This window comes from Megalops cyprinoides, chromosome 1, assembly GCF_013368585.1.
Source record: "Megalops cyprinoides isolate fMegCyp1 chromosome 1, fMegCyp1.pri, whole genome shotgun sequence".
NCBI classification, from domain to species: Eukaryota; Metazoa; Chordata; class Actinopteri; order Elopiformes; family Megalopidae; genus Megalops; species Megalops cyprinoides.
The window spans coordinates 20,231,836-20,376,014 of record NC_050583.1 but is presented as its reverse complement, the minus strand read 5'-3'; the positions used below and the strand labels follow the sequence as shown (position 1 = coordinate 20,376,014).

Sequence of the window (144,179 nt, the reverse complement as noted above, 5' to 3'; positions counted from 1 at the left end):
TAAAAGAGCACATCTGTGGAAGTATATGTGTGGTATTTGTTTTTTTTTTGTTTTTTTGGCATCAGGCACTTTGCATTGAGATAACAGCAGTCAATTCAGAAGAGACACAATGCACAAGAGCATGAGACAGACATATCTAGTCCATATCTAGGGTGGGGCACAGAGAACTGCACTGTCCTCTAGTGGTATATATTATATATATATTTATATATATATCTACAAATCACTTAAAATTGATTTGAATTGTAAACAATCAGCTTCTATTATACTGCATCTACTGCCCGATTGAATGTGGAACTGCGTAATATTGTCCCCCAAGAAGTCACTAAGACTAACCATTAGAAGCTCAGTGTTCTTCTGATTTACACCATTTGATCCCTGAAATGCTTATGTACATTATACATGCATGTGTGCATACCTATGTGTCTGTATATGAATAATTGTAAAAATGGATTAAGTGTACAGTATGGGTGGAAGGGAAGCATCGTATATTACCTAAAGACGGGATGGTTGGATTGATTGTGATGTTTGGGCACTAAGGAGGAGGAAAATGGTGTGGATACATGGAGGATCTTCTTGTATGAACTCATATTGTGATTCATATGCATAAGTGAAACTGAAGTGATATCCTGAAGGGACTGGATGGTGGCAGGAGAAGAATAAATATTTAAATTGAAATAATTTCAAATGCATCAACTTCAAAAGTATCGCTGTACCCATAAAACAATCTTTATTTGTCCATTTGCAAATTACAACTAGTTAGTGAATGTAACATTGTAATGCAATATTTTACAGTCTAACAGCCCTTTTTACAGTCGAAAATAACATGCAGTCCTTTAGTCAATTTGCACCTGGATGTCTTGTAAAAATATGACAAAAACAGATCTTCAAGAGCAAAAGCTACAAATTACAAATAGAAAATTAAAATTAGAAAATTACATCCGATTTTGCGCTTTCTAAAGATGTTTTTGGCATTCTGAGTCTGGGCTGATTTTTCTATTCCTGCACGTCAGATTGGATTTATATAGGACACCTGTGAAAGAGATGCCGCACACCTGGCATGTCACTCACTGATTCCTCGCCCTATGTTCTTTTTCCAGCAGGAATTCAGTCATTCCACACATCTATCATTCTGTTGTTCAGTCTGGAAAATAATCTCAAAAACCCACAAAAAAAGTATTCTCCTGGGCTAAAAAAAAACCTTTTTGCCTGAAATCAAGGAAACAGTAACATAAAGAGGTTGCACTCAGTGGCTGCAATCTTATAACAGGTCTGAGAATATATTTGCCCTTACTACACTGCAGCAAATCCATATATAAAGTAAGACGGCACACAGATACTGAGAATGCACCTAGGCTGTATCTGAGCAGGGAGAAGTACACTTTCAGAAACATACGATGAGCAACAATAATAATGTGTAGGTTTACTGACTACTCTCTGTGTCTCTCTCTTTCCCTGAATTTGTGGTGCTGTCTGGCTGGTATGTAAGTAAACGGGCTGTTCTGCAGAAGGCTGCCGAAGGAACATTGTGAAACTGATTTAGGATCACAAAGTTCTAAGCCAGGCCTAATCATACCAATCATTTTCCAGACAAGCTGAACTCACCGTGGTCAGCGTTTGGAGTTATGTTCCACATACTCCCTAATAAACCTCTTTGCCATGCACGTACTAATCAGAGGCATTGCATCTGTTTGCAGACAGTTCATTTTAAGTACTTCTAATAACTGAGTGAAATATATATATACAGGTAAAGGTATATGACAAGTCTCCAGGTGACAGGTGACAAGATCACAAGATTTGATCTTGCTAGCAAGCAACTGAAACTGTTTTTAAGGGGCAGGACCTTTTAATGATTCCAGAACCTGTGGCACAGGAGGTTTTGATTCAATCTTCAGCAGGTCTTCTCTATCCAATGATACAGCTAATAACCCACTGAGTTGTAGTAACCGCAGAAGTAACCCAAAAAGCCAAAACATAAGGAAACCAACACCACAAACCAATGCAAAAAAGTAGAAAATGTTTAACAACAGCTAACCCAAAAACAACACACAGGACATGAGGGACAACACACAAGACATATTGTTCACATTTATTTAAACTAAGTAGAATATTCTGGTAGGATGCTTTGACCTGCCAGGTAACCAAGGATCCTCTACACTACAGAAATCTTTACTGCCCTTCCATACAAAGAAATGCCAACATATTTTCATATATAAACAAAAAACAATGAAAAAACAAAAAGTTAACAAAGACCTAACTAAAGGATTAAACAAAAATGTCAATCTTGAGGTGTAGCTGGAATGCCAAGAGAGATACACAAAAACAGGAATGCCTTAACGGTATCTGGCCCACGGTACACAGGTGACCAGGCAATTCCGCTGAGACACCAACAACTCTGCTTATGACCACATACATACAGACACAGAGGTACAGGGCAGGGGCATGTAACACCAATAAAACTATTGGAGCTGAGGCACTTTCTCAAACTGCCTGTGTCACTGCCAGAGTCAGGCCTTGTAAGTCATTCTGATCAGGGGACAGGGGGGTTGGTTTCCAAATATTATGACTAAGTGCTTTTTTTTTTAAACTTTTCTCATATTTTTTGTTATTTCAGTATTGTTTAGAGCCATGGTCGCCAACCCGTCGATCGCGATCGACTGGTAGTGCTTTGAGACTTTCCCTGTAGCTCCTGAAAATAATAGAAAAATAAATACACAAATACATTATGCGGCTGATTAATGTTCAGTTCTGCGAGCACCTCTCTGTCTTGATCCAGCTGTTGTATTTCTTCAGTGTAGCAGGTGCTGCATTAACGTGACCAATGAGATAAGAGAAGAGTACTGGTACATTAACTGTCGCAAACGTCAATATACGGCACTTGGTGGTGATAGCCTGCGAGGTAGCTAGCGGTTAGCTAGCATGGCGGAGGCTCCTTGAAAGAAGGCGAAAACGTACAATTTCCATCCAGGATGGGAAGAGGAATTTCTTTTTACCTTGATGAAAGACAAGTGTGTATGTATGTTGTGCTACCAAACACAAGCACTGTCTAAAAGAGGAAATCTGGAGCGGCACCACAACACCAACCACCAGAAATTCAAAGACAGCTACCCACCAAAGAGCGCAATCCATGCTAGGAAAGTCGACGAGCTGAAATCGGAGTTGAAGGCCCAGCAATCGCTTCTCACAAAACGTGATGCTCAAAATAACTGAAGCATCATTTCGTGTAAGTCACCTTTTGGCTAAGCACAAGTATTCAGCTACAGCCATCACACTGACTTGAGGGAGTAACATGACTGTAACAGTTTTGCCTTCTGATGGCATTGTGAAAAGTTATGCACAATGATAGGACTCAGAACTGCACTTAGCTTAATTGCCCTGACTGAGAATTTTGTTAGTACACATTACAGTTCTACTTTCTAAAATGCTAATGGTAAATGTAGTAACTTGCATGAAGCTTCAGTGGATAAGCATAACAGTTAACAATGGCACTTCATATGATCTGCTCACTGCAAGTGTGTTGTTTTTTTTCTCTTTGTAGTCTACTATGAACAAAATAATTTCCTCATACAAATAGAAAATAGGCCACAAGCCTTTACTTTTTGTGTTGGAATGAAATTAAATGAAACTTAGAATTGATGGTATGATGTAAAATTCATAAAGCAAGACAGCTATGGCCTGTTTGATATGTTAGTTGCTGTAGTATGCTACAGTGTTTTCTTGGTTGCATCAATTTGAAAGTTGGACCAAAGAATTTCATGTAATTCAAATACAATTAGCCTAAATAAAAGGCCTCAAGTTGGAAGTACAATCTGGGCTGTCTTTTTCTCTCAATGCTTCAATAGGTAGATGTTGCCTTTCACCAAGGCTGAGGTCAGGGATCTTGGGCTTAAAAAGGTTGGTGACCTCCTGTCATGCGGCCTCAAAGTGCCCTGTCTTTTTCTTAGCCAGCTTTAGTGCATATGGCAGCAAAAGACTCCACCGCCATTCTAGAGGAGGACTGTCACTTTGAACATACACTGCTGGGATAGATTAGAAATCATTTCAGCAGTCCAGACTGCACTGCATAATTCATGCTTAACTAATAGCTGTTGCTTTATTTGCACATTTTGAGTGTGAGGGAAAATGAAGGCCCCATGATGAGAATTTGTTGTTACATTTGTTTTGTCTTTTTGTTGTTGGTGTTTAAGTGTTTAAATGCATTTATAACTGTAAAATATATAATTTCTTATTTTCAGTAGACATAAATGAATGCATGTTCTTATTATGATTCCATCATTGTCCTTTTATTGCTAATGTTGATTTTATACTGGACACAATAAATAGCTGCATCTTTAAGGGCTTTTAAGGACTAATGAATAAGGCAGGCAGTATCCTTGCTCTAAAACTGTCCAGTGTAACAGTACCTAAATCAGCTGTGGAGTTATTCGTAAAGATAGATAATGGTGTTTTGCTGAGGTGTTATAGGCCTGTAATATCAGACACCATAATTATCAGATTTTACAACAGAGCTGACTTGAATTTGTGTGTGTAGTGTGATGTGTGTAGTACTTGTTAAAACCAATATGTAGCAACAGGGAATATGTGAGAGAAGCAGAGTATGTGTCAAATTATGAAACAGCTTTGGGTTGGTCCTTATCTGCATGTAGTTAAACTGTAATATAGAATTCTACTTTGTTATACATATAATTCCTGTTGATTCTTTCAAAAACATTGGAACATGCTGTAGCTCATAAGTGAAACAACATATTTTTCAGGACTCAAACTACTTTTATTTGACTGAGGTTTATAAAGATATTTATCCTCAAATTAATAGATGGTGGTTGAAGGATGTTTGCAGCTATTATGAATGTGCTTTCTTCAAAGTGACAAAAAAACTGTTTGTTTGGGACTATACAGCATGTGTCATGTTGTACCATTTGTTTGGAGTGTAATATAAGGGTAGCATTTATTTGGCTGTGAACCTTTTTTTTTTAATTATTCTGCAAACCCCACCTCACCCACCACAGGTGTGTGTGTGTGTGTGTGTGTGTGTGTGTGTGTGTGTGTGTGTATAAAACACCACATAATACCACACAATACCACATAATACCATGCTGTACCACATAACACCACATAACACCACAGGATACCACATTATACCACACGATACCACATAATACCACACTGTACCACATAATACCACACGGTACCACACTATGCCACACTATACCACAAGATACCGCATAACACCACATAATGCCATATGATACCACATAACACCACATAATACCGCATGAGACCACACTGTACCACATAATACCACACGATACCACACCCAACATCTCCTTATATTTCTGTCTGGTCTTCGGGATGTCTTGTTTAAGGCGAGAGCAGCAGGATCATGCGCAGGCAGAGCATCCTGTCTATGCCATAGTTTGGGACAACGTCAGTCTTCACCGCGGTGTCCTGATACGAGAGTGGTTCAGCATCAACCAGCAGTTCATAAATGTTTGCCTCCCACCATATCAATCAAGAACTCCCCTTTCCTCAACCCAATAGTGCCTGTGGGCCTGTGGTGACATAGGTGTGGAGTCTTGCCAAGGCTGGATCTGGCACACCAGAGGGTTTTTCCCTCATTGCCTGGCTAAGGAGAACGTTGCCTGTGACGTAGATGAAGTCCTCTGGCCTGACCCAGCACAAAGATGTGATGCTGAGGCCAAATGAATCACTTTTTGACTTTGATTTTGCAGTTACATTTACAGTGTACTGTAATGTGCTTTTCATTTACATTTTGTCTTTTTCCTTTGGCCTTTTGAAGTAGGCCTACTGTATTTTTACTGTATGCAATTGCTGAATCCACAAACATTCAATACTGTATTGCTTGCAGTACTTACAGTATGCAATATCTAAACTGTGTTACTGAGTTGTCAATTTTTTTTGGAAAACACAAAATACATTTACTGTATTATGAACAATTAATATTTTTTTCTGGAGCTACATGACCCGAACACTGTTTTTTCCAGTTTTTGATGTAATGTGTAATGAATGCTCAGTAGTGTTTTTATTTTGACTGACTTTGTGTATGATCTGAAAACATTGTTTAATTTTGAGCACAGATAAAACTGTTTTGAGGTGATTGTTTGATTTTGCGAGAGGTTTTGTGAATGTAGTTTGAAAATTGTATTTTGTGTTTACATTTTTGAGAAAAGGGTGGAAGGTTTCAAGAAATGTGTCTTAGCAATTGTGAAAAATTGTAGTTTTATTTTCCATCCCTTGCTCATATCAACAGAACTCTTACATACAGTATTCTTTATTTGTCAGCCTTGTTCCCCGATGTCTCAGTTTCCTCAGCAAGTTAATTAAAAGTCTTAATTAAAATGTCTTAAACATGTGAAATGTTTCAAAACAGTTTGTTGATCTCTGTCCAATTCCAGTGTTTCAAACCCTGAATAAATGTAAATCATAGCCTAAATTCAATTTAACCTCATTTGGCTAATTGGGCATAATGTAGCAATTTAATTGTGCAATCAACATGTGCATGTAAATTAAAGAACTAACTTAAACTAACTTCTAAGTTAAATAAAAGGTATATTGTATATCCTAACTAATTTTATGAACCTGAAATAGCTGCCACAAGCTTGCTGCTGTGGTAGCTTCATAAATTGAGTGAGCTAAAAGAAACCTAATCTCTTGTACTTACTGGACTGGATTTTATTGGAAGTTCAATCATTCATACATACTTTCTCACCTAGTAGTTAAAGTAATCATTGTCAATGAGCTTTAAAGTTGATTATCAGTCAGCATGTACCTATTACACTTAAAGTTGATTATCAGTCAGCATGTACCTATTACACTCTACTCAACATTATGGAAGATTGTAAACATTTTTGTTTTCCTATTTGACTAAACCTTAATGCAACGCCAATATAAGAAACCCCTGTAATATAGTTCTACTCTTTGTTCTAGCCCAGGTCTTGGCAGTTCCACATGACAGTCAGCTGCTGGTTGAAAAAACAAATCTAAAACCTACAAGACCACAATATTTCCAGACTCGAGAGGTGACAGCTCAGTATCATAACTTCATGAGGCTAGATATAGCAAACTAGTGACTTGTTCTCCAATCTCTGAGCATGAGGGTGTGTTAGTAGTTATACCGTTGTAAATATCCACTCAAAAAGGGCACTGAGAGGAATTGTGAACATTGTGATCAGACAGCAGCATGCTGGTCGAAGTTGTGATTTAGATGCAATGAGAACCACTTCTACCCTACCTCAAGTAAAGTTGCCTGAGACATGTCCATCACTTATGTGCTATGCCTCCATTTTGGTGCTGATATTAAGAGATGGTGTTAGGCCATTTTTCTTTTAAAAATCAACTTTCATTTTTTAGCATATCTTTCTGCTTCAAATAAAGAATGAAATATTTTCATGAAAAATATTTTTATGCAAGTGAAGCCTCATATCAGTGGCACCAAAACGACTTCTCGGCTCTGCCTCCATTTTGGTAATAAATGGGTAGCAAATGAATGGGAATGCTGTTCAGGCCATTTTTCTTTGAAAAATCATAACTTTCTGCTTGAAATAAAAAATATGAACTATAAGTTCTATGTTTTGTTTGGTTATTTGTTTATTTTTTGGCACCACACTTCGGAGTATTTGCTGCATCTCTCTGGTCTTCCTGTTTCTGATTGCAAACACTAGACATAAAGCATGGGCAGGCATCCCAGCACCCCCCACCGCATTCTCATTCTTGCAGTCTTTGTTCAGCCATAGCATTTGCAGCTGTTATGATACCTTGCCCTTCCTTTCTGTCCAAGCTATACTGAATCCTTTAATCATGGTCCGCAAGAGAAAAGCAAGTGATAGTGAAGTTTGTGGATCGAAGCCTAAAAAGGAAAAGAAAATAATGGCAAAAGTTGTATTATTGGATAAACTTTTGAGTGGCCTTAATGCAACTGCAGAGCATAGACTGTATAGCGATGACTCAACTGTGCAATGTATTCAGGAAAAGGAAATTGTATTTGAGGTTTTCCCATTCAAGGTAATTTCCTACAACCTATCTCACACAAATAATAAAGGATTACTGAATTGTCATGTTCTAAAATGGTTTGCATTATAAGTGGTTCTTTTTACATGCACAGCATAAGAAGGAAATAATAAAGATTTTGCATTCGATAAAGTCTATGACTTTAGAGCTAAGAGGATTAAGAGTTAGGACTCAGCACACATGCATGAATGTGATGGCATTATTTAGTGCAAAGTACTGTTAAAGGCGTAGTGCATGGGCCCAAAATTTTATTTTTTGTATTTTATTACACATGATCTCCATCCTGATAGTGTCACAAGCCCATACCATCACACATTCACTTCCAAACCAGTCCACTTTTACAATTCAACATTAACACTACTACTCTCTACATTTGCAGTTCACTCTCTACCTACTGCTGTGCCAGAACAGATTGATTCTTCAGTTAGCATAACATTGTTGTAATATACGTTTGGCCATTTTCTGTGGTCTGTATGGCTTGCTTTAGTATATGTTTCCATGTGTTGGTTATTCAACATAAAGCTAATGTTTGGCATGTCTGATGGTGATTGACTGATCAGGTTTTCCCACACTTATTGAACATGAGCTGTGAATGTTCTGCACATTTACAAGCAATATTTGAGCCAAACTGCATTTTATGCCTTTCAGTATATATATATTGAACAGTACAATTTAAAAACTTACACCTGTCCTGAATTGCCCTGATTTTGTATTTAGTGTAATAATGCTGTAATGCTGTTATGTTTATGTTATGACTTTTATACACAGCCATCAACAGAAAACAATATCTTACTGACAATTGTTACATAAGAGAACAGCAGGCCTTATGCTAGGTAGCAAGAGACTGACTTCCAGGACCACCTCATCTGTTTAAATGAAGGAAAGGATTCACTTTCTCTTTATTTGTTTCTGTCTCCATTCATATATCATATTTCCAAAATGCTCTGAAACATCAAAGAGAAAATAAAGTGTCCTAGACTTGTCATTCCTCATTTCCTGTTCCCTAGGTTGAGGTGCCATAATATCTAACCAACTGGTGCCAGAAGGAAACTATCAGTTTCTATACTGCCACCAGCTCATAGTGTACTGTATTTATAGTATTAATTATTTGAACTCTTTATCTGTTTGTGCCCTTGTGGTCTGCCTATTCATGTCTCCAAGATAACACTAGCTGCCCAGAGTATAAGGAGCATAAGGGTCATATCTGCTCATGTACACTCAACACTTTATCTGGACATTTTATTCCAGAGCATCCATATTTTGGCAGGTCTACAGCTATGGGCTGCAGTCATTCATTAAATTCAGTTTCTTTGACTCTCCCTCTAATTCAATTTTCCATACTTTTAAACAAACAGTTATGTTGACCTTTGACTCTCCTTTCCTGGTGTTAAATCTGGCTCTGGTTTCATCATTGTAAAGGCGTACAGTATCAAGACAAATGGGCTCAATGTGCTGCTGGTGGCACCAGGTCCTCAGTGCAGGATTGGTGCAGGAACCGGCTCTCCCTTTGGATGCATGATTTATTCTCTCAATATAGGAACTTTTTAGGAGTTCTTCTCTGTAGGGTATTGCTTAGAAGTCAGTGTCCAGTTTAACTGGAATACCTCTGATAACTGCATGACATATAGCCCTCACCACTTTGCCTCTCCTGTCCCTCATCAGGAATAGTTTAGCATGAGTTTTGTTGTGAGAGCTTGCTCCTTACCCCCATTCACAGTAACTACAGCTCTTCAGAAAGGGTGTAATATTCTGATAAGAGTATCAGTACAATGTGTGACAAGAATTACTTGTCAGTTTAATGTATGCTTTGTTTCTTTTTTCTTTTTGTCAGAGGTGTCTTGTTGGTATCAGACAAAATCCCCTTTTGGTGTTGTGTTTATGACACATTGTGTTGATATGGTGTGGCTGACTCATGTATTTACTATCATGTGATTCTATCTGACAAGCTGGCCCAGCCTACCCCACCCGCTCTAATCCCCTGGCTCCATTCCCTCGGCTCACATGTAATAAATGCCTGTTTCTAAATAAATGCATGATGCATTTAATAGATGTATGACATGCATAAGACGAACTATTTACATAAATGTTTAAACATTTAGATGAATATTTTAAATGCAAATCAAACATTTATCATTAACGTAATTTTCCCAAAAAGGCCTGAAATGTATGGAAATGTATGGAAAAAATATTTGTATATGTGTTAGATATGGTACCACAACAGAAGTCTCTAATGTTTTGTTATTTTTTCATTTCATATTTGTGATTTTTTTGTTAGAACAACCAGGATTAAAGACCCCTGTAATTTACATACATCGGTTTTGTGAGATGAGTGTTTTTAGCTATTAACTAATCCAAAAGCATTTATCAATATGGTTGATGCAGTTTGTACTGTTTTTGAAGAAATATCAGGGCAAGCAAAGAAATGCTGCAATAGGTGGTTGGGTAACTGATTTAAGGGAGTTTATTATTATCATCTATATCAGGAAGACACTAAGTATCATGCACCTTTACCACATGTCTGGGTTGAAAATGGAACCAAACCCATCAAAGTCTGTGGATGTTTGTGGGTTGCGTAAAATAGCACACCCACTCAAGCACATCAGTAAAACACCATGTTCTAGTAGAGGTTTCTACTCCTCTTCATACCAGGAGAACTCCCTGCAAGATCCATTAGTCATCAAACCAATCCTTTCATGATCAACTGGTGCAACAACTCACAGGCTGTTTAAGATTCAGAGCCTGCATCCTGTTTGTCTGTTTGCGTGCCTGATGCAATGTTTGCTTTCTATACTGCCAGCCTGGGGACACAAAACAGACCTGCAAAACTCTCAATGATCTCACAAAGAAGAGTTTACCAAGTAAAGTAAATATAAAGGATAAAGGGATATATAAAACACTCACACATACACACACACATACAGACACATGCACACATACACTGACATTTACACAGAAACACACACATGCATGTTCAAAATTTTTCTAAAAACACAAGGTCAAAGCACTTTAGCTTTAGTCATGGAAATAACACTAATCTCACAAATATAAGATTAAGTCACAGACACGTGGGGTATTTATACTATTCCTCACTTTGAAAACAACGCAAACAGAGTCAGAGGTCCAGCAAAAGCTTGACGTCCCTCTTCTTTAGAGGCCAAAGGTCTCAAATAAAGGAAAAATCTGAGGAAGATGTGCTGCCAGAGACCTAGCCAGGCAGAACTGTTGTGCCATATGCATTATTACCCTCTGAGCCTGCACTGTCAACCCACTGCAGGTCTCAGGTCCATTCAGTGAAGCTTTTAACCTGTGTGTGTGTGTGTGTGTGTGTGTGTGTGTGTGTGTGTGTGTGTGTGTGTGTGAGAGAGAGTGAGTGAGTAGGTGAGTGTGTGTTTGTGTCTATATATCAATTGGATTCCATTAAAGACCAGATGTCTCTAAATTCCTTATTGGTGATTTTTAATCTTACTACCTATAATCTGAATGTTTCACGCACAATAATGAACTACAGGACAATTGTGTTGTGCTGTGAGTGATTGTGCCTAAACATCTGTAGTTATCCTGTGGTTGTGACACTGCATAAAGGAAAGGGAAAATCAGCCTAGAGCTTGGAAGGGAGGAGGAACACAAATTTTCAAATTTCTTAAATATTATCTTATCAAGTTTGAAACTAGAGATTATACAGTGGAGGTGAGTCAATTCCAAGCATATTTAAGGGAGAGGAGACTCATTGTTGAGTTAGCAAAGAAAACATTAGATGTTCGTAAAAGTCCAGGAACAGATGATATAAATGCCCAAAGGACTATATGGGTAAATGGTGACTGCATAGTCACAAAAGATGTTTCAGTCATAAGCATTGTCTTTATTAATCTTTATTAATACAGACTTAATTTTCTCATCAACACACTCTTAAGTGTGTTGTAGTGCTGTAGTTCATTAACTTACCATATCTTGCTAATAAGTCTTAACAGTATTCTTTGAGTTCACAGGTTTAGACCTTACCTATTTCCATATTCATGTCAAATTAAGAAATGGGATCTGCAAGGCATTCTGCAAAAATGCTATGGAATGAAAAAAAAACTTCTTCCGAATCTCTAATGCTGTAACATGTTTTTTTCCCCCTTTTGCATAATTAGTAATTTAATGTCTTCAAAATTAACAGATGTAATTATCTTGGCCCTGCAGAGCTCCATTTGCACCAGACTAAAATAGGGAGAATGTCTTTCTATTCTGGAATGAACCTGTGAAAATGTGAAAACAGACTCAAGGACTGTGAGAACTGCCCCTGAGGCAGAGTGCACATCTTATTTCCAATGGCTCTTCACTGTAATGTCTGCAAATTAACAGATCATCACTGTTTCTGTCTAATAATATTTGCTTTCCAAATGACTGTCCAAGAGGATGACCTTTTTGTCATTTACCCCTGTTTAAGTCAGTGACATTTTCTGGCACATTACCTTTCAAGAAATTAAGGTTGCATACAGTAATATGTAGATTGGAGAGTCTTATTGTTTAGATTTAAACAGGAGTGTATCCTTGGTATGCCGGCTTGCTTTGTCTCTACCAAGTACGAAGAAACGGAAAGAGTGTTTGCAGTGAAAGCTGTAGAGGACTGTGGAGGCGTCTGAAGAGAGGATCTTCAGTGCCCACTCCAACTTTGATTCATCTGCTGCTGTTGGAGAAGCCCAAAACACATTTATGTTCCCTTGGCTACAAATCAAAGTGGAGCCAGAACTGTGTCAGTAATGAACCAGATGCCCCTGCTCCTCAACAGCAGACTGTGATTCAGTGAAATTACCACGCAGCAAACACCGTTCAAGGAACAGTTTACAGCTTCCAGATAACCTACTGTACCAACAGCCTGTACCAAAGGTTCAGAGACTATACGAGAAAGTGTGAAAAGTCAGTGCTTCAGTTATTGAGAGTCCAATACAGAGGTGTCTACTCTAGGCTCACGGCCTTCTGGTCAAGTCTTAAATACTTGTTTGGATCAATTGATTCGATCATTAATTTTCTAGAATGTTCAGGATTAAATTCCAGGACTTTCAGACACTTTTATGTATATGTTTAGCAGCTCATGTAAATCAACAATCTACATATATAGACACATGTACACAGTGTAAGAATAAGAATAAGAATAAGAAATACTTTATTAATCCCGAGGGAAATTCCAGCACACATCAAAAACAACAATAGAATAAAATAGAGAGGTATAAAATACAACAAATAGAAAGGTGTTTGTGCAATTATGCATTGTGCAGTAATTATATAACATATAATAAATAAAATGAGAATAGTGAGATAGAGAAGTTATTGTCCATTGTGCTATGATTATATACATAGTATATAATGAAATATGCAACAAGAATAAACAAGAGTAAAGTTATTACTATTTTACAGTGTGAGATGTGCAATAGAAAAACAGTTATTGTTGTACATCGTGCATAACAATGGTAACTGTACAGTGCAATTCTTGACCAGATAGCTAGAAAACAGTCAATGTGCAAAGATTATGTGTGAGGGGGGAACAGCACAGGGCATCAGGTGTCAGTCAATCCCATGTTGCAGCAGAGAGGGGAAGAGTTGTAGAGTTTGATGGCTACAGGCAGAAACGACATTCTGTGTCTCTCTGTGGAGCATTTGGGGGAGATCAGTCTGCCACTGAGGGTGCTCTTCAGCTTCACAAGTCCGTCGTGGAGGGGATGGGAGGCGTTGTTCAGAATGCTCACCAGCTTATTAAGCATCCTCCTCTCCGCCATCGCCCCTAGTAAATCCAGCTCAATTCCACCTCCTATGGCAGAGCTGGCTTTCCTGATGAGCTTGTTCAGTCTGTTTGCGTCCCCAGCTTTCAGACCACACCCCCAGCACACCACCGTGTAGAAGATGGCACTGGAAACCACTGACTGATAGAACATCTGCAGCATCTTGTTGCAGACGTTGAAGGATCATAGTCTCTGCAGGAAGTAGAGCCAACTCTGGCCCTTCTTGTAAAGGGCCTCTGTGTTCTTAGTCCACTCCAACCTGTCATCTAGGTGCACTCCAAGGTATGTGTAGGAGTGGACTACTTCGACATCTTCTCCATGGATGGAGACAGGGGTCAGAGTAGGCTTATACTTGCGGAAGTCCACAACCAGCTCCTTCGACTTGCTGACGTTTAGCTGCAGATGGTTCAGGCTGCACCACTCCACGAAGCGTTCTATCAGTCCCCTGTATTCCTCCTCCTTTATAGTGACAGTTAAAAGAAGAAATTACTTTCCAGATGAATATGGAATCGCTGGCCATCTTGTGACGTATTGGGGGTTTTGGCTATTTATTACTGACATGTGTGAACCCAGGATAATGTGTAGTTTTCTAATGGCAAACAATTTAATTATATTTAAAAGCTTTGAGCTGTAAACATTCAATTAATACATTCTAAAGTACTCAAGCTGTACAAAATATTCATGCAGTTACTGTCAAGAGGAAACAGAATTGTGCTTCTCCCCTGTAGTGCTATTATTCAACCAAAAAGTAATGTTTGTACACATGGTTGGGAGTGTGTGTGAATTTAAGAATATTTCAACATGCCTTGCTTAATAAATCACATTTTACAGCAGAGTGAACACCACTAATCTAATTTAAAGCATATGTATTATGCAGAAATTTATTCTGAAGATTTTAGGAAATGTAACAGATAGCACAAATTCATTCTAAAATTTCTGAATGCTCCAGCTTTCCTTCGGGCATCCCCACATGTTTTGGTGCAAAGTGTTCACAGTTTTTTTTTAAACTAAAACAATTAATGAAAAATGATGACAAAATCACCTTTACTATAATCATCCTGCTTTAAACCCATCTTTAACTTTGTATTTGCCTTTGAAGTTGTGCATACTTTTGGTCATGCTGTATGGAAAGGAATCCTCCCCAATGTACCACAAGAGTTGTGAAAGAGATGCAGCAGCCCCATGAAATACATGCCTCAGGGCTTTTTGTAGAATTTTTCAAACTTCAAAGTCTTTGCGCATCCATGATGAAGGCCTGAGGGAATTTGGCATCAATTTTAGATCATAGAGAGAAAGGGGAGGGAAAGAGAAAAAAATGCACAGAGAACAACCAAGAACCGTGTTATTAACATTGTAGCATGTGGACAGAAAGCAATCCAATCAGAATGGACAGAGAAAAGTGCAAGAAAAGAGCCCTGTTGATTCACAGAGGACAAACAACACAGTGGCAGGTCTGAGAGGAGACCTCTGAATGATTCAGCTGTCCTCCTTTGTATTTTCCTTTTTTTTCTTTCCTTCAAGTCACAGCAAAGAAAATAAGCACACAGTGTTTCCCTGAGAAAATTTCTATTCAAACATGCCCTCACACCCTCCCCTCATGAGGTCCCCATAAAGATAACATCTGGGACCTCTGCTGGAGAAAGACGCAGTGATCACGGTCTTCCAGGTCACAGTACGTCACAAGAGGCCAGCATGTAGCCATTGTCTTTAATCTTGTCTCTTCTGACAACCTGCTCGATGGGCAACCTGCTTAAGTAAGCAGGGAGCGCTCTGCTCTTCCACCAGTCGCCACAGGTTCAGGATGAAGTTCAAAGCCCATTTAACGAAGTTTTAAACCTTTTAACCCCACCAAAGCCTTGGTCTTTGGATGACAAATGAGCCCTGGAATCCAGTGCATTTCCTTGCTGATGCTCCTTCCTCCCAGAGGCATCTGAGGCTTCCCCTGAGCTTCATTACCACAATATCCAGCATTTCCTTAGCAGCCTGCAAAAAAACATCAATACATGATTGCAACAGATACAGCACGAGTACTTTAAAGTAAAGCAAATATGCTTATTTAATGATTTATAAACCATTCCAACTTGTTTTTCGTCTCAATGCTGGTGCCCTCTTGCACATACTGTATATGCAAATTTGCCTTATTAATTATTCTAACCATTCTGGTAACTTCTTGAAAACCGAAAGACACTACTTGTAAGCCAGAAGATAATGTAATTCATTTTTCTTTTCAGACATTCTCATTCACAGTGACCTATAGTTGAAGTTGGAGATTTTAGGTACTTCAGCACTAAGAAAAAAAAACAATCTACTGTCATATTACACTGTTAAAATAAAAAAACACCATTTTACTGAATATAACTGCACTTATTCACACTACTATACTAATATCTTTCAAACAATTACTATCTATGATTGCTGTTTTAGATTGAAGGAAGCATCCAAATTAAAAAAGTTACTTGAAATCAAATAAACATATTTAAATTTCTAACAGTACTTGAAATCTTACTTGAACAGTAAGCTTTGTGCATTGATAAACAGTAGCTAATTCCAAAGTCTGTGATGTGTGAAACATCCAGATACAGTACTGAAGCTTTAGGCACTTTAACAGTTCAAAGCAACATCCATCAAAAAAGTGAGTTCATATGTCAGTTTTCACAATAAGAACTGACCGATTAAAAAAGGCAAAAAATTGATTCAATGCCTTAGGGTAACTTCACTAAGGCGCCTGCCAAAGTCATCTTAAGTTGGCTGAATACAGTGAAGGTTCCTCTCAGCCTTATAGAATAAAGCTAGACAAAGAAAACATCAAAGATCACAAGGTCAGTTTACTCTGTGTGAGTCAGGTGAGCTTTCTAGTGGAATTTAAGTCATATGTCCTTACTTTAATTAAAATCAAAATATAAATAGCAGAACATCCAGTTGCCTTAAGGAATTCTACATAACTTTGAATATTACTGGCTTGTGCCATGGAAATCATGTGACATTGTTCACAGAATGAAAACCATATAAAAAATCACACTCCAAACCCAACAGTAATATACAGATTCATTTAATATGTATTCCATAAACCAAAGTTTCCCAAACCTCTCCTGGAGGATCCCTTGTCCTGTTTGTTTTAGATCTCTCCCTGCTCCAGCACAGCTGATTTAAATGATCACTTTGTTATTAAGCAGCTTCAGGAGTTCATAACGAGTTGATCATTTGAATCTGCTGTGTTGGAGCAGGGAGAGATCTAAGGCTTCATCCAAATACTCATACTGCCTTACTATATAGTACGCAAAAAGCAGTATGTCACAATTCGTACGCTGTACAAATACTCAGTTGGCATTTAATAGTAGTCGAACGGTACCCAGGTGACCTACTATATCCGTTGAAATTTTGAAGTGTGCAAACGTACTACTCTACGCTATCCAATAAGTCAGCTGGAGCCTGAATAACTGAAGAAGAATTCCTCGGGAGAAAGAGAAAGAAGATGGCAGTGTAGTCAACTTGGTTATGCTAACAAATCAATTGGCTTGTTGCGTAACATTAGCTTTTCGTTTTATCTCAGGTTGATGGTCAGCTAAGTAAAGCAGGCTGATTTTTAAAACATGTAAACATGTAAACATCCAGGTCAAAGGACAGGTAAGATGGCGACGGAGTACATCCAAATTGTGTACTTACTACTCGCTCACATACCCATAGAACATACTACAGTAACGGTCGGGTAGTAGTTATTCGACATTATTCGGATGCAGCCTAAAACATGCAGGACAAGGGGTCCTCCAGGAGAGGTTTGGAAAATGCTGCCATAAACAAATTATTCAAATGGTCATGCTGTCATTCTGCACAGGACACCAGATTTTCACGTACAAAAGCACAATGAAGCACAATGGCTAGTCCAAATGAAATTAATGCATTTTGCAACTTGATTCCTAACCAATGAAATTAATAGAATGTTCTTCACCCCTGGCTGTCCCTTTGCAATTCTCATTTATTTCTTCATATATTTGATACATCTCACACATTACTGAATACGTTAGTTGGATAAATGGACACCTAGGTTAGGCATCTGTGTAAGAGTACATGTTTTTTTGATGTTATAACTCAAAGCCTTTTATTTCAACAGATACAATTGCAGGACTTGATTGATATCTTTTGGAATTTGTGTAAAATATTTTTTTTAAGTGTTTCTTAGAAAAATGGCTGTAGATCAGCTTTCAGAACAGACAATAAGTTATTGAAATGTTTTGTTTGGCTTTAGGGTAAACAGTATTCTACCAGAAATATGATCAAGTAGATTAATTTATATAAAACCATGGATTAATCTGAAATAAAAAAGAAAAAAAAATGTAATTGTGTGTAATGATTTTGCTCTGTAGTTCAAAATGAGGCTCACAACTTTTTCCTGTACCCATTCTTCATAGCACTGTCTGTTTGCTGTAGATAAGCAGATCTAATCTAATGAGTAACAGAGTGGGTTGCCTGCTGATAACAACTAAACATTTTCATAATCCATTGAAAATAGTCTTTGTTTTCATTTTCATTTGTCTCCATAGTAACAGATCAGAAAGTGTAATAATTATGCTGCCCTTTTTTGTTTTGCCTTGTGCTAATGAGGTAGATTACATTAGACTATGAAAAAATTACATATACAATTTGTTATCCACATTTCTCCAATGAGTGGTTTTTTTGGCCAATCAAGCAGCAAGATGACTTTGATCTAATGGATCTCAGAAAAATACATATAAATAAATATGTCCAGTTAGATCACCACTTATCATAACATAGTTGGAAATATAAAGAAACTGAGTTAAGATGGCATTACATCACCATGTCACTATGTTTATCAACCCTTCTACTAAGTGACAGGAGCTCACTTGCCTTATCATTGGAAACTTCTGTTGGCACTGTAAATGCAGCTCCCTCCTAAATGTATACTGCCCCAGTTGGAAGAAACTCCACCCCAGGGCTCAGCCCCTGACAGTGAGTAGTTGATAGCATTGGGACTGCGAGGCACTCCAGTGGTGACACTGGAAGGTGTCTTCCAGACCCCACTTGTAGACCCAATCTGCAAGACAGGCATACCTATATAAATGCCACAGCTTTCCATCTTGGTGACCAATGCCTGAGAGTCTACGCTTCCTGCAAGAATAGCTGGATAGAGACAAGATATCTCGACACTGCAAGGGTAAGACACTGTGCTTTCAGTGGCTTGGCCTTCACTGTAGTGGTCTTCTTCTCAGCAAGCCAATCAGTTTGTCAGAGCAGTGGAATATGCCACATCCTCTGGCCTGGGGATCATTTCACAAAAGTATCTGTGAGAACATTTCATTGGATTGTAATTTCTAGCCAAAACAACTTTCATGGAAGATGTGAGATCACAAATCTACTGTAAATTTGCAGCTTTATCATATTTATTAAAGACTCTTGTCTCTTTGATTTCAAATGTGGCAGTTGTGTTGTTGACAGGAACAGGTATGAGGTGGGAGTGAATATTGCAAGAGCATTCAAATCCACTGAATATATAAGGGAGTTAATTGCAACATTTTCAAATGCTGCAAGCTTGTGGATTCGACATTCATAGATATGCCACTTTCTATATGCATATGTAGATTTTGAGATGGCATGCACTTGCTGTTGAAATATGTGGGTCATTGATAGCATCTGAGACAAGTATGTATATTTTCTACAAAATGCTTAAACCAGATGGCTCAAGGATGACCCTGAAATTGAATCCTAATTCATTCCATAGGTGGAATATCCCTCCAGTATGTACCAATCCATAGACTTGCCTGTATTCTAACCCCTCCCTGAACCTGAGGAAGGTGCTCCGCACTGTCCTTGTACTTAACATGCATATGAACTGAACCAAATCATGCAGATCCACAGATTAGCTCTTTAATATAAGAATGAGCTCCTGAGTAAGCCCATTAAAAAAAAAAACCAACTGTTCCACTGCATAGTGTCATTGATCTACTCATCATATGCCTGAGCTAGTTCTCCTGGCTGTCCCTGAAGGATTGAAAATTCCACCATGAATGTGGCCGCCTCATGGGCTTTGTCCTCTGGTGACTCTTGGTCAAGGTACATATTGCAGCTATGCAGGCTACACTATCCATGTCTTCCAGGTTCTACTGCCTGAATATTACTGCTATTCCTTCCTTTGAGATTAGGGTACTGGGCATGTTTGGCCTGCTGCATTCTATGGACATAGTTTAGGGGTATTTAGGTTTGTCTGAACGAAGTGTAATGACACGTTTAACTGAACGGCAGACACTGAACAGGCAATTAGCCCAGTGGCTGTCTTTCAGAGAACAAAGTTGATAAGATAATCTTACATTGTTTACTAACGTTTCATATACCCTTGTATAGCTGTATAGACACCCTGTATCAAGCTGTTCTTGGTTGGGCAATGTATTTTTGTGCTGGGATCATGCAGTAGAGTTCTGTTGAGTAATGAGGCAGAGAGTTCTAGCTCTTTCTTGGAGAGGCCCTCAGTAGAGCCATTGATCAAGCAGCTCTAATTAGAAATTCATTACTTGGCTCATGTAATAACACTGAAGAATTGTGATCATCAATTTTCAACATATTCTGCAGGTATTTTTTTAGGGCTGCAGTGTACCATAACGAGAGGTAGCTTGGATAATATGACATTGGTGCAGTATATGTTACAGAATAAGATGTAAATCTTCTTGTAATTGCAGTGCAGCTAAAAGTACCATGCGATTTCCATTAATAACTTACTGGTTTTTCCACCAACTGCTCAAGCACATGCATTCTGCTGACAATAACTTGTAAATACCAGACAGATGCTTATGTATTCTTCAGTAAGCAATAAAATTCATAGCACACACACAGACGCGGGCACGCACACACAGACACACAGGCATGCGCGCGCGCACACACACACACACACACACAAATACAGCCATACGTAACCCCCAACCACATATCCAATGCAAGGCACAACTACATTTATGCATCAGACTGTATGTATGAATGCCATATTTTACACTTTTGACTAACAGTCTGTCAGATATTATAGCTTTTTACAATGCATGCTGTATTTGGAACTGATAAAAAAAGTACTCACAATTAAGGGAAAAAGAAAAGAACAAAAAGAAGCTATCCATCTGGAGCATTCCTTTGCGGCTCGCAAAGTTTTTGAAGAAGAAGTGGTAGGCGGAGAAGGGGGAGATCAAAACATAGTAATGAACAGAAGCTCATAGAATACACTTCAGCAGATTTAAAGACAACTCGCTGGCCACCTTGAGCATCTGGTGTGAGTCTGCTGTGACACAGGAGCAAATAATCCTGAAGAAACTGAGTGTCAAACTTGACAATCTACACAGCAAATACAATACGAGAGTCTCATGTTACTGGATCACATGCAGAAGAAATAATTACTCTGCTGAGCAGTGATTGGCACTTGGATTGGCATGCTGTCTTCCTGGCTCTTCACAACTTCAGCCACCATATGGAGCCTTCGTGTGATTTGAATGGAACACCTGCTGGGCTAAAGGGTGCCATTGTGTGGGTTAAAATCACCGCTATATGCTTCTGGGAGTTAGGTTATTTTAAGAGTCTCAAATTTCAGTTGACATTAACTTTAGATGTTGACCTGTCGTTGCAACGTTAAGATATTGCAAAAGAACAATTTCAGTCATTTCAAAGACCACTGATGATGAAACTGACGCATTTCACAGCATTATCTGTAAGTAAAATCAGAATCAGAATCAGAATAGACTTTATTGTCATTGCACGGTGGGGGTGCAACGAAATTGTGGGTGGTCTGCAACAGCAGCGCACTGAGGAACATTTATGTAAACACAGTACAAATAAGACACACGACATAGGAGAAAAAATATACAAAATATACAATAAAATACAATAAATACAGTAAAATACAAATTTGACTGTATTTTACTTACAAATTACTTACAAATTACAAATTTACAAATTTTACTGTAAAAATTTTAAAATCAACATTAGTTTCCGGAGATCTACTGTAATCAGCAGTTTTGTCAAAACAGAAACCTGACAGAACCACTATAAGATGAAGTAAATAATGAACCATCCTCAAACCACAAAGCCCACACACTGCTTCAAGACAGATGACACAAATAGCCTTTAGGGCACAACAGCCCTACCCTCAAGTCTGGCATAAGAGAAAACATGGCAGAGAAGGGTGAACACAAAGGAATGGACACACAGTCCCACCCGGTTGTGCCTTGCTGACCACCTACAAATTAACATTCTCTATTAATTCCTTCTCTCCCTCCTCTTCACTGCTTCATTTTATGTATACTTTTTTTTTCAGAATGGTATGAAGCTGAATGTCTTTCCTCGACATTCCTAGACACCTCGTGTGATTGCTGAGGGGCTTAAACAATCCTCCCAGCAATTTGCTGCTGGTCTGAAGTGATCTAATGAATAGGCCTGACTCAATTAGTCCAAGGCTGAATTTCTTTGTCTTTCTTATTTGGCAGAGTGCTGTAACTGCTCACCTTGGCAGCCCATATTAATACACAAAAACAACAGAGGAGAAAAATGCTGAATAAATAAATAGTGAAGGCTTTCCCTCCACAAACAGCCCATTACCCTGTCTCCTCTGAAAGGTTGTCCTCTCCTCCAGAGTCCAGGTAATTAATGGTAATCTAGTCTGCGCCAGTGGGGAGTGGAACATTGCCCAGGAGAACTGAGTTCACTCCATTGTTGACACTGAACCAGCCAGCGGGGTGCAACACAGGGAAGGTCAATTACACAAATGCCCAATTGGTAGAAAGCATGGTGAAACACAATGTGCGGCATAGCAGTTTGCTCTTTCAGAAAGCAGTCAGAATATATGTAGGAATTGATTTGAAATGGTTGACCCCAAATTCACCAAATGTATTAGAAAAATTACTTGCATTGCAAAACCTATTGATTTTGGTCATGGCTAAAGCCAAAAGACCTTATCTGAACTGAGCCTTCATTTCACACTGCCATTGAAACTGATGTTTTTCCTACCCTTTTAGTGTAGAGAAACCGTCTCTCAGTAAGATGACTTCAGTGACCTTTAAGCTGCTTCTGTAAAATAGACTTTAACATTGCTGAAGACAGGACAATACACCTTCACACCATAATTACTTCTGTAATACAATGCAGATATTGCCTTTGAATCAAACGAAGCAAGGCATTTTAGCAAATGACTTTTCTTCCCATCCATTTATCAACATTAAGCAGGCAACAGGAAAGGTAGCTCATCAGGTCACCAGTAGCAGCCAAAACCTAAGAGTTATATAATGGCAGAGTGGCCTCTTTAGAGTCATCAGAAAACTTCATATAAGAGCATAAAAGTGGTAGACTAATGTATCAATATTGATTAATTTCTTCCGTGTCTACTTACATACATTCATTTATGTAAATCCAAGGACAAAGGCAACAAAAGAACCCCCTGAAAAAAAAGAGATCAGCCAATTAATACTGACCCATTCAGAGTCACATTGGAAGATAATGCATAAAGGTTTTGTAAGTAACCTAAAAATTGATCACAAATCATCAGCTATCAAGTGTAGAACTTCAGGTTAAAGGCAAAAGTCTCTTTCTAAACCAGAAGAGAGAAACATGGAAAATAACACACTGTGATCAAACGACCATCCCAGAATTAATCGTGGTAGGATGTAAAGCTTAAAAAGAGTATGCATATCCAATATAAAATAGAGATAATGAAGGATGAAAAAAATCCCCCTTTTGGATTTGAGTTTGTCCTGACATGGAACTACTAGGATGTCGACCCTGCGCTGCATGAACAGTATCCCCTCAATCAAACATTTCTTTGATGGTATGATGATGGAATGTCTTGCGGGTACATAAACCTTGCGGCAAATGGTAGCAGAGGGGGGCAGAGGTGGAGAATGAAAGCATGTCGGCTCGGACTATATTTTTACTTAAAATGATGAACTGGAACAGCTTCAACGCATGTGCAAAAACTGAGCTGTGTGATTGCAGTGAGCTGAGAGCTATTCTCAAAGCAATTTATTGGAGCGGGAGTGCTTTAGTGGAGGATCAGTCCTCTGATGATTACCTTGGGTTCCAGCGGCAATCACACTGTAGCGGTATTTGTTTGGCAACAGGAACAGCCCGGTCCCTGGACATGACTCCGCAGCACGCTGAAATATTGCAATGGCTTCTCCCTTTAATTAACTGCCACTCAGAGTCCTTGTTTGTAGAAGATACGTCCTCCATGTCCATTCAGTAACTAATTAGAGGTACAGACACGCATGTGTTCTGCACTGAAAAGAGGCAGCAGCTTTTCAGTTTGGGGCATATTTTCAGCAGAAATAGGTGACTGTTTTTATGTGTTTTTTGTTTTTGTTTGTTTAGTTGTTTTTTTTTTTTTTTCTTTTCCTGGTGCACTTTGAGATACAAGTATATGACAAAGAATAAAAAATCCAGTTTAGAAACTGTGTGAAGGCAAGCAATGAGTCAAAATAAAACCTAAAGAATAGTAATGACGAAAACAAATAATGAGAATGGAAGGTGTTGTAGGGAGAGATATTGGAAATGTCAATGTGTGTGTGAAAAAATGATTTTCCTGTCTCCCTTAGGGTGTCTGTTACTGTTGTCTGCTGTGAAGAAGGAAGCAGTGATGATTACCATGGTGGAGACTAGGGCCTTGGCTCTGACAAGCTCTTCCACTCTATCACTCAACATATTGGCACAGTCCTCTCCTGGAAGATAAAGCTTGCAAATCTGGAACTTTGCACACATAATTTCTTTTGTAATATCGAGTCTCTCTCACTTTGCTAGAGGCAAGTTTAATATATAAATTTTTCAGGTTAAATTTAATTCCCACCAAAAAAGGGGATTCTTGGAAAAGGAGGTAGAATGATATACAGAGCTTATTATAAATGTCATTTGCTTTTATTTGATCAATATCCAGGCTGAAAGGGTGAAAGGGCACTCTCTCAAGAACAGTGGAATTCTTGAAATGACTTTGGAGCAGAAAGAAACAATTGAATTCCATTGATTCTGAAGTCCATTTCACAGAAAAAAAATATTTGATGGCAAAGTGACCTTTATTAATGTCATGTTTACAGTCATAGCATTTCATTTAATGCTTTAAAATGTTTCCTATATATAAACAAGTAGTGATATTCAACCCCCCTCCACTAATGTTAACTGCCAAGACACTGTAGGAAACACTAAAGAAGTCCTCTCAGAAAAAAAATATTAGTAGGTGTACACGCCTGTTGATTTTTCCCAATAATTAAATCACTGCAAATTAAATCACTACACCACAGATCGTTTGTGGAAATCTATGGATGGTAATCATCAAAGGCCAGATAGCGGTTGACATAGGATGATAGAAAAAAGAATGCTTTCCGGCAGAGATTGAGCTGGTTCCCTAAATTTCCTTTAATCTCCTCCTGACAACGGCAGCTGTCAGGGGGCAGGGGCTGCTATTGATTATTAAATGAACCATCATTGAAGAATATGCCAGCTCAACTCCAGCATGTGGACTGCAGCCAGGGATCTGAGTTATATTTAATTGTGCTTAACGTTTACATTCAATGCTTACTACTTCGGCAAGTCCTCTATATATCCCTTTAATAGCACAGTCTTTTTTCCAGTAGTACTTTTGGCAAGGATTTAAAATGACACTGCATCATGTATGTTATATCTTACTGTATGTAACTGTATCTTGTTCCTTAGAACAATTTTCAATTCCTTTGGATTACATCCACTCTTACTTTAATTTTTTATATTAAATTTGAGCTCAAGTAATGTGTATCCTCATGTTTGGGATTGTCACCTTGCTTCTTCAGAGTATGGGGAGTGAGGGAATAATTGTGGCATTCACTAATCCTGCAGACCAGACAAGGAAGAGCACATCCATCTACAAAATAAATGAGAAGGAGAGACCTCACCCTGCCAGAAGACATAACACAACTGAAGGGTGACATACAAAGGAATCCTTGAATGAATATATCAGTTGAACTGGTACACTGCCTTGCCTGAGTCAAGTCACTGAGAGGCTGATGGTGCTCTTGGTGTCAGCAGCTTATATCTGGTACAGAGCAGGCCAAGAGGAGAGTGAAACTGTATTTTAAAATCAGATTGATGAAAGTGTGTTATAAACTGTTTTATAAAAGCATGTAGGTCATGTTATATTCTAAAAGAAAATATTTTTTTTAAAATTCATCTGACATCTTTTCAAGGTCGTCCTGTTTTAATTGTAAACCAAATGAATTCCATAAGGGAGTCAAAGTAACATAGTAAACTATAGCAGTCTTAACTTTCTAACAAAGAAAATGTAAGGCATCGTTCATCACACCTCCCAGAGTTGGAGCCAGGACAAGTCTTCTTGAGACACAGATCTAGACCAAGACCACATTTTACGTGGTCTCCAGAGGTCTCAAGTCCATGACTTTGAGACGCCACCTCTGATTTACGTTGAAAACATTTCATTAAGTAAGTAGGTTTAGTAGATGTAGGCAGTATTTTTCTAGTTAGGTTGCACAACTTGCTTCATTACATGCCTCTAATCTCAAACATCTCATACATTTTGAAACTCTCTAAAGCAGATTGAAATTGTATGTTATGACAATACCTATGTGAAAGGTTTTAATATTGGGTGATGTAGTGGTAAGGAGGGGGCTTGTAACCAAAAGGTCGCTGGTTTGATTCCCCGCTGAACCACTGCTGTTGTACCCTTAGGCAAGGCATTTAACCCAAAATTGCCACAGTAAGTATTCAGCTGTACATAGCATGTAAAATTGTAACCTCTGTTAGTTGCTCTGACTAAGAACATCTGCTCAATGACAATAATGGAATGTAAAGCCACTGTTTTTTGAGAGAACAATATGGAGCAATGTACCTGAATGCATAGTAAAGTAGTACGGGCAAGCCGATTGCAGCTAGGCCAGCTAATATCTAGGCCTAACTAACTGGCTCACAGATCCAACAACTACAAAGTTCTGTTATAGCTAAAGTGCTTTGCAAAAGGAGACATTTTACCTCAAAATATGACGAGTGATGTCATGGAAATTGTTTTTTTTTTTTTTTTGGGGGGGGGGGGGGCAAGTTGCCCTCTTTTTATTGTTCACTGAATTAAAAACAGCAGAGACTAGTGATGGTAGGAGGTGATTATCATGTTGAATGTGAACATGCTGGAGAGAGAACGGGTGTCGAGACCAAAGCTACACCAAGATCATGTTTATGTAGTATTGAGAGGTCTTCAGACCTCCAGACTATGACCACAAGACATAACACATATTCTTAGTGTCTCCTCCTCCTGGTACCTACTGCATTAGTACTGCAGTCAGCATTATAAAAAGAGCTAGACTGTGCCTGTCCAAGCTACCTGAGGACTAACATTTTCCCAGCAATGCTTTGAAGTGAAAATAAAAAAGCTATTTGTAGTAGATCAACCCTGTTTTCTGTTTTCTGTACATAAACAAGTCTTTTTCGTCAAATGGCCTACCAATGACAGCATTGTTTCTCCGTTGTCTCACAGAACCTGATGAGGTGCGGAGGCACTCTTTTAATGTAAATTTATGGCACATTTACATAATAATTAGGGGAAAGGTATTCAGTTTCTCATTGAAAACTCACAACGGGAGACTGAGCACTTTATGAATATGATATTAAGCAGACTTAAGGTAGAATATTAAACAGCAGAGGCCTCATTTATCAACCGTGCACATGAACAAATTTATATCCATACTACATAAATTACCACAAAAAAGTTTCATGAGAATGTCCCTACCTTGCTGTACTTTTCAGACTGTGCGTGGGCACATTTCCTTGTGACTGTATGACAGTCCTGCAGGAGAGAAGCACTTTTATTCTTTTGGACATTAACAGGCATCAAAATGTCAGAGCACTGAATATGTAGCAACATTTAAAAAGAAGTAGAATTATTAGAATATAGAATTATTATGACAGTATGCCATAATGGAACATATCTTTCTGATACAAATCAATATAGCTAAATAAATACCAAAATATCATAGATGTAATGTGTCAATGTGTCAATCTGTTGCAGTTGAAGTGTGTCTATTATTAATAAACAAGTATTGTAAACAGTATGTAACAGTATTCAAAGATGTTTTTTTTTCTATAAATATGACTTGTTTTACCAAAGTACACAAGACATAAAGATGGCTTATATTGACTTTTGGAAGATTTTGCTAATCTGGTATTCAGGTGAAACAGAGTTTTCAAAGGCTGTATTGTTTTATCTACTAAAAGCATGGGATAGCTTAGAAGTCATTGCTAATTACCAGAAATTCTTAAATCTGTGCAATGGCTTAGCTCCTCCATTTGCTAAAACCAATTCACCAGTTCTAGTCATTCCTCTCCTGTACTCATACAGGTGCACTCCGTCCTTGGCTATCTGGCTACAGGTGAATTTCAATGAGAATTTGCAGACATAGCTGAAATATCACAGTCCTTTTTAAGCTGCACAAGAGTTCGCAATATTGCATTCAGAGTCTGTAGCACCACTGAAAGCAGCTGCTGTCCAAAGATAGTGTGACATTATAAGGAACCTGTGATTTAAGTACAATTTCACTGTGCCAAAAAATATTGATCATTCTGTTATTTGTCTATCCTGAAATGCGAGGCAGGGCAGTGTTTCCTAAGCCATTATGCATGGTTGAGGTGGTCTTGTTATTTTGAATTTAAGTTTCTTAAACTGGAATGGCCTGAGATGTTTGTAAAATAAATTTGTTGATGGAAGTGCTTTGGTAGAAATGATAAAGGGCTTCTGTCAGGAGCTGTGGGACACCCCACCGACCACCCGACCACCCAACCACCCACACAGGAATCCATCACCAGCCCCACCAGGCAGGATCATAGTATCACAGAGGTAAGGATCTATTAAAAATTGTTTTATTAATGTCAAATCCATAAACTGAACATGGCCAGGTTGTTAAACACTGCACTGGAGCTCACAGCTGTTATTTGCTTTTCAGCCAAACTACCTCTCCAACTGCTCTCCTCCTGGGATCCAGCATCTAAGAGAAGCACACTTCCATGTCAAATCTCCACATGTACATTAAGTTGTCAAGCTATAGCTATTTTCCACCAATGCAGCACAGCACACAGCAGTCCGTGTTTGTACACACCATACAGTCGGTTGCAGCACACTCACATTCCACTCAGTGATTTAGGTGTGCTAGCAGGTTCTCCCTTCCAACTCAACCCAAAAGGGAACCTTAAAGCTCCTCCTCCAACCTCTGCTGCCAACCCACAGGATTTGATGGGTTACTAGGAATCTCCCGCACTGATCACCTCACCTCCATCCATCTGGCAACACATCTTCTCAGCTTGTCACCACACCCACACAAAGACTCACACACAATGAACACATGCTACATGTACAATTTGGAATAGACATGGAAAATGCCCTGCAGTTGCAGAGAGCCGGCTGCAACTCACTACCTTGCTATTCCCATTTCCCTCTTACTCAGGCCTTCTTAAATAAAAGGATTCCCCCCAGGTCTCTTCCTGTTCCCTAACCAGCCACAGGTGCTCCAAATGAAGGTGAGTAACCCCACAGCCCCTCCCATCTGTACTTGCTCCCTTCTCTTCCATCCCACAGATGTTGACACTTCCTCTACATGTTTTCGTTCATAAGAGATGTAGACTGGCTACGATTATTTATTTATTATATAACTAGATTAATGAAGAGATGATAAATAAAGTACTTAGTAGATTCCAAATACCAGGACGGGAAAGCACTATGAGCATTATAAGCATAAGAATTCCAGGATGAATATATAAGATGTTTCCATGTACTTAAGATATAGTCATATCAATTTTAGATTCATAATGCATTCACAAAGCTGCAAAAGAAAGTAAAAAATGAGGGATATATGCTTTCAATGCACTTACTGTAAAGTCATGCCAAATGCACATTTTATATTGCTTATACATAGGCAAGAAAACAACAGAAACAAGAGCTTTGCAAAATCATTTAATGCTTGTTTAAAATGAACAAAGCAGACACTTTAAGCATATAATTTGATTGCTCTGTTCCCCTTTTTACCCAACCTTTTGTTACCATCTGCATTTGGCTCATCTCACCATTGCAATCACAGGAACACAGGGCAGGGCGAACACAGTCCAATATACATGCATCCCAGCACAACAGTTTTCCACACTACATGTTACACAAGCACACAGTCTTCAGAGGAGAGGCACCCCGGTGTTATTTAAGCAACTCATCTGCACCCAATAAGCAGCAGGGTGCCAACAAGGGAACTCATGGCCAACATACCCACTACTACCAAGGTGGAAGGAGGTCAATTTGTTATGCTGCTATTAGTTCCTGGTCCCTGTCAGCAAGTGACAGGGATGGGCTTGGACCTAGGCAGTAGGCTCATGAAGCAAGTGCCTTTACTGTCTGAGCCACTGTGGAGGCCCCCAAGGAAGGTACTAGTTTTAAGCCAGGAGCAGTTTTAGTTTCTTTTTGTCAGCCGTGTATTTATTTGAAAGAACCCGTATATGCTCAAAAACTAGTACCCTTTCCTAATCAAATGCATTTCTAGCGTTTTATAACAGATCCCTGGGCACAAAATAAGGACATTCTGATAGAACTTAATGTGTATAGCTGGTCCGACAGAGAAATGCCGCCTCTTTAATAATGCATGTGGACAGCCATCCATTTGTGTCTATTTCTAACAGATATGTTGTTTTTTATTCATTTCACCCACCACACTCATGCTTTCATCAATTTATTTGCCATCAAAGCCATATTTATTAATGTTCTCAATTAACTTTCTCATTTCTTTCTCTCCAGCCACTCATTTCATTCTGTTCAGGCACTCCATTAAAGGTCACAGATTTTAGGAGGTGTAGATCATCGTGTCCATCTATTGTGTCCCTGCATCATAGCAGGAAAAAGGAGTCAGCAGTCACATCCAAAGAACTGTAAAATGAGTCGCAAAAGGGACAACAATATACAACTCAGATATGACAAATATGACAAGATATGTATTTCTGCATCACTGCTGTGCCTCAGACAAGGACCCTGCTCATTAAAACATGACTTGGTGACTGAATTCATTCTTTGTTTCTGGTAAGGGGAACGGCAACATGTTTGAGTGAGTGGCATGAAACTATATGCTTTACCCGCAAGGGCTTTTTCAGCTGCAGTGCTGTAAACCTGCCAGCTGAACATGATTACACAATGCAGAGCCAATTTCCACCGTGTTTATGACAGCCCTACCATTACCGTGACACATGCACATGTTTTTTAATTCTGCTTAAATGTGCCACCAACTGCTCTGGAAAATTGTTTGCACTCAAGCCTGATGCCATAGACACTGTGTGTGTGTGTGTGTGTGTGTGCGTGTGTGTGTGTGTGTGTGTGTGTGTGTGTGTGGGTGTGTGTGCGTGTCTGTCTGTATGAGTGTACATGTGCACCTGCATGCATGCTTCTGTTTTGTTGATGGTAATAGATTTCACCATTAATTAATCTGCTGATGAATGTGCAATGCAGTGTAAACTACCAAAAATGAACTGAAATGATATTGTGAAAAGCCTGGAACATTGGACCAAGAAGCATTGAAAGCAGACCCCTGAATGGGATTTCATTTAGGCCATGTTCTCCCAGATATAAGGACATTTTTTCCTTCCTTTACTGAAAAAAAAAACTCTACAGCAACAGAGAACAGAGAACAGCAACATCACTTCGGTCTCCTATTGCATATTGTTGGCATAAGAGGCATTTCATAGCTGGCTAGCGTAGTGCGATCTGAAAATAAATTTTAAAAAATAATAATAATATACTAATAATCTTTTAGAATATTCAATTGCATTTGACCACATTGAAAGCCCATTCTAATCCTTTTCCTCTCTTGTCTTCCTCCCACTTACTGCAACGTGTTAATATTTGTTGGCCAAATCTAAATGTACAGCATGAACGAAGCCACGAAGGGCCAGCAGGGCCAACAAAATACTTGTCTTGTGTGCTCTCCTCCTAACCATTTGCTACCCATTTTTGTTTAGACATCATTGATGTTTTGATTCGATTTACTTAATATATGATGTGAATGTATAGCTGGCATATCATATTACATTTAAAAAATGACACATTTACTTTTACCCCCCCCCCCCCCGAATAAAATTCTCAAATGTGCACCCACTTCAATGACCAAAAAAAAAAACCCCTGCATTTTAACAACACTTGGGAGTATGTTGAGTGGTATGATGCTGACATTATGAAGCTCATGTTGATGGATCAAAGTACGGTTCCTGATGAGACCACAAGCGAATAATGTTAGAATATTTTTAGTTCAAGAAAGGAGCTCACTAGGGATACTACGCTTGACAAATTAAACCAGAAGGGGTGATTTCACCCCCTAATTGTGGAATTGTGTATAAATTGGGTCTTTGTGTTGTTTAGGTCAGTGGCAGCTGCTCAGAGAAAACAAGGGAAGGCAAGCCTCCTCTAAGATTTTCCCACCTTTTTCTTGTTACATAATTAAAAATGCATAAATATAAAGCAGCATTGCATGTGCTTATGGCTGTTGTTTTGACTTTGGAAAAATAGCACCAACTAGCGAACATCTTATAAATTCATCTTGTCTAGTTCAAGTCAACCCATGGAAGTTGGGCTTTTCACTGAAATCCATTTGAAAATGTTTTATTGTTAAACTTATAGGTGTTGTCTTTGATTTTTTTTACACTTGCATCTATATTCCAAGTTTTATCAAAGCAAATTTATTTGTTATAGAGCATTTTTACAATTTTATACAAAGTGCCCCACGTATTGCATACTGCATTTTTCTGAAGGAAGAAAAAAAAACTTACACACTTGGGGAAAAATGGAATTTTTTTCCTGACTCAGGGAAAAGGTGATTGAGACATTAGCTACCTAACTTAAGTACTGGCTTCACCCACTTCAAGCTGGCTACCTAGACAACTATTTTTGCCAGCAGACTAACTATAGTTAAAAAAATTGCCCAAACGGCAAATAAATGGAGGACTTTATGTAACTTGTTTGAATCCATGAATTACAAAGAAACAAAAAATCACATTAACATCATAACATTAACGCTCTGATTTATTTGGTTCAGAAGTTGGGATGTAGAAATAGGTCTTTTCGGTCCTTATGGTATAAGAAGCGGCTTACTGGTGGTATGGTCACTAAGCAAAGGCACATGCTGGCCTAGTCCATTGACACGGCCAAGAACAGAATTTGATGATCTCTGTAATTTTGACACAGCTCGCAAAAGGCATGAGAATTCAAGACAGCATGTCAGTGGAAGTGCTCGATTAAGTCTACTGGGAAGCATATTGGTTGAGCAAGCAGTAGACGAAGGTGAAGCAGCATGAAACGGTGAAGAAAAATATGGCAGTTCTGAGACATTTGATTGGTGCACTCTCCTTGAGGGCAAAGATTCTGTCAACGGAGGCAATAGTTTGCTTGGTATGATGAAGTTTTGGCTGGGCTGTTTTAATCTTCAACTGTTTTTTCCGGTATGTCAGAAACAACACAGAATGATTTAATAGCCACCATTTTGCTATGGTACTAGAGGGATAGAAGTTATTGCTGCTCTTTTGTTCTAGGGTAATGTCAGATGGATAAAATGACTGGCATTGCTTATCCAGCCCAGCTCTCTATTATCCTACATTATGTAGATGTTAAGGGAATCATTCAAGCAAGTGTCACTGTTTTGATGTTTCCAGTTGTCACAATGCTTAGTCAGTGTCTTACTTTTGTGGACGTGTTAGCATTATTTGTTTTCATGTTTTCATTCCATATATACAGTAAACTGCAGCAGGCAGTTTGCAGTGAGAGGAAAGCATTCAATTCAGGAGAGACACAATGCACAGGAGCATGAGACAGAGTCCATATTTAGAGTAGGACATAGGGATCCCCAGAAAGCTGCACTTTGAAACACTTATCAAAATCCTACACTGCAATGGTTAAGGAGTATAAGTTATTCTGTGTTGTCTTTGGTGGCCGGGTGTCCTTCGTTGTCATTGTCATCCTGGTCTTGTTGCAGTTAAGTGGGAAGTATTCATGTAAAGGTGTTCCCCCATGTTTACAACCAGTAGTATTAAAATGTTTGTTATGTGTGCTCATTTACTTGTATTTGAGCAAAAGAAAATCTGATTGTGGTCATGGTCATGCATTTCTTCTAATCATCTCCTTGTGTGTGTATATATATATATATATATATATATATATATATATATATATATATATAATTTCCACAGTATTATGTACAACTCTCCTCTTGTTTCTCTAACATGTGTTCTTATTATCTGCAGCTTACAGCAGTTCAGGCCCAAAGCAGGTGAGCCAAGTCTCGCAGCCAACAGAGGTGTATAACTAGAAGCCAGCAGGGGAGCAGATGGGTATTACCTGTTTACCTTTGTTGAGCTCTAAGATGTTCCTGTCACTTAGTTTGCCATATTCTGATCTTACAGTGTCATAAAGACAAGTAGGAATCACAGATGACAATGTCAGTTCCATGGGTTGACACAGGGGATGTGATTTGAACTAATATCTTGACTAGTTGGGAAAAAAAAAAAACATGGGCTGACACAGGGGATGTGATTTGAACTAATATCTTGACTAGTTGAGGAAAAAAAGGTCACATGTCTTGGCCATGGATAGTCCAGGTAACAGAGCTTCCATCATGAAGGGAATAATTTTTCCACTTTTTCAAAGAAGGTGTCTGTATACCTACAAGCTTTTTGTGAGGGACAAAAAATATTTAACCCTGTTCAGATTTATCATTAATTGATAATGCACAGTCCTGATTGGCTGCCTGACCATTATTCCATAATATCAGCTGCCTGAGTCTACTGAAGACAGAATAGATAGAAACAGCACATTACTCCTGTCTTTGGCCAGTATGATTAGACCCAGGTATTCAGCACAGGGTGCTTTCATTAAGCTAGAATAATGAATGACTCTGAATGCAGGCTCACACAGTGAATACCTATTGACAGTTAATTGGAAAGTAATCAGAACCCTCTCTTCTCAATATGGGCAGACACCCAAGGGGGGGTGGGGGGGGGGTCCTTTGACTTATTTAGAGCTACAGACAGTTTCTTTTCCAGGGAATGAAATGCATGCTGCAAATAGAAATGTACTTCAAGTGGAGGCATTTGAATCATACATTTTTCATATAAGTTACATTAATTATTAATAATAAATATTATTAATAATGATTATAACAACAGATACATCCATTGGCCTTTCAATATAGCAGGGTCCCACTCATATATGGCTGTTACACAAAATCTGAATTGCTTTGTCCAGAGATACCAAAGCCTGAAGAGTTCTAGATCTCTGTGGTTTTTTAGCTGTGGATCACCCTGACTCATCCAAAATTCACAGGGTTCTCCTCCTCCTTCCTTTTTTGTTCTTCCAGTCGTGTCTTTCTGCCCATAGGCACATATCACAAACTCCAACCACATCTCCAGCACCCACATCTGACCTTGCACCAATCACTTGTGGGACTGCTGGAAAAAAAAAAAAAAAAAACGCTCTTCTCACTTCCTCTTGAAAAATACAGGCAATAGAGGCCTGACCTGATTTACTGTTATAACATTTTAGTACCATTAAGTCCCTGCCTGGTCTCCTGCACAGCTGTCTTAGGGGAAAAGGGGCTCTCTGCTGCTCTGTATTAATGTTTCATTACTTATTCATGCTAGTCTCTAAACAGGCAATGGCTGGTACTTCTGGCAATTTCATTCTGAAACACACACCTTTTGAGACTGTTGAAAAAAACAGCAGAAATCATGGGATTTAACACATCACATTTTGAAGGGCTCACTGTTTAATGCCTTCTAATTTATTTATTTATGTATTTTCCCTTTTTCTTATAAACATGACCTATTTATGAAAAACAACATGTAAGGGATAAACAGTGAAGGATGTCCTTTACTGAACAGGCAGGAGGGATGTCATTCTTTTTAAGGATATGTTACAATACGTGTAAATAACAATATCCCTCCTCTCTTTTCCAGACTGGCATAGTCCCCTGGGGGTCCCCCAAATTCACACACAATATCTTACCCTCCCACACATTCAGGCACTTACTTCATACCTTACTCATACCCCAGTCAAACTTTATCAAAATCTTATCTGAACACACAACCCATCAAACCTTCTATGAGTTCACAGTCTAGGAATGTGTAACATTTGAGAGAGATAGAGATCGAAAGATTTAATTTGTTATAAGGTAAAATCCATTTAAAGGAGTAAATTTCTCTTGCAATAGCCATGTGTCTGATTCTACTCATCACGTCATAAGATATATGGAATATTACTTGGTACTAATGAAGTGCCTTTAGCCATCCATTGGAGTTATACTTTTTTTGTCTCTCTGGCAAAGAATGACACTTTGTCCTGACACTATTCTGTATTTGAGAATCATTTTTTAAAATACTGCTGGTGCAGACCTGGCGCATGCATCTCCACAGCACCGTCACATGAAAAAAAGATGATCTGGAAAGAAAATGGAGGTTGTAATTCTAAAATTACAAACCAACAGCGGTTTACTGAGCAAACAAATGATCTGTGTCTAGCGCTCAGATGTTGACGTGAGTGCTGCAAAGATGCAGCTAAAAATAGGCCAGATTCAATGCAATCTATAATTAGCTGATAAGGAATATGTCCTAATTAATCTGTATCCATTTTTTTTTTTGCCTTGAAAATGGCTTAGTCACACACTTCCATGTGCACAAAGACACTCCTCCATGTTCTGCTCCATGGGATTCCTGGCAATATGCATTTTGGGAAGATTTTCTGTAATAACCTCACATATCACATCTACACAACCCGTAATTGGCTTTCAGACATGCATTTGAAAAAGGAAAACAATTAATAAATATGTGATATTATATGGCTACATCGACATGTAAACATGAAGGATTTCTTCAGAATCCATTATTGTTGGCTGCAGGCCTGATTCCCCTTAGTATAGCAATACTGGAAAGCCACCCAAAGGCCTGGGTCACCAATGTGATAAAAAGGAGAATCATCAAGTAGTGGGTAATGGTGAGTAGTAGTAGAACCCTGGTGTTTCTAACTTATTTTGCTCCCTGATGGTTTGTAAAAAATAGCCTACATTAATGTACTGGGGTTTAAGGTTAATGCTTTACTTACATGATCCTCACTTAGTCCCGCTTACAATTGATGGCTCATTCGAGCTGTTATGTGTCTGAAAGTGTGTTCGGTAGCTAAATAACATTATTGTCAATGACTACATCAAGATTCGTCTATCAACTGCTCTGAAACTAGACGAGGGAAACACATCTGGTAGGGTGAAATAGAATCCCTGCACTGGTTTCCCAGGCAACGTATGATTTTTTTTTTCATTTGTATCAATACCTGGACTTGTAGATGTTGAAGATGGTGTGGAATTTTAATGATATTTTAAAAAGACTTTTAATGTTTAGATATTAGCCAGTAAAGGAGACAGGACACATACCTATTCATGTCTGTTAGTTATTAGTTATTAGTCTTCCTGTAACAAAGGATTTTTTTTTTCTTTGCTAATTGATTAGAGTAAAAAGTGAGCAGGACTAAGCAAGAATGTGGCATGACAGGCAGACCTTGTGAAGTAAAAGTAGGCTCTCAAGTGTTTCTTTTCCAACTTCTGTTCATTGGCTCTAGCGTCCCGCTTCGAAGTGACCCCAGACCTGATCCTGAATTATGGATATGTTGTGAAGCCACCACCTCATGCTGCAAGAAAAAAAGTGATATAAATCGAGCCCACCCTGAAGTAATATTGCCATCTGCTGGCCATATCACAGAAAAACAGAAAAGTCTACTCTGCACCCTACGTTCCAGAACTTCCCATAAACACTCAGTGATGTCTAGATCTCGTGAGGCCATGGAAGGTGTTTCACTTCGTCCTGGTTTCAACCACTGTTGAATTCACTTAGCCTTGTATAAGGGGGTATAATCATCTTTTATTTTTTTTATTTATCCCTTATTTAATCAAGAGATCTTCTTGAATTATAGTAACATTTTGAGGAAACAATGTTTGCACCATAGACTGCACCTGCTTGCCTAAAACAGCTTTGCCATAATTATGCCACACAGAACAATAGTCACATTCAGTGACTCCAACAAGATGGCTACCAGTACAACAACAGATCCACAACTGGCTTCCTTTGGCTTTCTTCAACCATAAACCTGTCCAGATATAGGAAAAGAGTAAAAGACAGCTCTTCATACTGTATTTCTGTCTTCCACAGCTCAGAAGTCCAGATTCTGTACATATTAAACCAGCTTATGCATTGTTGCTTCATTACAAGCAGTCTCTAAATGGTAGTCTGCGAAGCACACAATGCATAGTTTTTGTTGAGACTGGGTCACCAAGATGTATATTCGGTTTTATGTGTGCTTTTTGGCAAATACACTATCAAGTGTCCACTTATCTCTGTCAGTAAGCTTCAACCTGCAGCCACTGTTCCTCTTTCGTGACCAGTTTTTCCTTGTTTGGCATATACTGCCATGATTTTCAACACTGTTCCTCTTGACACATTAACTGTGATTTTGAAGTTATCTACTTTAAAGTGCTGACTTTAAAATGTCTTCTGAAGCAGGATCATATTGGTCATTAGTATTGATATTAATGAATATGATATGAAACATATCTGTAGACACCTTTTTAATGGCAATTTGGTTACTTCACACATACACACACACACACACACACACACACACACACATAAAATATAAAAGCAAAAAGATAAAGAAGCACTTTTCACATTGCGGATAGCCTCTTGCCCACTCTGTATGGCATGCATATTCATTACCCAACATGCATAATCCCAGCCAATTATATTGTCGACAAATGAGTTTAAATTGCTAGAGAGAACTGGTTTGGGAATAAAAACAGTAGGAAGGAAAGCCTAGCAAGCACGGATCCTGTAGGAATTATTGAAGACTGGCGTCAGTTTTTAAATAATGGATGAGATCCTCAATTGAGATAAGACCAGTATTCCAGAGTCACAGGGAGTGATGTGAATACTAAGGACCCCCCATACAGTTAGATATATCTTAGATGTGGAATATCACCGTGTCCTCTTTGCACTATTCACATATAATTGTCATGAGCTTTAGGGTGCTATTCTCCAATCTCAACCACCTCTTCACAAGTAATCCATTCCATTATTTTCTCACCACATTGCATTCACCTTTCCAGCCTTTCAGAACCTCTGCTCTCGTTGCCCAGCAGAGCAGAAGTGAAGATACAGTGAGGACAAAGCTTCTGGCTTGTTTCTTTGGAGAATAACACAAACCCCAAGGTTACGTGCATTGCCTTATTCATGTGGAGAGCTGTTTCTTTGACAGTGCTATACAACCTTTAGTTTTAGATGTGCCTGGGAAGAGGAAAGGGAGACAAAACTGTCTCATTGTGCTGAATTGCTCACAGCAGTATAGAGGGATGTGAGGAACACTAATGCGTGGTAGATAATCACTTGCAAACTCTCCTCTCAGGTATCATTTTTTTCAGTGGTTTGTAAAGCACAAAGCACACAGAGAAGAACTACATGCAATGTGCCGTGGCTGCTTTTCCACAAAACCATTTCCACCTACACCCAAGATGCAGCAGGTAGTTTACCCGGGGCCTGTGACGCTAGCAGGCTGCTAATAGACCACTCTCAGCCACCGAAAACACTTGTCAGAAGGTTTAATGAAGACAAAGCCGGAGGTTCTGAGAGGGAAGTTGTGGGTGAGGAGAGGTTAATGTTATATTAATGGGGACCTCCTCTGTCCTTGACAAATCATGCAGACCCCAGACTCTCTCAGTGCTCTTTATATGTGCTCATGCAAATGTCACAACATACCAGCTGCTGCAACTGCTGTTCTTTAAAGTGCAGCTCCTTTTTGACATAAAAAGTGAACTATTATTCAGTGTACACAATTGTTGATCACAGAATATGCTTTTTAGACCATAGAAGATGGCTTGTGAAATGTTGCCATGAACAGAAAGAAAAGAGAAAACAATAGTCCAAGGTCCAAGGTTAAAGCCCTGCCAGGCAGATTTGCATTAGTGATGAGGACTTATTGTAAAATGACTTCCTCTGCACTGACAGGCACTTTATTCTCACCTCACTTTCCCTCCTTTATGTCTCTGTGTGGCTTATTTTTTTCCTTTTGTCATATATCCTTTACACTGAATGCCATACTTTTTCCTATACTGCTCCTTATGTCTTTTTTTGTAACCTTGCAATAACATAGTTATATTCAAGATATTTAACATCACCCTTAGATCTATTATTTATTGATCTTAAAATGTGGGCCATCACAATCGGGAATTTCCAATCCATTTCCAAGTGTGGAAAGCAGTATAAAAATGTTCGGGACACCTCTAACTGTGTGCGCCCTTCCCGGTCTGGCTCAATCATGTTTTACTCTCCGGAGTTCAAGCTTGGTCATCAAATTGTACATTAACTCTAAATGATTTGTTCAAATTGAAAGGGCATGCACAGCTTTCAGGGCTTAAAGGACATCTTTAGTCTCCTTCAAACTTCACTCTGGTATCTACAGCTCCATTCAGCCATTCATGCCTGTAAGGTTCCTTCAGATGCAGGTCTATTCAAACATCTAATAATGGACTAATTCACTGTGAACTAATGACAAGTGTCAGGTTTATGTAATCTTTTTAACGAACATAGGCTGCATTAGCGCCATTGACAGGGACTGAGAGTATATGTAAAAAAAAAAAAAAAAGTTATCCTAGTTCCCTAGTTATAGGGAAAATGGAACACCTTTTCCTCATCTAAAAACTAAGCTTTTTATCGACAGAACATATATGTAAAAAAAACTCCATTTCTTGTAAAAAATACCTACAGACCCCTTTTCACATACATACCATTACATATTGTGAATGTCCAGTTATAATTAAATTTTGGAAGAAGGGTTGCAAACACCTTATCTGGCTTTGTTCCAGGTAAGATTCACCTATTACCAACTTTCTAAACTATGATACATAACCAGGGTTGGGAGGGTTACTTTAAAAATGTATTCCGATACAATTACTAATTACCTGTTAAAAAAATGTAATCAGTAACCTAATCCAAGTAGCCTATCACAATATTAAAGTGTATGTAACTTGATCACTTTCCGTTACTTTTGAATTGCATTGGATGTGCTGGTGAAATTGTTTAGCCTAATATAATGTTTTATGTTCCTTGTTAGGTTTATTAATTGCTTGTATTCTTTATTTTAAAGTTGTAATCCTGCTAATAATCCCCATTTTTACTAAATGTATCGGTAATCTGATTACGTCTTTTTTCTGTAACTGTAACGGAATACAGTTACCTTTTTTGTATCCTAATTACGTAACGCCGTTACATATTCCGTTACTCCCCAAGCCTGTACACAACTACATATTTCTCTCCCAAACCCCAGATTCTTACTGCTATGCTTACAGCTGCTCTCACCCCAGTAAAGAACTGCTGTAAACAATTATACAACCCTAAATGGAAATTACCACTGTGTGACCAGTAAGCTACATGAATCTAAATCAAAGACTGTTCAGTACTAGAATCTGTAAGAGACATAATATAATCAAAATGAGTGTGTGTATGTGTACACATATGCATGTATGTATGCACATATGTTTTTGCACATCTCTTAAGTATATTTGTAAATATTTTCATTGTTTTTCCCAATCTTTACTTTGAAGGTTTTATGGAAAAACAAATAAATGAAGGTTGCTCACAAAAGAAAATATTTTATACCTTATTTTCAAGAACAAGTTGAAACTGTTTTATTATGATTCCCTGAGTGTTTCCAGAATTATAAAAATGCTATGTTAAAGTAAATTTCTGAAGAAGGGATTCAAAGTGTCCATATATTATATGTATTGACAGAATAAAGCTTAGTTTCAGATGAGAATATTTGTCTGCTTTAATTTAAGGTATCTCAACTCGCTAAAAACTAAGATCAATCCATTTTCCTATCAAAGAAGTACATTCAACAAAATGCCCATTCAGAGGTTTAATCTTAAGAAGCTCATTACTGCCATTTCAAGTCATGATTATCCCTGATCCCTGATCTAGAAAAAAAGAATGTTTGGTCAACCACCCTGTTCAAATATTTGATTTGTCCATGGATCAAATCTAAACTTTCATGTATTCCAAAAGAAAGGTGCCATTGAATAAAAACTCTCCTAGGTAAATCTGGCACAATGTAGAATTGGCCCCTGGATTCAGTCAAAATCCTCATCTGAAGGGAAAAGCCGCTGTGTTGTTATACCCACCTGATTAAACTGAGAAGGCGTTTCTGTTATGGAATAATTGAACACCAATGTGCCTTCAGATGGGTTACTTTGTAGCTTGGTTGACATTTCCAATGGGATGAAAGGGATGTGTGTGTGTTATATACACACACACACACACACACACACAAATGTGTTACACTTGCATGTTTAGGTGGGTGCACATTTGTGGTCTCACTTAATCAATAATTAACTAATAGTTCACATTATTGTCAAGAAACAAAAGTTAGTAGAGTTTATGGCAAGCAATTTTCCATTTCAGATTATGTAATATTTGGGCTTCCTATGATGCAGGTTATGATCAATTTTAAGTACCAATAATTATCGGGAAAAGTCATTGAAAAAATGAAAATGTTTTCAGAACCTTCTGATGCTGAGGGGAGACAACTGGCTTCTGCTGTCACAGCATTCTTTGCTTTAGGCTGGCGGCAGCTGGGCACATCGTAACCCACTTTTCATCACCTTAATTAATAAAGTATGGCCTACCAAACACTAGCCACTGCCAGGCCCTGGCCCTGTATTAGATCAGCGTACTCCCCCCACATGTGTGGTCTCTTTGTAGAGACTCCTGCAAGAGTTTTTTAACTTTGCAGATATAGAACAAATTCAATTTTGGAAGGCATTGAACTGAATCAATCGGTGTTCCCTGCCAAAAAATGAATAATATATGCACCTCAAGGCATCTTGACCCACAGTTGGCTGATCCAACTAGGTCCAAAAAAAATCACAAGGAAAAGCTGTCTAAACATTTGACAGTATAAGACTCTAAACCTCAGTTACTACACTGCAGAGTGTAGGTTTGTCCTCTGTTCTCGTTAACTGGATTGAAAATATCCTGTTTGCTGACAAGTAGTTTGTTGAAACCTCCATTATTAAGATAAAAATATGAACAAACCTTCAACATTCAACAACTGCTGAATGGACTAGTATAAACTGACAAATACACACATACACACACACACACACATATATACATACAAATATACACTCACTCACACAGACGCAAACACACTCTCGTATAAACAGACTACAGAGACAAACACAAAAGAACGACTTTATGAAATGCCCATGACCACAACTGAAAACCCAGGCCTATTACCCTAATTGATAACAGCCAAGCCCCATTACCTGAAGTATTGCTTCACAAATTTAGGAAGCCATAACAGGCTTCACTCTTGAGGTCTGGGAAGACAGCATCAGTCGTGCTCACCTCTGTAATATATGTCTATTAAACAAGAACAACCATGTTATCTCAGCTTACAGGAGTTTCCAGGTGAATCCCTGCACCGAAGAGCTAGTCTTTTAATGCCCATTTTTCATTCATCTGTATATTTGGATTAATATTTAGATTCATTATCAATGCAGTGTTATTCATATCTGCAGTTTATGCAAACACCTTACAAATTATAGTTCTACAGAAATCCTATGAAAATTTACTTGGAAAAAAACTGTCTTTCCCGTAAAATCAAATTAGGCTGGTTAGGCCACAGCACCTCTTTCCTCAGTGCATTCTGCTTTAATATAACAAAATCTGCTATTTGATTTCATACATTTATAATGCACACCTCTAGATATTAAATATTTGAGTTTTCTTATCTATCTGCATGAACAGCCAAGCATTACACTATGATTTCCCATGGTGAATACTAATGAATGCAAAGATATGTGTATCTAGGCATGTTCTACATAATCCATCATTTCCTTACCCCTTGGCTCTTATTTCATTATATTACAAAACAGACCAAAATGCTTGAATCAAAAACTGAACTGATAATTTTCCCCATTTAGGCAACCTGTAATAGAATTCTATTTTTTTAAGGTTACAATTTTTTTTTACGCCCACAATCCATGGATTATAAATGACACTTCCGAGAATTATATTACACAATGAAAAAGTGTGGAATGCACAAGTAAGCATACAAGTACTCAAAATGAAAAATAATTTACTTTATTATTTATAGTTGCTAAAATTGTGACTTTTCTCACTTGAAAAGGTGAAGTCTTTTCTATTGAACCAGAAGTTGTGAATCACACTCAGCTGGGAAGAAAAACTGTTAAGAGTCACACATGCCTTTTATCCTTAGAAGATCAACTTCATTCCCAACAGATCCACAATTTCTCTCCAAATGAGTTCATGAGGTTAGGCGAATGCAAGACAGATTTCATGACGCCTCTAGGCTTCATTATTACATTACATTTCATTAATTTAGCAGACGCTCTTATCCAGAGCAACTTCCAACACAAAAGAAAAGAAGTATATCCGTTCAAGTTAAATGAGTGTCAGACCAGACTAACAACACTCCCAGACCAGTGAGTGTGAGCATAACACTACTCAAGTCCTACCACAAATTAACTTTTGCAACCTGATCAGACAAGGGAAGCCAAGTATACTACCATACATCAGTCAACACATCACAGAATCCAAAGCACATTGCAATACTACATGTAAAATAAACAGCAAGTTATACAAGTAGCAGGTGTTAAGGGTTGGGGATTGAGGTGGAACTAAGATGCAGTCTAAAGAGGTAAGTCTTCAGTATGAGAATTTAAACAATTGGTCTTCACTCAAAATGTGTTACACACAAAAGTTACACAAAATTTACAAAAGATATCTAAAGACTCATTGGGTACTATTTTCTCACAATAACAAACTCAGACTCTTCATCCTGCCAGTTCAACGTGAGCTGAACGGCTCAAATTTAGATATGTTGTTAACTATATAACTAGTCTTATGTTTTGCTTAGCTTGAGAAAATGTTTTTAGAAAATATTTATGTAGGAACTTTGAAATGTTTGAATTAGGCTCACAATACAGCAATGAAAATGGCCATGCTAGTTAGAAAGCCTGCAGATTAAATGTCGTATCTATGTACCTTGAACTTTTGTAGTATCAGGTCATTAGCTATCACTGTCCTTTCATAACAACTTAGACAAACTGTGAACCAATAACAGCAAGGCAGCAAACTAACCATTTTCAATGTAGAGTCACGAGAAAAGCTTGTTATCTTAAATCCACAGTTGCACAGCTACCGGTCTCTCCCCCTGTAGACACCTGAACTTAAGTTCTGTCCTTATTTGGAGAATACTCTGCTTCAATTTGCGTACATAAATGGAGAAATTACTTTATATGGAAATTCCATAGGGCACCATCATTGTTAAAGGTATATATCTACGCCTTACTTACTGAAAAAATACACCTCACATGACTACAATGCATAGCATGCATAATAATAATAATAATAATAATAATAATAATAATAATAATTTGTTGTTGTACATTTGTAATAAAAATATCAATGATGTCAATAATAATAGTCCTCAGCATTATCATAATACTGAATAGTATCAGTATAATTTAATGTTGATTTTTTTTCAGGATGCATAATCCACTAAAAACAGTAGATTAAATGAAAAATTCCATCTATTTTATTACCATTAGTCAGCATGTGCAATTAAAGTGGTTGGTCAGGATTAGAATGAGATTAAATACAATTGTCAACCAAGATGTATTTATCAAATTACAAACAGAAATGCCAAGTTTACGTTGTGCATATATCCAACAATCTTGTGAGTTGAGCTGTTCTATCAGTTTTGACTAAATTCTGGTCACAGATTATATCTCAAAAAATAAAAAAAAATTTACACATTTTTTGCACAATAAATTTGCTGTCTCTCATACAGCACTGTGCTTTCAATACTTGGTAAAATAAGATTTAATATCTACAGCAGCATTTCCCAAACCTCTCCTGGAGGACCGCTTGTCCTGCATGTTTTAGATCTCTCCCTGCTCCAACACAGCTGATTTAAATGATCAGTTTGTTATTAAGCAGCTTCAGGAGTTCATAACGAGTTGATCATTTGAATCAGCTGTGTTGGAGCAGGGAGAGATCTAAAGCATGCAGCACATGTGGTCCTCCAGGAGAGGTTGGGAAATGCTGATCTACAGTATTACTGTCCAGCCTGATGTAAACTATCTTGTCCATGCACCAGCCACTAAAGGTATGCACATCAGTATGCAATTATCAGTGTATCAGTGCCCTGTATTTAACTTCAGCAAACAGACAATTAATCTGAAAATGTTTTCTTTTTACATTAATCTAACAACAATGCTCTGGTTGACCCACCTGCTTAAGAAATCTGTGAACAACTGTAGATCTCAAAAATATTCTATTTTGGATTAAATATGTAAGGAAAAAGTGACTTTTGTAAAGTGGTATCTAATAATATAATGATATGCAGGACAGGAAAGAGGCTGAAAAGGAAATAATTTGTGTGCTGAAAAATATTTGCTTTGTGATAAACAGATGAAAAATTGAAGACGACACAAGCAGCAAATAAAGGATCCTTCAACCTTGTAAAGACTGAAGCTGAACTTGTAACCTATCCTCTAATACTGTGCTCTGTCTCTGACACACTGCCATCCTGTGGGCTAATGTAGTCTTGCAGCAATTGAATAAATATTAATAATTAAATGTATCTGTAAAACACTGTCAGGCATTAAATATGGCATTTACTTCAATTGAAGTATTAATATTTTTGCATAATAATAATAATAATAATAATCTGCAATGAATATGTTTTTTTGTTTTTTTGTTTACATAATCAAGAATATATGTTCATTTTCAGCCATGGAGCTATGATTATGATGCCACTTCATTCCTGAAAGACTGAAGCTCTCAGGTTCTACAGCATTACCCTAAAGCTATGCTGATTTGCAACACTTGCTACGTGCAATGTCGAAGCTAAGTATTATTCAATTACGGAAAAACCTGAGGTTCAGGTGTTTGAAGAGGGAGAGGCTGGTAGCTGTGCAGCTGAGGATTTGCATACCTGATGTTCCTGAGGCATTGTGATGTGCGCACAATTATCAATCTGATGCAAGGAGTTGCAATGTTTACCATTTATTACCACAAGTATGACTCCACAATGAAAACATTTATTGTTTCAAAAGTCGTTTGCTGACTTCCTGTCTTCCTATTAGCTGGCAGTTTCTCTACGATACGATCAAAGGACAAGGACAGCTAATTGATTGCTACAACAAAAGTGCAAGGTACACAGAGTCTACATTTAATCTAATACCTAGGCCTGCTAACTGGCAGTATTCTCACTGTTGTACAGGGAACCTAATTGAAACATTTCAAAGTGACCATATAAATGTTTTCTCTAAGTAAAACATAAGATTGTCATGAGCCAGCTTGCTATGCCTCTACAGCTGAGCTGTTCAGCTCATGTTTAACTTTCAGGATGAAGAGTCTGAGCTTGTTAGCATAAGACTGTAGTACCAACTGAAGCTCAAAGTGTCTTATGTCATCATGCATAACTCTTTGAAGACTAGTGGAGTCGTAAAAATTGTCCAGCTTTAAGTATGCTGGGCACAAATAGGAAAATAGGCTGAGTTTAAATCTAAGATAAAATGTGCTGTCCAGAAAGTGGTGTTTTTAAAGGGGCTTCATGTGCATTAATGCTGGATTCTTGTGGGTATGTAATATAATTTTATTGTTATTAATATTAATAATTTTTTAATATATTAATAATTTTATTAGTTTTATCGACTGTTGAATGCTTGCTATCTCTCCATCAGAGAAAGATTGTCATTTTATGCACCAACTTTTCTTTTTCCTTTGTTGAACCTTATTATGCTTTGCCTAAACAGTTCACTGTTTAGCCTTTTTTGACCTAAAACCCTGTTAACAATCTAGATGAGAACTTCAGAATATGTCTCAGAGTTACCTCACTGCAGAGATAAAAAAAAACAACATAGGAGGGCAAGAATCCCTTATGTGATTCACTTATAATAACAATTAAGTGGAGCTCTAAGATCCATATCATGTATATATTATATGTATCTTACAACATTTTTTTTCTTTTGCTCTGAAGAGGAGACATTGGTGTATTTGATTGCACTTCAGATTTAAATCAGGCATGGTGATAATGTAGTGCTGTAGTGTGTATATGCTGAAGTCAACCCCCCAAGCCTGTGAACCTTGTGAACCAAGTGACCCCATTTCCTTGTTTAAGATCACTACCCCTAGGACATTAGTGTTTTCAAATCCTGGTCTTGCAGCACTGAGAAGCCTGTCTCTTTTATACTGGTTTTCATGACAATTTAAATTACTTTCATAAGCATGATGTTTTTTTACTCTCATTTCTTTTTCTTTATTTGTATCAGGTAATTTGTTTATTTAATCTGCCCATTTTTATTTAGGCTATAATTGAAAATAGCTTTCCTACAAGCTAACTAAAGTGCTATAAATGTGATTCTTCCAAGCAAAGAAAAAAATATCTTTAAAGCATCAAATGTCCACCTGGATTCAGTTCAGTTGCTGTTTTCCAGTGTCATTCATGTTTCTTGATAGTCATTTTGAAGAAAAAGAGTACAAGTTCTCAGTGCTAATCCGTCTATGCACAGCAGAAATGTGACCTTCAAGGAAATAATTTACAACAGTGTACAACTGATATTAAATGAAAAAATGTATGGGTGTACTGACAAAGGCTAAAGTCATAATCAAAGCCACAGTCTCCATCAAGGGCCAGACACACATAATGTAGATAGACATAAAGTCTTGACCATTACTATAAAATGAATCACACAATGGAATTCTTGCCTTCCTGTGCTGTTTGTTAACCTTTGGTGAAAATTAATAAGACACATTGCACACATGCTAAACAGTGATTTTTTTAAGCTAAGCATATTAAAGTTCCACTAAGAAAAAAGCAGAGTTTGATTTAGTTAAGTGGGTATATGAAAATCACAATCTGAGAGATAACAAACATTCAACAGTCAACAGAATTACATTACAAACCCACAGGAATCCAGCATTACTGCACACGAACCCTGTTTAAAACCACCGCTTCCCCGACAGCATGTTTTATCTTAGATTTAAGCTTGGGTAAAAATAGAGCTTGCAACAGAATGCATCTAATGGATAGTGAGGAGATTAGGAAAGGATTATCCTGCCATTTGTCTCAGCTGCAGTGGCTGATGGCTGGCAGGCTCTGAACTCCAGTGCTCTGACATTCCCTCCCTCATTTTGTCAGAGGTGTTGTGAACTGGGTGAAACAGTTCTTTCATAGAGCAGTTGCAGCTGGAGGGGTTTGGTGGAGGTCAAGCTCTGAATTCGAGAGTGAAACATGAAAAATCACAATTCTGCTATTTTGTGGGAAATTTTCAGGGGCATTGACACCAAACAGAAACTATTTTTCTGCATCAGATGTCTTGTTACCCCTCCATCTCACAGACATGGTCAGCATGCACTAATTACACAACTCACTTCAATCTGCAGCTTACCTAATGACCCCTCTTAATCACATGAAGCTGAACACTATGCTCAAAAAAAATCCAAGCCAACAAAGCTACCTTGTGTGCGAGTTCGCATTGTAAGGCCAGGTAATATTCAGGGGAGTTACATATGGCACTGACAGAGCAGTGTTCTTCAAGTGCCATTAAGACTCGGAAACAAGTGGGGGGGGGGTCATCTGAACAAAAATAAGCAGGTCACACCTGAAGTGATACTTGGATTTTGTTCCATCCTACAACAATTAAAATCTCTGTGCCCAAAAACTTGTCCACCTATATTATATGGCACACTACCAATTTCTGCAAGTATTTATCCCTTCAATGAGAAATCACCTTTGAATGAATTGAAACATTAACTACCTTTATACTCACCTCAGCTGCAAACAGCTCCTTCATCAGGAAATCTTTCAAAATGAACAGTCACTTAAGTCATCCTCATTCTTTATCATTATGCCATAATATCTAAGCAAAGGATATTCTTTACATACAAATACAAAAACACTTTCTTGTCAGTTAAGATCAGAGGATGATCCATCACATGCACGGTCATGGTGCAGGTGGCTGGATGTATACTTAGTGCAGTCTGCCCTTGCAATTTCTGTTTATTTTTATGCTTGCTGGCCAGATTGTGCCTCTGAATTGCTCAACAGAACATCTGACTTTCCTGGAACAGCCACACTTGATTACGTTCCTGGAAAATATATCAAGCTAAATCTTAAGACCATCATTAACCAGTTTTAATTAAATATCAAAATGTGACCAGTCCAGACGTATCAAGATAATTCTTGTTGCTCCTTACTTTTATATTAAAAATAGAACCTTCACGGCTTTATGATTAAGGTGTTTGCTTTGAGCACTAGCTCAGCTATACGGTCTGGGTTTGGTCCAAGCTATGTCATCAGCCGACAATGATCAGGAGGCCACAACGGTGGAGTAAACTGGCTTCTTTCCACTGAGAATAGGGGTAAGAAGGTCAACTATGGCTTCCTTGTCTCACCACTCTCATTTTCCAGACACAGCAACACATTGTCCTGTGCTCTCTATAGGAAATGTATAACTTAGCTAGATGCTGCCTAAGCTTCCCAATGTGTCAGCGCATGTTCATTCACTGAACACTGTACCACGCTCTTTGAAATTTGCAAAAGCCAGAGAAGGTCACACAAAGATTGACAAAGGCAATAATTAGTAATGACAGTGATCTATTTTGTTTGGTAACACCAAAGTGTCTGTCTGAACCAGTTGTCCCTGGAGGAGAAAATAATTATAAAAAGAATAATTAATCAGGAGATGCAGAATAAGAAATCAATGACTTGCTTAATGATTACTATCGTGTGCTGTATATCTATGGACAACAACAGCCCACTATTAAAATACTATATTACAGCTCAAATGTGAAAATGAATAACTAGAAATTGAAGACAAGTATATGTTTTCAAGCCAAAAGTGTGGTAATGTTGGGCTATGGTAAGAATTCATCTCGCATAAAGTTTTAGCTTTAATTGTCTTCAGGTACATGCAAAGGTGTGTTGGTGGCACTGGCAAACTTTGGTTTTATTCCTAATGTGATCTCATTTTTCTTGTTGCAGCTGTTCACCATGTAGCATATAAATAAATAGTTTTCTGTACCCAAACATTTTTCTGGTGATTATTTCCGAATCGAAGAAATAGAATTTAGGAGAAACATTCACAAAACTTTACCCCCAGGGATTGAGGTGCAACAAACAGAAGCACAGGTAATTGGTAACTCCCTGTAGTTGTAATCCCATAAAGTTGGCATAAAGTTGTGTGTAAGTGTCTGTGATGCTAGGAAGGGTGACATGAGAGCAAAGGGCTGCCTCTGTGCCTACAATACTCAAGCTGCTGTCCGTTCAGCACCGCTGGAGCCTCAACAGACCAGGAGGGCTGCTGGAACACAGTTAACACTGGTTCTACTGGCAGGCATGGCAGCAGCGGCATCTCACCACCAGTCACTGTAGCTGCAGCTGGCTTCCTTCTCGGCTTGTATAAAGGCGTTTGGAGGGGGATGTTGAGGAGACGTTGAGGAGTCATTGAAGAGACAAAACATTTTCATGTTTTGTTTAGTGTACTTTTGATTTAGTAGGTCTTCATTTGACATTGTAGTTAATTATTCTCATGTTCTCATGAAACATGTTTTGTGTTGTCTTACGTCACAGCTACTGCATTGTCGTCAGTTCAGATCTGTCTGCTCTCATCCCTTCTCTATCCAGGCAGCAGAGCGGGCACATGTGATACTCTGACTACTATGACTGGATATGAGAAAGAGCTTAAACAAGTTTAATGCTGAATAATGTTGTCGCTGTCATGATCATTTTAGAAGGTTGTGCAGAGGCCTGTATTACAAGTTATACCAGAAATGTGAACGTTGAGATAGAGAGAAAAAATGTAGACAGGAAAGCTAGTGACAAGCTTGAATGTTATCCCAACATTACAATTACTATCACTACCCTACGTTCTTAGATGAAGTCTTTTCATCTTACTTCTCAGGGTGCACCAATCAGGTGTCCTGGAGAGGAGCTGTATCAACCCCTTGGATCCTCTCTACAGGAGTCCCTCAGGTTTTTGTCCTTGGTCCTGTTCTTTTCTCCATATACGCAAGATCATTTGGCTCTGTTATTTTCTCCATGGCTTCTCATATCACTGTTTTGCTGATGACACCCAACTGTTCTTTTCTTTCATCTGATACCCAGGTTTCATCACGCATTTCAGCTTGCCTAGCTGATGTTTCATTGTTGATGTCTAAACATCACCTGAGACTTTGGCTAAGAACGAACATCTGTAAATTACAGCCAAGTCTTCTCCATTGACATATTTGATCATCACCCTGGAAAAAAAAACACCAGTGTCAGCCTGCCAGACTGTAAAGACTCTTGGAGTGACATTTGATAGCGAGCTGACATAAACAGATCACACAGCAACAGTCAGCAGCACCTGCTGATCCGTCCTTCACAACATCAGAGGAATTCGGCCTCTCCTCACCACTTAACGCCTGGAACAAGCCCTGGTCTGCTGTCCTACCTGCTTGTGCGATCAAACCCCTGCAGCGTATACAGAATTCACCTTGCTAGGTCCACAAATTCCCAGAATTCTCACCCTTACTGATCTCCCTTCTGCTACCGGTGACAGCTCACATCAGCATCAAAACTGTGGTGTTACCCTGCAGAGCAGTAAGGGGAATGGCTCCCTCTCATCTTCAGTGGATCACCTGACCCTACACACTGGCCAGTCCACTGCTCAGCTTCTTCAGGATGCTTGGCTGTTGCCCCATCTTGTAACCTTGCATCCCAGTCATGTCCACTGTCTGTCTTGGAACCCTATGTGGTCAAACAAGCTTTCTGTTTTGGTCAAAACAGTTGAAACACTGGCCATCTTTTGTCACAGACTAAAGATCCACCTTATCTGGAATTGCATTCTGCAACAAGTCAGTGTGGTGGGTTTTCTTTTAATTAAGCTTTTTAGGAGTTTGCTTTGGATTTTCAATGACACTGAGAAAAAGTTCCATCAGTCAAACAATTTGGGACATTTTCTGAGTTTGATGAAAGATAACAAAGGGGGAAACCATGAGTAGGGGATTCTAGAAAACGCATCTCTTAATTTTATTGCAGTATTTGCCCCACATATTCAGGATTATGCATTTAGAACTTCCATTAGGACAGTACAGGAAACGTACTGCAATAGCTAAATGCTCTTGCCAGTGTGACAGCATCTGTATCAGGCATACTACATAATCTGTTGAGAGCTCACCAAAAGCACCTTATCTCAGGGCCTTAATATTATGCTCTCTGACAGTTGTTCAAAGTGGTATTCACTCTATACTATTTTAATATTTTATAAATATTTATGTAATAACATTAGTATCATGTTACAAGGATGTGTAGCATCAATGATGACACTGGAATGTCAGCAGATGAGTCCTGTCTGAGATAACAAAATTGCCCTATCACGTTATGCCTACTGTGATAAGTATATTCACATATTTCTACCTTTAGTTGTCATTAATATTATTATATTAATAAGTCATAATAATATTATTATATATATTATTATTTATCCATAATCAGACAGATGATAGGTTGTTGTTCCCTGGGATTAGCAACTTGCAATTGCGTCTCACACTTCTGGAGTGTTACACAAAAAAGAAAGGAAAAAAACAACATTAAAGTGCTTGATTCAATGTGTAGATATTGCTCGGATATCCTTTGATAACCATGTGTCTTGAACAATCTCCACCAGTGATAAAGTTGACAAAATCACAAGATAAAAACCATTACCTTGTTTGTCATCATGTTTGACGTGTTGTGGGCACATATAAATTGCTAGTTAGCACACTGAATGTCCATATATTTGATAAAGATAGGTAAAATGACTTGTTTAGGAGGCCTTTGCGATATAAAACCATTAGCTATCAATCAAATAATCACGACCTACACTACTAATTACCACTTATTTTAGAGAGTATGCCGACTAGCTAATACATGCAATCTTACACGGATCTCTTACATTTGTTCTGGCCGCAGAACTGGCTGTTAATTTCTTCATTGTGTATAGCGAGTAACCGTGTAACAACCTCCGTACTGGAGAGAAAGCAAACTACCCGCTTAGGCGACTCTGTCCTGACCTAGTAGACAGTGCACACCAAGTGACAGCCGCCCAACCAGCTGTACACAGTCCCCGCCTACTTCGGGATTATAGTATTTTTAAAGACGAATTGGGTTTAGTGGCAACTGTCTGCACTGGAATAGACTGTGGTGTCTGCGGCTGGGTCATATTACGGTAGTGTTGCCTTGCAGGTAAAGTGAACATCTCCGCATTTGCTGGTTAGTATAGTTAGAGATAGCTAACGTTAGCCACATATTGCGTATCGGGAGTCCTAGTTAGCTGTGTCAGTAGCAAAATAGTCTGTGCTTGTTACTGTTTTATTTTTTAATTCACCTGGATTATTTTTATAGCTAGCTACATGATCTGAGATGCATCTCATCGGATGCTCCTTTTGCTAATTTTGTATAAGGAGCTAGTGTGATATCTAACAGTGCAATGGTTGGTATAGCTAATGGAGATAACCTTTTATAGCGTTATTTAATCTGCACAGCTAACGATAGCTAAATGGCTAGCCATCTTCCGGCTTTGTCGTTGAGCCATTTTGATCGGGCACGTAATTTAGCTACGTTAGCTAATTCCTCTTGGATGCCGTTTTGTGGTGCCCTTCCTCGTATCATTAATATAACCAGCAAATTAACGTTATGCCACATGATTGCGTGGGAAAACCTCATTTGATTAACATTTGCTATCTCAAGTTATACAGATAACCACTTACGCAGTGTTAAAATTACGTAGTTTAAATAGCTTTGCAGCAGAGATTTTGGTCGCAAGAGCGGTGTAATGTCCAGTGACGTTGGCTAGGCAATGTTAGGTGTTTAACTTAAAGTTCCATTTTAAACATCAAGTTAAATTGGCTGCTTTAGCTAGTGAGGTAGGTTAGCTACCTATGTGGCTGATGTCTTCATCACCTAGTTAAAGAGAGACAGCGTTGAGACTGGCTATCTTGGCAACACAGTTGTTAATCCCGTGCCACATGAAGCAAGGTCAGACATTCTGGACATCGTTTTTTATTTAGACGCGGATGCCAGTTTCCATCCTGGCGTATTGGCTTTCGTGTTCTCAGGAACCAGGGGAATTCACGCTTGTCAAGATGGAACTTTTTGCTATGCGTGTAGAGCAGGCATTCATGGGCAGTTGGTGTATGTAGAGTAGGGTTGTCTCAGGTACGGTGATTAGGTAAGTTACTTAAGATCTCCCAGGTCGTGGTTTATGCAACCCGTCGATGTTAGGTTAAGTATAGCAACAGGAGAAGGCTGACAAGTAGTTTTAGGAAAGCGCAAGTGATTGTTGCATGCAGTTTGCTGCATGCAACTTCTCCAATGTGACTGGCTATGGGGATGGGGGCGTCGGCATCGCGCCCCCATGGTACCCCTCAAGGCAAATGTGTCGAAAGCAGAAAACCGTAAGTCTTACGTTAAATATTTTTCTTCTGCGTACAAAAGTGTGCTCTTCAATTGCAACTCTTTCGTTTCAGCACAATGGCTGGAATTGAGGAACGCACCTTCATTGCCATCAAGCCCGACGGCGTGCAGCGAGGACTTATTGGAGAGATCATCAAGCGTTTTGAGCAGAAAGGTTTCAAACTCGTCGGAATGAAATTCCTCCTTGTACGTTCAAGTTGCCTTTGATGCCGTTTCATAGACAGTAGCTTGTCAGATTGTTCCTTCCGATAAGGCTGCATTCCCATCCCTTCACGGCAGTGTGTGTGTACAGGAAGGTGTGAACGAGCCACATTGTTGTTTTACATATGCTTACAGTCTTGTTTTTGCGCTTGTCCCTCAGGATTTAAGTGCACACCTGTGCACCCTTTGTGGCTGAGAGTTTTACATTTAGTGGTAGTTGTTTTTACAGTTTCTGATACGGAGCTAGATAAGAACGAGATATTTTGTATGGCTGATGAGTGTTACATTTTGAGTAATTGTTTGACTCCAGTAATGTACACTTAATACACTTCAAAGATTTCATTTTAGTATGCTACTATAGATGGCCCCTAAACAAACAAAATACATAGAATATCTTGAAAATGTGTTGGCCTAAACTTTCTACAAATACCCCTGTTTGACATGCAGTACTATGTTGTGATTGAAGAGATCCAAGGTTAGTTCTCAAGTACTATTCCTGGTCATTGTGCAGATTAACATGGTGTGCAGGGGTCACTTGATCTTCCTAGTACTGCCCTCAGACTAAAGGCACCTGATCTGGTCTATGTAAATATACTTGTGAACTCACTGATCACTGTGTTATTTATAGTATGTCTGTGTTGTGCCCAAAGAAACATCATGTTAAACCATTTTGTGAAAAGGAATTTTTGTATCATGGTCATACTGAGTAACACAGGAAAAACTTGTTACTCCTTTAACAATACTTTATCAACTTCTTTGGAACACTCCTTATTAGAGTTTGGCTTTGCAATGTAAAGGAGAAACACTTCTTGTTACACTACCTATATTCATAAGGAACAGTATTTGTATGAACTATGCAGTGTAATATTGAAAGTAGTACAAACAAAGCTCTAAATTACAAATCAACATTTTATGCCTTTAGGTTTTGATTTATTACATAATAATAATATTATAATGATAATCGTGTTATAATAGTCTTGTTTTTGCACTCCCTGGCCTTCAGTTGAATAGCAAGGTCTTCAAGTTGTTAGACCACAGGCAATTGCCTTGATTTATTCATGACATTACAGAATGGATAGTTTCTTTTTTCATTTGTAATTGACTGTTTGTGTTTTCCATATTCCAATAATGCAGGCATCTGAAGAACTATTGAAGGAGCACTACATTGACCTGAAGGACCGACCGTTCTATCCTGGCCTGGTCAGATACATGAATTCTGGTCCTGTTGTTGCCATGGTAAATGTTTTTTAAAATGTTGTTTAGCCTATAGTATGTCTGTATGAAATTGAGAGCAGTGTGTGCATTCGCATTTGTACTTTAACAAGTTGAACCTCCTTGAATTAAAAGGAAATGCATTGTTTGCATAAAAAACCACAATTTCTTCCTAGGTGTGGGAGGGCCTTAATGTTGTGAAGACTGGCAGAGTTATGCTGGGTGAAACAAACCCTGCAGACTCCAAACCTGGCACCATACGTGGTGACTTTTGCATCCAAGTTAGCAGGTGAGGTCCTCTAGGTATACAAAATTTAAATGGGTCAGACAAAATAATTGTACAAAGATGCATCAGCATCATAGCATTAAGGAAACACTTTCAAGCCAAGAGTAGAAGAGCATATTCCAGGTGCATTCAGTTTCTACTCAACTTGGATTAACACTCATTGCGCTCATTGTACCCCTCTCTGTTTTAGGAACATCATTCATGGGAGTGATTCTGTTGAAAGTGCGAACACGGAGATCAACCTGTGGTTCAGTCCTGAGGAGCTTGTGTCATATCAGCAGTGTGCAGAAAGTTGGATCTATGGGTAACGGCTTCATCCACGTTGTTTAATCCTTCCTTTCCAGTCACCGTTGATCCCTCTGTGGAATGTAGACGTCAGAGATGTGGACTCACCAATTGACTTCAAGTCACAAATTTGGGACTTGAGTCACAAATTAGATGATGCCAGACTTTACTTCAAAAAAAAAAAGAAAACTGGAAACTTGGCTTGGAGCTTTGTGACTCCAGACTTGACTTTAACTTGGAGCTCAATTACAGGAGTTAAAATGCTTCCCTCTCGTTACTCTGTTGAGTTGTTTTTACCTGTCTCTCCTCTGTCACGATCGCTGCTGCTAAAACAGGATGATCTGTTGAAGCATGCAGGGCGATGCTAGTGATGTCACCGTTCTTAAAGTTTGTTGTGTATTTTATTGCTTGCTTTGTTTTATGTTTATTTATTATATGGATGGTAAGGTAAGAAACTAGCTAATAAACCGAGCTAAACGGGGGCAGTATTGACTGTATTGTATAGATAAGGAAACTCAATTCAAAATTTAGGTCTTTTTTTGTTTGTGCTTATTTTAACTGTTTGTGGGCTTTTTAGTAGGCTGAATATTAATTTCTTTGAGGGAATCTCCAACAGACTAATTTTTCCTTGGTGCACCTGGAAAAAATGTATATATTGCAGCAAAGTTGATTTGTGATTAATTAGCTATAAATTATGAACACTGCCAGCATTGCTTCCTTAACTGGTCCTAGATCTGGCAAGATCAGCACCATAACCATAAAGACAGTAGGGCAGTCAAAAAACATGTGCACTGTACATGACTTAGTGGAGTGAAAATGTCATGGGGAGGCCTGCAGACCACACACTGTATTTTTGGACTTGTACATGAAACCTGTTCAAACCTGTTAGAAAAAACTATTCCATCAACAACATGTATGTGTGACAGAGATGGTATGCAGTCATTCTGTTAAACAAGTGGCCCTCGAAGCGTTGCTGTGGACACTTGCTATATTTGCTATGATGTAACACACAATTGAAGTTTGATTTGTTCACACTAGGAATATTTATTTCTCTCACATGGTCAGTTAAACAGTTCTTTTAATGAATATATTGCAAACACAATGTAGATTTGAAAATGTCCATTGCGTTACAGTTGGTGAAATTACCACTGAGATGAAGACTTCACCTGACCTTACTGTTCTGACTTCAGACTTTACTTGACATGTAATTGTTACGCAGTACTCATCTCCAGACTCTGAGCTTGGTACTCGCAAAGTGTGATTTGGTACCGTGTCATGTTGAATTTTTATTTTCAGTTTTGTGAATACAGGGCACTTTCCAATAAAATCATGAACCTCAGTTTTGCAGCCTTTTTTATCTTCACTACACTTTCAAAGGTAACCTGCACTTCATTATTAATTCAATTACTTAGAAGATGTAAAATTGTCAGAATTACACAGTATCTTACCCATGCTTATACAAGTAGGATTTTGCGTGAGGCTGCAGGAACAGGAAGTAACAAGTGACCTCTAAGCCTTTAAAATGTGGCTTTAGGGACAGTGCATTATAATCTTATGCACACTTTGCTTCTCTGCCAGATGGGTGGAAGCGTTAAAACAGGCCACAAACAAGGATGTAAAGCAGATTAGTGTTAATCTCCAAGACAAGAGATTATGTAAATTTGTCGGTTTTAAGTAGTGTAAGGTGAGAGACAACTGAATGTTGCCATTTTTAAAGAGAAGCACACCAACCACATTGAAAGGACTCATTAATATACAGGAAAATGTGCAGTGAAATAGTCAAAATGCTTTGCTTATATAGGCCAATACTGGACATATGTCTGGGAGGAAAAAAGACCTGCCAAGTATCTTATCCAGGTGATGGGCTAAAGGTAAAAATGGGCAATTTAGAATATTCACAGGTACAGAAATAGTATGAAGTGTTCAATAGGTTTGACTGGAGTGTTTATTCAGAAATGAGTCGGTTGCAAAAGGCAAATTTTGCATCCAAATGTTTTTCTCAAGATGTGGTAAGTTGACAGTGTGGCTCAAAAGCAGTGTGTACATTTGTGTTTGAGTGGTGTATGTGTGTGTGTGTGTGTGTGTGTGTGTGTGTGGGGGGGGGGGGGGGGGGGGGGGTACTTTTGTTGTAGAGCTTTTATTGTTTTTTTTTTTTTTTACAATAAAAAGGTGACAGTAGAGAAGATAACGGGAAGCACTGATTAGAGAGAATACTTTTTTATACCTTTATTCAGTGTTAAAAAGTAGTGAAGTATCTCCAATTATTAATGCTTTTTTTCACATCCATGCTGACGTTTGCAAGATTTATATAAAAAAAACAACATTGTTTTTATCACGCTATTTTAATTATGTACAAATTCAAGGGAAAGGCTATTAAACCTCTTGCTCACGGCACAAATTACCATGACAATGAAAGGAAAGAACATGTACAGACACAATCAAAACAGAGGAAAATATGTACAAACCCCATACTTTACTGTAGCCCCAGATGTACCATGAGGGTAAAAGGATTGTTTTAATATTTTTATTTTCTACAAATTATTTTTTTACATTTGTATCCAAAATACAAGAAAACAGAAGACAACTTAATCCCCATCAATTACAGTTTTTGAAAATCATTCCCCGTTAATAAAGGATTATCAGTTTATCAAATATATAGCACCATAATACAGACTGAGGAAAGAGGGGATTTCACATAAAAAAAACAGACCCGTGTTAGTATCCAAGGACCAGAAATTTCACATAACTAAAGACCATAGCACAAAGTAAAGAGGTCAGTTCAGGACCATGGGCCTTTACATGAAGTTCACAATGATGCATGCATGGATGTTTGGTTTACGAAACGTTACGATTTTTCAATCTCTCTTTTTCTTTCTTTTTTTTTTTTTGTTTTCACAAAAAAACAATGAGCATAACATAAGAGATAAGGCCTCCGTCTCATTAACAGAAAAGGTTTGCTCTCAAAGTTGACTTGTGCGCTTTTCAATTAAAATAGAATGTATATGATGTAGATTTATGGCAACTAAAAGTGAAATTACATCACAGAAGAGGGTAGCAGCTAAATTTGTCTTTAAACAGTCATGTCTTTTTATAATAAACCTAGAAATATAACTCCGCCATTTGGTCACCAACACTATCTCAGTTTATAATCATGTAAAGCTCATTTGTTTTCTTTACTTCTAAGTATGTTTTCACTTCAGTCCATTTGGCTCCATTAGATCAAAGAAACAATTGTGATGACACAATGGACCGAAGACAAGGAACCAAAGGCTGCCACAGGATGGTCTGTGTGCTCTTTAATCAGACATCCAGCCAAAGCAAACCTTTTTCTTTCATGAGGAACTCACCTGTTTTTTTTCCCCCCCAAACATCCCAAAACAGCAACCACAAAAGTCAACAGTGAAAACAAATTTTGCAGACTACCAACATAACGCATTATTGCTCTGCTGGACACCACTATGACCCCGGGTAAATTGAATTTTGATTTTTTTTTTCCAGCCAGCATAATGAATATTGTGCCCATATGTCCCCTCCCAAGGAATCAATAAAACAAACGTGTTAGAAGCTGAAAAAAGGGGACTATCCCAAAAGCTAGCCGGTCCACTCTCCACCCACAAAAACCTAACTGCTGTCACAAAAGAACTTACATATCGCTCATTGTTTGATGTTTAAAAGAATCCTTCAAAGCACTCATCCCACATCACAGACAGGCAAAATTAACGTTCTAACACAATGAAGGAATTGCGTGGAGAAGTGTTTTCAAGGATTTAGCAATAAAAGTGTCCCATGTTTTACATTTGGATATTTGTTCAAGACCACCTAAGGTTGTTCTCTGAAAGAAGAAGAAAAAAAGAATACATTTATGAAAAGTGTTTGGTTGGAAGAACCAAGCATTGATCACTCAGCCTTGAAATGGCCACTGACCTCAATCAGTGCTATTTTTTCCCATATCCAGAGTAATGTAAAGGTGCTTTTTCCAAAGAACAGCCCCAAATGCCCTCAAAGAGTTCACACTCTATTACAACGTCAACATGTCCATGTGAGCGACAAGTCTGGAGTAACAGCAACAGATATAAGGTTCAGTTAGTACTCTGCTTTGCTTAAAATGTCCTGTATATCTTCAATACTGACCACCTGGAAAGCAGTTAGCCACACACCCCCCAAACCCACAACAAGCCTATAAAACAAGATGCAAAGGTTTCCTGAGAATTTATTGTCAACCTTACTGGTATATGAAGTGAGACTATAGTACAGTTATTCACACCGACCATGACAATCATTGAACTTGGTAGCACATCTAGATGGTTATTTTCAATGTAGTATGTATATGTATGTGTGTGTATACATATATATATATACACATATCTATATACACACACACGCACTCACACACACGCACACGCACGCACGCACACACACACACACACACACACACACACACAATGGGAAAGAGATCACAGCTGATACAGAAATTGTCACCTTTATGCAAGTAATTTAATAGTAATTTGTTTTATGTATATATTATATTTATACTTTATATATTTTTAAATCTTCAAATATATGAGAGCCTGGTATAGCAATAATTCAATTTAAATTGTTATTGCATATTGAGATCCCATTTAAATGATTCCTTTGTGAATAAGCTATGTTTAAAAAATCTGTTTGGTGTGTGCCATTTAAACTTTAGATGAAGGTAGAATATACAGTTCATGCCTGGTGAGTAACATGTTCCATGTTTCTTTCCTTTGCATAAGGTACACTGCACACAGTTTCCCCACTGCCGTTCTACATATCAATCGACTGGAATCAACCAATGTGAATTCAGCATGGTTAATTTTCCCAGGTCCCACTACCTCCTGGATTGGAAACTGCTCGAGTGTTCCACTGCCAAGTTCTTAAAGAGGTAGTACAAATATTTCTGGGATGGAATGAGCTTTGTGATGAAAGGAGAATACGGTTAAACCTCTCATGGTGTGACTGAAAAAGGATTAGACATGCACTAGAATGCATGTGTGGAAATAAAATTGTCAGATCAACCAAAAATCAACCTGAGGAAACCTCCTTTAAAGTGAACTTGGCTCATTACTGTAGATAAAAGTGTAACTATACCATGAAATTTAAACATATTCTTCTTATTAGTGCTTGAAATAGTCTTCTAGGTACACCAAACCAGAAACTAATGCTGGATATATTTCAAACAGACCCAAACAGGTCTTCTGTGATGGGATTATATGCTCCTGCTGAATATAAGAGGATCTATTAAAATATTATGGTAAGGAAGTGCTTCTGTTAGAAACAACCTGAAGTACACTTTAATGGTGACAGAAATAATAATAATAATGAAAATAATACTTTATTCAGAGGCTCAGTTGAATACTTCACCTATCTGCAACAATATGGCTCTGAAATATGGAACTTTTCAGACAGGTGGTGATATATTACAGATCTCTCTTTAAAAAAAGCAACTTAAAAGCTTGCATATCTTAATGTCAACTGTGACATGTGGCATATTTCTTTACAATTCTCACAGAGCTTTTAAATTTTAAAAATTTGCTTGATGGTCAACTTGTTTTAATCATACAACAAAGCTGCAAAGTTGTGGCAAAGGTGACTGCAACAGGCTGATAGAAATGTACATTCCTGTAGTGCAATCTATGACAGTGTTTTCCATTGAATCTGAATGTCTGTTCATACCAGTAAGGTTTATGATTTATATAATATATTCAAAACCCACTCTTTTCATCACAAATTAATATATATATATTCATAGATTTCCCCCTTAAACTTAATTTCTCACAAAATATCCCCAAAAAGTTACTGAAACATAAGACACACAACAGTTCTCAACTTTGAAAAATCTTACAAAAACATCTTTGAAAACTTCAAGTACAATGAACATTGAAAGTCCATCTGGCAAATTGTTGAAAACAAAACAGAAAAAAAGGAATCCTGCAAAACACCTCTTGTCTAAATTTTGCTCATTTTTTTGTCTCTCTTACCCGATAAACCATTGCTTTAAGATCTGGAGTCAAACCTCTTCCTGCAGCTCCTCCACAGCACTGTGCATCACCCACAAGCTCATCTCCAAGTGCTGGCCCGGTCAGGCGGGGTGAAGGATTCTTCCTTAATCAAAAGTCCCCGCCAGTCGTCTCACGGCTCCTGTTTGATGTAATAGCTGCCAGAGCCGTTGCTCTCTTGGTCTGAGACGCCTTGTGAGAAGGTGAACTCGTCCGCCTCTGGACCTTCTTCCTTCAGCTGCAGCGAGGCCACTAAAGAGAGAGAGAGGAGAAGGAGTGTGAGAAACAAGGGGGAGCTACTCACTAGCACAACCTGTCCTACTGTTGAAGAAATAAAAAGAACCAGCATGGGAAAATGATTATCCTTACTGAATACAGATAAAAGTGTGAAATGCATCAATGTTACTGTCAACTTCAAAGTGATGGTAACTTGGATCCATCTGGAATATACATTTCACCACATGGTGGCATATTAATCATAACCAATCGTGGTGGAAATACTCTTAGTAGTAACACCAACTGGCTTTTAAGGAAACACTCAGTTCCCATCACAGAATACAGAAGTACACTGTGGACACACACACATAAAAACATTTCCATATCTAACAGGAAACAGCTCATTTCTCCAAGGCCCTTAAATTTAGCAGAGCTAAATTCATGAGACATTTGTAAAGTTGATGCAATTTTGAAAAGTGAGAAAACAGAAAATGTTCACATTAAGTCAAGAGAAACGGAAAATACTTTCCTACACATATTACTCCTATGCAAGTTACTTAGTAGCTATGTGGTAGCCAATCATATATTTGCTATCCACACTGATAGCTGATATTGGTAGTTTTGTTGAATAAACAGTGGTGAAGCTCTTCCTGTTCCTACAGACTTCAAGTTTTATGTTCAGATTTCTCATATTTGTAATACATAATATTCAAAAGGGCAGAGGTCCTGATATATGATCTATATACCATTTGTTTACTGTAGGACATAAGAGCACATTTACTGAAATCATTATGCTGATATACACAGTATGCCACTGTGCCATTGGTAGCAGATTTGACAATGTTTGCTCAAGAATGGAGAGTCTTACATGCATGGAATCCAATTTATTATTTATTGTCCTCTTGGCTAATCTGTAATCACTTGATCTTGAGCAGAATAAACTGTTTCACTTTCTAAGATAGGCAGAAATAGCAGGGAAATGTGAGGGTACTCTCCATGTACATAGGTACTGCTTCCAACATAAAATCCACCAAATAAACCCAGCCAGTCAAATTATCTATTAATGTTAATAAGTACAATAACATCTGATATAACAACAGCCACACATTCTACATGAATCTGAAATAACAGACAAATCCCTAAAGTAAAGCAAATCGATTTTCCCGCTATTCTACAAAAGTACTCAGCCCTCTCTTTTCTCAAATCACAATGTCATATGACTAGTGAAAATAACCTCTACTAAACCACTCAATAAAGCACCCAGGTGCTTATATCCGAGTGGAAAGGGAGCTGGGCAGTATATGTACAGTAAATTCTTTTTAGATGTCACATACATTTTCAATTAGAAAAATGAACTGAACAAAAACATCAATCAAAAAAGATGAGACATAAGAGTGATTCCACTTTGTTTTTAAGAATGCAGTCACAGTCACAGTGCAACAATATGAATCATGTTAAATAAAAAGGTTGAGGATAATACTAGTGATTTAAATAAGTCACAAGAAATGGGAAAATACAGTGTCAACCACTTCAAAGTCCATTCTTCATCATTAAAACTGGAAATTACCTTTTCAAAGACAATAAAGAAGCGCGACTGAAATGAATTTGAGCCAGAAATGCTCAGAGATTTTATCATATAAATGAATGAAGCATGAATGGTTCTTTCTGTCTAGGCTGCAGGCCCTCCACAGACCCCCGCGGTGCTGGTCCCGATGTCCGCAGCACGCCCTGTGTGAAAGAGACTGGGAGGGATGGTGGGTTGGTGGATTACCTGATTTGAGGCTGGGATTGAGCTCCCCACTAGTGGTGGGAGGTTGAGTGGGCCCCGGGGCCGCCGCGTGTGCGGGATGGGACGGGTAAAGGGGTGGAATCAGCTCTTCGTCACCCGAGAAGCTCCTCCGCATCATGCCTGTCAGAGGCACGCTCGACAAACTGACCGGCCTCTTCCCAACTGGAATCTTCCTCTCTAAACACCAAGTCAGACTGGAGTAAGCTACCGAGCCTCCTGTTGCCTTGTTTCTTTCCCCGTATCCCTGCACCAACAATTTCTCCACATGACGGCAGACTGCCCATTATTAAGAAAAGGTTTCTTTTTTTCCATGTCAGATTTAAAGAATGACACTTAGAATAACACAATGACATTAAAATGTGATGTGCTGCTTAAGCAAGACCCATCATAATGGCTTCTGAGAATGTCACTTCCTGGTTTACAGCATTCAGCTCAAGGACCAAGTCCAGCTTCTCGGGCTCAAACCACAGTGCGGAAAGAGGTTTGTCACTTTAGTGTCTGCAATCATGTCACTGTCCAGCTCCCTGCTGCTCTAACCTACTCTGTGGAACTGTGGAAACAGTTAGAGGGATGAGCAACAAATAGTCCGCTACCAGTGCCTGGTGTCTCTCGCCCTGCAGGAGGAAAACATGCTGCGTTTTTGTCGCTCATTTGTATACCCCAGTGCAACACCTGAACACCGTGTCAGTCGTGTCACCCTGTCACCGTGACACCTACGCCTGCCACCTACTCCAGTTCCAAACCCGAATCACACCAAACCGACAGGGAACAGAGTGTGAATAACTTGTTGCCCAGGTTTTTTTTTTTTAAACGAGTGTTGCCATTAAATATAAATAGAAAAAAGAACAAGGGAAACAAGTTAGAACATGGGACCCACTTTTCTTTTGCCCTTTGTACTGCTGGGACTTCTTCTTCTGCTTTGTCACTGGTGGAGGGATTTCTCGCGGGCCTACAAAGAGGGAAAAAAAATGCAGGTTAATATATTTTTTAAAAATTATTATGAAGCCTATTTGGATCCTTTCTTTTTCTCTTTAATGCATATCATCTTTTACAGGTGCCCTCCACTTAACTTTACAGAAGCAGCGGCAGTCACACAGCCTAATGGACTAAGATGGAATAAGACTAACTGTTGCTCCCCTGTGACTTGAAAGCCCTTCTCAACTGGACACGTTTAATTTGTCTGCCACAGCTGTCTTGTTCACTCACTCTTAAGTAATTTTTTTTTAAACCTGCAGTAAAATTCATCAGTGCATCTTTGGAATTCACAATTCACACACATATCTACACCAAAACTGTAGATGTTTGCAAGTGGCAATTAGGAAAAACTCAAAATATACAAAAGGTGGGTTTTCTGTAATTGAGCTGGGTTGGCGCAGGTACTCACTCTGTGCGGCAGGTGGTTGGAGCTGATATCCTGTCAGCTGACACCAGCCCACAGGGTAGAGGTCAGGTGACTCGCAGTCCACCCACTGGTCATACTCGTCCTCCCAGCCATCAAAGTGGATGCGCAAAAGTCTGTGTACGATGCGTGTCACAGTGGCGACGCACACCAGCCGAGGCTCCATTAGGTCCACGGCCTCCAGCTTCATGCCCGTGCGGAAACCGTGGTTTGGAACCTCCTGCAATTTGATGGGGCAAAGAGGAAAGGGGTGTTAGCAGGAAGACAGTGCAGAGACCTGCTATACTGAGGTATACCCAAGTATTCTCTTGGTATGAGGCATAACCTTTTACCACCCTTTGTGTTGGTCTGCCTGTAGTTTTATTGGTACTGCATCGATAGGCAGCTTTGGAATCGTATCCTTTCAAAGCAAACCGTCAAAAGAATGTTAGCGTCTCACTCTTATTCCGCCTTGTGTTATGTTAAAGTCATTCAGGATTAAAATACCTTTGAGAGGTTATTTGAGGTGAAAGCCTCAACATCAATTCACATTGTGATAGTCCTCCCACTTGCCTATAGAGGTTAAACAGGAACATGATGTACCAGCAAGCTGTATGCTTTAATAAACGCCACTCAATGCACTTTTTCATTGACACACGTTATCAATGCTCCTGGCTTTAAAAGATAAATTAAAAGATTAACTTTGCAACAAAACATCTCCCATTTGCCAAACCCACTGCACCTGTTACTGAAGCTGATGTATGAGTGGTTTCCCATTCATTTCAAAATCAGTTTGAACAATCATGCTAACTCTTCCTGCAATTATAAAAGCTGCAGTCTTTCACCTGAAACCAGTGTCAGAAAAGAGTTCTAATCTTTACTCAGTGGGAGCAGTAAGTCAGCAGTGAAACATATTAACAGCATAACAAAGAGCAGCTTGTTTTTCTGAAACTGCGTTATTCTGTCTGTTCAAATACATTATGGGAAATCACTCAGCTACATATCAGATGAAACCTAAGGAGAAATGGCAAAAAGAATAAGTGTTTCAGGAAAACTGTCCTAATTCAAGACATACCTTGTTAAAGAGCTTCACAGGAGCTGCTATTGAACCCGTTTCCCTGAGGTAGTCAAACCATTTGAATGGGAGTTTTGTGTACCCTGTGGAGTAGATTTAGCATACGGATTATAATGCACCATCAATTCCAAAACCTCAGCAGTCAGAGAGCCAGAAAGAGACAGGCTTCCAACCCTTAGTCTTGGGTTACCATGGTACGCCTCCCAATGAGTAAATGATTAAAGAAAAAATAATACAATGTACCTCGAGGAGGTGTGAGCTCAATATTGTTAATTTCACAGAAGCCAGCAGGGAAGATGGAGGGGGAAGTGCCGTGGTAGCAGAACCAATCTGAGCCATCCGCTGCCTCTGAGCCGTCAATCCCTATCATGAGGTACCCATCTGCCAATACCTGGACATTGAGAAGACAAGGAACACAAGGAAAGAACTTCACTTCAGTTCAATGACAGCATGGGGTCAACAGATCAACTGACAGAACAGAACTTCCACTGTTCCCCACGGTTTCCATGACTGCAGCTGGTTGAGACAAACACCTTTAAACAGGACACAGGAAGGTGGAACATCATGCCCCAGACCGGGTTATGCAACATGAGTTATCAGTGCCTTACCTTTCTTACAGTAGCTACACATATAGCTGAGAGATTTAGAGGATCAATCGCCTCTAGCTTCATTCCATCTTTAAACCAGTCCCCACTTTGGTCAACATCCTTCACCTAAGAATAAATTAGAGGGAGCAAAAACAAATTCACAAAACATGCAACAAGGAAAACAGAAAGTAACCTCATACACTGTTGATAACTCATTTTCATACCTTCAAAAACAGCTGTGGGGGGGCATCTACCTGACCTTCAATCTTCTTGGACACATCTAAGACAGACAACACTGCAAGGTTATTCCTTCCACCAGCAAATCCTCTCCAAGTGGTGGAATATATGCCACAATACAGAGTACTCCGTAAACCACAGGAGAAGGTTAGGTGTGGGTGAAAACAGATCGCTCAAGGTACAGGTGGCTACTTAGCACGAGATGTCCTCAGGGCATTGTTACACTGTGTTCGGAAAAAGTAAACAATTTCATGGAGCCGATCATAGCGGAAGCAGCCTGGAATAACACCAAGTGAAACACACAATTGCCCATAAAGAGAACTGATTTTTAAAGCAAACACTTAACATGTTAATAAATGTTACAGACCGAACGGATACAAGCTAATATTAAGCCACCAAGCGAGGCCCTGCGGCAGCTCTCAGGCCCCTAGCCCGGCAAACCCCCCCCACCCCGCCTCCTCTCTTTGTGCCCTCACTGACCGGATCTCTTGAAGCGGTGTCCAATGCTGCGAGACCAGCCGATGCTGTGGATGAGTGGGCTGTACATGTGGCACCAGAAGTCGTCTGTGCCATCCTCACTCTCCTCGTAGACCAAACGCAGCCGGCCCCCTATCACCTGCTCCACCAGGGCCACACGCGTCCGACACAGGTGCGTCTTGTCCACCACCTCCACGCGCATCAGCTTTTTGAAAGGGTACTGCATGCTCTCATGCACCTGAAGGCACAATAGAGGGGTCATTTCAGGCTCATTGTCAAACCTCCAAGGCACTTCAATGCACAAAAAATTTCATTGGGTCAAATACAAGTTTTGATTAAGAGCTTTCCATTAATCAGCTCCTGTGCCAAAGAACAGCAGATTTTTGAAGAGTCTAATTAGTTGGATGATGATGAAGACTCACCTTGCTGGAGAAGTCTGGAGGGAGTGTTTTAGCTCCTGTAAGGCGCTTCACAAGGAACGCTTTCCAGTTTGTGTATTTATGCTGAATGGCTATTAAGAAATCAAGCAGAGGAACATTTAATGAGACTCAGACAGGTCAATAGCTCTTGACAACTGTGCCCCTGATAAAAATGGAAAATAAACCTTGTGCATTCTAGTACTTAGGACAACCATATCAAACAATTCCAGAATCTTTGACAAAGCAACCCTCTCCTAATATCCTGCCCACAGGCCTGGGAACTCGGTTTCACCTACATTTTGGTGGTACAAGAGGCTTCCCGCTGGATGCACACCAGCCCACTGGGTGAATTTCAGGGACACAGAGGTTGCACCAAAAGTCCCGGCTGGTGTCATTGTCGAAACCTTCATATCGAAGAAGTGCCTTGAATCCTGGAGGCAAAACCAGACCACACACTTCCATAAGACAATCCTAACGCTCACACACACTGGATAATTCTAAGTTCTTGAAATTTGGACAGAGGTAGTATTCATTTTACTATCACTACATTTTACTTTAATTTCCAAACAAGACTGTACATTTCACAATGTAAGCAAAGCATTGAAGTGTTGCATTAAAGGAAATCTGTGATGAGCTCATACTACTGAAATACACCTAGTTCTCTCTTGCACTTCCTATATTTGTAATCGCACCCCATATCTGTTACCTTACCTTTTTAAAATAAGTAGGACACTCTGTGGCATTTATACAGTGATAACTATATTACAGTAAACAGTATATAATCAGTGTTCAGCATTACCTGCCAGTTTGACGATCCCTGCTATCCAGTAGACTTTAGTGGGCAGACTGCTGTCAGTGTTGGGGACTTCCACCCTCACCCCCTCTGTAATATCACCCCAGCACGTTCCCATGGGGACCTGCAACATTGAACAGTCAATTTTCACATGTACACAATGCCAAGAAGGTGGTCAGTGCCAACTTCATATATTCCATGAATGGTTTACAATTACCATTAGACCCTTCTGTTAAATAGTGTTAACGGTCATAAAAAGTGTTAATGAGGGCATTATCACTGCAACTATGACCAGTCACATGACAGAAAATGGTATCTTGGAGTGATCTATATATAAATGTTTTAGTAGAGTAACCCAGGTTTTCAAATTTATTTCTAATATCTTTTATATGCCATAGCGGTTATCAAGGTTGGGTAAATTTACCACGTTTGAAATACCCACAAATGCACTTTGACATGCTTGGCTTTCTCATACCTTTCCCAAACAAAACACAAAGACAATGAAATATTCTTGTGATTGCTTTTATTAATAAGGAGATACATATAAAATATATATTTTAATCCCAAACACAGTGCACTCTATGAAATACTGGTATGAGAATTAACTTCACAGTGAAAAATACTGGGACAAAATCATTCTTATACTATCACTTTTTGAATCTGCTTACACAAATCTTATTTGGGTTACTCAGATGCAGTGCGATATACTGCACATATAATGTCACATTCTTTCTACAGATTAACATTACTGCCCAAGTCCTATGATAATGATAATGTCTTACTAAAGTGATGCAGATGGGAAAACAGGCATTATATAGTCTACACTGTCTTTGTTACTAAAAGACCTTCATGGGCATCTTGAGGAATGAAGGAAAACGAATGTCACCCACAAAGGCACCTAGACCTACCTGGTCTACAAAGTGCCAGTTGCCATGGAGACACTCAAATTAACATGAGTAAAATTATTACAGATTTTCAAATTTTAGCTAAGGACAAAAATACTGACCACACAGCAACAGAAATCAGCAAGCTGACATTCAAATTAATGTGAATTATTTTTATTATTTTAAAAATGTTTTTAGCAAAATATTTTATAAAGCACTGTATATTCAAATATTTTACACATGCAACAAAATGTATCTGGCTCAGGACTTTTCTCAACTAAACATGAGAAAAATGTTGTCTAAAACAATCACTTACTGTATATGTGTACTGTACCAGGAAATAAAATCCAAGGGTAAGCACTGCAATAACAGAGTTTATCCCACCTTGCTCCGTAAAATTATCTTCTCTGTCTGAAGCTGGACAATATATTGAAAACAGTGGGTTTTAAATTTTACTTACATGCTTGAAACAGCTAACCGGTGCCCCAACCAAGTTATTGCTGTTGATATAATGACCCCAGTCAAAGCCTTCCACAGGTACCACTGCAGATAATAAGACACAAGTAAACAAAAACAATCATTATAATTTTAGTGGACTGAAATGAATAATCAGTTTCATAAGACAGTTCCAACTTGATTCACATTTGTTTTTAAAAGAAAAATGAATAAAGTTACCCGTTTTTGATTTAGCTTGGTTCTGTTGATTTGCTTGGTACTGAGCATAGGCTGCCAACTTTGCCATCAGAGGTTGTTTCTGTAAGACTTTTGCTTTTTTTGTTGGTGGTTTACCCTTTGATAAAAAGCGAAAAGAAATGTTAGAGCTGACTGATTTTTAAGTAATTCCTGCTTAGTTCAACAGACAACTGAAAGAGGTGGCCATGCCTAGGCAACTCTGGGGAAAAAAACCTGCAGCATCAAATCTTACACTGGTTTAAAAAAAATGCAACCAACCAATCAAACATGATGCATGCACTTACCTGGAGTCTGGCCAGGATACTGGCTTTTTTAGAATTAGAAGAGTAACTTCTGGAGCAGGAGACACTGCAGAATCGCTTGGTTTTAGAGTAGAAAGCATCTCTTACTCCCACCATCCCACACATTTCACATGTGGCTGTAAAACAAAAACAAAAACAAAAAAATCTTTGCAATCTCCAAAGAGAGACTTCGTTCATGTAGTCCTCCTAACAAGATAAACAGATACGGTGCAACACTGCAAGACACGTTTACATAACTGCTGATTCTGGAAAGTGCATTCACAACTGAAAGAGTTGTACATCAGCTCTTCATCTAGGTTCACAGCAGCAGTGCCTGTGCCCTCTCTCCACTTCCCTCCCTCTCAGCAGGAGGGGAATAAAGGCAAAAGGACAGCCCGCAATCAGCCCGGACAATACAGAGAGGCACTGACCCATTCCGGCCTTCCCGTCAGGGTAGGTGTACACCTGGCCATTGTTCTTGATGATGGGGAGGCTGGCGGGGATGGAAGGCACCTCTTCCTCGCTATCCTCCGAGCTGGAGCTGCTGCTGGAGTCCTCACTGCAGCTGTCATACCCATCAAACATCCCGAAGGAGTCCCGCCTCTTCCGTTCTGAACGTGGAGTGTGTTCAGCCTGTGGGGGGAAAAAAAAAAAAAAAAGTCACAAAATATCCATGCATCCATGTATCAGTTTGGAGATGACACTTATTAACACTGACTAAATACCACTGTAAATATTCCTGTTGACAACAACATTTTAATGTCATTACCGTCTATCTTAACTATGTTATTATAATGCGCAAGGTGGCAACAGTCGATAATCCTCCTACCTTTGTCCAGACTGTAGAAAGTAGTTACAGATACCACAGCACACTATCCATAAATAATACAACAAATACTTATATTGGGCAAAATTATCTAAAAAATGATAAATTAATTTTCTCTACATCAATATTCGTTAACTCAACCAGCTGACGTTGTAGCTCATACACAACATACTACTGTTAATAATAAAATGACACACAAAAGCCTTAGCTGATTAATCTAATTGGCTAGTCAATAACGTACTACAAGCCTAATAATGTGACTTCCCAACATGCACTCTTAGTAAGGAGTAATAATAATAACAATAACAATATATAATATAATAATACAAATAATATCAACACATTCAATTCCAACTTGCTAGCTACCATACTACCCTGAAACGGGCATTGCACACCATAGTGAATTACACATAGCACGATAAGCTACCAAAACACAGACAGCTAGATATCTACCAAGTCCATCTATTCAGGAGGCACATGAGTAGGTAACGTTTACAAAGAAATACAATTACAAACGACAACATGTAATAGCTAATAAACCGGGACAGAATAATATAAGGCACAGCGCTGCACACCGAACTTCTCAGCTAAGCAATGCAGACATGTCAACAACCACTTTCAATAAACATGCACATCCGTAGCTAGCAAACATTAGCCACATTGTAATATACTATCGGCTTTAAGCTAACCACATTGCAACATCGGAGAACATGCATGGCTAATTTCAGAATTTAACTGAGCTAGAAAACTGTTAAAATGCCAATGTTAGCCAGTTAGACTAGGTAGCTAGCAACAACATCGCGAATTCGGCACAATACAGCAGTGTATTTTCCTTTCTTTCATTTCCTCATTCTGGTTGAGCTCTATACATACCACTGCTAGCCACATAGCTAATATTGTCTTCCGCAAATTTGCTATCAAAAATGTTTAACTCGAACGATCCGCAATCGTTTCTAGATAAATGAAGTAATATGGCTACATTTGCGAGTTCTGATATGCCTTTTCGACACTGCAGCATTATCCGAATGAGCTTAACGCAAGCTAGTTATCCTCCACTGCCACTGAGCAGTCTCATGACGGGCCTTCGTGCGCTTCCATTTAGCCTACACACCACTATGAAATACAGCGATATTACTGATACTTGCTGGGTAATATTAGCTACACGTTTAGCGATAACTTCCTCTAAAACGAATAACTGACCTTTCCAATTCTTAAGAGTGCTCCTTGTACGCGGCTACGGGCCTTGTGAGTGCTGTTTCTGCAGCAGGCTGACAATCACAACAAAGAGGGAAAACAGGATTGTACTACAAGCACAGCTAGCCAGAGAGCTAGCTACCAATGTAGCTAGTTAGCCAGCAGGATTTTACACTCACCCTACTCAATAAACTCACCAAATCCCCTGCGTCTTCCATCAGCCCTTCATGCAAAGTCTTTCCTATTTTTTCTGTGTGCAACTGTGAAAACCCCAAAGAGGGGATACTGAATAAAATTCAAACTAAAAGCCAAAAATGAACTCCAGCTGAATATCAACAAAATTAACATATTCGAAATGCGCAGGCGCACACGACACCCACTACTTTGCCATTGGCCAGAAAGGGGAAATTGTCACGACAAAATACAAACGCAAAATACATTGGTCCCACTCCTCTTTATATTATCTTTCGATCAGCGATTGGTCCCCGAGGTCTACCGTATTTCAATGTTTTCGATGGGATGGCGGTAGAGGAAGTAACGCCTGCTGTTACTCGGCGTCATATTTGTACAGGTGCAGCTCGGAACACAATGTAACAGACCATCGCTGCCGCATTCGCGCTACCTGAGTGACAAGTAATTACTGTATATGAAGTCATGAAGGAAACAGTGCAGTTTTCTAACATAGTTCATTAATGCAGGCATGTGTCCAGTTTAATGGAAAGCAACAAAACGTTGCTGCGGCGAGTCTTGCTGAAAACTTTAGTACAAGTACCTTGCGCTGTTCAAAGCTAAGATTTATCTGCCCAACACTAATAGACTGAAAAAGGACAGTGTTTTCACGGCCTGGTCAAGTTCCCCCTCTTAACAAGTTCAGGTGTTTTTCCCTTCATGGTCTTATTTAGAAACGAGCAAGAATAATGTTTGACCGCGTTATAGCCCAGCTTCAGATTAAGTGGCAACGAATGGGTGAAATACATTATTGGAATTTTGCACACTCTTATCCAGAGCGACTTACATCGGTTAGTTTTTTAAACAATGATATTCATTTATACAGCTGGATATTTATCAAGGCAATTGTGGGTTAGGTAGCTTGCCCAAGGGTGCAATAGCAGTGCCCCAGTGGGAAATTGAGCCGCAAACTTTCGGTTACGAATCCTGCTCCTTAACCACTATGCTACACTGCCGCCCCACAACTTGAAGTAAAAATACACAAATACACAATACCGCAAAATAAAGTGTTTCGTTTGTCAGACTACAGTGTCAGTGGATTGTCTTTACAGCTAACAAAAATACTGGGGAACTGTAGAAGAGATACTATATGACGGGCCATTGCATCGTTATGAAAACGGCACAGACATTTATGAATAAAAAAAATTGAATGAATGAAACAACTCTATTAAATAACACAGAGAGTCCCTTGGTTCATTCAGTTAATATTGCGTGTAATATTACTGACTTATCTCCTGTAGTCAACTGGAGATTGCAGGCTCCTGTGGTCAAACTAATTCCATCTCACTCTGTGCAATGAGGTGATGTTTAAACTCTGGAACAACAGAACCAAATTAAGGGACTAACAATGTCACTTAACTAAATTCCATGGTCAGTTCAATTTCATTAAAGCTGCCATTTGTAAATAGACAACTAAATTCAAAATTTACAACAGTATACTGCCAGTAAATTTTGTCATATGAAAAAAGTGTTGTCTAAAGATTAAAACACCTTTTTGCTTTCTGCTCCTTCCTAATGACCACCAATACTACTGCTAATTCTGGAGCAAGGGGGTGTTGTGGTGGCACAAACAAGTGAACATGGTAATACGCAAAAGGCAAGTAGAGTTCCATTACATTATGAAATCTTTAAATGACCACAGTCCTCTAGCATTGGTCTATAAACACTTTGAATTTATTATAATATACATTTAAACCAATACAGTATGGAGAACATATGCAAACAAAAACAAAAATCTGAATAATTTACAGTTTCAATGTACAGTAGGACACACAAGTGTCCTGACAACAATCTGCAACCAAAATTAAAACCTGAGCAATGACCAGATTGTAAGGCTGTGCACGTACAAAAGTAGAAATGATGGAAAAGACGACACCTTGAACTATTATGCTTTAATAGCATCAACTGAACTTAATGGTTTACAAATGAACAGTGGCTTTGGAAATGCACATTTCCCCGCACACACACAGAAATGTGACAAAGATAACATATATAACATGGAAAAAGAGCTCAGGTCTACGCTCATGCTTGCTTGAAGGCCCCAAGAGAGGACATCCAGGTTGCATTCTGTCCAACTGCCTTCATCCTTTTTCTTCTCAATATCTTCTGATCTTGGATCAGTGATGATCAACTCCACATATTGCCTATCATGCTCAGCACTGATCAGTGATCCGAAGTGATCAAAGGAGTTGTGAACAAAGGGAAGTTTGGGATGCACCCCCTCTCTGCAGTAGTTTGCGGCATGGGTTGGGACAGGGGGCTCGATCAGGGGGTCACAGGTCAAAGGTCACAATGCAAGGCTGCTGCACTGTCCAGAAGGCAGTTTTGCGAAGCGGGCAACACTGCCAAAAGAAGGAGAATTGTTGCTAGAAATGCTGCTAGAATTAAACAGGAGCCCACACATTCCTTTTATTTAAACTAAAATTTTATCTACAGTTATGTTTATGGTGCAAAGAATCATTCATACTAAAACTGTGCCATAATGTCTTCATTGTTTCAGTAAAATAGCCACTTAGCCTAATATCTATGTTTTTGTAGGATACAATCCTCACCTCTAAAGCTATATATGGCGAATTTATTGTACATTAAAATACAATACCAGTCAAAAGTTTGGACTTAAGTCCATAGATAAAAGTGTCTTTGAATGCATGTTTCCCATTATCTTAATCAGGTGTCTCCAATCTGATACTGTATGTTATATCATGGGTGTTCTATTCAAAAGTTGTTTAATGCAGAGCACTGCTAACAAGATTCAGAAATAATGACTTTCTGAAGAATGGCTTTGAAACCAAGGTGGCACCTTAACTGTATGTACATAAAGCCTTATTCACAACAGACCATACCAGTTTGTCTTTGGTTTTAGATGGATTCATCCTCAATGACATCATCCACGCTTCCTGAGATTGAGGCAACTTCTGAAGTATGAACAGATAAAACAAAATATGAGTTGGACAAAAATGGATCTGAAAAAGACACTTATTAGCATTTATGAGAATTTAATCCACTGTGCATAAAAAAGGAAAAACAAAAAGAACTCAAAGAACTCAGACCCTCAGATCCATGACAGAGTGAATCATTGTGACTAAAATGTGGTGCAACTGCCCCAGAAGACGGAAAACATGTAAAAATCCAAAACCACGTGACTTCTCATTTTGCTGCATTTGTGATAGGTTGGTGGTTGGTGTATAGTTTCAAGTCTGCAGTCCTCACTGTTTTTTTTTTTTTACCTGTTCCTGGCCTGGACACACTTTCTCTTGGCACAGCAAGGTCACAGTTACACTCCACAGGGCCAGAAGCTCCAATTCCATGTGGAGCACCACTCCTCTCTCTACTGGACTCTCCAGTTTTGGCGCTCTCTTCCTGAGTTGCTGTATTCTCCAGGGTCTTATTGCGCCCTGTTCTAGCCCCTCTTTCTGTGCTTACCTCAAACCCAGTTTCTACCGGCTGCTGTGCAGAAAGAATAAAACAGCCTCTTTCCTCTAAAAAAAAGTGGTCTTCTTCAGTGACATACAGCCTTTTGTACCTTTTCCTTCTCTTTTTTCTCTTCTCCTGCCAGCTCTGCTCACAACCTGCTTCCCCTTCAGAGTTCAGGCGGTCTATAGAGCTATGATTAATATGCCGAATTGCACTGCTGCTGCTACAGTCACTCAACTTGTCCACAGGTGAAAGACATGACTCCATTAGGCAGTCACCTCCCTCTGCTACTGTAGACACCAACACCGGCATCTTGATCTCTTCCATATCTTGCACATTTCCAGAGAGGTCTAGGCTGGGACAACTGAGGGAGGAGGATATGAGAATTCGGCTCTTTGATTCACTTGCATAGGAACAGGAGGACGTGGGCAGGTGCAAGCTGGTGCTGGGGGAGGATGTGGAGGAATCCTCAGAGGAAGACAGATAGTACCAAACACCGCGTATTCCACCACTGCTTTCACCTTGACAGCTGTCTGTAAAGACAGAACTGCTGGAGCCAGTATCTTCTGCATCAGAGGAAATGGTTAGGATGTCACCCCCATCACCAGCATTGTTGCTGGTCTCAGACAGAAAAACCTCATCACTTGAAGCCATGGAAGTCAGTGTAGAGGTCATGACTCCCACACAGGAAGCTGAGTCAGAAGAGCAGAAGAGAATATAGGTGGACTACAGCTGTGGCATTGAGACAGTGTAGGTTCTGCATTGCAGATTAACACTTCTCTCGCTGGCAAACAGGACTGAGCCTCTGGAGTTGGGATTGGTCTGGGGGACAGAACGGTGTGACTCCATTGTTCACTTACACCCATGTGGGATGAAGTGGAGTCCAAATGACTCAAGGAAGAGTCTACAAACCGGACTGATAGGCTGCGGTCCACATCAGACCACTGGGGGCTGAATGGGTCAGGGGTCAGTTGCATGGTTACCTGCTGCCTCACCCTGTCCCCACAGCAATCCTCAGAACCTTAACACAGACCCCTAGGGGTTGATTAAACGTGTGCTCACTCTCACACTCACACACACACACTTAAGATAACCCCGTCCTCAGCTTAATGCATGTGACAATTAAAATGTGGCCTGTACATCCCCCCCCCCCCCCCCCCCTTCTGACACCCATTCCCTTGGAACACACCTGATAGGCTGATACAGGAGAGACTGAGTTCTGAGGTGGCTCCAGTCACATCATCCTGCAGACAGAGCAATGATTACTTGTGGTCATTTATCTCTTTATATTATAAACACATAATAAGAATAGATCTTCCTCTCACCAGCATCTTCTGTAGTGAACCCGGGTCATCTCGGTCACCCCTGAGCCCTCCATCACCCAAGTCCTGGTGGCGTACTGCATGGCCCCTTCCAATGAGCTCCTCACCCAGGTCCAGCGCCTGATACACATAATAGGACAGGGAGACTGGTGAGGCAGAAAAGAAAAGGAAGGATAGGAAAAGAAGCCGGTAAAACACAAAAGGAGAACACGGGTGAAAGAGAGAGATAGGGATCTCAACTTAGTTAAGGTCTCCTGAGCATTTCCATCAATGAACTGGCCACACAGGACTGAAGCAATCTGTAGCCACTGTGCTGACTCAAGACAAAAATTTTAATCATGCTTCATACAAACACCCTGTGCAACAGACCTCACAGAACATGGGGCTGCAGAAGATCTTGGTGCTGCTGGAACAGTACCATCAGACCCAGTAAGTAAGTAAAGTAAACATATAAGTAAACATGAATTTTAGTCAGGTCTTGGGCATAAATAGGATTTCAGATTAGGAACAACTAGGGGAAACACTGCAAACACTACACCCATTGAGAGGATGTTCACCTTGGGAATTTCATTTGAACTCATTTTAACTGATGACATGTGAGACTGAGGAGGAGAGGGAGATGTGAGATAAGAATGAATACCCATGACACAGATTTGCAGTTGCAATAGTTGCAGTCTATTGAAAGCTCTGACCTTCCCGTGGCTGTTATCATAGAGCTGGACACTGGGCCAGGAAGAGATCTCAGAATGGGAGTAACTGCACAGTTTTGCAAGCAGTGGTTTCCACTGAGCACAGTATGTCAGCTGGTCAAAGTCATTGAGAGCCTCCTCTGTCCAGGTCTCTCCTGAAACATGAAAATAAGAATGCTGGCATGCACACAATCACCATCAGCTCAGCACTTCTGTGAAACAGTGTTTAGCCTTTTGCACATTAAATCCCTCAGTTGCAAAGCTTTTACATCACATTTATATTATTTTTCATTTAGCCGGCAACTTATTCAGAGAACCCTAAAATCTGACGAGTCCAATGTTTTTTTGCTATTTTTCGCCCCCAAAACTTTTTGTTATCTCTACGACTCAACACCAAACAAAACTGGCAATCATAGTTTATGCTCACATTTCACACTGCATGTGCATTGCTTCTAAATGCTGAATGGATAATAGCTCCATCAATGATACAAAAAAATAGATATCAATGCATTTTTGACAGGGGGCCTGTTTCACAATTTATTCCAAGTAGGGTTTGTACATATGGTGTTTAAAAATGTCCTGTTACACACATCTTTTGCTTTACTCTCATACGTTTATAGCATCAGCCATATTGTTAGGATATGTATTTTATCTTGTCTTCAAGCTTCTGGAGTACATATGCTTTAATACATTTCACTCCATACATACCTGAAGGATGTACACCAGCCAGACTGCATTCGATTGCCTGGAAGGGAAGGCTCAAGAAGTCACTTCTGGAGGGTAGAAAGAGGAATGATCAGAATGTTTTATTAGGAATGATCCAACTGTAATATATTAATCCAATTAAACATTTCAAGAATGTAATACAGTCTACCTCCTGGCCACTTTTTACCCCTCACCTCATGCGCCGAAGGCTCTCTGGGGGCAGCTCGCCATTGTCTCCAAAATCCACATAGTATAGATCCACAAGACCAGACTCCAGAACTCCGAGTACTCTCGCCCGGTTCCAGGTGCCATGGTCCCGGTAGGGGGCAGCCACAATATCCCCGACAACAACTGCCTGGACTTTCTGCTCCTGGAGACACAGTTAACCATGCTTGTAACATGAACACACAAGTCAAACTCCCATTTCACTGGCAGGCACAGTCTGCATCCTCCACACACAACACTTTTGAGAGTATGTTTGTGCTTGTATCAGCTTATAGGTACAACCTGTGCAAGGAACATAGATTTTGTTTTCCTATGTATAACTATATAATGACTCACAGATGGAGTGCCAGTACTGTAGAAGCGATTCATCTCAGCAGTCAGCTTGTCCAGCTGCAGCGATCGAACACCCAGGATCTGGATCCAGAAGTGCTGTGGATTTTCCACTGCTGACACATACACCTCCAGGTGCTCATCGGGCTGGAAGCTCAGGTCAGGGCTGGGGACTGACGGCGACAAAGAAAGTTTGTAGTATGGTCACTTTCAGTCTTTTAGACTGAGTAAGACTGAATCTCCTTAACGAAATCCTATTCCGAAAGCCACACTTAATCAACAAAATTCATGTTGGACGATACTCAGGTACTTACTTTCAAACTTGGACACCCCTGCAGGAGACACTGGTGTGTGATCCCCTTTCTCTTCAGGGCTGGACGACTCTTCTGCTACAACCGCACCACTGTCTGGAATCCCTGTGGTACCATTGACCTGCACCAGTCCTTTGCTCTTTGCTTTGCTTTGAGAAGGCTGTGATTCCTCCTCATGAAGGTCCTTTTTTAGCAACACCTCAGCCTGCTTACTCCTCTGAACCTCAGCAGGGTCAGGAGGCCTCCTCTTTTGGCGGAGAGAAGAGGACTGAGAGATACGGCGGCGTACCTCCTCATTCTCGATGACCTTTTCCATGATCATCTCCTGAAACGCATTCTATTCATTACTCTCACTCCACATACAACGGCCCATGAAGGATAATTCCTCTATGAAGTGTGTTAATTTTGTTTGGATATACTGTGTACTTCTATATTCCTTCCACATGTTCCCTAACACCTGTTTTCTTTCCTGCTCAAAATAATTCAAAACACGAATTGTGCTTCACAACTCAACGAGCTTGACATGTCTTACCCTCGCATTTTGCACCTCACGCCGTGTTCCCACTATGGAGACTTTGCCCTTCTCTCCCAAATTGCGGCCCCTATCCCGTGGACAAGTTACTCTGGCTCCTGAGGTCCGGCAAATCAGCTTCAGGGACTCCCCTCCACGCCCTTTAGCACAAACACATATGATGCCTTAGGGGGAAGGCCTTTCTTGTGGAGAAAATGAAAATGGGGTTTCAAAATATACATTCATAAAATATTCATACCCAATGTTTTTAATGGAACCTTTAGGCTAAGATATTCAAACGTTGTGGCACACTGCCTTCATCAGTGAAATGGTGTTTTTTTCTGTGGGCAACCTTAATATATCTAACTTTAAAACACCACAGGTGTCCAAGTTAGAGAGGAATTGCCAAAGAAGTCCTTGACAAAACCAGTGTGCAGAAATCTTTTATCCTCATATCCACAACCTCAAGGGAAAAAAGGTTGAGGTGTATGTCACACACACATACACCTGTACATTTGAGTGATTTTAGCAGGCTTGCTTTACCTATGATTCGACCAAAGGCAGTCTGGGGCACCTCCATAACATCAGTGATGACCTCACAGTCAGAGGCTAGTTTGTCCAGCGCACACTTCGCCAGGAACACCTGCTCAGCAGAACCCTGCAGCAAGAAGCATGCAAAACTCTTCTCCCCAGGCTCTGACAACATCTTCAAATGTGCACCTGTCTGTTGGCCCACCTGTGAAGACAGAGACAGACAAAACTAAAATTTCATTTCAAATTGGGAAAGACAGTATCTTAGGCAGTGTTCACATTCATATTCAGGTCAATCATACAAGCATCAGCATTAACAGGCTAAAACAGGTTTAAGTATTCCCCTTTTTAATAGGAGGATTTGGCTCTGGACAACAAAAAGTAAATGGAAAAAAAATTCACAGAGTTAAAGCACCATCACCCTGCAGCACAATAATACCGTGATTTCTGCCTCTATCGAATTCTCAAAGGATAGCATCCCCTGCAAAGGGAAGTTAAATAAGTAAGGAAACTCACCAGGTCCAGGAAGGAGCCCTGGTGTCTGACAATGGATCTATACACTTCCAGAGGGATGGTCATTCTGGACTCTTCAGTACCTTCCTTCTGAGCTAAACCGCCAGATCAAAACCCATTCAGCACAATACAACATCATGACCACCTGCATCGTTTTTTTGCTTTACTACCTTCTCTACGAGTTTTACATATTTTGTTGCACAAATTGCCACATAAAAGTAAGCAAAAGGCTCTAACAAAACAAAAATTACAGTAAGTGTATAAAATAGCCTGCATTGTTGTAAAGTAGTCACTAAGGAATACCAGATGTAATAAATCTGCAGGCCTTCCAGTATTCACTGCAACCCCCCATCTGTGTTTTGTTCCAATCACTATTTTTACTAGAATTTCCTTTTTCTTTCAACTGTGTACCAACTGCCACAAGTGTGGTGAAAGCCAGAGTCAGATTTCCCTGAGGAGCTCAGCTGAGTCACTCACCGCCGCCACGTCTGAAACGATGAAAGAGGACGTAGGCAACCGTGGCCCCAATAGGGAATCCGACGGCAAGGGCCACCTTCTTCCCCATGCTCAGGGCACTCCAGGGCCCCTCCCTCATGCCTGCCATCACTTGCGACCTGCCAAGGGGGAGGTGCCACCTGCAGGACAGCAGGATTGGGGCAGAAAAGGCGTTAGTGACACTGCTATGCAGAAAGCAAGTTCTACAGTAGGAAAGTTTCTTTGGACTGTATTTAAGCATGAACAGAAACAAGTAATTTGGGTAATTTTATGGGGATGTACCAGCTAGCCTTCATGAGCTTGTTCAAGAGTTAATATCTGTCAAGCTCAGACATAATCCTTGCACCAATGTTTCTGCCTCTCTCTGCATCTATGGCTATATCCAAAAAGCATCTGCACAATGGTGTAAAACAATACATTTTTTTCTACTACTTCTATTAGGCATCTTATAATCTTGCAGTTACTAACACTAGTAACTCCTAGTGTCACATGCCTTTTTTCAGAAGCCTAAGATCAGCCAAAATGATCCCAGACAGTGACCCAAATACACATGGTCCCAGATAGAGTGAGGTCCAAAAGCACAGCATTAAGCCACTTACACTGCACGTCAGAAAACACACCTTCAGCCTACACATGGCAGAACTTTTGATGCACCATGAGAAGGACCTCAAGATGATTTATTTTTGTAGAAGCACATAGAGGTGCTTTCAATTGAGTTCAAAACACATTCGTCAATGTTTATCAGATGTAAAAATCAGTAATACGTATAGTGTGTCAAAATTGCACCACAACATTACCGACTGCATGGCTCTTCAAAAGACACATGAGATGCACATTAAAGTCTGGAAAGTCCTGTCCATTAATGGACAAGGATTTTGTAGTTTCATTCTGATGTCAAATCTGAAGGACTTCGACACAACCTTATTGTTTTAGAGAGCTTGAATTATTCCAAATCAACTTGGAACCTGCAGGGCCTGCACAAATTGCTGCACTGAAGAAAAGAAGCAAAAACCACATCCTACAAAGGTGCTTCTCACATGGTGGCAGGAAGTCTCCTGGGTTGTAGTTCAGAAAGACACACCTACATCGCGTTCAGACCTTTTCTTTCGGCTGTTCAGAACGCCACCCCCCGACTCAAATTTGCAGACACATTCTAGTTAATTAATCTCATGCGCAAGAAGAAATACCCATGTCACTGCGGTAAATGCAATCATGACTCACATTTATTAACCTGAGATTTTAATCATGTGCATAAACCTTCAACGCCAAAGGACAAGGTTGGACACCTGCGCCAGCCAGCTAGACCAATTACAGCTATCTTTTTTTAACAGGTGTCAAGGAACCGGATAGCCACCGTCCAACATGTACGTTGGAACAAACAGCTGGCCTTTTTTTTTAGAATCTATATCGAGGCATGAAGTCTAGCTAAATAAAAGTAGGGACGAACAATAGAGAGAAAAATCTAACCAAATGTTGCGTTTTGGTTACTGTCTAACAAGCTAACAGCCAGCTAGTTGCCCTGTAAGCATCACCTAATATGACCCCCCAAATCCCCCCTAACGACTTGCTAGACAGCGCTACATACCTTTTAATTTATTTTTTGTTAATTGACGTTATCTACAGCCCACAAACGTAAGTGTATCTGCTAGCTAGCCTGCAACCGAACCAATCAATCAGAGGTCACCCCCGCCACTCATTATACAGAGGTCAGAGCGAGCTAGCAGGTTTGCTAGGCAGTCGATTCAACTTGCAAAGACTACCTAGCCAGCTAAACCATCATGGCACTGGACAGTTAACTAACTTGATAAGTTCGCCCAATTTCAGCCACTAAAATGTAGAGTCCAGTTAGGTCCTTTCCCCGCTTGCTCAGATAATGAAAACTGCAGTACAGACGAAACGCTTGTTATGTTGCTGAAGCTGAAACGGACGTCTCCCCGGCTTTTCGCATTAAGATAAAACAGGGCGACGCCGATACGATGCAAAGCACTGGGTCGTTAGCTCGCTAAGCCCTTGCTAGTAGATGCAGCCCAAGCCAGCTAGTGCTAGATGTCACATAGCTAACGTGACACATCAAAACAGTAACACTGACACACACAACTACGTGCTGCGTAAAATGTACCTAAACATCGGAGAAAAGGAAATACAGCCAGAAAACATATTTTACCTGTTTTACTTCGCCGACAACGGCACCTTCACGTGAGTCTGTCTGGGATCTTTCCGTCGGCTGTACCTCTACGTTGAACGAATTCTTTATTAGAGGCAGCGGAATAATTTAGCTTTGATTGGCCCGGCTGCTTACCGTGATGCATCTAAGCGAATCAAATTTCAAGTCGTTGGTTTTTGCTGGAAAAGCCCAGCCTGTTTCGCTGCTGCGTGCCTCACATGCAGTTCGCCTTACGCGAGGGCCTGCCTTAGATCCAATCCGATGTCACGACAGCCAACGCTGTGATACTGACTCTGCAAATACCCAATGAACACACACCTTTCAGAGACGCACTCACAAGCAAGCCACTTCTAAGGTTTAGCGCCGCAAAAGATTAGAATGCTAACCAATATTCTTACTATTCTTTCACCTTAGTCTTGTGGTTTCAGAGCATATGAATTATGGCAGTGTAGCACAGTGGTTAAGGAGCAGGACTCATAACCGAAAGTTTGCCGGTTCAATCCCTGCTGGGACACTGCTGCTGTACCCTTGGGCAAGGTACTTAACCCACAATTGCCTCAGTAAATATACAGCTGTATATATGGATAATATTGTAAAGAACTGTAACCTAACCTTATTAAGCGTCTGCCAAATAAATAAATGTATGCGCACACATGTGGTTTGATGGTAAATACATTCCTGAACATGCTGCGTTTTAGAGTCAGTAATAAGCCTATAATAATAGAGCACACCAACAGAATACATTTAATATGTTGGCAAACAGGAAAAAAAATACTAAGACAAACACCAACTATACTTTTTTTAAAAAGACATTTATTAACATGACATAATCGTTTGACAAATCATTTTAAAAATCAGAAATAATTTTACATCATAATTTTGAAAAAATACAAAATATACACAATTTATAAATCTGCCATGAACAACCACAAAAATAGTCCATCACTAATCCCTTCAGTCACTGCAGGCTTTTCTTCTGTACGTGTGTTGGTAAATGTGCAGAGCTACAAAGACTTACTCCAGCCAATCTGCAAGGTGGCACGGGGTGAGGCAGAAAGGTGTCTATCAGTGATGGAAAAAGGGTCAGCCACACCCGCAGCCAGTTAGTTGCCGGTTGACTGAGTTAGCAGTAAATGCTCAAAAAAGGAACAAAAATCAACATGAGAAAAGAGTAAAAAAAAAAGAAATCTGGGATCAGGGCAGGGCATCTTCAATTGTCATATTTTAGCATGCACTTAGTAAAAAAAACACTGATAATTAAAAATGAACTGTACTGAACAATGCACTGCATAAATTAACTAAATGAGTTGCTCAATTTGCCTTTTTTGAAGTGTTTAGAGTAGGCTTGCTTTGCAGGTTAGTGCTTTCCATTTTGCACCCTCTTCAAACACTGCTCTCCATATAAGACTGGACTACTTCAGACTTTCACAGCTGTAAACCTCCACTATTTCCAGTGGTTGCAGATGTTTTCCATTGCAGCAAGCAAATCTACATTGTAAAGGGTTTGTTTAACTGCCCCCAATCAGTCACTTAGTGGTATCTGTGAAAGTACAGGTATACACACTTCAGGTGAATGACCCAGCTTTCAAGTCAAGAACAATGAGGAGTGGGCCTTGCTGGCTTTGTGCACATAAAGTAACATGGCTGGATCTCCAACATGTTTCATTAAATTGGCTGCTTGAACAGTTCTCCCCATATTTGTATCTACTTATATTTTCAAGGTATGTTGCAAAGTTTTATTTTACTCCAGGGTTATAATCATCAGCATACAGAATCAAGCAGAAAATAATAACAATAATTTAAAAAAAACATCTACACATGACTTGCAAAGACAGAGGGTACAAATGAAATGCTGGCATGTGGATCATGAACATTCATCACCATGCTTTAGTCAAATGGGGGAAAGCTGGAGGCCTTGAGACTTGCATCACTGCATACAGATATCATCCTGCAGCACAATGGCAAGGAGGTATTAGCCTGTGTCAGCATGCAGCCTATATTTAGCAAACAGGGCTGTTACTGTGGTGCAACAACAGCAGCAGCTTAAGAAGGTCATACTGGGAGCCAAACAACTTGCCCAAAACTCTTAACCTACCCCTCCCCCCTTTGATGTACCACTCACATTGAAACATAACCTTGGTTTGACCGATCAATTGCTACATCAAACGACAGTCTCCAGGGGCAGGAGCACATAAACAAAAGCATCCCTGTATTTGTCTCTCTACTTTGTCTACTATGACCAACTTTTTTATAGATGATGCTAATTGGAATGTTTGGGGGCGACCATGACGTTTTTGCACAAATAAGGAGAAATGAAGCCAGACCAAACTACTGTGGCCAGCTCCTGGGAAAAACAGGCACAGCCGCACATGAAACCATCGGTAAAAAAAAAAAACAACCTAGAATATCTGACTCCACGGGCAGCAACAGAAACAATGTGACTCAGCTGGAATTCCTCTCCCCAGCACCTTACAGAATGGATTCTCAAGGGACTTTAAGTAATGACACAGCCATGCCAAGGCACTCGAATCCCTCTGACTGATATTTTTGTATTCAGTGAACCTGAGGGTTAGGGTAAATAGATCATAACATACCCTACAATGCTTATAGGAACATGCAAATCATGCTTTTACACTGCAAAACACAGGTGTTTCAAAGTACAGTCTTGGTGGAAAAAGACTGGAATCTAGACAGAGGATGCCATTCTTACAGATATTACTGAAGTCACTGAAATACAGCTGTGGCTATATATGAATTTTTTGCCATCAATGCCCACAGAGGACAGAATTCCAACTGCGTAACAATGAACAATCAACTTGAAGAAAATTTGAAAATGACATCAACTGAAGAGCTCTTTTGGACAGAACAGATGGTTTTTTTTCCCCCAAAGGGTAAAAAAACACCCACCCTTTTCAGTTCAATGTAATTGCAATGGTTTTCATGATCTTGTTAATGGCAGCTATGTGCGTAAGAGAGCAGGCAAATAAAACACATTCAGTTAATCTGTAGAAGTCAAAACCTTGAAGGGTTTTGAATAATTGCTTTTGAGGCCCTTACTGTACAGTACTCCTGGAAACAGGCATGCAGCAGCAAATTGATTCCTTACAGTACAAATATGCACTCAACTCAAGTGGAACCACACGAACAGAACCAGAAAGAAAATATGATAAATTCTATTGTATGTACATGTCTGAAGTGGTAAATAAAACATTCTTCACCATTTATTTTTTTCCTTCAGAGATTTTTTTATAAATAAAAGAATTTTTTATAGCAGATATCTCTATCTTCTGTTTACTCTGTTTTTAATCATTGCTGTCTTCTGCTGGGCACCCCATCCCTTACTCTGCATAATGAAGAGTTGCCTCGAAACATTGAAGCCACTGATCATTTCTACAGTATGCGTTACAGTCCCTTTAAAGGACAGATTTGACTGTTCTCTTCAAAAATCATCATTAGTTTCCCTTCCTATAATAATTAACTCTGACCAGACTGGGTCTTGGAATTTAATTTACACTTTTAAAAAAGGCATAATATTTCGATTAAAGCCCTGGAAAATGTACCACAAGACATCCCAACAGACAGCCCTTAAAGGGCTGACCGGAAAATGCTTGGCATACCCAAACAAATACTTTCCCTGGGGTCCCTTTTTTTTACCAGTGATCAATCCTTGGTGACTTTGCAGTGGCTTATACCAAGCTTTAGAGAAGAACATTCAGCACAGGCAGATCCCCACTGCGGTGCCACACTCCCTTTGTCAGGAGCCAAGGGAGGTGTAGGGTCCAGAAGAGTACATTCACATTCATGTCTGTTACAGGTCATTTCCATTAGGCACACTGACCAGCAGACATGGGTCTGACTGAAAAATAAAATGCATTTCCTTACATAACCTTGAGGTTATGCAAAGAATGTCTCCGGAAGGACAGCAGATGTTACCTCCTTTTCCTCCCTGCCTTTCACATGATGGTAAACAACTAGCAAACAGTGCAAGTCTTAGATAGCTACAGAACTATCAGCTGGTCATTTACAAGCAATTTGCTAGCTAGGTGAAAAAATAGTCACATTTGACAGATATTTAAATACACCTGCATTGTTTTGTGTCAAAAAAAAATCAGTGGTTCTCTTTTCCTGCATTTTGATATTTGCATTCACATTTTGTGAGCTAGTTTATAGAAGTGGCTCACTTTCAACCACCACTCACCTACACCTGGTTGTAGATGACAGATGTAGTGCAGATGGCATTTTTAAGCATTGCCCAAGTTACATATGAGGATACATATGAGTGAAAAGGAGGCATTAGATGCAGGCTGGCCCAGGGGGCCTCTACTACAATACAAGGGACTTACATTCAAAGTAGAACTGCCGGCTCAGAACCTCCATGAGCCACAGGGCAATTTTGAACCACTGAACATTGAACCACTGGGTCATTTTCATTTTAATGCAGAGAAATAAATTTTATAGTCTGTCTTGTTTTCAACATCATTCCTGCAGTCACCATGTGATATTCCCACTGCTACACAACCACACAGCTTTGTATCATTTCTATCCCATCGCTTGTTAATTTTTTCCTAATATAAGGACAGAAATTCATCAGGTCCAATCAACAGACTGGCCCGTAAATCTCTTGCCTTACACAATTCTGGTGCAGGCACACAATGAGAAAGTCCTAGCTGTCTTTGATAATGCTTTGGGGTTCTCTTTCAGTATAACTGTGATACAGTATAACAGAAAAAAATGAGCTTAAAAACATCTTCATTATCACTACAGCAGACTGAGCACTTTTTGCTTGAGTTTGAGTTACTTCACCTTTCTCAGTTGGTCTGTTGGCAGTGTTAAGGGGTATGGGAAGGCTTTATTGAGAGGAAGGCCATCTAGAAGTGTCCCTCAAGGTTCCATTTCAAGTAGGCTGACAGTGTCACTCAGCGACCCCCAACCCCTCCTAACAGCTTCTTAGAAGGGAGAGTTCATGCCGAGCTTGGTCTCAAACTGTAACTTTTGCCTCTTCTGGTAGCGAACTCTCACCCTGAAATTGAGAATTTTAGCACTTTGTTAGCAAAAGTCAGCGAGTCTTAGAACTGCACATTTAGAACCAAATGTGTGCAACCCTAGGGTGAATTCTCTCTCTCCATTCCCCACTCTTACTCATCTCCTACCTGATCTCATGGAGTTTGACAGCCTCATTCACAAGTACCACCAGTACTGGAGACAGTGACACCAGCAGCCAGGCCTTCATCGGGATGTTTTTCAGCAGAAAGGTCACCTTGGCATTCCTGTCTTGCCATAGCTGGAAGTCCACAGTGGCCTGCACTACCTGACCCAGCAACCTGGCCACAGAGAGAGAGAGAGAGAGAGACAGGCATTTTCACAGCTATACATTGTACAAAAATAGGACACTGCCTGCTCCAAGCATTCAAACTTCAACACAAAAATTGCCTGCATAAAACATTATATAAATGATTTATGCAGGCTTGTTAGGATTGCATTTGTATGAGTAATTGTTGTTAAATTCTGATTTCACAAAACTCCAACGGGGAAACAGAAAAGAAATTCTCACTGACGATATGCCTACAGTGATCATTGTCATATTGTGCTAACAAGTTTTAATGTTCAACTGCTGCTTCCTTTGAGAACCTGCAATAAAATACAGACTGAGCTGATGTCAGACAGCCACAGTCATTTCATGGGTATAACTCACTAACTTATGTACCCCTTAGCTACAAAAAGAGATGCACAGTAAAATAATGGATAAAAAAAATATACTGTATGCGAGAACAGTGCAGCAAACGCTCTTATTTTTAGTTTATAAGAGTCAAGCGATGTAATTATGTCTCTCTGTGTTAGTGCACTGATTGTACTAACAGTGCATGTCACACTGGTCTATGTGGGGAGATAATTAAGTTTGTTCAGAAAAGTGCTGGACAAACATCTCATGGCTTAAACCACTCGAAGTTGTATACTTCAATAAAGAAACTTTTAAGTACGATAAGTACTTCAATAAAGAAACTTCAATAAAAAAAACTTTAAGTACGAAGATAAGTATGAAATTATTGTGTGCTTGTGAGATTTTTTTTACCACAAATAAACAAGATGTAGTTCATTAACATTTGCCAAAAAATTTCCTGCCAAGTCTTTTCAGCATCAAAAAAGCAATATGACAGGCAGATGGTTAGTGCAAAATGCGGACGACAGGAACAAGCTCACATGAAACCATATATTGCAAGTTTTATTAAAAATAAGACTACACAAGCCAACTGTACTGCTCCTTGCCAAGTGTATATATTTTGGTTGATTTTTGTCTGGGTAGAACTTAAATGGGAAATGAAAAAACCAACTGCTATTTGAACCATCTATGTTCAAACAGCAATTTTAAATACCAGAAAGAAATTCTAAACTCAAAAACCCTTTAATTATTTGTAATCTAAAATACACAAATGCATAAAAGACAATGGTTATTTCACTATGTGCAGGACAGAACCACCTAGGCACAAGAGCACAGGGAAAAATAAAAGCACTCTCATGTGTTGTACAACCATGAGATGGGAGATGTCTCTGTAGTTAAACAGTTCTCCCTTCAAATGAACTATAACTGTTAAGTTTCTACAAACTGTTGTAGAATGCACTACACTTAGCAAACCCTGGTGCAACATAATACATTAAAAAGCCATACCAATATTCATCACATACCATAGCCTCTTATGCTGTGCTGGCCTCTCATGCTTTGTTGATGATTTTTTTTTAACCCAAAGCAAACAAACAATGTTAAGTCATTTCTCAGGTTGGCACAAATCACTGGTAGCTTGCCGAGTTAGCTATGATGTTTTGGCTTGCTTGCTAGTTCAGATGTTATTAAACACTTCAAAAAATGTATTGCATTCCATTGTCACTGTTTCTATGGCACTGGCAGAATGATCTGTCTGATAGAAAAAAAGCATTGCTATCATGTTTTCAGAACAACAGAAAATTGTTACTTGTAGCAGGGAATTATTATCAGTGGTAGTCATATCAGTGATAGCAGTAGTGGCGGAGTTACTGTTATATATCCCCTTCTCTCACGTACCGCAGCAATCAAGATAATATTCATTAGGCAGTACGAAAATATATTGCATAGCTGCTGCCCTAATGATCTAAGTCTAGAAAGTAAGTAGAAAAACAACCAATAAATAAACACGGGGTGGCAGTGTAGCATAGTGATTAAGGAGCAGGACTCATAACCAAAAGGTTGCCCCCCATGGGGGCACTGCTGCTGTACCCTTGGGCAAGGTACATAACCCACAATTTCCTCAGTAAAATATCCAACTGTATAAATGGATAACAAATAAGCCCCTCTGACTAAGCCAGTAATGTAATGTAATGTAATGTACACAGGTAAGGCTAAAAGTGCAACCAAAAGCGCAGAAAAACATGCACAAGACACCGGACACTTACACCACAGGCACAGTAAGGCACCACCAGGTGTTGCTGAAGGGGCTCTTTCTCCAGAGCGGCTGGGAGCGGTGCACGTAGCTGAGGGAAATGACCACTGAGGGAGAGAGCAGGAGCAAAGAGAGGAGGGGGGGAAGAGAGGGTGAGGATGAGGTCACTCAAAAGAGGAAGGAGCCCCACGCAAAAGATAAGGCAAGACCCTTTTCCAGCATAAAAACAACAGCTAAAATGCCTAAAGAGCTCAATGAAACTTGGCAGAACTGTAGAGGTCGATTTCCACTGTGAAGAAGCTGAAACGAGATTTGGAAACTGGGTACTAATTTTAATTTATAACCTTAGTGCTTGAGCTACAGTTGCATGGAAATTCAAGTCTAATAGTAGGTGTTATATCAGTACACAAGTGAGAAATGGTCAACCTGAGAGCAGGTGAGAGACAATACCTGTGTGCAGTGCCAGGAATCCTGCCATCACCTTCTGAGAGAGCAGCAGGCCATTTGACAGGTCACTAAACCACTGTGGGGCATCAGAAGCTGAACTGCACTCAAATGGAAGGGGCACAGAAAACTTAGTCAACACACAATGGCACTGAAGTTAAAACGACTAAAAATCAAGTGCAAAGCAGCATTAAGTAAATCATTAATTGGGCGTTTGAGTTGATACCAGAATGCTCCTACCACCTCACCTCGAGGAAAGGATGTTGCAGCTGACATTGCTGTTGGCAGGAAGAGCCGTGGAACACACCTCCTGCAGTGTGAAGCCTAACCCCAGCAGGTAAGCACACACCGTCAGACTGAACTTCAGCAGGAAACAGCCAAGGAAGTACTGCTGGGTCTGTGGTGAGGAGTGCAAAAGAGAGATGCGCATACACACACAGGCGCATGCGCATAAGCGTGTGTTAAAACAAAAATGCTGAGCTGCATCTTGTGGCAGGAAAACAGAACAGATCATCCATCAAAATCACAGCCAGGTCTCACCTTCCTGGGTATGGAGTCCAGGTTCTTGCCTGTGGCAACCGACATCACAGTGCTGTCCGGTGGCTTCCCAAGGAAGGACACACTGTCACGTGGGACGTATGCACATGCACAGACACACAGACACACAGACACAGAGAGAGACAGAGAGAGAGACACACGCACAGAGCAAGTTAGTTCAGAAGCTAGACTATGCAGGAGAACACACAGCAATGGACAGCACTGCATGAGGTAGAAACCTACCAACAGTCACTGACAGGTGGCAGAATTTAAACTGAGTATGGCCCATGACTACGAGGACATCATTGCACAGGCTCTCACCTGAGCAGCGGGTAGCAGAAGCAGGAAAGCCACAGGATATCAGTGATGTTCATTGGAGGGGGTAGCTGGGCCAGGCATGCCAGAAACTACAGCATAACACAATTGCAGGAGAATAATTTCATGTTTTTCTGACATACACAGCAATATTTGTTTTTATCATAGGTGCTGTAGAAACTTATTCAACATATGACTACTCTGGTTCATTCTGCAGTGACACCCACAGCATGTAGCCTCCATATTATATTTCTTTAGTGCAATTTACTCTGGTGTACACCAGTGCTTGAGTGATATAAGCTTCTGTCACTTCACTCACCTGGATAATAACAAGCGTCAGCTGACACTGCAGTAGGAAGAGGAAGCACTTTCTGATGCCGTAAGTGGTATGCCTTGCCTATGAGAGAGCAGAAAAAAAGGGTAAAAGCAAGGGAAAGTTAAAATGCACTTTGTGTTGCAAGATTAAATTGTAACTGTATCACATTGTGTTTTGGTAAAAACAGAAACTGTGGAGGCGTTAGGCTAGTGCCAATGTGAAAGTGTGACTGGGACAGTTTTTGTACATATTTACTGCCAAGTGTGTGAATGTGTGTATGTCTGCGTCTGTGTATGCCTATGTGTGTTTGCAACTGCGTATTTACCTGTTCGATGAGTTTAACCATGCTCACGCTCTCCCCCTGGTGGAAGGTGACAGAACAGGCTAGGCTGTTGAGCTGGCCAGAGAGACCCAGTGGTGAGAGTCCTTCACCTTCACCATTCATCCCACTGCTTGCCGCGTAGCCAAAGGTCTCCCATGAGCATCGCGAAGGGTACAGAGGGTCCAGGGCAATGCTGCACCAAAAGAAACACACTGATCTGTCGTGCAATTTTATTATTATTACTGTCATTTAGCAGATGTTCTTATCCAGAGCAAATTACATACGCTACAATTTTTACATGTTACCCATTAATACAGCTGGATATTTACTGAGGCAATTCTGGGTTAAGTACACTGCCCAAGGGTACAGCAGCGCCCCAGTGGGGAACCGAACTAGCAACCTTTCGGTTACAAGCCTTGCTCCTTATCACTATGCTACACCTCATCTTTAGATGCATTTACATCCACTTCCCCCTCTACTGGTATATCCAGTGTGCGTCCACTGAACTGACCTGACATCACTCTGCAGGAAGAGACAGCTGTTGCGGAAGTTTGCCGAACTCCCCAAGCAGCAGGTCACCTCCCGGTTCTCCTGCATGATCTTCATCATCTCACACATAGCTGCAACACACATGCAAAAATTCAGTCTAGAGATACTTTACAAGACACATCCTGCCAGGTAAGAAATCAATCATATCAAAACGCTGTGCGATCTCATCTGAAGACATTCATTAAATGATTACACCCTTCTCAGGGGGCGGAGTGACAGATCTGTGGTGCTTACTCTCAGGGGTGCAGTCAGTGAAGAGAGGAACCAGCAGAGGCACATTGTCAATGTTCTTCAGGTGAGGCCGCACCTGGTGGATCCCGCGGGGGAGCTTGGCCTGAGAAGGCAGGGCGGAGGTTAGAGAGCGGGGCAGGCGAGAGAGGTACAGGACAGGAAAGCCGCGCTGTACGCTGCACGCAGGCGGAGGCACGTACCCGGTTGCAGTCCTCCAGGAAGCTGGGCACGTCGCTGTCTGTGGGCTGGAAGCTGGTGAGGTCCGAGTGGCCCTCCTCCTCAGGCAGCAACGGCCCCTCCGCCTCATCTCGGGAATCTGCATGCATGGACACCGGCGCTTAAGATTTCATACAAACCCCTGACCAGCCTCACACATATGCACACACACTTCACCTACAATGCATGTCATTACACATGACACATCAAACACACGACAGTGTACACAGGGGTGTGGAACAGGGGCAGGATGGAATACCCTGATGCAGGTCGTCATGCAGGGAGCCCGCGTGGCTGGGGCTGGAGGGAGGGACATCGCAGTGACCGTCTCCGTTAGGTGTCAGGGAGATGTGGCAGTTCCACCCCGTCTCCAGACCCATCTTCTCTGCAAACACCTAAAGAACGGCCCACGTCAGACACCTGCTGCATTGTGTTGCTGCTGCCTCTGGCGTTCTCCCTGCTGTGCTGCCCATCATTCCCTCCACCTGTCCGCGTCCTACCTTGCTGCGCAGCTCGTCCTCCATGGAAAAGTAGACAAAGCGGATACAGGCGTTGACCAGGGCGTCGATCAGCCGGACGGTGTCCAGGCGAGCCTGGAACTGGGAGGACACCATGCCCATGAAGATCTGGCCACTCAAGGCCTGGACGCAGTCCTCTCGCTCCACCACCTCCCCAATACCCTCTGCAAACAGGGAGAGAGGAACAGGAGGTCAGAGGCAGAAGCACACAGAGGAAGCCAGCTGTTCACTCACAGCTAGATTCCGTTCCCGCTTACCTAAGTCCCATCACCCTACCACCCAAGATACCAACCCACACCTCCAACACTCGTCACCCCGCTCCCGCTCCCACTCCCTCCACCTCACCGTCCGAGCTCCAGCTGTTCCGTCGACTGCCGTGTTTGATGGGCGTGGTGCTGGGCAGCTCCACCCCAGAAAAGAGGGTGGGGCCGGGGGCTAACTCCACACACTTCCCATTGAGCTGTGGTGACAGGGAGACCTGCATGGGCTTGTAGGCGAAGGCGGAACAGTACCCTGAGAGACAGGCACGCTGGTAGAAGTCCAGCACCTTCTTCCTGTGAAAGCAAACCCAGAGAGTCAAGCTTGCATGCGAACGTTCACATTTTAGAACAGACCTGTCCAATGTACATCTAGCAAAATAAACTACTCAACCTAGTCATTAGAGGTAATCGCTTTATCCTGCAGAGGGTCAGAGTGGGCCACAGTAGACAGAGCTGCACTGTGTAAACATGCACAGCACACAGAGAGCCAGTTTCAAAACTTGTGGCAGGGAGACAACAGCACCTTGCTGCCCATATATAGACATTCAGTATTAGAATATGCAACTGGTCCAAATTTTACTGTTTAAAGATAACAGAATCAACAACTTTCACCTGTCAGAGCCAGAGAGGGGATAGATATCAGCCCCATCCCAGAAGTCAGTGCAGGCTTCTAGTATGAGGTCAGCAGAGCCGTGGGAGAGCATCTGTACATTGTCTGGTAGGGATGCAGGGGAGGGGTGAGGGAGGTAAGAATCATTCAGTTGCAAGGTCCTGGGTAAATACTTTGACAAGAATGATAAAAAAAGGAGAATAAAACGATGAGGTGCTGCTCACTGGTGGTGCTGTCGCGTACGAACAGGCTGATGAGGTGGCTGATGGGAGGCTGTCGCTTGGTGAAATGGTGCGCACGGCGCGGCGCTGACTCCTTGGCCTTCTCGCCTGAGGGCAACTGGTACAGGGCCAGGTGGTTCTCCTGCTTGAACAGCTCCCTCGCCCCAGGTGTGAAGCCTGCGGGGTACACAGGAGGGAAAAGGTTCAGGGTTTAAGCAGTCAGTGCAGGGAATGACAGCAAGACGGCTGTTTTAAAATGTAAAATGAGTAAAATGAGCATGACTTGCATGAAGTCAGAACTACACTGGTAAGAGTTGAAACGATGACATCCTCTTTGCCTTATACATGCTATCACCTCTCCACAATTAAGAGTTCTGTTTCATACGTTTGATGTATTGGAACGTGTTAGTGCTGTTGGGCAGCAGCGTAGTATAGTGGTAAAGGAACAGGACTTGTCACCAAAAGGTTGCTAGTTCGATTCCCCACTGGGGCGCTGCTGCTGTACCCTTGGGCAATGTACTTAACCCACAACTGCCTCAGTAAACATCCAGCTGTATAAATGAATAATGTGTGAAACTGTAAACTATGTAAGTCACTCTGGATAAGAGCATCTGCTCAATGACAGGAATGTAATGTAATTTAACAATGTCGGCACCCACCGATGAGCCGGGACAGCTCGCACAGGCCCCAGGGCACGTGGACGGGCAGCACGGTGCCGTGGCTCTCCTGCAGCGCCAGGTTGGACAGGTGGTCCGAGAAGCGGCAGAGCTGCTCGGTCACACCGGCGTTGCACAGATTGAGCAGGATGTTCAGGCCTAGGGGCTTGAGGGAGGGCAGGTGGCCCTGCCAGCCGGAGTCGTCGAACTGGATGCTGACCGGGTTCTGCTGGTCCTGAGAGAGGCTGAGCATCTCAAGGTGGTAGTCGCACACAAAGTCCTCCGCCTCACAGCAGCCCACCTCCAACCCACAGGGCTGAGACACAAGCGCACACATAAAGCATGAATTAAAAACAAGCACTGCTTTAGTTTCTACACTGCTACACACTGCCCATACAACTACAGGTCATGTATCTTCAGACATATTTGTAAATACAAATGTAGAGTAATGCCTATTCCTACTCCTATCAAATTTTCTCAGAGTCTGTTTGACGCAGGAGTGCGTTATTACCTGTGAGGGGTCCTCCTCTCCCCCCTCGGTGTCGTGGCTGAAGCTGACGTTGGAGCCTGAGGGGTGCTTGGCGCGGGGAGCGGGAGGGGGGCAGCGGGGACGCAGGGTGTCGGACGATGTCTCGCTAGGCTCCGGCTCGTGCCCGGCGTGCAGGGAGGACTCCATCATGGGCAGACAAAGCAGAGCCTCCCCTTCCTGCGCCTAGAAACAGAAACACAGCCACCATCCCCTCAGTCTCCCTAATTGCTCATTTAACCGTATATTCACTAATTTACACATGCACTCTTTCAAGATATTTTTTGAAAGACAAATCAACTGTTGCTGATTTGCCGAAAGACAAATGCACAATTGTGTCATCTTACGAATTTAATCAGGACTAAAACACTCACGTAATCTGACCCGGCTGCAACGCCCCCCTGCCAGCCCACCTCGTCCCTTTCCTCGTCCCCCTCCATCCGGCAGAAGGAGCCCACCGAGAGGTCGTCCCGCAGGTCATCCTGGCTGTCGTGGGGCGGCTCCACGCGTCCACTGAAGAAGAGGACGGTCTCTGGGCTGGGGTTGGGCCAGGACAGCACCCCCTGCTTATCCACACAGCACAACACCTGGAACAGAACACAGGACTGCTTCCAGCAAAAAATACATCCACTAGAACAGAGCACATCACTTAACAGTACACAGGATCAACAGTGAAAAATAAGCCTCAATACACTGGAAACAATCGCTCTGCTCAAAACACACTGAGGGATCTCAGTCTGGCTGTTAGCTGGAGCCAAATGATACTCGAGCACAACAACCGTGCTCACCTAGCACGCTGGGAATACAGGACAGCTCCTTCGTGAAAAAGCACAGACAGAAGTCAGCCAACACGTGCAAGGGAGGAAACGGTACTCACAGTGACGGAGCCGAGGGCGTGGAGCAGGCTTGAGGTGTAGCAGAGCGTCTGGGACTCTCCCCGCAGCACGCTGACGAAGTGTCTCCACACACAGCGCAGCATCTCCTGCACAGACACACAGCATCAGGGCCCGGCCTCGGGCCAGCAGAGACAGGCATGACTCAGCAGCCTCTTTTTCAGCACGCTGCTCGTCTGCGATTGGATTGTGGCCGAAGCATAATTTCTTCCATCTGGGAACCTGAAACCCGTGGACAACGCTACTTTGCTAGCCCCATGAGATGCACAGAGAGATAGACAGGGAGGCAAAGGCTGCGGAAATTCCACTTCTGGAAAGCAAAGCGTGGAGGTTAAGCTGCAGGGTAAGGGTAGCTGCTTTGCGTGGCCTGCATCCGAGGCAGCTGTACGACTCACCTCAACCCTGTCAGCCCTCAGATTCTGCTCTGGGTCAATTATACATAGCTGTGAAGCTCAGGAATTAGTGAGTCAGAGACACTGCCAAGGTTACTGAGGCTTGGGGCAGGGAGGGGGGCGTATGTGTGGTACAGCTGCTGGGGCACGTGAAAGCCCGAAAATAGCACAGCGAGGGTCACAGCAGAGCACCCAGAGCGTCCAACTACGACACAACACACATGGAGGACATGGGAGGCTCACTGCCACAATTATACGGTTCAAGCCAAAACTGAAATGTCGAAGAAAAATGGTACAACTTGTACATTAACAAACAATACCCCCCCCTTAAAAAAACAATGGAAGTTAAGTCTACATGTCCTCCCTGGGATTTTTAAGAGGGCTGTATGCCCAACATAAAGTTCAGGGAACCCTCTTTCTCAATTCCCAGCTTCTCTCTCTCCATGAATCAAAATTCTGTTCAATTATTGGCATTGTTTTTATAATTATCATCACGTGCATTACTGTAAACTGTTGAGAAATGGGGACTGTTGAGAAACAGGGACTGCCTGTACTAAGAATTGGAACCAGAATCTGAATCCTGCCATAAAGTAAGAAAGGCAGCTGGACGACCACGGCATGAAGAAAACATTTGAGCCCCTAAAACACAAATTGAAATCTAGACGTGAACAACACCAACAAACTGGCGTTCAATCATAAAACGTGATTACTATCAAACTATCAAAAAGAAACTTTTCCCCCTCATCACATTATAACAAGTTGCACTGCATTACAATATCCCCTGTGATGTAAGCCACTTCGGTTGCTCAGCTGAGGAGGGCCCCTGACCAGGTAAGGCCAGGTGGGCGCCTCATTATCAACATCATCCAGAGATAATATGATCCATACAGCATCATGCATGGCTCAGGCAGGCAGTGGTGGTACAGGCACAGGGTCAGAGGATCCAAACTGAAGTAAGTGAAGGAGGGTGGGGAGGAGGGGGACTCAGATGAACTGCTTGCAAAACAACAGGCGAAAAGCATCGCAAAAAGTGTATAAAATCAAGGATGGAAAGCCAGCAATGACGAAGAAACCAGCTGAAGCATGGGTGAGAGAAAAACAAAGACTGATAGCTGGTAAGGTAGAAAAGAGATGAAGCATGACAGAACTGGTTTTGGTCAGAGTGACCGGCTCTGCGAGGAAGAGTAGCAAAGGTGAAAGCATGGCAAGGTGCACAGGAGACAGGAAACAGCCTGTAGGGGGTAGGAATGGGGAGCGGGGCAGTGAGAGATAGGCCAAGGTATTCAGAGGATATACCTGAGAAGACACCACTTCCGTGTAGCTGCTTAGAGTATCCTCAGAGAACTTAGCAAGCTGGAGCGAGAGAAGAGGCTAGTTAAAATATGACGGGCCAAGCAGCAAGCCCTCCTTCCATCTCTCTTCTAACTCATTTTCACTCAAGCTACTTTGGCTGTGACTGTGGGCCATATTCCCACATTTGTGCACCTTGCACAATATAACTCCATATAAAAGAGATTCCAGGTCTTTATACCTGGTAAACTGTGACATTACTGTTATAGCTGTGCAACTCTGGATCAGTCTGGGAAAGAGCGAGGCTGGAAGGAGTCTCTCACCAGGCCTGTTGGGGAGGTGCGGTTGGATTCGGCCAGGACGCGTGCCTCTCCGTAGGCATTCACCAGCACCCACATCACTGGGAACAGCAGCGGCAGGATGGGAAGCACTCCCATCATCTGCAAAGCCATAACACCACGCCATGAGGGCCTCACAAATAGACACGAGGGCTTAACAAAGCGGAGTGAAGCTGTAACAAATGTGTGTGTGTGTGTGTGTGTGTGTGTGTGTGTGTGTGTGTGTGTGTGTGTGTGTGTGTGTGGGGTGGGGGGGGGGGGGGCGTAAACAGTGCACAAAGAAGTATAGGGTGTATACAAGGGGCTTGAGGGCAAAAAGGGTCACTGATAGACTGACAAAAGGGGCATGAGGGCATAATCAAGGGGCATGAGGACATAATCAAGAGGCATAAGGGCATAATAAAGAGGCTTGAGGGTGTAATAAAGGGACATAAGGGCATAATAAAGAGGTATGAGGGTGTAATAAAGGGACATGAGGGTGTAATAAAGGGACATGAGGGTGTAATAAAGGGGCATGAGGGTGTAATAAAAGGGCACCAGCTGAGGTTTCATTGCTCCATACCTGGAGCTGAATGAAGTTGAAGCAGCCAGGTAGGCGGTTATGGACATTGAGGAAGAAACGCAGCGTGTTAGCAGTGAAGAATGCCACCTACAAGAGAGGAAGACACATTTCAGACAAGACTGCAGAGCTGACATAACAAACAAAGCATAATAAAGTGCTGTCCATAAATTGACAATTATCAGTCTTGAATCTCAGTCTCACTCAAATTTTCAGCAACTGAATGAAATAAATGTGGTCAGTCAGACTGGCAAAGAATGTCACTCTAACTCCTAACTAATGCTGACTAACAGTATTCATAGCCTATTCAGTCCAGTTTAAGTTCTGTATTTGAAGAGATGCTGTACTGGAAATGCACTGGTGGGCAGCAAGTCCAAAGGCAATGTGCTGTAAATTACAGATTTGAATATTGCTGTATAGAATGGAATATGCCTACAAAGGAAGATGAAACTTCACATCGGCATGCATCATTCTTGTTCGTGACTTTGGGCTGATTATGTTCAGATTAAGCAAACCTTGCAAAGATTACCAGTATCAATCTAAAATCTAATGTGGCCATTGTGAAGAAATTCTAGACAGAATAAAAAAAAAAAAAAAACAGAAGCTACACATAAGAGGAAAAAGTGGTATGCCCAACTAAGCAAAAAAAAAGCAATCACAAGTTTGACTTTGTACAGGAGGCCAGACACTTCCCTGGAGGCAGGGCAACACATGGGTTGAGGACAGCAGTGTTTGAGGGAAGGGAGAGCTTTCAAGGACTACTGCAATGCATAGCTGATGGCTCCCATTTTTCTGAGATTAAATATAATTTTGTTGTTTGTTTATAATGAATAGAATATATGATAGAATGGGCCACAGCCATACCTGATGGCCATATTTTGACTGCTAATTTCTTTTCTTCTCTTTTACAGGCACTGCATGTAGGTTTTACTCTTTCACTTTCACAAGATCAAAAAATGATACTAAAATGGAGCGGATCTGTTCTGTTCTCAGGTTCTTGGGTCCAAGTATACCTGTGAAGGCCTCTACAAGAATACTCATGACTTAAATGTTAAGTATTTTAAATCATTACAGAACAACAATATGTATATGGAATAAAAGGTCAATGAATAATAAAGGTCATGTTAATCAGTTATACATACAGCATATAGTGTGCTGTGACTGACAAAATGATGTCTGCCCAGAGACTGAATTTATTTGACATGACAATACTGAATTTAGCGTTCCAAAAATGAGGAAGATGTGGTGACAAGTAAGGTAATTTCTTGGTACCAGCACAGCAGGGCAGACAAACTTCGCCATGACTGACTGCACTGTGAACCTCTCGTTGTCCAGAGCAGTGATTGGGCGGGAAAGTGCCAGGTCCAGGCTGTTCCTGCAGGAGAGAGCGGCAGCCACAGTGAGGTGCTGAAAACATCCACTTATCAACACAAAGCATAAAGGGAAGCCCACGTCAGCTTCACTGAATATATCATTTTAACAGGTTGTTCCTTACTTTACCGTTTGGCAGATATACATACTTGAAAGCAAGGAAACAGTTTCACAGTGGGAGGGGAATTCCATTTCCTTCCACTATTTTTCTCACTATGGCCCAGATGCATGACATCACCCCCCTCTAATACATGAAGAATTGAATGAACAATTGACTTTTCATTCATGGCACCAGTCTGCCTTTCCTGATCTCAATATGACCATTTAAAGCATGTACAAATTACAAACATTTTTTTTAAGTGCAATTCTGCCATTTCCTAAATTATTAGTTGAAACTGATGATACTCCACTTCATTCCCATCTGTCACCAGCCCACAGAGGGAACTGTGAAGCTATTTATGCCCCTTCTGCCTGTTAGTGTGACAGCAAGCTACTGACCCACAGAAACTTTACCACCACTCAGCAAGATAAAACCTGTCTTACTGTAGAATTAAAAGACAACACATACAGCTCAGCTGTACATTTGAAATCTGTATTTATGCGTTTTATTGAACAACAACTTTGGAAAATGATTAACAATATAATTTGCAAAGACAAAATGTTATAGTCCATAGAGACAGACAGAAATGGGGAAAGCACTCTGGGTTTCATATTAGGGCTGTGCCTTGTAAATCATAAAACTCAAATGCCACTATCCATTTCCCTGAGATTTGAGACTGACAAAGTATAAAGGAGTGGTACTGGTAACCAGCAGGTGTCAGCAGTGTGGAATTATACGCTAATTGAGCACAGCATTCTGAGAATGGCAAGACCAACATAATGCATTTTTTTATTCTGCCAGAAAGAAATTGTGACTTATTTTCGAATTGGCTATAGTGTGTGGTTTGCGGAAAAGACAAAAGACATTAGCCTCAAACCCTTCCGATGTCAGCAGCATATTGTCAAAGCAACAGCAGAAAAAACTGCCTGAAGAGAGTGGTGCTGTTTCAGCCCCCAAGGGAAGGCTGCCTACCTAATGGAGTCGAGGATGGGGGTTCGCACTACCCTGAAGAGACGGAACTGCTGAGGGCTCTGGGGGGCTCTCTTCTCGTTCCCTCGTGGGGACGGGGGAGGGGAGAAAGGGGGGAACAGATCCCCTGGCTCTAGGACTATGTGCTCATCATCCTAAAAAAAAAATAAACACACAGAGGACCGTGATGAGCCAGTGCGTTGCTCTGGGAAAGGAACACGAGAGATTCGTCTGAAAGAGCTATCAAAAAGAGACAGCTGCCAGGCTGGGAAGAGGATAGAAGAGCAGTACAAATCACAGTGATGTCCACTAAAATGAGTCAAATCCATCATAATTAAGGGGTAAAAACTGATGAGATGAAACACAGATAAGCTGCTGTAAATAACCTTGATGCCACGGAGGGAAACGAAGGACTCCTGCCCCGGCCGCAGAGCGATGATATCCCCCTCCACCAGCAAACAGACGGGCAGGTTGACCAGCTGCTCGTCACGGTACGTCCAGTGCAGAGACCAGGACGGGGATGAGGGAGTGTATAGGTCTGGATACAGTGAGGGGGACCACCTCAGCGGCTCTCCGGCACACCTTTCCAGAGTGTCTGAGAACAGCAGCACAGGACCCAACGGGAGACTCAGAAACATGAGGGAGAAAGCAGCTGTGCGACACACTGTTATCAGCTATCAGTGTTGTACACAGTTGCTTGGTTGCCTGCGGCAATTAAAAACATGTGTCAGCCAGAGTAAAACAAGCTACTGACTGGGTACGTGACCTATTCAGAACAAATTTACCAATTTACTTTTCAAAATCCACAGTTTCTGTGTGCCCAGCAGCAGCAGCCGTTATGTCTTGCTGTGTGAAAAAGGAATGAAGCTGGTCATGTTTGGTTGGCCAATAACACCTTGGCTGTTGACCAATAACTAGGTATCTGTGATGGTGGAAGCGGACTAAATTGACCGAGGGCTGTGAGAAAAAACCTTCATGTTGAACCTTGACTATACTTTTCTTTCTTCCTTTCCCTAACAATACATCCCAGCTTCTCCTAGTTTTCCCTTCCCTCACTCACCATCCAGTTGGGAGATGATGGACTTCAGTCGTCGAACCATCTCACTCTTTCTAAGCCTCTGCTGGCGCCCGATCAGGAAGAGATTGAGTAGCAACAGGAGGAAGAGAGCGCCAGCATTCACCAGCTCAATGCCCTGGCTGCACACAGGGAGACGAAGACCACATCAGGGGAGTTACAATAACTACCTGACCTAAATGTTATTTAATATATTATCTGTGAGGCCCCTGGTTCATACTGATTCCTCACCTGCCCTCTGGCTGGCTGCCATGGCAACACAGAAGCCCAAACACAACCAGCAGAGTGAGAGCTGCACCAGGCCAATGGAAGCTGGAGTGGCGGTTGTCATGGTGAAGGAAGCTCTTAGCCCACAGCTCCTGCAACAAAATGAAAGCAATTACAGAAATTGAATATTAAAATCCTATACTGACCCAGGGATAAGCTCATTTTAATTTTGATCTGATCTGAGACACTAACAACAAAGGTTAAGTTCAGGACCATACTTTTAACCATCTATAGCTACACACTGCCATGGGGGGAACCAACATAAACTCAGACTCACAGGAACAGTAAGTGCAAGGACTGTATAGCATGTTACACATCTCCTAATAATAACATCCCTCATATGCAGAAATATTTACCATTGACAGCCTCTGTCCGTTGTACTCCTGACACTTACATTGAATAAGGAAGGTGCTACTCCGCATGTCATTTAGATTTTTGGCGAGTAACTAACTGGTAGACCAGTTAATCATTGATATCCCTTGATATCTCCCCAAATAAAACTATAAATAGACACACCTCATTCATGTGTCAGTGTTAAAAATTAACATTGACAGAGTTATGGAAGCTGGCAAGACACGTCCACTTTCCTTGAGGGCCAGAGGCAGAAGACCATCAGCCAGGTAGTGTCAGACAGAAACAGAACCAGAAACATACCTGCAGGGTGGGCCGGCGTCGACCCTGCTTCTGGTGCTGATCCAGTAGGGTAGACAGCTGGTCCCGCAGGGCACCCAGAGCCTGGGTGCTGGACAGTCCCAGAGGGACAACCTCCTCCACCTGAAATACAAGCCAATCAGGATTCCTGCATTGACACGACCACGGGGTTAAAGGATTTCTACACAACAACTACTCCCTGTCATCTGGATACACTTATGTTTTACTGTGCTGGAATTCGCTCTGGATAAGCACATCTGCTAAATGCATGTAAGTAATGAAATTTGTACTACATTAGAAATACCTTGGATTTTTATAATATGTAGTGACACACTTGTAATGGTTAAGACAAAAAATCAGGGTTTTTTACACAACACTGAAGACTGACTAACTTGGAATGATACTGAAAGAGGGCACCATGGCAAATGAGGACTTGAAAACAAGGAGCACTGACCACATTTGTCACTGAAGGCAGAGTCAAAACTCCCCATGGTTCCCATTGAGCGGAGAGAAAAGGAATGAGTGTTCTTTTAGTGTTACTTCCTGTCATTTCAAAAGTGGAGGGTGTTCATATATTAAGCACACTGCCACCTCTCATCTGTAATCTAGACCTTTCTCTCCACCAGTTCTCAAGTGTTTGAATGGACTGTCTGCTAAAATAATAACTACCTTGTTTTACATTAATTTTTGTTGTAACAAAGACATACTTCTTTTTCTGTTCAGAGTTTGAAAGGCCTCAATACATTTGACTCTTTATTCAAAAACAAAATGATTTGATAGCACATTTTTTAACCAAAACTGTTTTTGATTACTTTGATTTCATACCCAAATGCAATGTTTCACTCTAAAATTTTGCATTTACAGTAATGTAATACATTACATGTTTCCCTGCATAAGGACAGCATCTACACAACCCAATTATTACAATAAAGGAATGGCAAATAAATAAATGAGCAGTATGAGCAGATGCAGACGCAAGAAACATGCCAAATAAACAGGAGTCTCAGATAGCGATGGGAACTTTGTCTTTTCCCACACTCTGCGCCCTTCCTCCCACGTCTGTGTCTGTCCGTGCGTCTGCGTCCGCAAGGCTAAAACTCCCACTCGCGCTACAACGGGCTACAGCGCGCTACCGCTGCTCCGCAACGCTACCGCGCAGCCGGGGCTAAAAATAGCTCTCCCTGTTCCTCAGGGATAGAGGCTCGGCTAAATCCTCTCGTGAGCTGCTAGGCAGAGAGCTCAAGGAAGTAGCGGCCACAGACATTCACCCACGATGCAGTTAGAAGGCAAGCTGACCCATCCACTGTGCATCCTTTATCCCTGACTACATGCAGGCAGTAGATACAAGAGCATGAAGACAGGCAGTGTTCACCCTCATTTTGGGGGGAAGTCGCCCAGAGTGCGTTTTTTCCTCAAGGTACACACTGAGCAATTATAGCGAAGGGCAAATCAGCGGCCCCCGACTAAGGAGATTAAAAAAAAACACTAAAGAGAGGAAAACGAACTGCCACTTACATCCTTCTTCCACGGCCAACCCTCCTTCTTCAAGATCATGATGTGGTTCTTTTTATGCCTTTATTGACAATTTCTAAGTTGCTGGGGCTTTTCTCGGCCCTGCAGTGGCAGTGAGGAAGAGGCAAGTGACTGAGTGCGGTGCCACCTCAGCATCCAGCCACCCTCCTACTCTCTCTCTGCTTATTCAGCCTTCCCTCTGCTCTTTGCTTCTGGCGCGCCTCAACTTCATTGCAGTCCCCTGCACAACCTCAGAAATCACCGACCCCACAAAGAGAGACAGCAGCTAAACAAGGCAGCGCGGCCAGAGGCAGGGAGGTGATGCTCTACACAGGGATGCACTTGTGTGGGGGAGAGTGGGGGGGAGAGTGGGGGGGAGAGTGGGGGGGGGGGGGGGGGGGGCGCAAAGTTGTTCAAATATCCAATTAAATGAGAAAAATGGTAGGAAAAAAAAAGACTGACGGAGAGGCGAGTCGGGGCCAAAACTGCTCCTGCAGCTGATGCATGAGTGTGGCCAAGCCCCTGCCCGCAGACACAAGCACGAGCACAGCCAGGGCGAGCAGACAGAGGAGGGATGCCAGCGCCTCCACCCCGCCAGGGTCGGATATTAATCAATTCCTGCCAGCACAGCAGTTTTTGTCCTGAAGGGGAAGATGCAGAGAGGGGACTGGGGCAGCCAGCATCCTAGCTGGTCTTCTTTTGGTACAGACAGAGTCCCACCGTGTGAGCCCTGACTGTGTCAGTAGTATGGCAGAAGACCCACGCAGACACACTAAGCATCACTGGCTCTTTTAATGTCTCATTCCAACCTCATTTTCATTTCATTGCCATCATTTCAACTATTTTGTGCAACTACTTTGTGTACAATTTGGAATCGTAATCTAGGGAGAAAATTATGTAGACAACAAGGTTATGGATATACAGATTAAGGAAATATGGATCCACACAAATCATAAAACTGAATCAGCACACACAAAAAAATGCAACGCCCAAGCACAAAAATTTCCCACAAGGTATCCAGACTATACACACAGTGCAGCTATCTGCCAAAGCAAAAGAGACATACATACATAACCCAGGCTCAAAGTGGACAAATATTATGCCTGTCAGGTAATATTTGTCACTGTTCTGGCATTCTGCAAAATGCTTGCCTGTTTCCCCTGCTAACCCCTCTCCCACCCTACGTGCAAGCAGAGATAGCTTTGTCCTGCCACTGAAAAACACTCACTAGGGTTACATTTTTAGTCGCAAATGATTTATGAGTGACCAACAAATGGAATGCAGTTATGACTTTAAGTTGTTAACATGTGACCAGTTCCGTAAAGTGCTAGTTCTACATTTAAGTTATCATCAACCCAACCAAGTGCGAGGCTGTTCTTCGACTCAAACAATCCATGTTACCACTGAGTTCATCAATGTAATGTCAAAATAAAACGTCAAACTGTAATGAAAATCATATACAGGTCACACTGATACCACAGGCGATTTATGCCTATCCAATGGGTGCATATGTACTGTGGTTCCTAACCAGTCGTTCTCCTTTGTACACATTTCCTTCCTGCCCACGCATGATATTGCCATACTTTCAACAGAAAGGGTAAGTCAGATTTTGACTGCAAAACATCTGACAAAGCAGATGAATTGTAACTTTTTTTTATATTTTTAAAGCCTTTTGGGGTTGACTTTTACATATACATATACACTTACATATATGTTGCTAATTGTAAAGAGCTGGGTCAGAACATGTCTTTGCTCAAAAAACAGCAATGATTAAAGATTCTACTGTTTTTTTTACAAGTTATATACTTCCACTTTAGGCAAGTTGTTATTGTTGCTGTTGTATAATTCCTCTTCATTTCCATCCATTTTATGTTACATCTGGCATGAATACTGTTTCTCTGTAATGTACTTCGTGCCAATTCCTTTGTGAACAGCACAATATTAAGTAAAACTGGTCTGATTAATTAAATTAAAAGCTGAAAAAAACAACACTGTGATTTCATGTTCAACATTTGAGACAGTTTACTTTTACTTCTCTAAACACTTGATATGAAACATTCAAGACTGAAAAATATTATTGGGCATATAGTATGCCCAATAAGATGTGAAACATTTTATGTTTTATATAAAATACTACATTGGAATATGCAAGTTCTAAGGACTACTTCTTTTTCAAAACTGAAAAAATGTAAATATGCATTACCAAATTAATGGATAGCATAAGAATGTAAATGTACAACTTTAAGACTTCGGTACTTCCTTGGATGAAATAGGCTTGGTGTAGTCTTGGCTTAACTATTAGCTACTTATTACAGGAAGTAAGCCAGGCAAGAGAGACAATGAACAAAGATGGAAGTTCAGTGACACCTCTGTGAACTTATTAAGCAACACAACCTTAATTTTCCACCTGTGTGGCTCTTGACTAGGAGAGTGATTATGAAATACTTTCCAAAAGGGTATCATTTACAAACTTTCTGGCTTGTATTGTCTTAAAGATATATAACACAGAAATATCAGAGGATTATAAAAGACATTCATCATGGCCTTTTGTGTCATCTGCAATAATGTATGTGTTTTTATTTCATCTATGTGATTAATTTGACATGTGATGTTGTGTGTACATGTTTTAACTACCAAAATCAATCAACCACTCAAATATAAAATTCCTTATGGTAGGTGACAGAATGAAAAACTCTTTTCAGTTCATCTTTTGTAATCAAAGCACATACTTACAATACATCACATTACATTCATTTAGCAGATGTATTCAGAGTGACGTCCAGCACAACAGAACATAAGTGTATCCACACTTATGAATGAGGAACAGTGTCAGACCAGGCTAACAACACTCCCAGACCAGTGAGTGTGCGCATAACACTATTCATGCCCTACCCTAAGTTAACTTGTGCAACCTGACTAGACAAGAGAAGCCAAGCATACTACCCTAACTGTACACCTCTGAAAACTGCACATATGCACAAAAATTTCACACGAGACTTGTTAAGGACAAATTCTAAACCTGATAGTCTAAAAGTCTGACAATCAAACAAAAATACTTCTTTTAACCTGGAAGTTTTCTAAATGATACCCAGTCTGCGTTTTACTTAAACAAAACAACTGAAGTCATGGAGCTCACCTGTTTCTTGTCCTGTAGCTCCATGGCAACCCCAGGCACTCAGCATGCTCAGTGGGGCACAACTTGTGGAGGACAGAGGAGACGTCCTGCCCTGTCCCAATCCTGGTACAGGAGGCCTTCTGCCCCCCCAGCCCCCTGCCACTCTCCCACCGTAATGTGCCAGGCTGGAGATGAAGGTGGCTGAGAAACTCCCTCCACACCAAGAGACTATGATGTATGCAGGGGGCACACAGGGAGCTGGCCTCAGTGCTGGGAAAGTGTGTCTACTACCTTCATTACACTCTGGGTGGGTCTGGAAACTGCTGTGGAATAAAGGAAAGTGAACACATTTTTTTGTTAATTATACCCTGACAAATCTTTTGTTCCCATTCATCTCTTCTACATAATTGACAATGATGAGTAGCCAGAAATGAGCGAGGGACATAACATGCACCCATAAACCACTGTATGAACAGACTACACTACAAATAAAGATGCAATTCTTCTCACAGCACACAAACATGCTTTCATCTACCTCCTGCTCATGTGGGAAAAATGCACAATGCTCACAAGGAGAGTCATCAGAGAGTGCAATACTCTCAGCTCACCTACTTGTCCTTATAGCACCTCTGCCTGCACCCTGGTTATACAATCCACTGACGATCCCATACAAATATGTGCCCCGAAGTACCCTTTACAGCTGCACAATCCTGTTAGAAGCAGCTCACAGCTCTACAACACATTTTCATCTTGTAGTTTATTTTCTCCCAAATCTGTGAAGAACAGAGCACATTTTTGAGTTGTCAGATCTCCAACTGTTGCCTGTTGCTGTGCTGCCTTTGACCGGTGGTACATGAACATCTTAAACATGTCACAAAACCGGTTAGCTACAACGTCTCGCTCACCAGCGTACCACACGTCCACCTACTGCGGTGGTTAAGGATTTAGTTTCTCCAGCTAGTTTAAAATTTAAACGTTAAGCCCATTAGCTATATTGTAGTTACCTCCTTGGTCTACGTGACGATACCAGCTTCGATTTTTAATCAAATCATCTCCAGCAGTGGGCAATGTCTTGTCTTCTTCAAAATAGGTGGGTGGCTCTTACACGAAGTTGCCGTGTAGCCATTTGCCTGCTCTGCACGTCTGGTGAAGTTATTTTGCTAACAAGTTAGCAAGCAAGCTGATCTTACTTAAGTTACAGCTTTTAACATTACCTAGGTATCTAGGTAGCAGCTACCCAATGGTTTGGGTGCTGCAGGGAGGGGTGCTTCGAGACTACGGACTGCCTACCAGCCAATGTCGTTAACGTTAGCGAGTAAGATAAATGGACAGCGTTAACACATATATGATGCTGAAGGACTAGGCAGATTTGCACCGATTCGGGTAAAGCCACGTCGAAGGCAAAATTCTACACTAAGTTAGCTACTGCTTGCTAGCTCTTGCTGTCAGACATGCCTACGGCATTCTCCACATTCAATTCTGATGAACAAAACCAGTACAGGTGTCTCCAGCTAGCTATCTTGCTGGCCACGGTTCATCATTCTCTGCTACTGTTTACGTTAGTCACTTTGCCTGCAAGATAGCTAACGTTGGTCTTCCTCGTTATGCACTTACCGTGCTAGCAAGCTAACCAAGACGGCTATCTTGCCAGCCAGTTAACGACATCTGATAACACAGCTTGCAAATTTTAACTTGATTATATAATTGTAAAGTTTGTCACTTACCGGTGATGTCAACGCTTACAGTGCACTGACAGCCGGCTTGGGAGCGGAATAATTTCTTGTAAATAGCTAAGAGTCATTACAACCAAACGACCGCCATGTTAGACATGAGGGAGTGGCGAGAGTCCTAGCTACGAGCGGTGTAGCAGGAAACCGACGATAGGTCTGAATTCTCGGAATTGATTGGCCGAGGCGGAGTTTACTCTCCCCTTCAGCTTTCATTGTAAGAACAGGTCACGCTTCCAATGGGGGGGCTGTTTCAATCTCTAAACCGATGCTGGATCAGTGCCCTACTCGGGCTAATCCCTTAATCCTAACCCCAACCATTTTGTGTGTATTGTGAAATCTGATCCAGGATCAGTGCTGGTGCCACTGTGTACACTGCTTGCTGTCAAATCGGACATTTTTATTGGTTGTTCGCAACGTGCCACAACGCCGTGGTACAGTTCAGTTTCAAAGGTGGTAAAAAATGTTAGCTAATGCTGGGTTAGAGCGACTTGACTATTGCATACCGTGTGAAAACCAATTTGCTGTTATAACTGTTTGGCATCTTAACTTTCTGTTAGACAGTAGACTACTGCAGTGCGATATCTTATTTTGTTACCGGTCTACATGAATACCTAACAGTCTTTACCGTTAGGGGTCAGGGGTCAGCGGTTACGCTGTGAAATGGGCATCTGTGCTGGTCAAACCCCTATGCATAAACAGTACAGCGATATCTACATAGTCTAAACTGGCCTGGAAATGTCACCATTGATATTAACACGTCTGCCATGCAATGCACGGCACTTAGTTGTATGTGGCGCATATGGAAACTGATCTCCCCTCGACTTTTACATGTTCCTCACTAAAACGTTTTGAAAGCTTCAGTATTTAATTAACCTATTTATTTTGATCAATATACTTAGTCTTCCAATAAAGGTAGCTTACTGTACTCATTTGCATGTATGCCAGGGCACAGCAAATTTGGTCGTACGACGGTCTTCATTATCACTGCCAGATAGCTGTTAAGGGAGTGGTAAGTAAAAAGTTGTGTGGAAATTGACATTGTAAGCATAGTTTCTTAATATTTGCATCACACTTGTGATGAAAGTGCACTAGTCTACTGCAGTACAGATAAGTACAAAGTACTACTCTTTGCACAACTCTAAAGTATAAATCATTGCAAATCTGACTAGCTGTTCTTCCTTTGAAAGTATAACAGACATTATAAATCATCATTTTTAAATCTTTAATGGATGTGTATATAACAAGCCTGAAGAATTCCACAAACTCCAGTTTGACAGGATATAATTATATTTGAAACAGCACAATATATATAATTTTGTTGATTGCTGAATATTTTTATTGCACAAAAACTTGTCTTAAATATGCAAAAAAAAAAAAAATCAAAGTATTATACATTTGTTTTTGATCATCAGTAATTTAATGGTAATTGTTGATCCATTTGAAAAGACAGTACTGAAACTAAAACTTAAGACAGACTCCATTCTATATAAATAATCAATGCACATAATTTTTTGCAATAGCTGTAGCTTTGGTAGGAATCTTTACAAAGGTAGGAACAATAATGAGTTGTCGGTAGTAGCAGCAGACAGTGAACGTCCGTGTTTCTCAACAGTAGCAGCAGCAGCATTAGATATTTGATTTGATTTCACCAGCCAGGATGCTTGTTGAACTGGGGGACCACTATGGGTTGCTGGGTGTACACTGCTCAGAGGCAACACTAGCGTGTTGTTACTGAACGACTACTCGATATGGAGCTGCTGACAGGAGGTCGCACCAGCTCATCCATGATCATTGCAATAACGTGGCACAGCGCCTTGGCCTGCGGGGAACAGTACATTCACAGCGTATTAGACAGGCTCCCTGAGACATATTGCAATGCTTATAATTTTCACAGTACACTGTGCTGTACATACTACATTGGTTGTTATGACAATGTTGCCTACTGTACCTGTTTGAGATGGATGATGATGCTTTTGGGGTAGGATGGGTTACCATAATTTATCTCCACCGCCGGCACCTTTTCTTTTTTGGGACGCATTGTACGAAGCGACTGCACATCAACCAGGAATATTGAAAAAACTGTCTCCTGCAAGAGGCGTCACATAATATGGCATTTACTGAACATCTGCAGCCCGGAAAAGAGCAGTAATTTTCACACGTGCACGGTGTGTCAGCATGAGTCTTCTGTCAGTTTTGTTCACACTTTGAATTAAACTGAGCAAGGCAGAGAGTGCCAGCTGACAGGGTACCTGTGTCTTTGGCTTTGCAAAGAAGATTCCCTCCTGGTTAACAGCAACAGTGCAGGGAGAGGGACAGTCCTGCTGACTGACCTTCTGAGCCAGAAAGACGTTGAAGCCAAAGAAAGGCAAGGAGCTGACATTTTCTGTGAAAATTGAATTAGAAATTTTCTGTGAAAAGATCAATAAATCAAATACTTCCTGTGTAAGGGTGTGAATATGGCACTGCCTTAAGGAAGTCCAAATGTAACCCCTGTGAAATTGGAATAAATCTGATAATAACACACCCTCTGTGAAACAGAAATGAATGGAAGACTAAATTGATCAGAGGCTGAATGTAATGGAATGTAATGTAAAGTAATGTATTTGAAGTATACATAGTTATTGCACCCATTTCAACATTAAGGTGATTTTTCTGCAGACTTACCAAGGAAGCGGATTTTGGCATCACGAGGACTGAGGGACCCCATGCTGGTCAGCTGTTTGAGCAATGCAGAATGCAGCTGCTGAAGGTTTGTGCTGCTCTTGTCTGATTGAGGGAGGTACTCCTTCAACTCTTGTCTGAGGATGCAAGGAAACAGTACTGACTCCATACCTGTGAAACCTAATTTCTTCCAAGTACTGGGTTAAGTTTGATAGGAACAGTGTTGGCAATGTTGTGAATATAAGCCCAACTGAATATTTTTTGTATTTCAATTTACCTTCTTCTTAAGAAAATACACTGTTTGTGACTGAAGCAACATCAATGGCTAGGGCAGACAGTTAAATTGGATATGGTATTTCACTCTGTTTGATTTGTGAAATGTAGGATGCATAAGTGCATCCATAAAATCAACCAATTGCATAATTAGCTTAAAATATCTGTTCCAAATACATCTATGGACTTCACCTCCCATGAGCACTTATGTAAAACACCATGCTTGCAGTTGTTTAAAAGACCTGCTTTTACATTAGAAAAACCTTTTGTCTCTTAACTGCACCCTAGGTGAGAATCTGTACAGTATAAATGACTCACTGTGAGGGCACCTCCTTTAGACCCAGGGCCAGGTGCTGAGCAGCAGCAAAGTCTGCCATCTGCTGGTAAGCAGCTGAACCACTGCTTGGGAGCAAAAACTTCCCATCCAGGAAATCAGCCAGTACCTGAAAGGTAGGCAACAGCACTATGTTCATTCCTTATGTACATTTATACAGACCCATATATCTGCAATGTGATGCGTATGGTACCTGCTGGTAGTGGAACTCAATGTAGAGGTCATTGTCGAAATGCATGGGCTGGTTCCAGATCACCCGGCGGAAGGAGAGGAAGATGGAGCCGTCGTCCAGCAGGAAGTCAAAGATGTACTCGTCTGGGTGGATGGGGCGCAACATCTCACCTAAGAGACGGGGCAGGGGAGTGCAGCATATGAGCACAGATAGGAGAAATGGGGTGGGGATAAGAAAGGAGATGAGCAGGTAGACAAGAGAGCAGGTAGACTACAGGATGTTGTGCTATTAATAAAACAACTGGAATTTCAGTGGGAGTAATGGTTAATGATTTACATACAGGCATGGTGTCATTGGATACATTATGGTATACTACAGTGACCACTTGGAAAATCAATAAAATGAAAAAATGAGGGGAGTGTTGCAGCCGCATCAGTGTGCTGTTCCCTGTGGCTGGCGTCATCATCAGTGTGGTGAGCGCTGGTGTAAAATATATCTGGTGTTGACATGCTTACTCACCCTGACGGTTTGCATGAACAGAAAACTCCTTCACTTCCGAGGGTTTCTGCACACCCATCTCCGCACATAGATCCGTCACCACGTCCAGTGCAACCTGAAACCCCCCACCACATACACACACATACAAACAGATACAGAGAATGTGTCGCACATATGGATAATGACACACAAAAACACAGACAGCCAGGTCAGTATTTGTCACAGTTCCCAGCAAGATCACTCGATATATGTTATACTGGAAACTAAGTGTTCTCCTGGCAGTAGCTTGCTCGTTTGATAGAAATTAGAGAGTGAAAGGCTGAACTCACACTGAAGCTGCGGATCTTGCAGGGGAACTCCACCCCTCCAGGCAGTAGGATAGGGAGGCGTCTCGAGCTCCTGCCGGCCTGCACAGAAATGCCTCACAGTTTACTATCATCCTGATGTTCAAGTCCTGTCACCAGATGTGTGTGTGTGTGTGTGTGTGTGTTTGGGCTTGTCCTGGCCACCTCGCCATCACAGGGAAGTGACGTGAGAAGTAGTTGGCCCAGTTTGTGTGTGTGTGTGTGTGTGTGTGTGGGTCCCTCAATTTTCTCTGTAAAGTTTGGGGAGAGGTATGTGTTAATTTGATCTGTCTCTCTGTCTTTACTTCACTTACCAGGATGGCTTCCATCTCTAGACGAGATGGGACGTGTCTGCGGCCGCCGTGAGCGAGAGACCGCATCAGATTCTCTTCACAGGAGCGGGACAGCTCTGAGATTCACACCGACACAGTCACAACATTAGGAGGAGCTTGGGGATGATTCTGCCAGAGTTGCTTCTCAGAAAAGCAAGGTATGTACCTTGGTAGGGGTGTGAGGCGTCCTGGGTGCAGCTGTGTAGATGGCGAGAAGCGTAGGGCTTAAGGGTGCCCGAGCAGGGGAAAAAACCTGTCACCAGATTCAGCAAGCGCCACCCCCGGGTACAGCTCTCCCTGCGCAGAAACAAGCAGACAGAGAAGACATGACTTCACATTCACTTTCTCACACAGATGTAGGAATTAGGGCTCATACACATGCGCGCGCGCACACACATACACACACGACACTATAGGTCACTGTGACTCACTTGTGTGGGTTGAGGGTTGTCTGTTTGATGACCTGGCAGTAAATCTCATCCCTCAGAAACTCCTTCTCCTTCCCTAACTGCACAGACACACAGAGAAGGTCACACTGTTGCAGACCCCAGGGTTTGTTCTACTAGTTCTCTTCTAGAATATAAAACCCAGGGAAAAACTGTGTTGGACTCGTCATATATTTGTAAATCAGACTCATAAGGGCTCTTTCAGTTATTTGGTCCACTGTGCACAACCCTGGGGTTCATTTACAAATAGTGGAATTATTGCAGAAAAGTAGTCCAAATTAATTTAAAACTCAGTACAGAGCTATGTTAAAACACAGCTCCACACTGGTTTACAAAGGCCTGATTTTAAAAGCATCAACCACTGTGTGAGGATATAGGTGCTTGGTATGGGATCTTGCACTGCAGTAGGAGGACACTGACATGCAGGATGCTGTTTACACAGTCTCCCTCCGTCTGATGCTTCTGTAAGGGCTGGTCTCCCATGAAACGCATCACATCTGAGGGTGAGCAAGGGTGGAGAGAAAGACAGAGTGCCTCAGTAAGCTGTAGCTTTATACTGTCAAAAGGCACACACATTACACAGCCTTCAGAAACAACTGTCTTTCAATGAACAGACTTGGTATCCACATAAAGCATCTTCCGAGTCATTAAACATTAAATAAACAGTTTAATATATAAGAAAAGGGAGCTAGCACTGATTGGGTCAAGTGAACTGCAGAACAACATGCCAAGACATAGGAATTTCCTTTATCTATCAATTTATCATGTAAAATTAGGAGTGAGACTGGTGTCGTTTAAATGTTTTATCCAATGCATGTGTGTGTGTGTATGTTTGTGCGAATACTTACTCATGAAGCACTGTGCAGCAAGTTCATTCAGCTCGTTATCAGAGTAAAAAATGAGGGACTCCTGGATAGGAACCTGATAGAGAGAAATATCACCGTTATAATCTCAAAAGCGTAACGTGTTCATAGATTTACATTTATTTCCACACGGGCTGGTTTGGTCCAATAGTCTCATACCTTGGTGTACTGGACCATCTCTGAGCTGCTCCTTCCCTCTGCACTCAAACCTTTCCAACCCAGTCTGCAGAGAGAGACAGGGAGGGATTGTGTATAAGATAGAGAGATAGGGAGAGAGAGCAAAAAGCTTATTAAGTTCAGACAACTGCTCCACAGTTTCCTGCACACGTAGCGTGTGATCATGTATCCTGCGCATCAGTGCATGATGATGTGCGTGATGAACACTCTAACCTGGCAGCAGCCTCTCTGAAGTACTTCACAGCGAACTCTGTCATGATGTATAGCTGGCCGTCATTGTCCGATCCCAGCGCTGACCCCTCGGTGCTGGGCTCATCTGTGAGGCTATTGCTGGGAGGACGATCTCTCACTACCCTGGTCTCTGGTGGGACGGGGGTGGTTGTCACCCTCCTGCTCTTCCTGCGCTCATCACGTCGGTCGATGTGGCTGCAGTAGTAGTCTGGGGGTGCAGCTGGCTGCGTGTATTCTGAGGGGAAGAGCCCTGATCGACCCCCTATTGAGCCGAACTGCCACCCTGCTCAGAGGCGAGAGGAACACTTCCGTCATTGCGATGTGGTGAAGATCAAAGCTTCAGTGAAAGGGTGCGCGTGTTGGAACAAGTGAAACACAACTGAGTTCACTGATATAATAACAGGTTGTTGATGTCGACGACAGAGGACTGTCCTGTTCAACGACTCACCTGCCTGCAGCCCATCCATGTGCAGCAGCTTTATGATGTCACCCTTCTGGAAGCTGAGAAGGCTCTTGTCATCTGTCACATAGCTCCTCAGTGCTATCACATGATCAGAGTCCTGACAAAGCAGGGTGGGGAAGAGTCGTTTAGTGTGCTTCCTGTGCTATCAGAGGCTCTTTCAGCCCAAATGGCGACCATCATGATAGGAATGAGGGTTTTGGTAAAACAGTGATCAGAGAGTACAGTATGTGTGAAGTAGATAGTGACTGGATGGATTAGATGTATGGACTGGGCAGTAATTAGATCTTTATTAGGTATTCAGACTGACTAGAAACTGAGAAGGTGAATAGGCTTTAGGAAAGCACCTTGAGCAGCTCCTTGAGGAAGAGTTGTACCATAGCGATGATTTGGGGGGTACGGGGGGAGTGTAGCTCCAACTGCTCATTCTTCAAGGAGAACTCCACCACCCCTGTCCGTCTCTCACGTACTGACAGCAGTTCTGCATAGCTGCAACACAGAGCAAAAGCAGACAGGCTTACATTCATCTGCATCGCATTTACTGATGGGAAACAACCCAAATGCTCTTTGGATGCACTTTTTTGGACCAAGATGTACAGCTACGAATCAAAATTAGTAAAGAGGAGAAGGCTGTAGGCAACACGTTGACCAAAACGTTGTGTCAGTGCTCCCGCCTCCTAGCCCTGCGCTTTTGTTTTTTTTTTCCTTTTTTTTCCCCTTGTGTTTCTGCCCTGCCCTTCTCTCCGCCCTGTCTCCGCCTGATTACCTGCGCACCTGCATCTCATCCCCTCGTCGGTCTGTCCCTTTATATGCCCTGCTGGCTGTGCAGTCTTTGCTAGTTCGTAGCAGTGGTTTTCTACCTGTTTCGTCCCCGCCGTTTCCATTGTTCGCTGTGTTTTGTGATTCGACCTGCCTGTTTTTGATTCCGTTTTTTGCCTGCCGTTTTGCTTTGTTCACCTGATCGTGCCCTCCCGTTTTCCGACCCTGCCCGTTCTGACTTTCCCGTTTCTGGATTTGCCCTCGGACTGCCTCTCTGGTTTTGACCCTGCCTATGTTCTGGTTTTTGATTCTGCCGTGCGTTATTCCTGTTATCTCTACCCTCGCGTTTTTGGGTCTGCGACTGAGTCCTAGCCTGTGCTGCCTGACACGTTGATTTGATGCCACAGGGGTGCATAAGGGAAAAGGGACACAGTTGAACCTGCCTGTAACTGCGCAGCACCTTGAGGTGCTTAGGGTTGATGCCAGATGCCTTCACCACCCGCAGTAGCCGAATGCCACGATGAGACACCCCCAGTATCTGAGTGTCCTCTCCATTCCCTCCCTGACACAAGGATAGGATGGAAAAAGAGATAAAGGGACAGAAGAGAGGAAGACAGAGAAACCTGTCAACATAAATGTTCATTCAACAGTTCATTAATGTATGTAGGTGATGTAAAGTTTTAGAGATGAGAAGTTTACAATAAAATGTCATGCTACTCTGCCATTTTTCATAACCAAGAAAAAACTCGGTTCCTTTCCCCTTCCATCTTGTAAATCTCCAGCGTCCTCAGGTGGATTGAGGGACAACTGAATAATCACTTATAAATTTACCTATAACAAGTAAACAAGCATGGGTACATGTGTATGTTTCAGGAATATTTCCATATATGTGTGTGTGTGAGTGTAAAAGTTTTGGGCTTGTCCTGGCCACCTCACCGTCACAGGGAAGAGACGTGAGAAGTAGTTGGCCCAGTTGTCACGGGCTGCCATCACAATCCTCTTCTTCATGGCATCGTCCTGCACTGAGCTGATACTGGTACCCACACGGAAACCAGCTAGAGAAGACAAAAGGGTAGAGATGAGAAGGTGGTACTCGGTTTCATCCTCAAGTGGTATTTTCACAAGCATGAAATACTTTATGTGGCATAAATGCAAAGAATTTTTTTTTTTTACCAATATCTGATTTTCAAATTAAAGCAAGGACTTGTACAGATATAGTTACACACCACTGCAAACATTAACACTCAGGGAACAAACCCACAGCTGGCCACTATGTCAGTCATTTATTACTTTTCTGTTCATGATCAGACTACATCTTACCCAGCAAGTCCTTCATTTTCCTTCGTTCCTCACGGGAGATCCGCACGCATGAGTCAGAGTAGGTGTCCCTCATGATCTGAACCAGAGAATAGAGTTAAAAATTGGAACCAGTTATCTTTTTTATTGTTCAATGATTAAAGGTATATACGTGTATATGCTACAGGCCACATTTCTGAACTTTAAACCTCCAAAAGGTTACAACATAAATGACGCAGAGATATCCTATGCACTTTCTTTAGATCTGAGGGTAATACATATAATAACTAGGATTGTGGCCAGGGTCAAGGTCTAGGGATTAGTCATGTGATCTTATTCGGAGATCAGTTCCAAAGGTTATGAATGGTAAGGCATCCAGGGAATTCAAAGACTAGTATTGCTGAAAGTACTGCATGTAGCACTACTGACAGACTTTGGAGAAATGTCAGATAATGTTTAGATATCACTGTAAGGTGTTATGACTGCAAAATGGGAGAGTTGGCATATGCCTTAAATCTTACCTACCTGCTCACACAATAGATTGAGGACATATGGGTGGTTAAACCTCTCTCTAGGGTAGAACACCTAAACAAACACAGTAACGTGATAGAAGGTTGAGATGCAAACTGGTCACATATATCATATCACAGATATCACAGCGGTGGGCCTCGTTAATGTGTATCCTCTCTCACCTCTTTACGCAGGAACAGTTTGCCGGGCATGCTGGCGTAAGAAAAGTACACACTGGCCGAGAACTTGTGCAGCTGTGAGCGCACGTTGTCATCATTGGCCAGTAAGCTGAGGAGATCTGCATAAATAAATTTGTAGTGCACGTTAGCTGAACCTGTGCCCCTGTCTCATAGATTTGCATGCAATCAGCACTCCCCTGTTCGGAAAAGGGGCAAGGGCACTCACTAGCTCCTGGGGCTGCATTCGGAGGTGGGTCAGGGATGTTGGGAGGAAGGGGTGGGGGAATGTCAGGAGGAGGAGCTTTGGAACGGGTGGAGCCAAAGAGGTCAGCCAGTGAGTTCTGCTTCTGCCTCATGCTGTTGGAGATGGAACGAGGCGCCTGGGATGGCGGTGTGGGAGGGGCCCGTGGGGCAGTCTTTTTTTTGGGCTGGACAGGAGGAGCATACTGTTTCTTCTACAAAGTGAGACAAATAGGCAGCATGAGAACAGTGAGTGCGCACCCACTTAATAGCTCACTACCAAATTAAGTACTTGCCCAACACAAATTACCAACAAATTCATTTTCTTTTCTCATTTCCCTTTCTTCCTCCAATTTTATCCGTCGCTGTTCTGCACTCTCTGATGAATGTTTGCTATCTGTTGGCATTCAAAACCCTGAGTATAGTGTAGCTCTCACCGGCTGGGGTGCCACTGGTCCCTTTGCTCTCAGAATGGCCAGAGCCTCCTCCTTGGGGTCATTTTTCTTCACAAATGTCCTGGCAGGGACTCTGAGATAATGAGGAAGTACAGTGGTATGACCATTTCTGTGATCATAAATGCCTAAAGCTATTCACAGTGTAATTTTTCCCCTTGGTCTTGAAGTGGCAAAACTCCATTACCATCATCTGTTGAATTGAATTGAACCAATGCACTAAATACATTTAATCTTAGCTGTCCAACTTCACATCAGCCATGTTACTGAACTACACATTGATACGGAACATACAGTCTCTCTCTCTCTGCATTTGTACCACAGGTGACTGACCTTACAGGCTCAAAAGGTTTGGGTTCTGGGGCAGGGCGGTTCTGATACTGTTTGATGATGTCTCGGATCTGGCTGCTGGGTTGAGGTTTAGGAGGAGTGACAGTGGCCGGGGAAGTCCTTCCGGAATTTGCTGTCTCTTCCACAGGGGCCTTTGGAGTAGGTTTCACTGAGACGGTGGGAGAGACAAACACATTCCCCACAGTCATTACTCTAGATCGAAATCTATGTCAACCATGTAAATGGTTGGACGTTCTAAGAGATGAGCTGTCTTGGTGGAACTTCCTCTTACACATACAGATGTGGACAAGGTTCTGACCTTCGATCTTGACTGGTGAGGGAGATCTGGGTGACTCCGGTGGGGCACTCCTCTCTACTTGTTTGGGGGGTGTTGGCTGTGGCCTCTGGGGTTTGGCTGCAGGTCTCACCTGATTCGCACTGACACTTTGTGTTCCTGGGGAGCAGAGTGGAGATGAGACAGAAAGATTAAGAACAGAAAAAGGGAACTAAAGAACAATTGCGCCCACAGGGAGCTGTCACCATTACTCACAGCATTACTCAACAGTATTGCTATAGTCACTATAAACCACACTCACAACTTACTTCAACACAATGAGCTTTTAGTTTCCTCTGATGCGGAACATATCAAGAGACAAATCCAAGCACAGATTAAATGACTTTCAAACTATGATTTTGTGTGGTTGTACTCACCAATCCTCTGGAAAAAATCCCTCTTCTCTCTGAAAGATTCCAGCTGATCCTGGTTGGAAAAATCCACTTCCTTCTCTGGCTGTTAATGTACATACATTTAAAAACATATTACAAAGATATCATTATATATCAGCTGGTCGACTTAATATATCATCCAGGGCAAATCACAAAGTTGGCATTTCCACATCGCATCCTTCTAGGTACATGTATATGTATATATACCTCTATAACACGCACAAAGCATTAAAGCCAATGAGACTGAAAGACTGACACACTGTTTTTTATTCCAAAACAAATCAGTTGTTCCTCATGTGGGATGGAGAGGTTTGAGGCTGTACCTGTGGGATGCTGCGCAGGGTCTGAGGCTCTTGGGTCGCCTGAGGTGGGGTCGCCTGAGGTGGGGTCGCCTGAGGTGGGGTGCTCTGAGCGGTAGTAGGGGGAGGAGGGGTCCATTTGGGGGCCGGTGCTGGAGGCTCTGGTCTGGGTGAGGTCTGTGGCTGTTCTTGGGGACGCTGCCGTTGCTGTCTTTGCTGCAGCTCCTGCTGCTGCTGCTGCGACAGGGTCATGGCTTGGAGAGTCATCTGTTGCGCCTACAAGGGAGAGAGATGCAAAGAAAATAACACATAATCACCTCCGGAAGACTGCATTTCACAAACCTCATTTAAATGCAGTGTTTTAATAAATGTAACGTTTACTGATACGGCATTTATGATACTATCTGTTAATTAAATTTGAATATTAATAAGGTATGCAGTATCTTTCCTCTGTTCCAAAATGTTGTTAGTGCTAACCATTAGTAGGGCCTGCTGGTTGATGAAGGCTTGCTGCTGTGCTGCCATCTGCTGGGGATCAACCATTGGTGCAGGTGTGGCCATGGCAGCTGGCATCATCATTGCTGCAGAGTAGAAAGAAAAGAAGATGCAGTGTGCAGTCGGGGGGGGGGACTGATATGATAACAGAGAAATTAAAACTGGCATAAGTGAATAAGAGACAATTAAATGATAGACAGAAAATTAGCAATCACTTGTGAGGTAAGCTCTACAAGTTCATCGCTATTCCTTAAAAAGGAGCATGACAAAGAAAGAAAGGAAGCCTAAAATAAATAAATAAAGTGGCTAGAGCCCCTGTTATGAAAGGGTGTGCAGACTTATGCAATCAGGGTCTTGTAGTTTTTTTAATTTAAAATGTTCCCAATAATTAACTATTTGTTTTTTCTCTGGATTTTTGTTTGTTGGAAGATCACATTACAGATGGAAAAAGTCTGACATTTACATTGTTGTTATTTCTGTCTTTACATTTCATAAACCTGCAATTTCATAAGGTTGTGTAGACTTTTTATATCCACTGTATATTGGCAATTCATACAATTAAAAACCCTACAAGCAATGGATCAGGAAAAACAGATTCTCACAGTCCCCTTACACACTCACATGGCATGGTCTGCATCATGGGCATAGAGGATGCTGCTGGCATCATACCAGACATCATGGGCATGGCAGGATAGCTGGGCATTGCAGGGTTAAGAGCCATTCCTGGAGCAGGCAGGTACATATCATGCAGTTAACAGCAAAGTGGCTAACACTGACTTTAGGATATTCTACTTATTCTACTGGTGCACAAAGAATCATGAGAGATGTTCTTTGTAAAGTCAATTTGTTCTTGATCAATTTGTTTTTTGATTTTTTAAATTTAAAAATGCATTCAATCTGCATGGGTAGGACTTGATAAACACACATGCAAACATCACACAACAGATCTCTTTTAGCATAATGAGCTTGGTTCATACTCTACCAATCACACATGCTCTAACTACCTCCGAAGAGTAGGACCTACTCACCCATAGAATAACTTGGCATTGTCATTGTCATCGGAACCCCTGTAAATCACAATATTGTACAATTTGTACTCGCATAATCACAGGAATTAAAAGGCATGCCCCAGAAATTAATCTTCATAGAGGTGAAAGGTCCTTGCTCCTGGGTACCTGCTCCTGGAAACACTCCAGGCTGCATGGGGCCTATCCCTCCTCCTCCCCTCATTCGCCTGTTCAGCATGGCCATCCGCTCCATGTCCTACAGAGACAGAACACACTCTGAATTCAGATAATAAACCATATGAAACAAATAACAGCAATCAACAGTAACAACAATAAGGCACTTATATACAATAGTTTATTATTCAATCTGAGCTCTATATGGTTAAATATACATTTAACTGAATCGCAGCTGATCTAATTGCACTTCTGTAAGGCACTGACCGGAGGACCCTGGTCGAGCACTGGGTCAAACAGATCATCTACGTAGGCGTCCATTTGTCGACCCCTGGAGCCTAAAAGGAGAAGAGCCAATCATTGTGGGATTCCCTTAGGGTCAGCCAATCTGTAGACTCTTTGCAAGCGGCTAGCATGTCAGAACAATGCATGGGTAAAGTTTCATAACTATTGAAATCATTTCTATGTCAGTCAGTTTTTGTCAGCTCATCTAGGTCACATGCATGGACAATTTCTTCTGCATTCTGGCTCTTTGCGATGAGACTGAAGTAAAGGTGTGCAGGGAACAGGTGTTCCTCCCACCTTCTGTCATGGGGGTGTAGGCACCGGAGCCCCAGGCAGCCGCTGCAGAGGGTGGGAGTCCAGGGGCCTGCATGGATGGAGCAGGGGGGATGAAGTCATCCATGTCTGGGGGAAACATCCTAAAAGGCAGAAATATTGCCACAAAAAATTACAAATCAATACTTACCTCAAAACATATCTGTACCAGCATCAAGGGGCTTTTGTTTTTGTTTTTCCAATTTTTTTTTCAAAATGTATGAAAATCCAGGCTCCATTTTAAGGAGTAATGAAGTAAATGTAATATAGTTTTGCATATGCTTTGAGATATCATAGCATCCTTATTTGGTTTAGCTACTTCCACGTGATTGGAATTTACTTTCTCTGTCAGAAACACATACGACAGATTATATTTGCCATATAAGATTCTAAAAAAATGCAGCTTTCCAAAAATCCCCAACCTATCAGCTGTTAAATCCTTTGAATTTTCATATGTTACTTCTATTATCCACCAGAGACACAGTGCATGGCCAGCACTGTGGCCCTCTACCTACATGTCCCCATTGTTACTGAAGAGGTACTGAGAGGGTGCAGAGGACTGTGACGATGGGACATCTGCCTCCACCCCAGCCAGCAGGTCCATGACGAAGTCGCAGCCAGCGAGGTCAGTCCAGCCCTCCCCAGCCAGGAGAGACACTGACCAGCCACGAGGAGCCTCTTGCAAACCTCTGCAACACAGCACAGGTCACTGAAATGCGACACACTGGAGCCCTGACTTTGGCCAAAACTCACACACTACAAATTATAACTCTGCTTCCAACAAAACAGAGGCAGGATGGATTTCACTGTAAGACATCTAGTTTCGCAGAGGAAATGCCAGAAATCATCCATGAAATCATCACTGTCCTATGTTCTGCAACATTCTTTTATAATGTGCACATAACAGTAAGTGCTTCTATACCAGTTGAAAAGCTAGATTCCTTGTGTGCAGTATTTACCTGTATCTGAGTAACCAGGAGGCCAACTGCTCCCCGGTGGTCCAGGACTCCACCTCTGCTGTTAGTTTCTCCTCTGTCAATGAGACAAAGCAGAGGGAATGGGATCAGCCTTTCAGGAATGAATTTTATGGATTTATAGAATTTTATGGGTGGGCAATTGTATTTATCAATCCAGAACAATCACTGAATAATCTGGTATGAGATAACAGTGAACTGTCTGCGTTCTTCCTTGCTATTGAAAGTCACGTACAGGTGTCCTTACCATTGTAGGTGTTGACATCCAGCACCATCTTCCCTCTCCTCTGATTGGCTGTCCACTCCAGCTGTGAGGGTGGGTGGAGCCTGCAGGCAGGGGCAGGCAGCTGCAGGGAGGTGAGCAGCTTGTGTTGACAGAGGGAGCGGTATTCTCCAGGGCCCTGGTCTGACACATACCTGACCACACCACAAGGGGGATGGAGATAAGTGATTGGGAGTCACAACTGCACTACATTACACCTTAAGATGATGTCGTGAATGATGATAATATGATCTTCGGAGGCCTACTTGAGCAGCGGCTTGTCCAGGTCTGGGGAGGGCGTGAAGGAGCTCAGGCAGCAGGCCATCAGCATCCAGCCCCTCAGAGCCATCTCCTCGCTCTCCCGCCCCCAGGTGTGATGGGCCAGCTGGGCCAAGATCTCGTCCCTGAGGGAGGGCCGTGCCTGTCCCTTCTCCACAATGTAGTTCCCTACCATCTGCTCCTGCCAGTCTGTCAGCTCGGAATCACCTGAGAAGCGGAGGATCTTAGGGAGAACAGCAAAGCAGCATTATTAAGCCTGTCTTTAGGCAAATGTCTGCTCAGCACATGGCACCAGTATGGTTCACCACTATGGTGAATGGTGTCAATATGGATCTCCAGTGTGGTTCATGGTGCCAGTATGGTTCATGGTCTCACACTCACCAGCTTGTATATCTCCAAGGCTGTGTGGGCATCCTCTGGGTTCAGCAGGGTGAGGGGTCTCTGCAGAGGGTAACCCTGTGCTTGGCACCATCCATCCTGGCAGAGTGTGATGGGAAAAAGAGGCATTACAGTGTGTGTGCTACGACATGCCTATGTGTGTAAATGTGTCTAACATTATAACATTGAGGGTAAGATGAATGCGCTTGTTTTACCTTCAAGGCTGTGTTGGCATAATTAGAGAATGGGAACTGGTTGATGTCAGGTGGCAGGGAGAGGTTGTGCTCAGCTTTGACCTGTGGCGGGGCAACCTCTGTGACACCTGGGCCCCGTCGCTGTCCTACAGGACAAAAAGAGAGCTGCAGTCAGAGTTATAGACTTGAAAACAAGCAAAAAAAAAACAGGCAGCTCATCCAAATCAGAAAAATTTCCAGCCCTGACAAGCCCAGCCCAGGCCTGCCTGGCCCATCTCATCTCATCCCAGCCCAGTCCAACCTATCTCAGTCCAGTCCAGCCAAGCCTAGCCCAGATTATCTTGTCTCAGCCCACTCCAGCTTAGCATACCCCAGCCCATCTCAGTCCATCCCAGCTCAGCCCAGCGTGGCTTAACCCATCTAACCAAGCCTTGCCACTCACCTGCTGCACTGTGCAGCCTGGCAGACAGCTCTGCTGGAATCTCCAACATTCCCACATCCTTCAACACAAAGACAACCAATCACCATGAAGCAAAGTATAACACAAGGGCCTGGATACGGATGTGAATGGACTGTGAGACAGTATACACAGGGATAGCAGAGTGCCAGGTCACACCCTGCATGTAAGCTGTGCGCCCTCACCATTCCTGCAGTTCGAGTCTGAACTGTTGTCTTTGTCGTCACTCTGTTCCTCTCAGCGTGTTCCTGAAAGCACAGACGCAAACACAAAACACTTGTCCTGAAAGTGAACAGAAAATTTGATAATGCTTTTCTTTCTGCCCCTGGCTAGACCTGGGAACTACATATACTACTATGTACTGTGAAATAACTAGTCTGATAACTCAGCTAAAGCTTTAGTTGACAACTATTTTTCGAACAGAATGGATCAAGTTCATCTGTTTGACATATGCGATATATGTTCTCTTTCCTTGTTAAGTCTTTTTTTTAACCAATTACTGAGGAGACGTGAAATGGCACAGCTAATATATCTATTCATTTGAATTTCCTTTAGCTGACACAAGATGAAAAACGTAATAATTGGTTAGAATGTACATTTACCCTACTGAATAATACTCAATTTGTTGGTCCACCTTAACTGTCAAGGGCAAACAGTTGGAATACAGTAGATAGAAACTGATAGTTCACAAGCAATAAATCCAATGACAAAGTTCTTCCCAGCTGGGTAGACCTGTGGTTTCATTTCATGTTGAAAGCCTGATGAACATGAAAGCAAAAAGCCTTTCCTTCCTCAATTGCAGTGTGGATTGCATGAATGATCAAGCGGTAGCAAAGTTAATAATTGTGGAAGACAATGTATCAGAAGCTGTCATGTTAGAAGACTGCAGTTTAAACACCTCCAGTCAAATAATGTTGGTTGAATAACAAGGACAATAATGATCAACCTTATATAATAACCCCATTTAGGAGCTTGGTGCAGAGGTGGAGAAATCTATTAGTGGCTCAGAAAAAAACTAATGAAGAACAAAAAATCACTAGGACTAGGAACACAACAGAAAAACAGATGTCTTCATTCTGTCCATGCTGTCCTGATCTCATGTGAAATATGACATAAATAATCATTTGTTTGCTCATTCTTGCTTGTTTACATATTAACTGCACTGTAAGGATCACGATCAAATACAAAACAATACTCTTCGGACACGATTTTGTCTGATGTGACCAACAACTATAAAGCTTTTGACTGCGAAATCAAAGTCAGTTTGGCCAAATATACAATGTAATATAATATAATGACACAGGTATTCACACAATATGAAAATGAGTGTTATGTACTGTAATCTAACTGCCTTCGATCTCCTACCAATATACGGCTTGAGCTTTTTGGTTCGTCAGTTGATTATTGCTGCTGTTGTTTTTCTCCTGTCATCGTTCTTCAGGCTGACTCCCATATGTTCTTTGCCCTGGTGCCACCGCTGTGCAACAGCTCTTTCCAGCAACACAAAATGAGCTGACAAGCCCCGTGTGAAGCTTTCCCATAATGCTATTCTTAGCAGCATGGTCTTTATACACCAGGAACAGTCATATTCGCATTGCTCCACCCCAAACGAGAACAACTAATCAGAGTCCAGAAATCAAGCTCTTATCTGACCTTTTACTGCTCTTACCTTCTTGTTTACCCAGAACTGATGCTGCCAGAGGGGCAGTGTTGCTGAATTCCAAGATCTTTTCCTATACCTTATATTGTGGAATTGTCTGGTTTGTGCTCTGGTTCATATTTCTGGGGGTGTGTTTAGGGCTGCTAACAACAAGTGTGTTAGAGGCAGTTGTGTCGTTTCTAAGCAGTGGCTGCCACACATTTGCACTGGTTGTAGAAGGGACAACACATCAGCAGGAAACAGGAGCTTTCCCTCTGTTTCTGCCATGGAACAGGGACATAGGCACTCTCTCTCTCCCTCCACCCAACAGAGCTAGGGCGTGACAGCATGCTCCCTCCTACAGCACACTCTCTCGAACACATCACTCACTTCACTTTGTCTTTAATATCTATAGATCCAAACATTTTGCAGTCACCCCACACTGTTACCACAGTCAGAACAGCTTGCTGACATATCGTCAGATTTTTAAAAAATATTCTCACTCTAGTTGCAATAATACTTAAATGACACCATGTGCATGCTTTGTGCCCAGCCTCATTCCACAGGTATGAGGCCAGATGAAACATATGAACTCAGTCGAGTTTGCTTTTGTTTTGTGGTAATCAAAATCTTCTCATCTCTGTGAAGCCACAGAGCCATCACCAGGTAACAGACAAGAGTCCATCCCTCGTGATCACTAACCAACCATCTGGGCATCAGGCCATCAATCCGGTCATAGTCCAAACGTCATAAAACAATGACAAGAAATGACAGAAAAGTTTTAGCTGCACGCGTTAGACACCTGAAAGGAAACGTGTGCTTCTTACAGACACAGTAAGCAACAAACACTAATGAAAACCAGCTTTTATTTTATATAACACTACCTTCCATACCTTCATCTGAACTTCACAGGTAGAGTTCCTCAAACAGTGGTTTACCTGAAGCCTCCCAATTTCTATTCTTCCCTTCCTTTCTGTCTCTCTCACTTTCTCTTCCTCCTCCTCACTTTATTTTTTTTGAGATGGAGAATGGGCCTACCTGTCACAGCACATGAAGAAAGTGAGATATTCCGCACCCACGGCAGTGTTCTGGGCAGGGCTGAAGAAGAAATGTACTATTCCTTTTGGGAAAAGAGGTTGAAGTCCAGGACGGGAGGAGTGTGTGTGTGTGTGTGTGTGTGTGTGTGTGGGAGGGACTGGTATTTGAGTCCTGATGAACTCCTGTTAGCTGAAATATCTACAGAGTAAACTTTACACATGCCCCATACACGACTTGCAATGATGCAATAGGGGCAGGGCAGGCATAAGGAAGAGAAAGTTAATGTGTTCACCGTAAATTATTATTGATTATCATACAATTCACAACCAGCTGCCTGCTCACAATTTCCATCAGTTTATGTATGTAAGTTACAAATGTTAATCGCTGCAGGTGCTTTTCTGACAAATAATGGCAACACACCAGTTTGAGATTCTGGTCAGATCTAATGAGAATGAAAAGATGAAGACAGAGAATGGATGCCCCAGCTATACTGTGTTGCTGTAGTGCACGGCGTACCTGTATGAGTCAATATACAAACACAACCACTGAGTCTATAACAGGCCAAGACTGTTGTGCTGCAGAGTTGATTGATATGTTTCTTTTTTTCACCATTCCCGGTCATTTATTAAATTTGAACTAATTACCGGTGACACGGCACTTTCCATAACAACATGTTTGCTACCACCGTTTATTCAGCACTGTGTCCCTCACTGGGCGTGACTGTAAAATGAGTCACATGGTACATGGAACAAAGGTAGGGGAGCAGCAGTACACAGGAATGAAAAGGGAACGAAGTATAAAAGAATGAAAGGGATCAAAAGAATATCTCAGTCTCTTCCATTCAAAAGAGCTTTACTAACACCTCGTGTAAACTCAAGTCAAGATCTTTTAAAAGTCAATACTAATAAAGCACTAGATATCTGACTACATGAAGAACACCTGCTGAATTTAATAGAGCCCTTTGATCCCAGACGACCTGGACATCAATACAGAACAATAGGGAAGGGACAGTGAGACCGCCCATGTCAAGCCAGGGACACATCTGAATCCGTTCTGATGAGGTGTCGCAGGACAAGAATTTATGACTTTCTTTCTCCACATGCAGTAAATCTCCTCGTTGTCAGGTAATTTATTATTTACAGAATACTAGTGGGAGTGACTAACTCTGAGCAATTCGTGTAAGTTGTGGAGCATTGATAAGTAGCATTGTGAAAGACCAGGTATCCTCATTCTGCACACGTGTGTGTTTGTGTGTGCGTGTGTGTGTGCGTGTGTGTGTGCGTGTGTGTTTGTGTGTCTGTGTGTGTCTGAAAAGAGATATGCTCATTCACATTCTCACCCTCCATCGCTGCCTCTTGAGGGTGTTTCTGGTGATCATCATGGCTGCCCAGAACTGTGTGAAAGACTGCTTCAGCCTCTTGTAGTACTTCCTGCCGCACAGGAGGGAAGGGGCAATGCCATCCGTTACTATACAATCACTCCCAAATTGAAGAAATAAATAAGCCTTTCCCCTTTTTCTCCCCCCCACTTCCCTACCACCCTTCCCTCTACCACCTGACCCTTGGCATCACCCCTCTGCTCCCCTCCAGACACTGTCTGTCACACTGTCCTTCCCCTCATTACGTTACACTATTGCCATTTAGCAGATGCTCTTATCCAGAGAGACTTACATAGGTTCCATTGTCTTACATGTTATCCATTTATACAGCTGAACGTTAATTGAGGCAATTCTGGGTTAAGTACCTTGCCCAAGGGTACAGCAGCAGCGCCCCCAGCAGCGAAGTGAACCAGCAACCTTTCCATTACGAGCCCTGCTCCTTACCACTAAAGCACACTGCTGCCCTCTCCCTCCATGTCCCTCAATGACACCTGTCCTGACCTGGCCTGGTGGCCACGGATGTGAGACTGGAGGATGATGGCCTTCTGCTTGAAGAAGCGGAAGTTCCGGCGGCAGATGAAGCCGCGGATGTTCCTCTGGATAGTCACAGCAGCCCAGGTCTGCGTGCTGGTCCACCGATCCTCCACCCGTTGGTATAGCGCCTCCTTCAGGAACACCTGAGCAAATACAGCACAACCCAGAGTTTAGCTGCCATGCTCCTGAGGCTTTATTCCTATTCTACTGTAATATTCTGAAATGTTTCATTCATCAGGATTAGATATTAATTGTAAAAAATAAAATGATGTCAAAATGATGAGTTTTGTGTGTGACAAAATGTTAGCTTTTAAGATTTAGGAGCCAGTTAAACCAGATGAGCCATACTACCTTTGTACGCCCCAGCTGATACTGCCCCTCCTCTGCACCTGCAACGGTATTCAGCAGGGTGGCGACCTGATCCTTCTCTGGCAGGTGGTCTGGGCGCTGCGGCAGCAGGACACCATACCTGGAAGATGGTCAAAAGGAACTCGGAGTAACAAGAAGGTATGAACGCGAGCAAAAAGGACAGAGAATTATAAACAGCTCATTGATGGTTTCTCTCAATAGACAACCCATTTATTTCTGTGTTGGTTGTTGTGTTTTAGGGATTTTTAACATGAGCGATATACAGAGAGATACATACTTCTCCATGAAGTAGGTGAAGGGGATGCGAATAGGGTATCCCTCCTTCCTGATGTGAATAGTCTCCAGTATCCCAGCATGCCTCAGCTGCAACATCATATACTCCACATCAAAGATCCCTGGCAACTGAAACAGAAAGATGAAGGCAAAAGAGAGTAGAAATCATGTGTCTAGTATCCTTAATCAAAATGTCTTCTCATTATCTAATCATGTCTATTAACAGACTTTTAATTCAGTCTAAATGGAAATCTCAACCCACTAACTATGACTGTTTAATATGAGTAAGCACAAGAACCAAACGTCTGAATTCTATAAATCATACATTCAACATGGAAGACCCCTCTGAATCAATTAATATACTTTGTCATGCAGAAGTCTGGAATCTGAGACATCTGTGAATAAATTGTTTTAGTTCACTGTTCCTAAATTCAGGATTGGAAATGTCTTTGAAGCTATCAAGATGTTACAATCAGATCGGGAATTTATGGCAGGCATGATCAAAGCAAGGGTCAATTCCTAGAATTAGTTATCCTGTGTGTGTGTCAGTGTTTCAGTATTGTGACCTCTTCACCTTTACTCATCATAGACGTATACAGGATTTTTGCTTCCTATATTCTGATTTAAAGAAGAATATATAGTCATATATGATAAGGTGACGAACTGCATATCCTGTGTATCTTTGGCATGGCCAATTTTTCCACACACTTTACTGCCTACCTTCATGTAGTTGGGTTTAAAGCAGCGGACAAATGTAGTTTTACACCTTAAGGTAGAGAGACAGAACATTCAGATGAGCTATCCACTCTTGGTGTAAAGCATCATTTATGAGCAGTGGTTAAAGTCATTGTGATACTTACTAGAAAAAGGGACTGATACTACAGCATGACTGTGTAGTAGAGGACATAACTACTAAAGCAGTATCAACAACTGATTAAGCCCTCAATATCCATTTGAAGTTACAGAACGAACTATGCAACATTAAGTCAAAAAGTGGTTTAGCATTGATCCTACAATGACCATGTGTCTGACCTCTCCAGCCGTGTTGTCAATTCAGTTAGTGACTGCTGAAAGTGTGCCGCAACTGTGGGGGCCTGCTGCCGATGGCCTTTCCCCCTGGCCCCCAGCTCCTTCTGCTGCAGGTACCTCTGCTGCACTTTGAGGAACAGGCTAGACACCATCTGATTAGGAAAAAGAACACCTATTTGTTCTTTCCACTTGACTTACCGCTCAAACCTATGTTGTACAGTAGATGAACTTGTTGTAGTGTATAACTTAGCCACAACTGTTTGATACCTCTGAAAATTAGACTATAGAATCTCTACAGCCTCTTGAGCTCCTTGTACAGCAATGTAGGAGAGATTACACGGCTTCACTTAAGCAGGATATGACAACGCTAGATCAGGCAGTGTTGTACGTCACATGCTGCTCAACAGATTAGCCTCCTCCAGTGGTCTTGTGAATGGATCCAACTAAATGATTATATTATATTATATTATATTACATGCACAGAGTATAGCCTTTAGGTTTTACATTTATATCCCATCTGTGGACATATATCCACAAATATTACTTGGTCGACAGTGTTTTCACCAGTAGCTTCATCCAGTCCTTTACCTTCAGTCGACTCCGAGCGAAAAGCTCCAGTACCTCTGGGCGGATTTGATCATGGTTCTTATTGAGGAAATTGTGCACCTGAAAAGAAAGGGATACAGAACTCTGAAGGTACAAATAGACTGTGTTTTGTGGGTTGACTACCTTATGTCAGTCAGTGGAGTTCAACACTGACAGTTAAACAATAAGCACAATCAGCAGTTTTAGTTCCTTATTTGTTGCTTTATTTGTGTTGTTTTTTCAAGTCATAAATAGTTTGAATGTTACTACCCTATTTTTATTAATAAATGTGTACTTGTAGGCATACTTGTTGGTGTAAATGGCATCTGTACAATTTCACAGTGATTGTTGTTTATAGACTGCAGACATTTTGTAGGACTAATGCCTCTCCAATCTGCTCTTTAAGGTAGCAGTAATGACACCTAGTGGACATTGGCTGCTATTGAAATACAGTCGCTTGTGAAGTTAGGGTTTTGTTTTTACAGATTGGCAACACAAACAGTCCTCATGACCACTGACAGTTAGGCATTTGTAAATCTTGATTTTATTGTGCACGTTCTGGCAACAGCTTATTGCTCTACTCAGCCAAGTAGTTCCCTTACAAAAGCATGCAAAACATGGAAAAGTAAATCCAAAAATCCCGAAAAACAATTAACCTGACCCAATTCCGAAGAAGCCAAAGCTTCAATTATGTCAAATCAGAGGACTTGCGGGTCTTTGTTTAAGAACACACCTATGGAGAGGTTCACCATTTGGAGATTCTTCACATGAAAGAATAACCAGACCTACCAAAAGGTTAAGACGAAAATAATAATGCAGTTACAACTTGCATAACTGTGTCAGTAGATCAGAAAACTTACTCAAAACTGAATTAAAACAACCTGTTTGGAAAATCCTGTTCATATGCCCAAAATTACAGATATGTAACACAAAAAAGGGAGACAGTGCTAAAGCAACAAGGTAAATTTTTGAAATTGTAGTGCATGTAGCAACAGTTGTGTGACTCTGGACTTGTCTAGGAAAAAAAAGCCCCTGGCTATGTAAGTGAATTAGCTCCATACGTCAGGGGTCTGAAGGAGATCTATCTACCTGGTAGGTGACAGCCCCAGCGTAATGGTACACTGTAAATACAGGCAGAGGAATTTTAGGCTTGGTGTAGTAGGGGCTGCTCCCATGGTGATAGTGGCACTTCTGTAGGAAGGTATGGTCAGTGGCCTAGAGCAAAGAAAGAGGTGGAGCAAAAGTGAGAAGGAAATAGAGAAAACAGATCAGGGTAGAGAAAAGACAGAAAAACAGTAAAAAAAAAAGTTGCACTTCAAACGTATTTGATGTCAATCATATACACTGGATGATTCAAACCTAGCCGGTCAATAAAGCAGCTGGATCGGTAAGGATCTTGGAACTGAGGCGTCACACGCGAGAGCACCTGGGGGAGGCAGGTTTGGTCATCCAGGATGCGGAGGATGCCGTACGGGCGTGCAGAGATCAGCTCCACGCAAGAGTGGAAGTCCTGGAGGGGCACAGGGTACCACTGGATCTGCTCTGCGCTGTACTCTTCCTGTGAGACAGTGGACGGAGTAACAGGGAAGCACCGTAACGCATTTGCATTGCAGGAGCAACAGGTGCAAAACTACCACAACGTGGTAGTTTGAGCTACATCACTCTGCTTCATGAGCTTAAAGCACTGTTCCCCTGTACTGATGTAATAACCATTGTAAATTACTCACGCTCAGTTACTGACCTTTAATTTTTTTTTGCAGATCTTTTTAGGGCTTTCAATGCATTAGAACAACCTTATAGTAATGATTACCTCTAGACAAACTTAACTGTAACATACATACGATAATCTGTTGTGTTGACCATTGACCTTTGATCATATGATACCCACCCTCATCCCTGGCATACTGACCTGCTCCTGGGTCAAGACTGCTTTGTTGACAAACTGCTGAAGCTGTTCATTTGCAAAATTAATGCAGAGCTGTTCAAAGCTGTTAACCCCCAGGTCCTGCAACGCAACCATGACTGATTAACATAATGAACTGTCTCTGGTATCAGGGAACACAGTAAGATACAGATCTCATGTGTGTCTGGATAACAGCACAACCCTCAGACCAAGATGTAATCTGAACACACAACCACATTAGGTCACACAGTGACCTAAGAGCTATTTAAAGATGTGCTGACTGAGATTAAATTTAATTAAATTGCGTGTACAAAAACGACAAAAACACTCTTCAACTGATATGTGGTAGGGTGTTACAGAGTATGATAAGGTGATCGGTTTGAGAGCGCTAGAGTTGATTCGTAACATGAGTAAAGATGCAAAATCATAGTTTTCTGTGATGTCCTCTTAAATAGTTTCCCAGTGCATGGCTTCATCAAAGCATTTGTCTGTTAAATCAAAGAGGCCAGTGAGAGAAATATAGTAGTAGTAGTAATGATTATGACAATAATAATAATAATAGTAATAATAATAATAATAATAATAATAATAATTTATATATAACCTTTCATACAACAATCGCAGCTGAGAGTGCTAAAGCCTAAAACCCAAAGCTGACACCAGAAGCACCTCAAAACCGTAGATGTCCACAATGCCCACAGTGCTGTCCATCTCAGTGGGGATCAGCCACTCGTTAATGCGGTCCAGCAGCCAATCAAACAGCACCGAGTACAGGGCCTTGGCGATAGCATCCCTTGTTGTGGAACAGGAAAGCAGTGTCAATGGTGCTAAAAAGCATTACATACAGCTGGAGTTCACAACCTTGAAGTCAGAGCACTTGTATTAAATCACAATTACTTATCCATGATACATTGTAAAGCATTGTGATCTGCATTAATATACAGCAAATACATTTAAACAAGTATGAATTATAGCAAGCGCAGATACAGTGTGAAAGCCTGAAAAAGTGCAGGTCACCAAAGCACAGAGGGCCGTAACGTTACCTTGATTCTATGGCACTTTCCACAGACAGGGGGCAGTAGATTCTGTCATAGGTCGTCTCCTGCAGCAAAGCAGTTGACCTCATGACTCACGTATAACTGTAAATATACATCATCTGCCAGCCAGCGAGAGCTGTGCGCAGTGATCAGCATGCAGACAGGAAGAGTATCCTGGGGCTCTCACCGTGACGCGGTGCGTGATGACTGTCTGAAGGGCCTCGGCGGACACCTGCAGCAGGCTGCCCACACGCCGCGCCTCTGCCTCGCTGAAGATGCGCGCCACCTCAAACGACTCGCTCTGCGAAGACACGTACTCACAGCATATTATATAAGCATGGGACTCCTTTGCACACAGTGCACATGTGCCCAGTGATCCCGCCACATGCCATTATGCATACTGTATGCAACATGGATTCATTTGATATTTACTAGATGACTACAATATTTTCATTTAGCAGACTCTCTTTTCCAGAGAGACTGACATAGGTTACAGTTTTTCTTTTGACATGTTATCCATTTGTATACCGTGATATTTACTGAGGCAGTTGTGGGTTAAGTACCTTGTCCAAGGGTACAACAGTAGTGCCCTAGGGGGGAATCAGACCAGGAACCTTTTGGTTAGAAGCCCTGCTCCTTACCCGCTGTGCTACACTGCGGCCCAAGATTTACAACATTCAACATTTTCTAGATTTCCGTGAAGGCTGGTTCAAAGTTTTCAAAACCCAGGGTGTGGTAGTGCACGCACCTCATAGGAGCTGAAGCAGATGTTCCCCAGTTGAAGGATAGATGACAGAATTGCCCATATGGTGGAGAGCTGATCTGCGTGCAGACCAATTGCCTCCATGCACCTGACCAGCAGCAGGAAGTCCTTGCTGTCCCACTTCCCCTCCATCTCACAGGCACCGCCCTGTCCACAGACACAGGGGAGAGTGACAGAGGAAGTGGAATGTGTGAAGCTGAATGAGGTCATTTCCATATAGTACTAATTTTGGATCTTTCTGTCATCAATATAAAATGAGCCCTCACCTGGTTGAGGTAGTAGTATGTCTCTGCTCCCTGCAGATAAAGATCTTGCTTATTCCATTGGTTCATCCCCGCCAACAGCTCATAGAACACATGGTAGTTTCTCTCTCCATTAGCCTGGGGAAGATAATAATTCTAACTAAACAGTCACGTAACCATTTTTGTGGTTCATAGGTTGTTCTAAATGAGCTGACAGTGAAAAACGTACATTCTGATGTAGCTTACGCACATCAAACAGGAAGTGACTCACCTGAAAGACGACTCTCGATTTCTCAAGGAGGTACTGCGACAGGGAGGTCCCCACCACAACACCACTGAAAAAGACAGACAAAAGCAGCTCCAGGCTTCAGTCCCACAAGTTTGTCAGCAAGGCCTCAAGGAATGTTTTATATCACCTTCACTCCCAAAGAAGACTTTTCCCACATTGTTTTTTTTCCAGTTTCCCTTGTTCAGTGGAATGATTTATGTGTCTGATGAAGTAAATGATAATAACATGAGTAATTGTACAACAGGCACAGTTAATTAGGACGATGAAAACTCACTGGCGGATGTGGATGTGTAAGTATTTGCCAAAACGACTGGAATTATTGTTGAGGATGGTCTTGGCATTGCCAAAGCTCTCCAGGATGGGCAGGACCTCCATGGGCTGAGGGATAGAGAGAGCCAGGAAGGTTGAAAGATAGAGAAATTTGTTCTATTGTGTGGCATGTTTGATTGCAGCACTGTATCTGCATCTGTATTTCCACAGTATATGGAGTGTAAGGTCTATATAAGTGTCGAGTCTATATAAGAGTAAGTCTTTGTGCAGCAGTGACTGACCTGCCGCAGGCCCTCACTTTTGCCCTGGTACATGGTGCTGAGGTACTGTACAATCAGCTTGGCAGCTTCTGTTTTCCCAGAGCCACTCTGTCCACTATGAGGAAAGAAAGAAAGAAAAAGATGAAAGATGAAAAGGAGAGCAGGTCCCATTCAATCACACAGTTGATGTCAATCAGAGAGAGAGAGAGAGAGAGAAAAAGACAGATCTATTTCTCTCTCTTGGCAGAGGGAGACAGAGCATGAGATGTCTACCTAATGACAATGCAATGCTCCTGGGTTGAGTTCTGGGATTGGAGGAAGGCAGCGTCCGCAATGGCGTAAACATGACTGTAAAGAGAAAACAGATACACAGAAACTGACATGGAACAGTGAAACCAACAATAAAATAAAAGACAGTATCTAACTGTGGACCATAGAAATTGTGTAGCCCTTGTTACTGTGACAATTATAAGAAAAACTATATCTGGTGAAACCTGAAGTGACTGTAAATGATTGAAAAGCTTTATTGCTATATTGGTGTACATGTGCCTTACTAAATGCCTTACATTTATCTGGGATGGCTAATTGCAGATTATTTCTGGGAGTTCCTCTTAAGGTACACAGGTGTGCGGAAGGTTACCCATAAAGGATGACCCTTGGGTGCTAAAATGGGTGTTACTCACTGAAGTGGTAATTGTGCAAACCATGCCTTTCGCAGAGGTTTCCTGGGGTAACCAATGGACGGCTACCGACAGAGGGCTACTCACGATGGTTTACGCACAGAGCGCCACTCACGGTGGGTTGCGCCGCTGCTCCTTGCCCTGGTACTGCAGGCTCAGCTCCTCTGAGTAGATACTGAGAGGCTTAAAGGGGTTGACCGATAGCAACATGTTCCCAATGTAGGTCTGAAAGATTCAGGGTGAGACATGACTCATTAAGTGTAATAGTATAATAATGAAATAATGAAATGTAATTAAGAAGGAATGAATCAAGTACCAACAAACATCAAAGCATCACAGACATAGGACTGGTGGTGAAGATACTGTCGGCGGTACATACATAAATGAAGTCCCGATGGAATCTCTTCTTCAGGTTTAACAGCACAGAGCTCTCACACACCTCTCTACAAACACAAGTAAGTCCACTCAAAATTATTATTAGATTAGTTAAGTCATATCAGTGTAAACTGAAAGACTAACCTTAGGCATCAGGCAGTTGCTACCACAACCCAATACAGTGACAAAATTCAAATGTTTCAGCACCAAGCTTATTCCACAATCTGTTCAGATTGTTATATCAGAGAGAGCCATATGTTATATGACCTATAGTTGCCATCACTATCTATTTCTATATATCAAGGAGATTATCTCAAAGTCCATGCGTATTGTTGACTTGATTGCTTGTATTTGTTTGATAATCCACACATTTTGATACAATAGCATACTGATATGTTTGAGATACCCGTGTAGTTTTAAGTTCAACCCATGACATGTGACCCCAGTGGATTCGAGTGTGAGGGCAGGACAGGCCCTGTCTCTGTATCACTTACTCTAGCTGTGACAGGTCCTCCACCTCATCCACTTCCACTGCTTGGGTGCTGCCTGGCATGTGTACCTGAGGAAGGGAGCATTACATGTGTGGCAGTCAATAGGAGGCATTGGCAGATACTGTCTCACACCACATCCCTGTCCCCCCAGCCCACCCACAGTGGAAAACTGATACCATTATACCTTTAGTATGCAGTGACTCATACAATACCACTGACTCATGACCAGTCCAAGGACTGGACAGACACACCAAATGTTTTTTATACTTTATAGACTAATACAGAATATACTAAATAATAACCTGACCAGGGAAGACCTGAGGAGAATGCATTTGTGGGAGAGTCTGGAGAGCAGAAATTTAGCCAGTGGAGTCACTCAGAAAACTCAGTTTTCTGAGTAATATAATTTTATAATGCATAAAATAAATGTTTATTGTAGTTTATTTGGTTTGTTCTTGTGCTGATGCAAGGTTAGTTATAGGTCTCACATGCAAGACTTAAATAAAACAAGATATTTTCAGCTTATTCAGGTATAAATCGCTTGACAACAAAATAACAGCTAAATGTTTGAGCAGAAAGAGATTTGATTAAAAATATGTTTCAAATACAATTAAAAATATTGATTCCATTTCAGAGTTAATATTAATACCACGGGAAGCATATGAAAACAACAGCTTTTTAGTAATGTGTAATGACTCAGAAAAATTCAGCTTTTACAAGACTGCAGACAATTTCAAGTGAAGTTTGAAAAAGGAGCTACACTATATTTTTATGGATGACAAAATCTAATTATCTAACTATAAATAACTGATCTAAATACAGTTGTCTAAGGCAACATTAGGACCCAAACATCGTGAAAATGAACTGAATACCTGAGTTTTGCTGAGACGGCTCTCCAGCATGTTCTGAGTAGCATCCTCTGCCTCCCATGGCCCCCTGCCATTGTAATTTTGGTTGTTTTGGGACTGTTCTGCCTCCTGGTGCACTGACCACCTACTGAGCTTCTCTACAGTCTGATGGGGCAGCAGGGTTTCTGCCCTCAGCCAGTCGTGGGGGTCACTGCGCATTGGGTGGCCCTGGGCCCAGTGTACTTCCCTTATCAAAGGCAGTGCACCTTCCCCCATCAGCTGTGCCACCTCTCTGTCTGCTTCCTCTTCATAGAAGGAAGACATCCGTGCTTCCTCATCCGTTTTGGTTTCCACTGCTGGGCCATCTAACCCTGGCTTCTTTTCTCCTTCATTCCCAGCATTGACCTGTCCTAATTTTAGTCCAGTTCCAGACAGGGGTTTGGACAAAGTGATCTTAGACAGTTTTAATTCTGAGGTGCCCAATTTTCCCTTAGCAGCTTGCAAGGGACTGAGCCCCTCTTTGCCTTCTGACAGTGTCTTTTTGCTTTCCACATTCTCACCAGGTCCTTTGTCCCCGGCACTCCCATCAGTATTGCCATTGTTTACCAGTTCTTTCCTGACAAAATTCTTTTTGATGGACTTCAGAACGGTGAGGTCAGGCTGTACAGGAAGGACCAGACGGGCACCTGGCTTTGGGGGAACACGCTTAGGCTCTGTGGTCACACTGGCAGTGCTTGT

The 144,179-nt window shown here is 41.3% G+C and overlaps 5 protein-coding genes across 13 annotated transcripts; 1 reads left to right on the top strand and 4 right to left on the bottom strand.

The window, feature by feature from the left end:
• Positions 1-53,990: 53,990 nt before the first annotated feature.
• nme2a (NME/NM23 nucleoside diphosphate kinase 2a) lies at positions 53,991-58,651 on the top strand. Of its 2 annotated transcripts, none has more exons than XM_036531178.1 (5): positions 53,991-54,129; positions 55,413-55,545; positions 56,695-56,796; positions 56,949-57,061; positions 57,249-58,651. In XM_036531178.1, the coding sequence occupies exons 2-5, from the start codon at positions 55,417-55,419 to the stop codon at positions 57,364-57,366; spliced, it is 462 nt and encodes a 153-aa protein (XP_036387071.1). In that variant the 5' UTR covers positions 53,991-54,129; positions 55,413-55,416; the 3' UTR covers positions 57,367-58,651. The 2 variants fall into 2 exon arrangements, with proteins under 2 accessions (XP_036387071.1, XP_036387079.1); XM_036531186.1 differs by having other exon boundaries at positions 53,991-54,156.
• A 4,552-nt stretch (positions 58,652-63,203) lies between these two features.
• On the bottom strand, positions 63,204-74,556 carry mbtd1 (mbt domain containing 1). Of its 3 annotated transcripts, none has more exons than XM_036530446.1 (17): positions 74,407-74,556; positions 72,621-72,822; positions 72,193-72,326; positions 71,891-72,005; positions 71,676-71,758; positions 70,338-70,455; positions 69,835-69,969; positions 69,542-69,630; positions 69,123-69,357; positions 68,630-68,685; positions 68,427-68,531; positions 68,062-68,209; positions 67,819-67,901; positions 66,750-66,984; positions 66,243-66,314; positions 65,348-65,542; positions 63,204-63,612 (listed from the first exon to the last, which is right to left on the bottom strand). In XM_036530446.1, the coding sequence occupies exons 1-17, from the start codon at positions 74,425-74,427 to the stop codon at positions 63,494-63,496; spliced, it is 2,145 nt and encodes a 714-aa protein (XP_036386339.1). In that variant the 5' UTR covers positions 74,428-74,556; the 3' UTR covers positions 63,204-63,493. The 3 variants fall into 3 exon arrangements, with proteins under 3 accessions (XP_036386339.1, XP_036386347.1, XP_036386357.1); XM_036530454.1 differs by lacking the exon at positions 74,407-74,556 and adding an exon at positions 74,216-74,268; XM_036530464.1 differs by lacking the exon at positions 65,348-65,542.
• A 1,638-nt stretch (positions 74,557-76,194) lies between these two features.
• On the bottom strand, positions 76,195-85,795 carry tdrkh (tudor and KH domain containing). 3 transcript variants are annotated; one of them, XM_036530477.1, is made up of 14 exons: positions 85,648-85,795; positions 83,466-83,623; positions 82,992-83,083; positions 82,488-82,680; positions 81,966-82,105; positions 81,437-81,758; positions 81,129-81,295; positions 80,762-80,937; positions 80,571-80,635; positions 79,866-80,017; positions 79,177-79,293; positions 79,041-79,095; positions 77,281-77,352; positions 76,195-76,779 (listed from the first exon to the last, which is right to left on the bottom strand). In XM_036530477.1, the coding sequence occupies exons 2-13, from the start codon at positions 83,590-83,592 to the stop codon at positions 77,297-77,299; spliced, it is 1,662 nt and encodes a 553-aa protein (XP_036386370.1). In that variant the 5' UTR covers positions 83,593-83,623; positions 85,648-85,795; the 3' UTR covers positions 76,195-76,779; positions 77,281-77,296. The 3 variants fall into 3 exon arrangements, with proteins under 3 accessions (XP_036386370.1, XP_036386378.1, XP_036386387.1); XM_036530485.1 differs by having other exon boundaries at positions 83,466-83,602; XM_036530494.1 differs by lacking the exon at positions 76,195-76,779 and having other exon boundaries at positions 77,319-77,352; positions 79,177-79,319.
• A 3,154-nt stretch (positions 85,796-88,949) lies between these two features.
• tmem94 (transmembrane protein 94) lies at positions 88,950-113,147 on the bottom strand. Of its 4 annotated transcripts, none has more exons than XM_036542169.1 (32): positions 113,034-113,147; positions 111,331-111,632; positions 106,686-106,805; positions 105,996-106,123; positions 105,750-105,886; positions 105,076-105,284; positions 104,693-104,844; positions 103,522-103,624; positions 102,253-102,339; positions 101,676-101,792; positions 101,359-101,415; positions 99,655-99,759; positions 99,152-99,364; positions 98,763-98,963; positions 98,255-98,567; positions 97,599-97,772; positions 97,377-97,479; positions 96,850-97,058; positions 96,487-96,668; positions 96,246-96,381; positions 95,971-96,086; positions 95,774-95,873; positions 95,502-95,610; positions 94,994-95,183; positions 94,672-94,749; positions 94,359-94,444; positions 94,041-94,122; positions 93,749-93,897; positions 93,507-93,601; positions 93,070-93,163; positions 90,798-90,968; positions 88,950-90,667 (listed from the first exon to the last, which is right to left on the bottom strand). In XM_036542169.1, the coding sequence occupies exons 2-32, from the start codon at positions 111,352-111,354 to the stop codon at positions 90,595-90,597; spliced, it is 4,113 nt and encodes a 1,370-aa protein (XP_036398062.1). In that variant the 5' UTR covers positions 111,355-111,632; positions 113,034-113,147; the 3' UTR covers positions 88,950-90,594. The 4 variants fall into 4 exon arrangements, with proteins under 4 accessions (XP_036398062.1, XP_036398079.1, XP_036398071.1 ...); XM_036542186.1 differs by having other exon boundaries at positions 99,191-99,364; XM_036542178.1 differs by having other exon boundaries at positions 111,331-111,629.
• A 1,466-nt stretch (positions 113,148-114,613) lies between these two features.
• On the bottom strand, positions 114,614-143,780 carry myo15b (myosin XVB). Its single transcript, XM_036527199.1, is given in 65 exon segments — positions 114,614-114,858; positions 114,988-115,125; positions 115,289-115,422; positions 115,704-115,837; positions 116,292-116,416; positions 116,501-116,644; positions 116,991-117,092; positions 117,307-117,384; positions 117,636-117,730; positions 117,820-117,950; positions 118,085-118,161; positions 118,520-118,596; positions 118,948-119,020; positions 119,122-119,185; positions 119,353-119,653; positions 119,819-119,930; positions 120,178-120,319; positions 121,033-121,151; positions 121,526-121,644; positions 121,910-121,985; positions 122,411-122,470; positions 122,578-122,693; positions 122,801-123,026; positions 123,252-123,342; positions 123,600-123,765; positions 123,916-124,050; positions 124,308-124,386; positions 124,646-124,897; positions 125,099-125,202; positions 125,738-125,839; positions 126,145-126,183; positions 126,292-126,379; positions 126,565-126,635; positions 126,880-126,998; positions 127,410-127,583; positions 127,854-127,926; positions 128,116-128,285; positions 128,397-128,632; positions 128,791-128,886; positions 129,003-129,127; positions 129,424-129,481; positions 129,624-129,720; positions 133,447-133,545; positions 133,995-134,170; positions 134,379-134,496; positions 134,674-134,798; positions 135,390-135,435; positions 135,702-135,850; positions 136,287-136,364; positions 137,373-137,498; positions 137,710-137,841; positions 138,193-138,288; positions 138,856-138,979; positions 139,230-139,288; positions 139,411-139,524; positions 139,972-140,133; positions 140,253-140,366; positions 140,500-140,563; positions 140,792-140,895; positions 141,069-141,162; positions 141,321-141,395; positions 141,843-141,952; positions 142,107-142,170; positions 142,597-142,661; positions 143,466-143,780. Coding segments are annotated over 65 exon segments (7,614 nt in total). The 5' UTR covers positions 143,766-143,780; the 3' UTR covers positions 114,614-114,756.
• Positions 143,781-144,179: the final 399 nt, after the last annotated feature.

What these genes read in the sequence shown, in the direction of transcription:
- nme2a (XM_036531178.1), top strand. Translation starts at nt 55,417, where the DNA reads ATGGCTGGAATTGAGGAACGCACCTTCATTGCCATCAAGCCCGACGGC. An exon ending in TCGGAATGAAATTCCTCCTT is followed by an intron (nt 55,546 to 56,694) that starts GTACGTTCAAGT and finishes CCAATAATGCAG; the next exon opens with GCATCTGAAGAACTATTGAA. An exon ending in CTGGTCCTGTTGTTGCCATG is followed by an intron (nt 56,797 to 56,948) that starts GTAAATGTTTTT and finishes ATTTCTTCCTAG; the next exon opens with GTGTGGGAGGGCCTTAATGT.
- mbtd1 (XM_036530446.1), bottom strand. Translation starts at nt 74,427, where the DNA reads ATGGAAGACGCAGGGGATTTG. An exon ending in TGACGGGAAGGCCGGAATGG is followed by an intron (nt 72,327 to 72,620) that starts GTCAGTGCCTCT and finishes TTTGTTTTACAG; the next exon opens with CCACATGTGAAATGTGTGGG. An exon ending in CCAACCACCTGCCGCACAGA is followed by an intron (nt 66,315 to 66,749) that starts GTGAGTACCTGC and finishes CCCTCTTTGTAG; the next exon opens with GCCCGCGAGAAATCCCTCCA.
- tdrkh (XM_036530477.1), bottom strand. Translation starts at nt 83,592, where the DNA reads ATGGCAGGCATGAGGGAGGGGCCCTGGAGTGCCCTGAGCATGGGGAAG. An exon ending in TCGTTTCAGACGTGGCGGCG is followed by an intron (nt 83,084 to 83,465) that starts GTGAGTGACTCA and finishes CTGGCGGTTTAG; the next exon opens with CTCAGAAGGAAGGTACTGAA. An exon ending in ATGATAACAGCCACGGGAAG is followed by an intron (nt 79,294 to 79,865) that starts GTCAGAGCTTTC and finishes TATGTGTATCAG; the next exon opens with GCGCTGGACCTGGGTGAGGA.
- tmem94 (XM_036542169.1), bottom strand. Translation starts at nt 111,354, where the DNA reads ATGGAGCTACAGGACAAGAAACAG. An exon ending in GACGCCGGCCCACCCTGCAG is followed by an intron (nt 106,124 to 106,685) that starts GTATGTTTCTGG and finishes ATTTTGTTGCAG; the next exon opens with GAGCTGTGGGCTAAGAGCTT. An exon ending in AGGACGAGCTGCGCAGCAAG is followed by an intron (nt 96,382 to 96,486) that starts GTAGGACGCGGA and finishes GCCGTTCTTTAG; the next exon opens with GTGTTTGCAGAGAAGATGGG.